Raw genomic sequence first — 130,146 nt, 5'->3', positions numbered from 1 at the left:
CGGGCCGTTGGTACTCCCGGTGTCGAAGCAGATCCTCTTCGCGCTCTCTCTCATCGGAAGGAAAATCATCAATTCCAAATGGAAGCCGTACATTCCCGATTTTAAGCAGGCATTTGAGCATTTCTGTATCCACGCCGGCAAAAGGGTTGTGATCGACGAGCTGCAGAAGAATCTCCGCCTGACAAACGAGCAGGTGGAGGCGTCGAGGATGACGCTGCACAAATTCGGAAACAAATTTTAGGATTTTCCAAAATCCGTTTGGTTATAGGATTTGAACTTTTTGCAAGCTTAATTATTGATTCGTTTATGGAATTAGAAGTTTTAGGGTTAGGATTATCAATCGTGTTGGATGTGAGCTGGATTGAGGAATCAAGTTTAATCATAATACACTCTAGGTGTTTGGTGATATTCTCCAGTTGGGAATTAGTTGCTAAGAGTTAGATTCAAGATTTAGCTATCTCTCTTTTTTAATGTCAACTACGTACATATAATGTCAACTACATATATAATCTATGTCAACTACATATACAATTCATGTCAATTACACACATATAATGTCAACTACATATACAATTTATGTCAACTACACACATATAATGTCAACTATGTGTATAATCCTTGTCAACTACATATACAATTCATGTCAACTACACACATATAATGTCAACTACATATACAATTCATGTCAACTATGTGTATAATCCATGTCAATTACATATATAATCCATGTCAACTACATACATATAATGTCAACTACATATATCTACATATATTATATGTAAAACGTTGTTGTTGACATAAATAATATAGGTCGTTGACATGAAAATATTTGTTGTTGACATTAATTATTTGTAAAATGTTGCTGTTAACATAATAGTTGACATAAATAACGTTTGATGTTGACATTGTAGTTGACATCGCGCAAAAATTGTGAATGAGTGGCTGAAAATACATCTTAGTTCTCAATTAGGCCCAAAAATCTCAACCTAACAGGACCCTACCTACATATACATTTATTAGAGTTTACGCTTTATTAAGCATTGTATAAAAATGTTCATTTTGTAAGATTATATTTCATGATTAAATATATATTAGTATGTTATATTTAATTTATTAGATTCAATCTCATAATTTAAAATATAAATAAATTATTTATCCTATTAAACATGCTCTAAATAGATAATTATTTAATAATTAGTTATAGTTATCTCTTTAAACGTTTTATATGACTGTAAAATGATCAACATTTAATTTCTAAGTATGTTGTTCGTGTTGTGCACATCCCTTTAAGTACACATACATATGTGATGATATTGCCTGCAATTGATGATTTGGGTCCGAAGTTCTATTGATAGAGAGTTCAATTTTTGATTAAAAAAAAGTCCAAATTCTGGAACTTGAAAATGGTTATAAAGGAGAGTAGTAATTTTTCTAATGTTGGTGCTGTTCCTAAAGTCAAGCAACGCATGATCGGAGACTTGTAATGAGTTGAGTGTGTGATATTCAAATGAGCATGTGTAGGCATGTTAAACCGTACGCATAATATTATAAAGTTTTGGATTTAAATAATCACTTTAGGTTCAGTTGCATCTTCGTATTGAATTGAAAAGTGAAATCTACCAAACAGTATATAATTGTTGAGCAATTTACTAGTATTCACCGAGCACAAAAAACAAGAATTGTTGAAATTAATATAAAAAAAAAATCAAATATGAGGAATACAAGAGATCCCCAACCATGCTCTTGCATGGTTGTGGCCCCGCCCACGTACATTAATTTTTTACTTTCTGCTATTCCTCAAGAGCACAATACCCCCACTCATGCTCTTTCGCAAGGACATGCTCAAGGGTCCCACCATTCCATTATTTAATTTAAATACTTCAATTACTAAAAATATTTCTATAATAAAAATTACATAATTAAAATCCTTAAAAATAAAAAAATACATACTTAAAATCCTAAAAAATAAAAATTATATAATTAAAATCGTAAAAAATAAAAATTACATAATTAAAATCCTACAAATTAAAAACTACATACTTAAAATACCTTCGTGGAAGACTATTCTATCCCCAATGTTTTCGGAGACCTCGTATCATTGCATAATGTGCATCAAGTTGCTCGGGAGACATGTGCGACGTATTGGTCATATTGAGTTGAGTCAAAAGGGTCCACAACAAGTTGGTGGGCGGTTGAGGTGGCACAAAGGGAGCGGGAGCGGCGCGACGGCGATTGGCCGCCTCTTGTTTCCTTCCTTGCGGCCGACGTTGGGAACTACTCGGGCCGGCGTCGGGGCTACCCAAGTTAGTTGCGGCAAGCTGGGTAGCCACATCATCCGAGCCAGCGTCGGAAAACGACCTCGACCGTTTGTTGGAGGAGCTGGAGGAGGATGATAAGCCTCCCTTATACTTCGGATGAGTACGCACCTCCTGCCAAGCGCTGAGGTACTTGAATGCTTTGTAATAACAAGATTGGTAGGTCGCCATGGAGATACTGATGATGTCGAGCTCGCTCTTGCCGCTCCCCGCTGACTCCTGTTCCTGGAGGTAAATCCACTGAAATTTTTGGATTTCTTCGTTGGCTCTTAAGATGACATTGCACACCATACTCTCATTGCGCTCGATAGTTCCCTCCGGTCGGGAGGCATTGTACCGGCGAGAGACACAGAACCAAAACCTATCCCGGTTTGGTTCGTGCCAACCTCCGGATCTTCAGAGACTTCCATATAGGCTTTGAACATCATATCCATCTCCCTCGGAGTGTACGGGGTGCGGACGTGAGGATCGCCGCCACCACCCTGAACACGAGTGCTACGAGGAGGAGTAATAGGAGGAGTTTGGGAGCCGCCGCTCCTTCCCGATCCTTGTTCGGGTGAACACCCGTATCGCCCATCGGGGGCATCTTGCTCGTCCACTGGGTAAGGACGGTAGCCACCCGGAATTTGAGAACCTTGGGTTAGAGGAGGGGGCGAGAATTCCGTTTCCGGGCTAGCGAACCAATCGTGGTTCCAACCACGGGAGCCGGAGTGGTGATCGCTGGAGCCGGACATTTTTTTTTGCAAGAGTGAAGTGAAAGATTGAGAATTGATGAGAGAATTTAGATGAGAATTGTATAGTGTGGTGTAAAAATTTTTGTGTGGAAATGAGGGTATTTATAGATGAAAAATGTGAATTTTGGGGAAAAAATTGAAAAATAAATTAAAAGTGGTGAGAAAACGGATATATTTTATTGGGAAGTGGGAAAATATTTTTTTAAACTATTTTTAAATTAAAAATCGATTTTAAAAAAATAATATGAAAAATGCCAACGGCTAAGCCGTTGGCCAATTGGGAGCTGCCACGTCGCCCTGCTCGGCGGCACGGATGTGCTCGATGTATCGAGCAGCGCCGTGCCGACGGCAAGAGTGCAGCGGCGGACGAGGTTGTGTCGCGCCGTCCGTCCCATCAAGCACCGTTGGGGATGCACTAATAACAAAAGCATGTTGTTTCGGATATATCGGCGTTTTTTTAATTAACACGCAAAATATAATGTTGTCGTTTTGTAAAACAACAATACCATATTATAGTTATAAAATTTACTATAAAATTGATCAGAATTCAATAAAATTGGGATCGTTTGAAATTAACACGACACGAACACACACGTATATGATTTGGGTCATTATAAGGTCGACCCAATAAGAACACGAAGATAACGGGTTGGGTCGGGTTGGGCTTGGGTCGGGTTTGGGTTATACGTTAAGAAAAAAATAATTAATTTTATTAATTAAAAAATTATTAAGCTTTAATTTTAGTTATTTTTGTTGATAAAAAAATTATACTTTAATTTTAATTAATTAAAAATTAAATATTATACTTTAATTTTAATTAATTAAAAAATACTATACATTAATTTTATTAATTAAAAAATATTGATTGATTTTTTTATGAATTTGAAGAAAATATTATGCTTGGATTTTATTAAAAATTAATTTTTTAAATTATTTAATTTTATTATTTAGATATAATATTACTATACTTCAATTTTATTATTGTGATTAAGTAAATAATTATTTTAATTTGGTAATTTTTTATTTTATCATATAATATCATGTTTAAATCATATAATAACATCATGTTTTAGTCGTTATCGTGTCGTGTTAAGCTAACTTACTATCATTAACAGATGGTTGACTTTTTTCTTGGGTACACGATAACACGCACGAATCCGACACGAACCCGTTGGGTTGGGACACGATAAGAACCCGATGATTTCGGGTTGGGTTGGGTTTGATCTTATTGGGTTGGGTCGATAATGGGTTGACACGATAACGACCCAACCCACACAATTTTACAGCCCTATGTGTGGGTGTTTTTGAGGCAATCTAACTTTTAATATGAAAATTTAAAATAAAAGCCCAATATGCAAATTAATAAAATGAAGGCCTGATGCATTGATTTGAATAAACGTACACGGTCGTCTAGTATATAAAACAGTGATATGTGTTTCTTACACACTTTGAACACGCGGCTGACAGTGGATTTGTTGCTTGCCGTAAATCGTAAAACAATTATTTCAGTTTTAGTGAAACAAACATCAAGTATTGTGGTTCGTAAATGATTTAAGCCACATAAAAAATCTAATAAATTGCTTACAATCAGTAATCAATCCGCTCAGATTCAAGAAATCGAATTTGGAGTAAACAAAATCATAAGACCATCCACAACGCGTCTCGCGCCGGGCTCGCGTCTCGTCTCGGAGAGACGAGACCCCCGCGAGACGCATTGCAGCGGCCATCTCGTCTCCAGCTCGCGACCGGCTCGTCGCGTAGCTCGTCTCGGAGAGACACGAGACGAGCTGTCTCGCCACGCGCCCGAGACACGTGGCACGTCCCCATGCGTGCGTGACGCCCACTCGCTGGCCCGCGAGTGGGCGTCGTCACTGATGACGCAATAATTCATTTTTTTTAAAAAAAAATCGATTTTTAATAAAAAAAAAAATTTTGTTTTTTCAAACGGTAATATTACCGTTAAATATTTATTTTCATTTTTTAAATTTTTAATTTTTTTACTCTATAAATAATTCTATTCCATACTCATTTCAAACACAAACACACATCTATTCCTCTCAAATCCTCTCTATCACTCCAATTTCCATCTTCAATCAACTCAAACAAATGGATCCTTTTGAGCAAATGCGCCAATTAATGGAACAATCACTCGAAGAAGATCGACGACGAGAGGCGGAGGAAGCCGCACCACCCCCACGACGCTCCCGGAAGTACATCAATCGGAACCGGGAGGAAGCCGCCGCACGGTTAGTACGCGACTACTTCTGCGATAACCCGATTTGGGGAGATACCTATTTCCGTCGCCGTTTCCGCATGCGGAAACCGCTATTTCTCCACATAGCGAATTTTCGGGCAAGGACACGCGACTCTAGCGCCCACACCCAACTCCAAGAGGATCTAATTGAGCACATTTGGGAAAACTTTGGCGGAGAATATTAAATTATGTCATTTTTATTTTTTTAGAATTTTAATTATGTCTTCACTTTTTTAATGTTAAGTTGTAATATTGTTTTAATTTTAATAAAGTGTGTTTGTTTAAATTGAATTGGGTTTTAAAAAAAATTATAAATTAAATTGAATGAATAGTAATTAAGAGACGGTATAGAGACGGTTAAGAGACGGAGCGTTGCAGCCTCCGTCTCTTAGTTAAGAGATGGAGGAAAAAAGGACAGTGGGGCCCTTAAATAGTGCTCAAATAGTAGTTAAGAGACGGTTTAAGAGACGGTATAGAGACAGCGTTGTGGATGGCCTAAGGTTCAGGTTTAGAAATTATATTAAGAGCATTCACAATACAATGGGGACAATCAAACCGTCGATCATCAATCAAAGGCTTTTTGTCCACGCCTGACATGCTGTCCGTTGCCGCCGATCTCATGCCTTTTCATTTTTTTTATTTTACTTTTTACTTTTCAACCTCTATATATACGCCCCATTTTTATTATATTTTATCTGCTCCTCTCCATTTTTTTAGCTCATATTTCTCTCATGTTTTTTTCTATTTTTATTTTCAGACTTTCTTTTTCATTGTAGCTCTTTTAAAAAAAAAAAATTAAGTATATATTTTTTATTTTACTTTAATTGATAAACATAAAAATAGTGGTGAGGCTAAAAATGGGAAGGACAGATTACGGATATATTGCAGATATTTAAGGTGGAGGATAAAGTGTGATGTTTGAAGAGAAAAAAGAAGATAGACAAATTTATAGGGTGGGAATTATGTTTTAGTACTGTGAATGCTCATAGTAGAGGCAGACAGCTACAAATAGATTAGTAACAATGGAGTCGTTTGGTTACTATGTTTCACACAGATTAGGATTCGAAACCATGGTGAATCCTGTGTTTGGTTGCCAAATGAGTTTAGTTCAAAGCCCGTGTTTCCAAGCGAGGCCCGCACTGTTCAGTTGGTTTAGTCAAGATCCGGAACTCACTCCATACCCCCAGATTGAGTCCATCTAACCTCGATTTCTGCAACCAATAATTCAATTTCTTCTCTTTTCCCCATCTTCCTTCTCATTTCAAATTCAGCTTTCCCCTTCTTCCTTCTCATTTCAAATTAAAGCAAAGCTGAATTGACTTCAATGAAGAAGGCCCCTACACCACAAGCTTCCCTGAATCGGAGAAAGAAGAATTGACCAGCAACAGGCGACAACGACGGTCGAGGCGAGGTGCGACGGAGAAATCTACGGTTAGTTTTCATTTTTTTCTCTTGGGTGAATGTTTTGCTTCTCCCTTTGATTTTGTAGCTTCTAACTTCATTACTCTCTCCATCCAAAAAAAGTGAGTGCTGCCAGTTTCTACATTTTGTTGTTTTTTTTTTATTTTTTTTCGCCTGCATGAATGATACACTTCGTTACAGAAGTGGGATGAAACAAGGTTAAAATTGAATAAATTCACATATGCATAGAACACTTTCCAGTTCTGATGTTGGTATTTGCGATGCCTGATCTGTGTGTACGAAGCAAATCTGTTATTTGTAGTGTGATGCTGTTGCTTTGTGTTTATGTTGTTGTTTTATACAATGGTTGGAACACTTGCGTTATCGCATTTGTAAATGGCACGGCAATGTACTTCCTTCGTTGTTCTTCAGGTACTTACCATAGGTTTGAATAGTGCTATGATTTATGTATCATTTTCCCTTTTTCTATACTTTTATTGGATGAATTGTCTGATAATTCTCAAATCAAATGAAGTAGTGAGGTGTTGAGGTGATAATGAACTCAAAGTCAGTCCTCCGAGTTGATTAGTTTGCCTTGCTATCTGAGTCTTTGGTGTTTGAATAGATAAATGTTGCAAATTCGTTCAGTCAGATATATGGTGGACATGCTTCTCTGATTGTGATGTTCAGATTCAGCTCAACTATGTTTAGAATAATGAATTTTATTTCATTTTTTCTGTGCAGAAAATATCACTCATCGACTTTGTATGTTTATCATTCATGGCACCTCCGTTATCTACCTCTACATCCATTTACCTTATGGTAGAAGACATAATGAATCTTTTCCATATGCAAACTACCATAATCTTGTATTTTTATTTGAGGCAAGGTAGACGCATGCGTAGACGTCATAGACGGCACTTGATTAGGCATTACTCTCTTATAGACCGGATTCCACCACAAGTCCGGCATATGAACAGACTTGTATCTGTTAGCGACATTGACTGCTTAGTCAACCTTCGAATGGATAGGAATACCTTCGGGAGATTGTGTCTTCTTCTAAAGGAAGTTGGGGGGTTGCGAAATGGTAGATATGTATATGTGGAGGAACAGGTTGCCATGTTCCTAGGAATACTTGCACATCACAAAAAAAATCGTATAATAGGTTTCAACTTCAAGCGGTCTGGTGAAACTATATCACACTATGTGCACCTAGTTTTAAGAGCTGTTATAAGGCTACACATAATTCTCTTACCTAAACTGGAACCTGTCACGGATGACATTGGCGATCCAAGGTGGAAACATTTTAAGGTACTTTGTTCATTTTAAGAACACTTTGTTTATGTCAGATTGCTTCCGAGTTAGACTTAATTATTTCTCTCCTTCCAAACCCTTGGTTTCCTGTCTTATAATGATTCATAGGGATGTATTGGAGCTTTAGACGGAACATATATCAACGTTCTTGTCAGTAACACTGATAAGCCACGTTATCGCAATAGAAAAGGTCAAATCGCAACTAATACCCTCGCAGCCTGTGACCGCAAAATGAGGTTTATTTATTTTTTACCTGGTTGGGAGGGCTCAGCCGGTGATGCTAGGGTGCTTCGAGATGCAGTGACTAGGGAAGATGGTTTAAAGGTGCCAAAAGGTTGTTATACATATAAATTCTTAGATATTATGTATATAGGTTATGCCTTTTAATAATATTATGTTGTTGTATACTAATGAGAATATGGTTGTACGTCTTGATCTAGGAAATTACTTTCTATGTGACAATGGATATGCAAACGCGGAAGGTTTTCTGACTCCCTTTAAATGCATCCGTTACCATTTAAAGGAATGGGGTGAAGGCACACAAAGACCACAGAACGCACGCGAGTTGTTCAACTTAAGGCACAGTAAAGCACGTAACATTATCGAACGTGCTTTCGCTGTTCTCAAAATGCGATGGGGTGTGCTTCGGAGTGCTAGTTTTTACCCTATAAAAACTCAGATTAGGATGATCATGGCATGTTTTCTCTTGCATAACTTTATACGAGGTGAAATGACACACGATCCAGTTGAAGATGCACTTGAGATTGAGACAAATGAGGAGACAGATAACAATGACTACGATCACATGGAATTTGTCGAACAAGTTGAACCAAGCACTGATTGGACTCGAATGCGGGAAGACATGTCACAATCCATGTGGTTGAATGTGTGTATTTTGACATTAGATAGTTATAAATCTAGTTTCATACAGATAGTTAAGCATGTCATATTTTGCTTGTTTCATTTGGTACTGTTTTTTGGTATTCGATTGTGCGTGTTTCTAACAATTTGATTTTGTTATGCAGCGAGGCAATGTCGACATCAACTGAAAATGGTGAACTAATACCAGAATGCACTTGTGGGCGTGGGAAAATGAGGTTATTATGTGCAGGGAAAGAGGCAAAATACAGTGGCCGATTTTTTTACAAATGTCCGGCAGGCATGAAGCATCCTGGATCGTTTTTGTGGTGTGATGACTTCCATAGCCAACAAGATGGGGGCCGTATACCAGATTTTGTCTTGAATCAGGGATATCGTCCAGAGAAACCTGTTAGCAACATGGTGACTTCCAAAAATACAAGTGTGACTCCAAGTGAAGTAGGTTGTAGATCATGCGGTCGTTGCCGGGCAGAGGCAAAGATGAACATGGTTTTAGCTTTCATTGGAGTAATGCTGTTTATTCTTGGGGTTATTATTGGGAACTTGCTTTAGGTTATTGTGTCGATAGGTTGTTGGCTCGACTAGAGCGTTACTGACGAACCTATCTATCTATGTATTTGCTGTCAAACAGGTATCTTTTGTAAACACTTTTGTAGGACCTAATTTGGTTGGTTGTATTTGTATGCTTTTCTTGAAATTTTTCATGTAATGTTTGTACAGTGTATGGTGAATAGGATTAAAAAAAGGAACTGGATAGTTAATAGGATAAAAAAAAAGAACACAAAAGAATGGGAATCAATTGGTCATTAATCATTAATCAATACAATTAATAGTCCATGGTTCTAATTTTGAAGTGTATTCATTATTTCAACGTCTTCTTTTACTCAATTTGTACACATTCTCTTTATGGTATGAAAATGTAATGAATATTGCGGTATTTATATATACCAAAGAAAGAAGAATATTGAAGGAAGTAATTTGAAAATGGCTGAAAATGTAGACAGTATATTCACGTATATTTTTTTCTCATTACAATATTCACTTATATTTTTTTCTCTACTTATTACGCCTTATAACTCTTCCTAAAATCACATGCCACCCAAATGGTAGGAGGTTGGCGTAGCATTTATTCAATACATCCATTTTTTGGACATTCAAATAACTCTTCCTAATCTATGCTTTTGTAGTACTCCCTCCGTCTAAATGGTAGGAGGTTGGCGTATCATTTATTCAATATTCAATAAATCCATTTTTTTCATATTTGGACATAGTAGGAGGTTGGAGTAGCATTTATTCATGAGCATAAAAAGGAGTGATTGGATTAGATATAAAACTACTCTGTTAAATGCAGCAATGCGACCAATTCCAACTTGTATTATTTTAATCAATTTTTTTTGGTAGCAAGTAGCCCACAAACCCAAATTCGGCTATATATATACACACATATCTGTCATAAGCTCACACACCGACACACCCTTCTGCTCTCACAATCACACAAAATAAACCCATGGCTCACCAACTTCCCCCACAAAGCTCGTTCTTGTATTCGTCCAACTGGACACCCGCGCTAGATTCACTCTTGATGGGCATCATGATAAGGCTGAAGAGCGAAAATAATTGGGATGGTGGGACGTACCCCAACTACTTCATCCTTGAAGCCCAGTCGGTGATTCAACACGAACTAGGTCTCTCTTTTGACTGGGCTGCTCTGTATGATCGACTGCATTTTCTGGAGAAACGTTGTAAGACGTTCAACGAGGTGCTACAGGTCGACGGCACATACTGGAATGAACGTGGTCATACCCGGAGAAGGTGTTTGGACCGACGTGCTACCCGTAAGCCAAGCTTTATTTCTATTTTGTGTATTACTTCATCTCTTCATAACTAGTATGACACTCGTTCGACTTACTTCTGCAGCGGAATCCATTGGCTGGTGCATACTTAAAACACGGAGACCTTGCATATCGCATGTTGGCCGATCTATTCGCCCACAATGTTGTCAAGGTTGAGCAGGAGAAAACGGTTATCGTGCTCTCAGACACTCCGGATTCAGTGAATAATGACTTTGTTTTCAGCAAGTTCAACCGCTACGGACACGACATTGACAATGACTCAGAGCCAGGTGATCACGTTCGCCGCAAGCTTGTGTTCGACGAGGGCTACCCACCTGATATGCTATCAACAAACAACAAGGCTCCAATATACTATGTGGTGGGTGAAGATGGAAAAATGTCTAAGAAAGTGGAAAATGAACGTGACAATGGGTCGGGCTCTAGTCAGATGAAGTCGCGCATCCCACCAAAGGTTCCAACGTACTCTTCTGATTCCAATAGCCCCATCATATGGTGGAGGATGCCCCGTAAGCCGCAGATATAAGATCTGTTGTATGTGGTCTGCGTCTATTTTGCTAGAAGCACAAACTGATGTTGTGTGTCTTGTGTGTCTCGCAGTAACTGAAAATATTGCGTATTATCTTTTTTGATACTTGAATATGTTCAAGTATGTAATATATCGTGTAATCTAGTTGTGGTTAGGGGGGATGTTATGCATGTAATTTCTAGGCTACAATTAAGTAATGAAGATATGAATGTGTAGTAGTTTGGTGACATTTTATCAAACAGATTCTGTGCGTGCATTTTATCAAATAGATTCTGTGCATGAGTGTGTTTCTGGAGCAGTTCTCTTGAGCAGGCCTTGTGCTCGAACAATTCCCGGCCTTTACTCTATCACAATTCCTATATCTACTTTAACTTGGGTAATTTGATTAACTTCATCTCTAGTTTTACGATTTCCAGTTTTATTTGATAGTGCAAAATCAAAAAAATATGAAGGGTTATATGATCGACTAAATAGAACCAAGGTCCACAAATTGAATGATTTAGTGTGATAGTACAAATTCACACGAAAATGTAAGGTTGATATGATCAGGTGACATGAAGCATTTTCATGTGAAATTGCACCTGAAATTATAAGGAGTGGGATGTGGCAGAATAATTACAGAGGTAGTTGTAGTATTTACTCAATCATCCAAGATAGATTAGCTATGAAGTGAATATTATCACTATATTGTGTAAGGTGATGTAAAATAGCTAATGAACTAATATGTATTAGAAATCTAGTTGCTGCCATCAATTCAAAATGCAACATCTATTATATTAACAAGCAATTCACCAACAACAAAATAGTTGTGCGTATGTATAAGCACATAGTCAGCCATTATCCATCTTAATAGACATATCAAATACTGTAGCTACATAGAGTTTTAAGTTCAACTATATATAGAAGCATTGCTATCAAAAAAGCCATAGCCAAAATGTCTCCATGATTGTCGAGATGAAGCCAAAACGATATCCAAATAACGCAATGCATCGCCAAAAAAGATCAGACTAGACATCAGATGAGGTGTTCCTTCTCCATGACTCGTATCACATAGCCAGGTTTTTTGGCATCGGGCAAACCCATAAAGATCTCCAAGCGTGAGTTTTCCTTCCCGATGATGTCACATACATCATATTTTTGTGCATCTGACAGCTCCGGCATGTTGTCAAGGTGACGAAAGATTTCCTTTCTTGCTTTGCCTAGGTCCATGTCATATCCAATGCGTGAGGACAGTGTATCCAGACGAGAATTAGTCTCGGCATGGAGCTTACTTAGAAGTTTCAGCAAGCCATCACCCTCATCACTTCCCTTGCGCTTACGGCTGCATTTTTTTGGTGGAGGATTTTCCTGTTGGCTTCGGGAAGTACTTCCTTCTCCAGGCTCAGCTGCTACTGTCGGGTGGAATGGTTCATCAGATAGTATCTCATCCAAAAACACATGATAATCACCATACCCCTCTGCATCACCAGCGAGTTCTTCTTGCACAAAGTTCTTGTCAGCCTCAGACACACCCTCAGCACCTCCACCTGAAGCCCTGTCCTTCCCGAAGATGTATTTCCAATCATTCCAATATGGCCAAGACTTCCATCGCATGCACCTTGCATTCTTATCTTGCTACATCGAAGTTTCAGTGAACAGGTATTAGTACAATATGGTATAATTAGAGCCATAAGTGGATTGCATCGACAAATTAGATTAACAAAGATAGGTAGAGGATGTCCTTACTCTAACAATCTGATCCCATTGGTCATCATCACAATGAATTCTGAAATCACCCTGTTCGTTAAAACCAACACCGCTCCTCTCGAGGATCTGGGCAAGTGAGTAGTAGTTCTTCTTCCATGCCGATATCTTAGAAGTGATGTGCGGGCTAACCTTTAGATCAGTGTTGGGGAAGTCCGTCTTCAACCAATGCTCGAGCTTCTTCTGATACCCTGAACGGAATCCATTATCAGATTTCCATCCTTGAGCCACCAACTCCTTCAGTGCACCAATAAGAGCAACATCTTCACGGTCTGACCAACTCCGTCTTGCTCTGTCACACTTGCGGTAGCTGGTTCTTCGATATTGGTTGCTTCCTATAATAGGAGAATAAATATATAACACTTGTTCGAGTAAATTTGTTAACCAGACTGGCACAAAAATTAGTGGGGAATGTGGAGGTGAGCGGGGATGGATGACAACGGACTAACCTTAAGTGCCTTGGCTTAAATTAGCTGAAGGAACTGAAGGTGAAAATTGTCGATGGTCTGCCATTGTCTACGAAAGGACCAAAGCAAATCAGATACATAGATACATAGTAAAACTGTTAGCAATATTTGGCAGTACAATATTGACAGTAACATAAGAGCATTTCGTTCATATTCCTCTCGCATAATAGGGTCTATTTTCGACTACCCAATGGCACGGCAAAATAATATACGATGCAAACAAATCCAACACAACAACAAAATGTAGATAACATCTTGCAACACGAGATGCACAGATGATGATTCACAAAATATCTAAAGCACCTCATTCGTGTAATTAAAGGCGACAACCATCTTCAAAATCTAAAATCTACCACATACCTTATCTATCTGTAGTTTAGGATCGGTAATACTTGCAGTGATTTATTGATGGCCAATCGCCACCGAGCGTTGAGGTCTCCGACGGCGCCAAAGTGTGAAAGCACTCCCGTCCAAATTTCAGCTTGGAGAGGGGAACGAAATGAAATTATTTGGGTTAGGTCTAAAAAAAGGCTGCAATTGTTTATATATGAGTCAATTAGATTGGTGTAAACTCACGTACACAACTCCTACCAAACATCAGATGGGCTTTTTATCTACATGCCAATATAAAACCAAACATTAGTTATGTTACCCCCATCTTGGCCCAAGTTCCCATCTAGTATGACAGGAAAATGTTAACCATCTAGTGAACCAAACGACTCCTAAGAGCGTCCACTATAAGGTGGACGCGGCGGTCGCCGCGAGCGGGGCGATGGCGGGGTGGAAGGCGCGGCGCTTATAGTGGATGGGGTGTCCGCCGCGAAGGTGGACGCGGCGGAAGGGGTGGAGGGCGGCGGACGAGGCTTCGCCGCGAGTGGGGCGAGGACGCGGCGTGCATGGTATAGGCGCGGCTATAGCCGCGGCTATTATAGTGGCGGAAATCCGCCGCGGCTATAGCCGCATGGTTTGAAATTTTTTTTTTCGTTTTTCATATCTATAAATACCACTCTCCCTCCTCCCCCACTCCCATTTTCACAACATCCATACACCCACTTTCTACAAAAACACTCTCTACAAAATGCACCGAGGAGACGACGAATCACCCGACACTGAGGAATCGGGATATGACAGCAATCCATCTCAGCCGTCGGGTTTTGGCGGATATGCTTCTCAGCCGTCGGGATTTGGCGGATATGCGGTTCCGTCACAGTCTTGGAGTTGGAATCAATCTCCCCCACCGTGGGCATCGAGTCCACCCCTTCCTCCATCTCAGTGGTGGAGATCCTCACCAACGCCGCCCGCTTTACAACGGAATTTGAGTCGTTCCGCTTTTGGAGATTACCGACCCAACCTAGACGCGCTTCACCTGGCGCGGCCGGGTTCCCCTTTTCAAGCCAGCCAATCTCCGATCACCGAAGCAGATCAAGACGCATTTGATACTATGTTGGGTCTGCTCAGTACCGGCATCCCAGATACGCCAGTAGCGCGGGTGGAAACACCTGTTCCGACCCGAGGAGGTGGTAGCAGCCGGGGCTCTGGTGGCGGTAGGGGCAGAGGCCCTAGGGGCGGAGGCGGCAGTCGTGGCACCGGCAACGTCGGTGGACACTCGGGCAGCTCCCCCGGCATTGCGAGTAGCGAGGGCAGTGGCCCCGGTGATAGCGGTGATCAGCCCGAGGGGTCCAGCCGCGGCAGGCCATACAGCAAAGACGAGAGCATTGCCGTGGCGAAGGCGTGGGATGCTATCACTTCGGACCTCGTGGTGGGTACCGATCAGGAGTCGGGGAGCTTTTGGAGGCGCGTCATGATGGCATACGAGGAATTGAAGCCCGACGGCGCCGAGAAGCGCGACCTAGAACAGATTCGAAAAAAGTTCGGTAGGATTCTGCGGGCTACCAAGCTGTTCGCGTCCATATACGAGAACAACCTTCGCCACGCCGAGAGTGGCAGAAGCGCTGAAGATGTGAAGACCCTGTCGGAGGGCCAATACCGCAAGACGGGCGAGCCGAAGTTCACCTTGTGGGAGGAGTATCTTGTCCTCGCGGATTGTCCGAAATTCAGGTCGATCGTGGCGAACGAGGTGGAAACAGCCGGTGGCCCGAAGCGCACAAGGCACAACCTTGCCGGGGAATACAGCAGTGGGAGCGGCTCGCACGAGTTCGAGCAGTCCGACGAGCAAGTCGAAGAGCCAGCCGCGACTCACATTAGGCGACGACGGCCCATGGGACAACAGTCCTCTATCCGCAGAGCCAGAGGAGGTAGAAGTGCTTCCCGCCAAACGGCGGCCACGTCCGGATCACGCATCCCCCAGTCTGCCCCAATCCCACAGCCCACGGTGCAACCCCACGAGGTATTGGCCAATAGCATAGACGTAACGTTGATGCAACAACTACAAGACGTATGCAGGTCATACGCAGGGGAAACTGACCCGTACGTCAGGAACGTCTACAAGAGGCTCATCAATCGGCTTGAGAGTCGACTGGGGTTGGTTGATAATGCGCCTGGGGATACCGCGGCCGGCAGCAGCGAGAGAGGAGGAGGAGGAGGAGAAGAAGAGGAAGACGAGGAAGCCGACTCCGACACCGAGTAGACGGTGCCGGAGTTTTGTAGTTGTATTTTATTTTCATTATTCGTTGTATAATTTTACCAGTATGCAATACAATGAATATTCGGCCTAATTACCTCGTATTCTAGTTATTTACACTGCGATTATTTAAATTACACTTGATTAAAAATGAAAATTGATTATAAAATTTTGGGGCTATTGGAGTTGTCCACTATAGTGGCGGAAATAGAATTTTGGGGCTATGGACAAAAAACTGGGGCGGGGCTATTGGGCGTGTCTACCTTACAGTGGACAGTGGACACTCTAAGATTAGCGTGTTTGCTTGGTTGCCTACGGAAACAATTCAAAACCCTACGCTGCCTTCGCCTATGACACACATTCCAGAAGGTTTAAAATAAAAAAAAATAACAGCCATAAATATTTCTTCCATTTATGACAATTCTCTGTCGCAATCTCACCTTACGTTTAAATGGTATTCATTCGATAAACATTTCCTCCCTCCTCTCTTCACCTCTCATAATTATTGCTGCTATTCCTGTAACGTAGGCAGATTATAAAATATCCACCAATCCCCCATATATTTGGAATAATCCTCAATTTATCCTACAAATAGGAATAATAAAGAATCGAAGAAATACACCTTCCTACGCCGAACCGCCGTGTTACGGAACCGCGTAACACGGCCGACAACCTCCGCATTCTACCCGCCAATGCCACATCTTCCTCTCACCTTCAAATTTATATTACCATTTCAGGTCTATTTCCCTTTCCCTCTTTTCAAATTGAATCCATTTTGGTAGGAATTGGTATCATAATTAGGTCAAATTTCAATCTGAACGCGGATTTGTTTGGTGAAGGAAGGAGGAGGGGATCAAAATCAAAAGAGGAAATTCAATTGAAGAAATCGAGTACCGATTCCAACACAATGACGAGCCAATTCCGGCAGCCGCTGCTTGACAGCGACTACTCATCGCGCGGCGGAATGAGGCGGGTGAGGGCGGCGGAGATGGCCGGGGGAGCGACGGCGGATTGCGCTGCCGTGGTGTGCTGCTGCCCGTGCGGGGTTCTGAACCTGGCTGTGATGGCGGTGTACAAGGTGCCGGCAGGGCTGTGCAGGAAGGCGCTACGGAAGCAGCGCCAGCGCCGGCTGCTGAAGAAGGGGATTCTGCAGCCGCGCGGCGGCGGCGACGACGATGACTACTTCTCCCAGCTCCAGTCGAACGTCAGCTCCGAGAGCAGCGTCTCCACCGCCTCCGATTCGTCGCCGTACGACAACGCGGAGGTGATTGAGCTCGAGAAAGAGATGCTGAATAAATTCTACGGTGCCGGATTCTGGCGAACTCCGTCGCAGAAAAGCGAAGCCTCCGGCCTCACATCGGTCGTCTCCATCTAGTAAATAAATACTTGTAAAAAAATAATTTAAATTAAACGCTTCAAACATAGGTACCTTCCATCTTCCCCAGAAAAAAGATGAAGAAAGTGCATAGATGTTCGTTATTAAGATGTCTGGCTTTTGCTTTTGATTGGAAGTTATTGAATAAATCATGTAAATACTGATTTGGTTTTAAGATATGTTTGTAAAGGAGGTGAAACTCTTTTGTGTTTATAATTCTTGGTTAAGGGCATCCATAATATGGATCCAAATTTTCAATCACTATTTTTTTTAGATTGTCCGCATTTTTAATTTAAGACATAAACACCGCAGTCCCATTTTCGTAGTATTTTTTTTTTTAAATTTCAAATTAGAAAGTAGATACTAACATAAACTAAAATACTAATACTACAATTAGCAAATTATTACAGTGAAAATAACATTACTTGATTAAAACTCTTACATTAAATTTCAAAGATTACGCTCTCAAATCTCTTCAATCAAATTTTGTTACATTGAAGCATGCTGACGCAAAAAAATCTCGGAATTGGGGTGGTGCACCCTGATGTTGGGGGGTTGTGGGCTACTCTGGAGCTAGATCCGACTTCATCCTCACCCAATTGGTTGCTCATTCACCATCATTCTCTATTATCATATTATGCATGATGATACGCACACATGACATTGGAAATACATGATTGTTATCATGTACACGTCATGTCATTCACTATTGACCAATGTGATTGTAGCACACCAAATACTCCCAACGTTCTTCTGTGCAGCCTCTTGCATTTGAGTAAATATGACCCTCTTCTTATCAATAAGACAAATAATCATAAATGGCCCACTTAGGGTAGATTCCCCTATGTTATTATCATCCGTTGACTGTGAATTCAATGCTCGGGGCTCTACATACACACAAATCAATGAAAATAGGTGTCTGGTTTAAGACATTGATATCATTGTTAGACCCGACCATACCAAAAAAGTATGCCATATCTAAAATCGTTCGCCATCAACAACTTCGGGGAGCAAGGTCGGGTGCTTGCGCTTGTCGCTGCTCGTGTACGCGCCTCTCCGTGTAATCGGATAATTTTTCCAAGCCCAAGTTTCTAACAAGCCAGGAAATACATGAACTCTATCGTGCAAATTCATAAGCAATTGAGGATCAATAGTGGTAGGCCTTCACATATATGTGTCGCGGAATGCTTCTGCAACAAATTTTCTTCACACGTTCGCGCCTAGTTATATCTGTGACATGGAGATATTCATCAAATTGATCTATTGCATCTCCATAAGCCAATTGCCAAATTGTAGTTATGCACTTTCGACGTCAATGATAATAGTATGACATAAGCAAATTCGTCGATATTATGTCCAGCACCCAAAAGATGTGGCCTAGCGGCCACATGTTTGCCAACATTCTCTGAATATCAAAGGAGATCATCTTCAAGTTTGAGGAGATCTGAGCTCTTATACTAGCAACCCCAAAATTTGCAGGGAATACTGGTTTAATTGTCATACCTAAGAGAACCAAACTCTCCATCTCTAGTCAATACTCCACAAGTGGGGGGGGGGGGGGGGGTGAGTCTACGATTTGAATACCACGACGTAGCTCCGGTTTTCCACGGCCGAGATCTAAGACGGTGAAGTGAAAAACAAAGAAAAAGTGTCTTAGTATTGAAATTCCACCCAATGGTTCTTTATAACATTAAGCTTCTCTGATTGCGACCTTCAAACTTTTAAGGTCAAGAAGTTGTGCTCGATGCTCACCCGAGATACGACATTGATGTCCGATAATGTTTGAGATGTGCATGAAGATGTGGTAGCTCAACTATAGAAAGATATAGTTGGTAATTTCAAATTTCTTAATTTTAATTATTAGATATTTTAAGTGATGAATTTTTTAAGTTTTAATGGAATAATTTTATTTTTTACAGTGTTATTTATTTTACAAAATTAATGATGCTAGAAAAATTAAAAATTTAAAAGTTGAAATATAGGGTCATGTATGTAGTTGTAGAAATTATAATATACACATAAATTAAAGAAAATAATAATGTGACCAATGAGGGATACTAAGTGAATTACGAAAAGGCGAATATAGGTTATCGCTACTTATAGTGATGTGGTTGGGTTGACCTTACATATATACCTTATGCTAGTTTTAGTTAGGACTTGGGAGTGAATTGTATGCTAGTTTTAGTTAGGACTTGGGAGTGAATTGTTACATAAAGTGATTGAAAAAGTGAAGTGAATAATATTATTTTAAATATTCAAACTATAAGAAAAATATCATACTCAGTACTAGAGAGAGATAAATAAAATATCAAATCTAGTACCTAAATATGAAAGTCTAAAAATGTCTTTCATGCCTTGGGGACATTTTAGGTGTAAAATTGTGATGAATAGTGAAAAAGTAACATAAATGTGATTACACCTTAGTTCAGGACTACCCAAGATATTTTTAAAGTTTAGATAGTATTTGCGTACAAAACGCATAGTTCATTGCGTAGTTCACTCTTTAAAAATATCTTTTATATATTTACGTATAACAATATTTATATTTAAGAAATTAATAATTTAATAATAAATTAATTACATTTTATATAATGTACTGCAAATTCAGTAGATACCATGATTGTGGTAATATACCTTATTTTCTACATATACGATAATTAGGGTACATACCGAATTTTGGTATTTATATGAAAATCAATATCTTTATTTTATCGAAAGCTTTTGAAAAGATATTATCAAAAATTACGATATATCAAAAAATTAATATTTTTAATAATTTAAGTGCTGATATTTCGATATATTTTCCTTTGACACTAGTTTTTGTAGTGTTAGAGCATCCACAACCGTGCTCTTACCAGCGAGCACAATTCAATTTAAAATTTAATTAAACAAAAACATTTCCATAATATTAAAAGTCATTAAAAACCTAAATAATATTACAAATGACAAATAAAATAAAAACGATATAATTAAAATCCTAAAAATTAAAAATTACATAATTAAAATACTAAAAATTACATAATTAGACTCCTAAAAATTAAAAATTACATAATTAAAATCCTAAAATTTGAGATTGAGAGAGTTGTTTGGTATATCCTAAAAATGGATATATTTTATTAGGAAGTAGGAAAATATTTTTTTTATTAATTTTGAATTTTCAGATTTTTATTATTATTTTAAAAAAATAATAAATCAACTGGCCAATCAGAGCATGCAACGTCGACGCCTCGTGCTCTTGCCGTTGTCACGGACATGCTCTTAGCTAAGAGCACGTCCGTGCCAGCGGCAAGAGCGCAGCGACGACGGAGCTCGTCCTTGCCAGCGGCACGGACGGACGGACGCCGTCCACCGTCGTGGATGCTCTTATAAATTTTGCATAGTGGACTATGGCGTAGTTTAATATTTCCACCAAACTACCAAATGCACGTCCCATTCCCCACAATCCGAAGCTAAGCAAGTCCACATTTTTAAGAGAAGAAACAATAAATAAAAGCCCTTTCTAGAGAGAGAAAAACAACATACACAACAGAGCCCAAAATTCATCAAACGCCATGGATTGTCAGATCTATGGCGTCCTCTTCCTTCTCACCCTCGCCTCCGCATTACCTGAAAATCTCCCCGTCAAGCCCTCCAACTCCACCGCCCAGATCAATTCCAACTCCGTCCTCGTCGCCCTCCTAGACTCCCACTACACTGAGCTCTCGGAGCTGGTCGAGAAAGCCCTCCTCCTCCAGACCCTCGAAGAAGCCGTCGCCAAACACAACATCACCATTTTCGCGCCCCGAAACGAGGCGCTCGAGCGGGAATTGGACCCCGAGTTCAAGCGCTTCCTCCTCGAGCCCGGAAACCTGAAATCCCTTCAAAATCTCCTCCTCTTCCACATGATCCCCGCCCGCATTGACTCCAATCACTGGCCCGCCAACAACAACAACAAGCCCCTTCACCACACCACCCTCTGCCGCGAGAAGATTCCGCTCAACGGCGACAAAACCGTGAGCACCGCCAAACTCATCAAATCCGACGACATCGTCCGCCCCGACGGCGTAATCCACGGCATCGAGCGGCTCCTGATCCCGAAATCCGTCCAGCAGGACTTCAACGCCCGGCGCAGCCTCCGCGCCACCTCCGCCGTGCTCCCGGAGGGCGCCCCGGAGGTCGACCCGCGGACGCACCGCCTGAAGAAGCCCGCGCCGCCCGTCCCCGCCGGCGGTCCCCCTGCCCTCCCCATCTACGACGCCATGGCACCCGGCCCCTCCCTGGCCCCTGCCCCCGCCCCGGGCCCCGGCGGGCCCCACCACCACTTCGACGGCGAGAGCCAAGTAAAAGACTTCATCCAGACCCTCCTGCATTACGGCGGCTACAACGAGCTGGCCGATATTCTGGTCAATCTGACCTCATTAGCTACTGAGATGGGCAGACTTGTTTCCGAGGGCTACGTTTTGACGGTTTTAGCCCCCAACGACGAGGCGATGGCCAAGCTGGCAACCGACCAGCTCAGCGAGCCCGGGGCGCCGGAGCAGATCATGTATTATCATCTCATTCCCGAATACCAGACGGAGGAGAGTATGTACAACTCGGTGCGGAGGTTCGGGAAGGTGAATTACGATACGCTGAGATTGCCGCATAAAGTGTCGGCGGAGGAGGCCGACGGCTCCGTTAAATTCGGGCGGGGTGAAGGATCTGCTTATCTGTTCGACCCGGACATTTACACCGACGGTAGGATTTCCGTTCAGGGAATCGACGGAGTTCTGTTTCCAGCGGAGGAAAGCACTGCCGCACCCAAAGCTGCTCCCGCCGCTAAGATTGTGTCAAAACTGAGAAGAGGTATCTTTCGAATTTGTGTTTAGTTTGTTAATTCGTAATTAGGGATTAATTACTAGTCAAGATTAATTAAATTTGGGTTGAATTGGGATTTTTGGGATTTAGCGCCAGTTTTTTTTTTACTTCTTAACGGAGACGTGTATTAGCTTTTAAAACAAGCAGAGACCCATTCTAGATTGACTTGCAAGGCTAAGTTGTTTTATGGATTAGGTGAAGTTAATTAGTTACTTTTGTCTTAAGTTTTGGTCAGTGGACGTCTCAAGGTGTTAGTTATGGCTTCACTTTCACTAATTTCTTTTACATCTGAATTAATTAATGAAATGAAATTGCGGTTTGAGAATTATACTGTAGGAAACTAGAATCTGTCGGTGGAGGGTTAGTATCCAGTGGTGTCGAGAACACGGATTGACCTCGTGGGTTTTGCCAATCATAGGGTTTCGTAATCATGATAACTGGATTCTGTGCGAGGGTGTATGGTATTTGTAGTGAGTGTCGGCCACCAGATTTTAGCCCCAATTAGTCATCCAGCCTAGCCCAGCTGTGGGTTTTATTTTTTCTTAATAATTCTTGATTGTTTGACTTGTCCTTGCAAGTATTTGATTTAGTAGACAATAATAAATCTTGAAATATGTTTGTTTTAATGTAGAAGGATTATTAATTTGTTTAATTAACAATAATGTGGTGTGCAGGGAAGCTATTGGAAGTGACATGCAAAATGCTTGGAGCTGTTGGACAGGATTATCATTTCTCTAGTTGTCATTAACTCTCAAACTTGGAAAAATGAAAAAAAAAAGAATAAAGGGAAGGGGAGGAGATGGTGCAAAAAGGTAAGTGAGTGGGACATTTTTTTTTCTGTATATTCTTGAAATTATGCCAAATTTACTTAAAGTTTTTACTTTGCTTAAATAATACAGATTATTAGTTGACAACAACATAAAGGGGAGAGAGACAGGACATAGTTGTGTTAATTGTTTGTTCTTCCGATCCCCCCACAGGAGAATTTTTTATTTTTATTTTTTCTTTGTTTTTTTTGGTCTTATTTGGGCATAAATACTGTAATTAGAGTATCCAATTTCTTTCTTTTTTTCTTTAATTGTACGTGAATTTGCTCCACCGACAATGTATTCCAATAAATATACAGTCCTTTTGAAGAATATATATACTGCTTCTGTTGTCACCTTTTTTGGGTGTTTTACTGTGATTAACCTCCAATTCAAGTCCTGGGACCTTTTTATTTATCATTTTTTAAAACTTTTTTCAGTCCATCCGTTTTGTCTAATCTAATTTTCTAATGAAGCTTGGTTTAACCTAACCTTAACTATTTTAGTTATGAAATTTAAAATATTCGTCACGCCGCTGGAGCGTCAGATGGTGGATGAAAGTGATATTTTAGCATATTAAGTTTCTTTTGAAGAAATGGAAATTCTTTTGCATTATTATTGGCATCATTATGGCTGTTTCTACATTTAAAACAAAGAAAGGAAAGCAGAAAAAGAAGCTAAATGATGGCAGAAAATCAGTGTCCATTGATAACTTTCAAGTACAGCATATATATAGGCAACTACTTAACAAATTCCTAAAAAAACTCTCTACCACTCTTCCCATATCTGCCACTAATAAAAGGAAAAATAACTGAAATTAATTTGACTACTAAATCACTCTACACGACGAGTGACTCCTAAAATCTAGAACAAAATGAGAGTAATAACAAACTAAATAAATCAGCCACTAAGCATAACAGCAGTTAGTGGTTCCTAAAGTTTAGCACTAATTTTAACACTCCCCCTTAGTGCAAACTTCTGCTCAATGACACCTAAGGCAGCACGAAAAAACTCGAACTTAGATTTCGCCAAGGCCTTAGTGAAATTATCAGCCACTTGATCGTTGGTGCAGACTCCCTCTAGCCGGACCTCTTGATTTAGAACCTTCTCACGAATAAAGTGATGTCTGACTTCAATATGCTTCGTACGAGCGTGAAAAACTGGATTTGAAGCCAACTTTATAGCACTCTCATTGTCGCACTTGATCTGCACAAGATAGTCGACATTGCTTAGCATATCTCCAATCAATCTCTTCAGCCAAACAGATTCTTGTGCAGCCATGGTTGCTGCAATATACTCTGCTTCACTACTTGATAAGGCCACAGTATCTTGTTTCTTCGAACACCATGAAACGACCGCTGAACCAATATCAAAACAGTAGCCTGTAGTTGACCAACGATCATTTGAGTCTCCAGCCCAATCTGCATCAACAAATCCACTCAACAAGAAGTTATCACAATTCTTGTATAGTAACCCGTAGCATATAGTTTCTTTCACATAGCGCAAGATCCTCGTCGCAGCATCTAAATGATTACTCCTTGGATTTTGCATAAATTGCGCAACAACACCAACAGAGTAAGAGATCTCGGGCTTTGTGATGGTCAAGTAAATCAGACTACCAACAAGCTGCCGAAACTTCTTAGCATCTTTCAGTAGCTTTCCTTCATCTTTCTTCAACTTGAGATTCAATTCCATAGGTGTAGCCATTTCTTTCGACTCCCCCATGTTGAAATGCTCCAAGAGACTCTTTGCATAGCCTCTTTGAGAGACAAAATATCCTTGATCTGCTCTCTCCACTTCTAAGCCAAGGAAACATTCAACCTCTCCCAAATTTTTCATCTCAAAACGAACCGACAGATCAACCATCAATTTAACAATTTCTGACTCATTTCCTCCCGTTATTATCATGTCATCAACATACAATAATACTAGAAGATGCACTTGTGGTTCTATTTTGACGAACAAACTGGAATCTGAGGTAGATACTCTAAAACCACAAAAGAGAAGGTATTGAGCAACTTTACCATACCAAGCTCGAGGTGCTTGCTTCAAGCCATATAGAGCCTTCTTCAAATGACACACATGGGCTGGAAACTTTGTTGAGACGAAGCCTTCGGGCTGCTCCATAAACACCGGGCGATCTAACTCACCGTAAAGAAATGCATTCTTTACATCGAGTTGCCACAACTTCCAACCTTTGAATGCAGCAATAGAGAATATAGATCTTACTGTCACCATTTTTGCTACTGGGCTGAAAGTCTCTTCATAGTCTATTCCATAACTTTGAGAAAACCCGCGAGCAACTAAACGAGCTTTAAACCTATCAATGGTTCCATACGACTTCTTTTTGATGCGGAACACCCATTTGAACGAGACGATTTGACAGTTTTCAGGCCTGGACACCAGCTCCCATGTCTCGTTTCTGTCTAAGGCTTCGATCTCCTATCGCATAGCTTTTTCCCAATTTGGACAGCCATTTGCTTCTTCATAGCTTATTGGATCTTCAACATTCATCTCTCCTGTAAAGAAACACGATACAACCGAACAATGATTGATATCTACCTCATAATGTTTAAGATAATCTGGTTGTCGTATCTCTCTTCTCGGCCTTCCCGAAACCTGCTGCACATCATTATTTTCTGCACTTGCAATCTGACCAGAAACTGGAGAAGCATCAGCAATATGTTCTGTAATTGGTGAATCATTTTCAGCTTCTTCACGGCTAGAAGCTTGTACATCTATGTCAGGAAATAGTGGCTCCAAATTATCTTGATCCCCATCAAGAGCTGCAAATTCTTGAGCAGCATAAAGAGATGATATTTCATCAAATACCACATCTCTAGACGTAGTATACTTCATCGTCTTTGGATCCATGCACCTCCAGCCCTTTCTAAAACAGTCATATCCAACAAATATGCACTTCTTCGCTTTCGGGTCAAGCTTGGTTCTTTTAGACTTAGTAACATGTACGTAGCAAATAGAACCAAAGACCCTAAAATAACTGACATCTGGAACTTCACCATATAAAATCTCAAAAGGTGATTTTTGAGTAGATGGCCAGAGAGACAGCCTGTTCGTCACATGACAGGCACATTGAATAGCTTTAGCCCAAAGTTCTCGTGGAAGATTCTTGTCATGCAGCCATGAAAGACAAACTGAGGTGAGATGAGCTAGTTTTCTTTCCGCTACACCGTTCTGCTGAGGAGTGTCTGGACAAGTCATTTGTCGTTGAAAGCCATTGTCTTCACAATATTTAAAGAAAGCATCTGACATGTATTCTCCACCATTATCACTGCGGAGGCACTTTACCTTCTTCCCAAACTCTTTTTCAACAGCATCTCTGAACTCCATGAACTTGGACTGGGCTTCACTCTTTTCTTTCAAAAATTTTACCCAAGTGAACCTTGAGTGATCATCCACCAACACCATAACATAGCGATGACTGCTGCAGCTTGGTGTTCTAGTCGGCCCCATCAAATCTGTGTGAACTAACTCGAACAACGTAGATCTACGATTCAAGGACTTTTTAAAAGGAAGTCTATGTGATTTACCATATTGACATCCTTGGCAAATCACATCTTCGCGCACATTCACCAGAGTAGGCATACCAGTGACCAGCCTTTTAGACGACATTTGCCGGAGTAGCTGATAGCCTACATGCCCTAACCGAGCATGCCAGATCGATGTATTGTCGGTTTGACTAGTTTTCTTGACATAAGCTTCACCTACTGACATAACAAACAAGGAACCCTTCTTCTCTCCAATGTACGTTACATCAGCAGAAATATTCTTCACATTATCAAGCACCTTCACATCATTAGGACCAAACAAGACATACTTTCCAGATTCTGTAATTTGAGTGACCGAAACTAGATTTCGTTTCAAACCTGGAACGTGGTAAACATCATGCAGCTTGACACTTTTGGCTGATGGATTTCCGACAACGTCAATGGTCATGTCACCTTCTTTGGCTACTGGATGAGTTGAGTTGTCTGCAGTGACAACAACTCGCTCTCCATGGTGATCACGCATCTCCGAGAACAAAGTGTCATTTCCAGTTGCATGATGAGAGCAACCAGAATCGATGATCCATTCCTCCTTGTTGTTGATGTAGTTGACATGGGCATCACCTGCCTTTTCTTTGATTGCTTCAACGGTGAAGCACTGGTCCCATTCAATTTTATCATCTCCATCATTTGTGCAAGCAACGTTAGCTTTAGTAAGCTTAACACGACAGTTCTTCTTAATATGCCCAAGTTTTCCACACCTGAAACACGTGATAGGTTTCTTACTTGGAGATTTGCCTTTGTCTGCACTCGTTTCTTCATCCTTTCCTTTGTTTGAAGTCCAATCATTCTTCTTGTTTGATTTCCCCTTTGAGAAAAGTACAACATCAGAATCAAGATTTTTCGCCATTTGTTTCGCCAAGGCTTCTTGATTACAAAGAAGATTCTTTAGCTCCTCCACTGAAGGCTGACTTGACCACCCTTGGATCGAGGTAACGAAGGGCCCATATTTCTTCCTCAGACCACGAATAAGATAGCGACGCAGACCTGCTTCGCTGATCTTTTCATTCGTGTCTATCTCTGATATTTCAGCACATCAACTTTTAATCCGTAAAAAATATTCGGAAATCGACATACCTCCTTGAGTTAACATTGCTAACTCATTCTCTAAAAGTTGCAGCCTTGCAGTGTTTTTCTTGGTACAAACACTTTCAAGTGTTTGCCAAACTTCTTTTGGAGAGCTCACATCACGAACATGATCAATGAACTCCTTGCTAATTGATGTCCTCAACGCAAAGAGCGCTTTACCGCACTTGATCTTCCACTTCCTTCGTGATTCGGCATTTTCAGGAACTTCTCTGGGGACCTCCGTTTCAGCACCAGCGACCAGCTCCCACAGATCCTGACCTTGAAGATATGCCTCCATACACATCCTCCAGAACTTGTAGTTGTTATGGCCTACAAGTTTCTCCATCCCGAACTGATTATTTCCACCATTTGAGGCTTCCATCGTATTGACGACAAGAGCTTTCCCAAGAGCACAACTTGGCTCTGGTACCATAAAACAAAGAAAGGAAAGCAGAAAAAGAAGCTAAACGATGGCAGAAAATCAGTGTCCATTGATAACTTCCAAGTACAACATATATATAGGCAACTACTTAACAAATTCCTAAAAAAACTCTCTACCACTCTTCTCATATCTGCCACTAACAAAAGGAAAAATAACTGAAATTAAATTGACTACTAAATCACTCTACACGATGAGTGACTCCTAAAATCTAGAACAAAATGAGAGTAATAACAAACTAAATAAATCAACCACTAAGCATAACAGCAGTTAGTGGTTCCTAAAGTTTAGCACTAATTTTAACACATTTCATAATTTAAAACTTATTTTGTCAAACAAAATTTCCAAAAAAAAATTGAAGGTTTTTGACGGGAATATATTTAATAAAAAATATTATATCACCAAAAATCATTAAGGCTTTTCACATGCATTCAAATACTCTCTCTAGGTCCAACAGGCTTATTTGTGTGCCAAAATTAGATTTTTTTTTTGTAATTTATAAATGCTCTTAATCCAACAATAACATTCTATGTAAGAAGAAGAATGATTAATGAAGAAAATTCAATTAGAAAATGTAAAATATGTCAATTCATATGAAAGTTGAATTGTGGCATAAAGTTGTCTTTCTTTATTTAGGGTGTCCACAATAAGGCGGACACCCCAATAGCCCCACCCCAGTTTTTGTCCATAGTTAGGTGTGCACAAACCGAACCGGCCCGGCGGTTAATCGCCGGTTCATAAACCGGAACCGGCGGTTTGAACCGTCCGGCGGGTTGCCGGTTCCAACGGGCCGGTTCAAGGTCGAAGGATGCGTGAACCGTGAACCGGCGGTTCAAAACTGGCGGTTCAACGGTTCAAACCGCCAGTTCAGGTTTGAACCGCCGGTTCAACCGAATTAAAAAAAATTATTTATAAAAATTGATTTTCATATTTAAAATCAATTTTTACAAACAAATGAATACAAGAAATTCGTAATAGCCCATATATATTTGATGGGCTTACGAATTTATGAAACCATTCTTGGTTGTTTCTGTTTTATAGAGACATCCTTGAATGTTTTATGTTCCACTTTCGATGTGGGACAAACTCATTCTTGGTTGTTTCTCTTCGTTGTATTGCAAACGGGTAAAATTATACAACGAATAATTAAAATAAAATACAACTAAAAACTCTGCCACCGTCTACTCGGTGTCGGAGTCGACTTCCTCGTCTTCTTCTTCTTCTTCTTCTTCTTCTTCTTCTTCTTCTCCTCCTCCTCCGTCGCTGCTGCCGGCCGCGGTTTCCCCAAGAGCATCATCAACCAACCCGAGCCGACTCTCAATCCGAGTGATGAGCCTCTTGTAGACGTTCCTGACGTACGGGTCAGATTCCGCTGCGTATTTGCTGCATACGTCTTGCAGTTGTTGCATCAACTGCACATCTATGTTATCTCTCAAGACCTCGTGGGGTTGCACCATGTGCTGTGGGATTGGGGTGGGCGGGGGGATGTGAGATCCGGACGCGGCCGCCGATGGACGGGAGGCACTTCTAGCCCCTCTGGCGCTGCGGATAGAGGCATGTTGTCCCGGGTGCCGCCGTCGCCTAGTGTGAGTAGCGGTTGGCTCTTCGACTTGCTCGTCGGGCTGCTCGAACTCGTGCGAGCCGCTTCCGCTGCTGTAGTCCTCGGCAAGGTTGTGCCTTGTACGCTTCGGCCCAGGAGCTGTGTTGACCTCTTGCACCACGATGGACTTGAATTTCGGACAATTCGCGAGGACCAGATACTCCTCCCACCTGTGAACTTCGGCCAACCCTCCGTGTTGTATTGGCCCATCGACAGGGCCTTCACGTCTGTTTCGCTTCGGCCACTCTCAGCGTGGAGAATGTTGTTCTGGTATATGGACGCGAACCGCTTGGTAGCCCGCAGAATCATACCCCACTTTTTTCAGAGCTGTTCTGGGTCGCGCTTCTCGGCGCCGTCGGGTTTGAACTCCTCGTATGCCATCATGACGCGCCTCCAAAAGCTCCCCTCGGGCTGATCGGTGCCCACCGCGGGGTCCGATGTGATGGCATCCCACGCCCTCGCCACAGCAATGCTCTCATGTTTGGTGTAGGGCTTGCCTCGGTTGGAGCCAGAGCTGTCTGTACCGCCACCGCCGGCGCCACTGCCCGAGCCGCCACCGACGCTGCCCGCGCCACGACTGCCGCCTCCGCCCCTACCGCCACCCGCGCCCCGACTGCCGCCAGAGCCTCGGGTCGGAAAGGGCGTTTCCACCCGTGCTGTCGGCGTATCTGGTGTGTCGGAAGTGAGCAGACCCATCATAGTATCCAGTGCGTATTGATCTGCGTCAGTGAACGGAGATTGGCTGGATTGGAAAGGGGACTCCGGACGCCGCTGGTTAATCGCATCGAGGTTGGGTCTGTAATCTCCAAATGCGGAGCGACTTAGATTCCGCTGTATAGGTGGGGGCGTTGGAGAAGATCTCCACTACTAAGATGGAGGAAGTTTTGGACTCGATGCCCACGGCGGGGGAGATTGATTCCAAATCCAAGGCTGGGACGGAGCCCCGCCAAAGCCCGACGGCTGAGAAGCATAGGTGCTAAATCCCGATGGTTGTGAAGGATAGCCTGTCGACGGCTGGGAAGGATTGCTTCCATAGCCCGATTCCTGTGAGCCGGGTGATTCGTTGTCTCGACCGTGCATTTTTAGAGAGTGAAAGTGTAGATAGTGAATGGAGGGATGGTGTGAAAATGCTGAAAAAATAAAGGGTGGTGAGTGGTATTTATAGAGGTAAATAAAAAAAATTAAAATTCGATCAATGTCAGTAGCCGCGCCGATCGCCGGTCACTATGGCAGGCGCAGCTATAGGCGCGGCGCTTTGGAGACCCGCCGCGTCCTCGCCCTCTTTCTGCCTATCCGTCGTCCGCCGCCTACCGCCCCCATCTCCTCGTCCACCGCGGGGGCGGACAACTCCCCCACTATGGACCGCCCGGAGATCGCCCCGAGGCGCGGCTATAGCCGCGCCTAATCATTGTGGACGCTCTTACTAGTAGCCTGGAACGCCTTTGAGAATAGTTTTGCCAAAAAATATCCAAACGATGAAAAGTGGTTCAAAAGATATTAAATCAAAGTTAAAGGACTTTAAATGATATTTTTAAACGTTACACACCAAAATTGATACTAATCCATAGTATAGGGAATAAAAAAATGCTTTCTTTATTTTAAATGATAAAGAGAGTAAATTAACTGAAAGCCCTTTATAGAGGCTTGAGAGTTTTTTCGTTCAAAAATATCCAAACAATGAAAAAGCGGACCTTTGATTTCCTTGGACCATGCAAGAATTCGTCGTCCGATTGGCGGGGAGCCCCTCAATATAGAGCAAGTAAGCCAAATCGAAGTTAAAGAACCGCAAATAATATTATTAAACGTTACTAACCAAAATTGATAGCAAGCCAATGTTGAAAAACTAAAAAAATTGTTCCCCCACTGAATATTATATAAACCAAAATCATCTAAAATATAACTATATGAAATCTTATGTTGAAATTTTGAGCTACCAAATGAAAAAAACAGTCTGAATAATGGCCATTAGATCGCCAGATAGGTGGTCAAAAGATGGAATGATATGCTAACATTTGAAAATGATGTTATCCTATCCTATGATTTAATTCTGTGTCTATATATACATATACGACACATGAGTGCAATAAAGAAACGAAGATATGAAATATTAGAAAAAGGATATAATTAAACCACAAGAATATTGATTAAAGTACGTATCGTCAAGCAAATATGAGTAACCTTTCCAAGTTTAAACTCTGCCTATTAAAGTACGTATCGTCAAGCAAATATGAGTAACCTTTCCAAGTTTAAACTCTGCCTATTTCCATATGTCAAGCAAATACTTTATCCGTTCTATAATAGTGGGGTTATTTTGTCATTTTGGTACGTTCCATAATAATTGAGTCATTTTCCCATTTCAGTAAAAGTCAAACATATTTCTTCTCACTTACTTTTCTCTCTTTTACTTTATTCTCTCTATTTTTTCCGTTCTCCTACTTTATTACTCTCTCCGTCCCTTAAATTTTGTTACACTTTGACCGGGCACGAGTTTTAAGAAGTGTAATGGAAAGTGAGTTGAAAAAGTTAGTGGAGAGTGAGTCCTACTTTTATATACTGTACTTATTAGTTTTATAATAAAATTTGAGTAGTAATGAGTTAGTGGAATATGAGGTCCGTTATAAAAAATGGTAGAAAGAGAGATGTGACAAATTTTGTGGGACGGAGGGAGTATCTTTTTATTTATAAAATACATTACACACTTTTTTCTTAATCTAGTACCAGATAGAAATATCTCTACTATTATGGAATGAAGGTAGTACAATATAAATCTCATGCACTTTGTAGACCATATGTCAGAATATGTCTTAAAGACCTTTTCAACTAATTAACTAATAATAAGTAATAAATAAATAGTTAACCTAATATATATTGGAGTCATTTTAGTATATTCCTTAGAAATGAAGTCATTTTCTTATTTAGTAAAGGTCAACACATTTCTTTTCACTTATATTACTTTCTGTTACTTTAGTCTCTCTTCATCTCTCTACCTTTTTTATTTTCTACATTATTCTCATTTACCTAACTCACTTAATACAATTTTGCTTAAGTTCCTTGTCGGAAAGAATACCTCCATTACTATGGAACTAATAAATATCACTATTATGGCCTCACCAATAATCCTATGCCACTAAAGGCAAAATTATCAAATAAAGAAAGCAATCACTTGTAACAAGTAAAATGAACATATATATATGTTTGAAAAAGAGTATATACAAAATTCCAGTATAATGAGAAGATGCCATGAACAACACATGATTATGAGGCCATCTGCAACGCTGTCTCTTATCCGCCTCTTAACCGTCTCATCCTTAACTATTCATGGGCCACACTGTACTTTTCACTCCATCTCTTATCTGTCGCTTAACCATCTCTTAACTTACTATTCATTCAATTTCATTTTTTATTTTTATTTCAAACAAATTCAATTAATAAAAATACATTTCATTAAATAAAATAAAATTACAACATAAAATTCTTAAAAAAATAAAAAAAAAGCATAATTAAAAATCCTAAAAAAATTAAAAATACATAATTTAATTTCTTCCGCTCACTCTCTCTAAATTCAAAATCTCAAAGCGCAAAGAAGCAGATGAAAGATCATGTGCGTCTACCGGTTGCCAAATTTTGCCCAAATGCGCTCCATTAGATCATCTTGGAGTTGGCGTGGGCGGTAGAATTACGTGTCCTTGCCCGAATAGACAACCGATCTTGCAAAGACGGATGCACTCCACTGCGAGGCTGACTACTTGCGATAGAGCTTCCGGGGGTTTCTGGGTTGAACCAATTTCCCGCCTCGGGTCCTTCGTCGGCGACAATCATGTTGTGCAAGATTATGCACGTATACATGATGTCGACCATACTCTCCATGAACCACGTACGAGCCGAGGCTTTGATAATGTTGAAACACGCTTGGAGAATCCCGAACGCCCTCTGCACATCCTTGCGAGCAGCCTCCTGCTTCTGCGCAAAAAAGAGTCTGCTTTTCGTTCACTGGTCTGTTGAACGTCTTCACGAAGGTTGGCCACTTCGGATAGATGCCGTCGGCAAGATAGTACCCCATTTTATACCGCCGGTTGTTAGCGATGAAGTTGATGACCGGCGCTTTACCATCCAAAACTTCGGCGAAGAGGTCGGATTGGTTGAGCACGTTGACGTCGTTGTTCGATCCAGGGACCCCGAAGTACGCATGCCAAATCCATAGCCGGTAGTCGGCAACTGCCTCGAGTATAACGATGGGGTGGGTGCCTTTGTGGCCGCTCGTGTATGACCCCCTCCACGCCACAGGGCAATTCTTCCATTGACAATGCTTGCAATCGACGCTGTCAAGCATCCCGGGGAATCCGTGCACTTCTTCGTGAAGGTGGAGCAGAAACTGACAATCTGCCGTGCTTGGCTTCCGGATAAATTCATCGGTGAAGGCTGCCCGGACGCCTTTGCAGATTGCATCAAGCACATTCTCCCAGTGCTTTCTCTAATGTGGAGGTATTCGTCGAACACATCCGCCGTTTGTCCAGTCGCAAGCTGATGGATTGCTGCAGTATATTTCTGCAGCGTCGTGTGGCTCGGACGGCCGACGGCGTCGAAACCTTCTTGGAAGAACTCTTCTCGGGCTGCCAATGTATTTGCGATGTGGAGAAATAGCGGTCGCCGCATGCGGAAACGACGACGGAAGTAGGTATCTCCCCATACCGGGTTATCACAGAAGTAGTCGCGTACTAACCTTGCGGCGGCTTCCTTCCGTTTACGATGGATGTAAGTCCGGGATCGTCTTTGGGGCGGCGCGGCTTCCTCCGCCTCCCTACGTCGATCTTCTTCAAGTGATTCTTCCATTATTCGACGCATTTGCTTAAATGGATCCATGAATGGATTAACTTTGGTAGAAGAATAAAAGAGATGGTTTGATATGAAAATTGGAGAGGAAAGATAGATGATTTGAAAAGAATAGACGTGTATTTGTGTGTGTGAAAGAGGAGTATTTATATTTTTATTTTTTGAAAATTACCGTTGAACGGCCATATGACCGTTTTTAATTTTTTAATTTTTTTTATTAAATTTGATTTTTTTTAAAAAATGATTTATTGCGTCAGCGTGACGACGCCCACTCGCGGGCCTGCGAGTGGGCGTCATGCATAGCGCCGGAGTGCGCCACGTCGAGCGAGCGCGTGGCGAGACAGCTCGCGCGCCGTCTCGGTGGGACGGGCGTCTCGGCTGGCTGGGGACAAGACGGGACGCTGCCACGCGTCCCGCGGCCGTCTCGTCTCGGAGGGACGAGATGCCCTGAGCCTATTAAATATAAATATATTATATATATAAATATAGAGAGAGAAATAGAGAGAAGAAAAGAAGTTACAGGCGGTAGATGCATCCCTACATCTACTGTATTCGTACAACGTATTACTTCCTTGTTCCACTATGATACATAATACACAAATTAAACAGCAAACCACATTGAACAAATACACTTGACTCAAACTTACAACATGCACCAACTGTATTCACAGCAAAATGGAGTTTGAAACAGCTTCAAATTTAGCATGCAAAGGTTATTGATCACCTACTTCAAGCTTCGACGCTAACATCAGCCGCCGCCTCAGAAAATCCGTTGCACTGCAAAGAATCCCCAATTTTATCTGGTGTCTGTGCATTGTTTTGGACCCCTGTTTCCACATTTTTCGCTTTTGTAGTTGTGGGAGAATTTTGAGTTTTAGGCTTGAGCAGGTAGCTTCTCGTTGGCTTCTTCGAAGCAACAGTGCCTTTATCACCATTGATCTTGGGAGACCTAGGAGAATTGCCATCATTTTCAACGGAGTTGGCAGACGTGGGCACAGCAGCACCTTTGTTCCTTCCAAGCTTCGGAGATATCGGACGTGTGGTTGGTATCTATGTATAGGAATGCAAGGATTTGAGTAAACTTTATTGAGGTAGAAATATGCTACTAATATAGTAGAATACTAAAACACAACTTTCATGAAGTTCTGTGTTCATATCCTAAATAAAAGCATGTGCATAATATCTCAATGAATTTTCATTGCACAATAAGCCTCCAAAGTTCATGTACTCTACCTTCTTGAGTTCGTTTTTTGGAGGAGGTTCCTTGTAGAAACTTGGCATAGGCGTAGCTTTGAACGTCAAGCTCTTTCTCAGTTGTTTTATCTCTGCCTCTCGGCTTTCCTGATATCATATACAAGACAAGAAAAGAGAGTGACCAGACTGAAACAACCAGATTCTCAGGTTACAATATTTGACAAACAGAGAGTAGTAGTACCATTGATTTTGCTTGCAGAGTATTCTTTTCAACTTCCTTGGCATGTATTTTCTCTTCTATCTTCGAGTAGAACTGACGATGGCATAGACGACAATCATACCAAGACATAAATGTTTTTAGTAAACTAGACAAAACTCAAAAACATATGATGCACTCATTGCTTCTAGTTTCTACCTCTTTCCGCTTCTCAGCACGCTCTTCCAACCTGAACGAGAAGGCCAAGACATTCATCCTCTGCTGTGTCCGAGGAGTAAGAGTTCTGTTCAACGGTAAAAACAAATCGTGAACATTCAATTGGAACACAAACCAGGACAAGATGAGGTTAAAAACACATTATAAAAAGTCAAGATATATGATTAGTACGATGATGTAGTGGAACGAGCATCCTCCTCCTCCCTTACAGGCAACATGTCGTTGCTAGGCTCCGAACTCTTCTCAACCAATCTGCATCACCAACTAAAACATAGGTAAGACAATTGAGCAATCAATGTGCTAAAACCATAGGCAGTAAACATAAGCAACAGACAACGTACGCGTCACTTTCAGTCTTCATTCCATTTCCATCACCAGGAAACTGCTTCCCTGACTGAAACCAAACCATCAATAATCAAAACACTAAGCACAAAACACCAAACACACAACAATGCAAGACTGAAAGACCAAAAACCTCACCACAGATTGAGAAGCGCTAGGTATCGAAGCTAAAGTTGCGTGTCTACCACCAGCAACCTTTCCCGCCCTCACTACACCTTTGACACTCAATCCACCAGAAACCTTGGCATCATCATTATCTTTCACACCATTTCTCCGAGGCTCTGGCTTTGCCGGATGCACCTCGATGCTTCTCTTCATCGGATCAGAGTGACGGCCTCTGGACGGAAAGGACAGAGACTGTGACAGGCTTGGCTTCCTACTGTGGCCAAAGGCCACTGATCCTTTTGAATCAGATTGATTCTTTCCCAATTCACTGTTTTTTTTGGATTTCGAATTAGGATTCTTAGCGTTGGAGGTTTTAGTAGTCTTTGACACAGTTGAAGATGATTCAAATTGGGGCACAGATGAACTAATGCCTTCCTTGTCTTGTACCACTTCATTTTCACCACTGATCACATTCTCCTTGTTCACATCCACACTCGAGCCTTCGCTATTAGAGTTTTCAAGACCTAATCTTTTTTCATCTTCAACACAAATCCCATTTTCGGACTCCATTCCACAAAAAACGAATATTCCTAAAACAAATCAAAATTAAAAACCAATTACGAGTCCAATTTCAACGAGATAATCCCATTTTCACTTTTTACTCAGAGTAAATCCAGTAACACACTCCTAATTCAAGTTGCAGACAAGCGAAAATGATCATCATGGATTGTTAAGATAAAAAAAAATGAAAAGCAGAAAAATGAGATAAGTAGTCATCACAAGCGGATTGATTACCTTGAAATCTTCTAGAATTGTGTAATTAAAAAGGTGGAATGGAATGAATGTGTGTTTGGAAACGGGGAGAGATGAGTGAGTTTTGAGTGGAGAATTTATGAAGAGGGGCAAAAATGGATAACTGCGGGAGAACGTGGGAGGCTGATGATTTAGGGGGGTGACCGACGTGGCTCGACGTGATTGGCCCTACCTACAGTAACCTGTTGCCACCAACCGTCGATCGTGAGTTGTCAAAACCCGTTGGTTGGCCGAGGCGATCGAACGGTGGAGAAGGATCCTCGCAGATGAAGGCTAGCCGTTGATGGGAGAGTCAAACCGTATAATTGTAGTTGGAGGCGCTGGCTACGGGATTTTGCGGTTGGTACGTTGTATTCAAGCCTGGCCTTGCCTTGTACAAGTGGAATTATCATTATTTCATGATCATCATTAATTATACTTAAATACCTACTACTTTTAATTCTGTAGCATTCAAGTTAGCTTTTAATTTAGTGATAGGATGAGATTTTAGGCCACCCGCAACGCGTCTTGCGGGTGGCTCGTATCCCGGTCTCGCCAAGACGCCCGTCCCACCGAGACACCTCGCGCTTGCGTGACGTGGCGCGCTCCGGCGCCATGCGTGACGCCCACTCGCCGGCCCGCGAGTGAGCTTCGTCACGCTAACGCAATAATTTTTATTTTTTTAAATCAAATTTAATTAAATAAATAAATATATATATATATATATATATAATCAAAAACGGTAATATTACCGTTTTTCGACCGTTTTCCTTTTTTTTTACTCTATAAATACTCATATTTCATCCTCATTTCACACACAAATACACATCAAATCCTCCAAATCATCTCCATTTCCTCTCCAATTTTCATCTAACCTCTCATCACAAAATGTCCGGCAACGGAAACTTTGGCGGTAGCGGCTCCGGCGGGTTTGACATCAACGCATTTGGCGACTGGGGGGCATGTATAACGTGTTGGGTGGTTCCGGTTCCGGTTCGTCTACGTCGGGCACCCAGAGCTCGTCGACGCCGGGGGGTACCAACCACCCCATTTTGATGTGGATGCATACGCTCGTGCCTCCGCCCCGAGGTATTCGCAGGGATTATCCCAAATTCGGGAGGATTATCCGGATGAACCCCATCCGGAAGGAGGACGAGGCGGTGGAAGCTCCAGGGCATTCGACGCCGTGGAGGAAGAGGCGGAGGCGGCCGAGGAGGATGAGGATGTAGGCCGGCATCCGTACAGCCGCAAGGACACAATGGCGGTGTACAACGCCTGGATCAGCGTCTCGCACGATCCCATCGTCGGGAATCAATAATCCCGGAAGTGTTTCTGGGAAAAGGTCACCCAGGCCTACAACGAGATCAAGCCAAGAGGGTCCCGCCGCAGCACACTGAAGATGCTTCGCGCTCACTTTGACCGAGTCGACAGGGAGGTAAAAAAAATCTGCGGCATCTACAAGAATGAAGCGGCTCATTACCGAAGCGGAGCCACTGGAGCCGACATTTTGAGATCGGCTTTGCAAGTCTACTTCGACGACACCGGAGGCCGTTAAAGACGAGGAAAGATGGGCCGGCGGTGTGCGGTCTAGCTCGGGCTCGACCTCGAAGCGCACGAAGCACATGGTGGGTGGCCAATACTCGTCTAGTGGGGGCGGTTCGGGCATCGCTGCACAAGAGGTAGCCTCGCAGCAGGTTGAGGGCACGACAGACGATGTCGGGGGGTCCTCCCGTGTGCGTCGTCGGCCGCAAGGGACCAAGGCGACGAAGGCGGCTAGAGGGAGGAAGGGTCGAGGCGAATCAAGCCAAGCGAGCTCGGGCTCAGGCTCGAACACCCTATTGTCCATGTACTTGACCGCCACGATGGCAGACACTTCCCTCATGACGCCGAAATTGAGTATATGGCAAGACAAATTGGTATTCCGCCTCCAGGTAGCTTGAGTGCACCGTCCGCGCCTTCGGGAGATGATTCGCCGGCGTAGTAGTTTTTTTAATTTCTATAAAATTGTATTTTAAATTATGTTTTTTTTAATTTATTTTTCCATGAATTTAATTATGTATTTTTTTAAGATTTTAAGTTGTATTTTTATTTTATTTAATGAAGCGTGTTTTTTATTAATTGAATTTTTTGGAAAAAAATAAAAGCTAATAAAAAAACGAAATTTAATGAATAGTAAGTTAAGAGACGGATAAGAGATGGAGGGTTGCAGGTTCTGTCTCTTAGTTAAGAGATGGAGTGAAAAGTACAGTGTGACCCATGAATAGTTAAGGGATGAGACGGTTAAGAGACGGATAAGAGACAACGTTGCGGATGACCTTAGAATGTTCGAATGGTAAGGCCTCATTAGTGGAGATGGTTTGAGGTTTAAGGAGGACACGATAGCTTTGCTCGTATAAATTGGTAGGATTCGGAACCGCCGGTTCATAAACCGGAACCGGCGCGGCGGTTTCGAACTGGCAGACGGTTCGGCGGTTCATGCAGGCCGGTTCAGGTTCAAGAATTTCTGAAACCGGAACCGGCGGTCCAAAACTGCCGGCTAGCCGGTTCGAACCACCGTTTCAAATAACATTTAAAAAAATATATTTATTATTTATAAAAATCAATTTTTATATATAAAAATTAATTTTCACAACTAAATAAATACAATAATTTTATAATAGCTCATATTTATTTGTTGGGCCTATGATTCTAAGAACCATTATTTGTTGTTTCTTTTTATAGAGACATCCTTGAATATTTTGTGTTTCACTTTCAACGTGGGGCAAAATATGTTGAAATATTTTCTCTTATAACTACATGTTTAGTTCATCCATTCATCTTTTTCTAATGTGAGATACAAAACTTTCTTTTTATTTTCTACTTTTCTTTATTTTTTACTACATTTTATTGTTCACTAACTTTATCTTTATTTTTGTTATGATTCATTTTCTAAGACAAATTTATAGATAATAATAGAATCAAATAGAATAGTTCAATTAAATTTGTATGTTGCATGTTGCTCATAATTTGTATATTTATAGAATGTGGATTTGTTCAAATAATAATAATAATTGGATTTAAATGTGCTCACTTTTAAGAATTCTAAGAAACCATTCTTGGTTGTTTCTTTTTTATAGAGACATCCTTGAATATTTTGTGTTTCACTTTCAACGTGAGGCAAAATATGTTGAAATATTTTCTCTTATAACTACGGCCATGTTTGGTTGCCAGGATTCTATCTGGGAAAGTAATCTGATTCCTTAAATTTTAAATTCCTGTGTTTGTTTCGATTTTTAATCAAACTGGGAAAGTAATCAGAATCTCAAAAACAAGGAAAGTTAGTACAACTTTCTAGGATTCTGAATCCTAACTTTTTTAGGTATTCTTTTTCCCAGTTTTAGGATTCTTACATATTTAATTATTATTATTATTATTATTATTATTATTATTATTATTATTATTACAATGTTTTAAAAATAATTTTAAAGTACAAATCATACTTAATTTCAGAATAATAAATAACTATAATTAAAATGATCATAATTATAACTTTGTATTATAATATTTATATATAATTTTTATTATCATAATAATAATTAATAACTTATTAAATAATTAAAATATAATTATATAATATAAATTATATTGTAATAAATACTAATTTTTATTTTATAAATTAATAATTAATAAAATCGTAGTGAAATTCTAAATTATAAAATTTATTTAATTATAATATCCTTAAATATTATAATAGTAATAATAATAATTATTATTATTATTATCATTATCATTTATGATTATAATACTCCATGTAACTATAATTATACTTGTATTATTATATATTGTGATGGATGATTCATATTTAAACTATCCATCATAATAATAGATATATAATAATATAATTGTCATCATTTGTAATTAATAATTTATTAAAAAAATTTATTATTCTTTTTATAAATAAAATAATAATAATTCTATCTTTAGTTTGGTGTTTAAATGAAATATAAAATTTAAAATCTTGGTATTCTCCAAACACAGGAAAGTAAAGTTATTAGGAATCATATTCTAGAGATTCATTTTCCTAGGAATCATATTCCTTGCCAACTTTACTTTCCCGCCAACCAAACATGGCCTACATGTTTAGTTCATCCATTCATCTTTTTCTAATGTGGGATACAAAACTTTCTTTTTATTTTCTACTTTTCTTTATTTTTTACTACATTTTATTGTTCACTAACTTTATCTTTATTTTTGTTATGATTCTTTTTCTAAGACAAATTTATAGATAATAATAGCATCAACTAGAATAGTTTAATTAAATTTTAATGTTGCAAGTTGCTAATAATTTGTATATTTATAGAATGTGGACGTGTTCAAATAATTGGATTTAAATGTAAGTATGTTGCTAATTTTTCTCAATATATTGATTAAAATGTAAAAAAATAACAATTAATATAATTGGTATAATAATGATATAAATAGATAAATAAAGAATGATTTGTTTAGGGGTATAATATAGTTTATATATTTATATATTAATAGTAGACCAATAGTATGATTTTGTATAATAGTTGTTTTTCTAATAGATTGATATGTAGTATAATTTATATAAATAAAATTATTATTTATGAATATATTCTTGACAGATAAGAATAAACAATTATTGAGTAATATGATTTGTATATAGATAAATAATTATTCATATTATAGTTATCGCTAAATTAATACAATTTGTATAATAATTATTCTCTTAATGTGTATAATGTTATTTATTAGTTAACATACACATAAACTTATACACAAACAAATCGATAATGATAAAGAATTAAAGAATAATACTTTATGTAATTATATTTGTTGTTAAGTTATAATAATAGAAGATAGTCAAGATATAAACTAATATAAACAATGATGATGGAGATGTATCATGTAGTTATAAATAAGGAGTTTTATCCCACATTGAAAGAAAGAGCAACACATCCAAGAACATGTAGCTATAAAAGAGAATAATTCAATACACTCTCTTTCAACCCAAAGGCTCAAGTCCAACATTAAGTGTAAATTGTAACTTATAAGTTGTGACTTGTAGTCTCGTTGAAATAAACACTAAAACGAGAAGAAAAAAAAACTGAACTGCCGAACCAGCCCGGAACCGACGGTTTCGGCCAAAAACCGGTGTTTTTGAACCGCCCCGTGAACCGCCGATTTTTTTAACCGGAACCGCCGGAACCCTTGGTGGGCCGGTTCAGGTTCATAAAAATGTTGAACCGTGAACCGCCGGTTCCGGTTCGGATGATAAAATGCTTATTAATTGATCAAGTGTTTTCCCTATTTTAATAGATATGTAGTTCAAATTAAAACAACATTTTATTTGTGTAACTAAAATATAAAATGTCTATTTTAGGCCTGCTTATTCAGCCGGTTCCGGTTTTAATTTTTCATGAATCCTAGAACCGGAATCGGAACCGTTCGGTTTCGGTTTGGAACCGGCCGGTTAAGGACCGGTCGATTCCGGTTCCGAACCGGAACTAATATATAATTTTGATCCGAATTTATTTATAATTTTAAATAGTTCAAGACTACAAAAGTAATAATGCAACATCTATAAATATAATAAATAATACCTAAAAATTCAAATAAATACACAAAAAATATTCATGTATGGGTAAGAGTGATGTCAAGTGTAATAGGTTGGACAAGTCTGCTTTTTAGAAAAATATAGGAGTTCTATAATTTAGCAATTTTTTTAAAAAAATGAGTTTAAAATTGAATTCCATTCTCCCTTTTTTTGGCTAAACAAATAGTATTCAATGGAATTTCCAATACTAATTGATCTTATTGTGACTTTTTGGTTTATAATGGAACAATTAATAAATTATTCACAGACAAGTTAAAATTGTATGTTAAATGAATTGTTACATAAATTTGTTATAAAGTTAAATTTCTATTATATGAAATGATATAGTACTTGTATAAGTTCTTTTGGAAATTAAAGACAAACTTATGATGTCCTACTCATAGTAGTTAGTTCATTAAAAATGGATTAGGTAAATAATTGTAGATTCAAAGTATCACGGTTTAAATATTTTAAATACTTCAGAAAACAGAGCTAGCAAATTTGATACTGATTAAATCTAAAAATCACTCAATGTTTCAAATTAATTTACTTCAATTCAATATTAATTCAATTAAATTAGATTTATTAGTATATTAAATTATAAAAAAATAAAATTGAATTATAATTCGGTTCCCCGGTTAGGAACCGGAACCGGTTCTATTTAAAAAGTTAGAACCAGTACTGGAATCGGAATCGGTTTTTCAGTTCCCGGTTCCTCAATTAACCGGCCGGTTCTGGTTTCGGTTCCGGTTAATCGAGAAGCGGAGAACCGTTTAAGCACCCCTAGTCTATTTGCATGATAGTCTGTATGTTTTTACTTGCAAACTTATTCTTACCGTGCGTTCTATTCACATCGAGTCTAATACTCTTTATCATTTTGGAATATCCACTTTCTAATATTTTATTCATTTTTTCTCCCGATTTCTAAGATTTTACCTATTTTTTATTCTTTCCTCTTATCTTATTCATTTCTTATTAAAACCCGTGTCATCCATTGTGAACTAATGTAATAATAATAAGCCATGAAAATATGACAAAAATAGTTTATAATGGACTAGGGGATTGTTCTTGAGATGGATAAGTCTAATTGCAATATGAAGAAGATAATTACAAATGTATAACAGTATAAGGGGATTGTTCTACATCATGCATTATGTTCGTTTGTTTGTGTTATTTTGAAATTATTTTTAACAAATCTACACTAATTTCTCTCGTAATATAGTCCACTCGTTGATTAAGCGTTACCTAGGAAAATAACAAGGGCGTCCCTATCTCAAATATATGATTTCGAATAAATAATATTAACATTTCAAATTTATGAATTTAATACGCACATATTCACATTGAATTAGAGGAATCGTCTAGGTTCCATAATTATTTTCTGATGAGCGTGTGGTTAGTTTTCTAATAAGGCCCACCTAATGGCTAATTCTATATGGTTGAACTTTAAGCATTAATTTGTTTTTTCGGACAGATGTATTAATTAGTTTATTAGCTGTAATTAGATTATGATTTATGAATGTAATTATATATCTCCGAAACCTTATAACTTTTGTCAAAATTTCAAACATATTTAATTACACATTTTATAATAGTAGTAAAAGATAGAATAGCATAGACGTTTTTTCCTAAAAAATACAGTAGCATACATAAAAAATTAGTACCAGTAATCATCTATACAATTGATTAAGACTTTTTGGTCTTGCACAAATAATACATAAAATTGAGAACCCTCTAACAAAAAGAAACATTCTTAGAAATTAGAATGTTATAAGAGAGTGTGTGTGTGTGTATGTTATACACTCCACATAGTTTGATTAAAAAAGCAAACTCTTAATTGGAACAGCGATATTCAAGTTGTCTTAATTAGTTGTTAGGTCTCAACTTTTGGATTAATTGTCTTAATTATGCCCCACAACTCATTTTCATAATTGAAGTAACGCTTAACCTAACTTAACTTTGTACAAATTAGTAGTAATGATTAATGTTCTCAAGGTGCTAACTCGATTAATTAACAACTAATTTAGACGAGCTCATGTGGATTATGTCTCCTGATTATCTGGAGCTACATGTGCCAATTAAATATAGAAATGCTTGTTATTTTTTTAAGAGAAATGTGTTATAGACATAATGGTAATATCATAATAAGGTTTAAATGGTAATTGTATATTATATGGTATTTTTAATTAAAATTTTATTTTATGTGTTTACTTTATTACCCCTATATTAATTTGTTTATTTATTAGACCTATAACCTATTTAAGGATATAAATGTAGATTATGCATATATTATGCATGCATTTAATAAACACGTGAATCATATATACAATCTTTTAAAATATGATTGGATAATATTTTTTTATCTATTCCCTTTTTATTGCATTTATTTAAAGAAAATTTCAAAATATAGAGTAGTACAATTTTATTAGCAAATAAAAAATATTGGATTTCTTTACAAATTAGTTTTATAAATTTTAGTTTAAATAATTTAATAACAAATCGTTAGAAGTATTAAAAAGATCTAATATTATTTAACTTTAAATAATCAGAGTTATAAGTTTGATATTAATTTTTTACATTCAAAAAATCTAAAAATTTTAGGACAGTACAATCAAAATATAATTACATGTCCTTAACTCATATTTTTAACATTTTAAAGCTACATATTTAATACTAGTATTTGATATCGTATAGTAGTTTATGATTCTTTTATATTTTTCTTAATCAATTCGTTGGCATGTGATATATTAAAAAAATCTAAAATTAGAAAAGTGGATTCATTCAACTATTTTCATATTAAATAATAATTTATTTGATTTTAAATTTTTGAAAAAATACACTCGAATCTCAATAAAAAATAATTGTATATTCTTAACTCAGCTATTTAATAAGTATTTTAAAAGTATATATTTATATTTTTTCTTATCTTTTTCTTTATATAAAATATATTAGAGTTCCTATCTCAATTAAAAAATAATACATTTAATAATAGCTAAGGAAAACAGCACAAAAATTAAAAGAGATAAACGTTTGTTTTATCATACAATTCAAATCTGAATAAGATAAACATTTATTTTTTTTTTATATTTTTGCATGTACTATTAAATAAATGTTTCATAAAATTCAACGAAAAAAGTTACTGTAGGAAAGAATGGCACAAAAGACGAAGAAAAAACTAAAATTAAACTATAGAATGATTGGGTAAAAATTTATTTAAAAAACATATAATGCTATTTAAGTAATCAAAATTTTCACACTTAAATACAATTATTTAGTTATGTAGTTTGTTAATTAATAGTACTGTGTTGATTCGTAATCTATATTAATGATTTTTATAAAACTAATAGTCTTAAATTTACATGACAAGAATGTTTTTTAAACCCGTTCAAAAAAATTTAATCCATTGCTTTAGTGCATGATTAAGTTTGTCTCCAATTAATAAATATGCATTTGATAAGAATAATTAATTTGGTTTAATTTTCCTTAATTAGACATATATCTATTCAATACTATAATGTTAGGGTAAATTAGGCACAATGTAAATTATACTTGGGGCAAAAAAATATAAGGGCATTATGAGATAGAGACATTATGTCTCTAAATCACTATTCTTTTTTTAAATTAGTGAAATAGTCGTTATTAAACATAAAATTGTGGATAATAACTTACTCAGTTAATTACATCTAAATCGTGCAGTGTTTTAACCCGCTTTCCATATTAGGAATAAATTAACGTTCATTTTGAACAGAAATCTAGTACTAATATTTGTTTATTATTGAAAAGTCCAAATTTACCTACGGCGAACTGATCTCAGAGCACTTACAAATAAAGCAGATTTTTCCGCCCAACGTGATTGGCATATGCAAGTCTGTCTCTAGGCACTCTAGTTTGCAAACAGGTTAAAAACATGCAAATGTCGCACACCTGATCGAGTCAGATGATGAGCAGATCAAGTTAGTGAGTATCCGGTCGTTGGTATGCAAACAGAGAGACTTAGGGCCTTCAATAATCTTAAACCACAATACTATAGACTAGTAAAGAGAAGTAAGGGGTCGAATCCCACAGGGACAGAGGTGGGTTAACTAAGACCTAGACTACTCAAGTCGCAAATCAACTTGATCAACTAATAAGATGAAAACAACATATCTCAAACTGATCAACTCAAGCAAGACGACACAACAACATAAAATACTTGGGACCACTGAAAGAAAACTGCGCACTACCAAAAAGGTGACAGAGACTGCAATCCTAACGAACTACGACCTTCTTCTTCGCTAAGAAACTAATAAAGCACACACAGTAAATGAAAACAGAGCATATGAGGGAAAGCGAGAAACAAACAAATTAAAACACGGATCCATACGATTCAAACGGAAGGGAAACAAATCTAAGCAACTATCCTAATTTCATGCAAGTTGACGAACTAAAACTCAGATCTAACTACGAGAATTCTGAAACATAGCAACGAGCAATCATCTAACAAGATCTAACACGGAATTCAACAAATTCAAACCAACATGCATCGCATACTCCATCCAAACATCAGATCTAAACATAGACAACTGAATTCCGCGGAGTTAACTTCCAAATCAGAATAGAACTAAACTAAACAAGGAAAACAAGATCGGAGAACATCAGATCCAAAACAACTTGCAATTAAGAACTCCATTTCATAAACAATTCTTCGATTACCAAACAAAACAGAATTCCAAACTCAGAATCGAGAAATAACCAAAGGTACTAGAGTAGCAACTAAGAGAAAAACAGAATAACAACTGAACTAAGGAAAAACATGAACCAAAGACTGAATAACAACTGTTTCGACCCCTATGGGTTTAAGGAAAAACAAACTATGAAGACTTCGTGGTGGATCTGAGTCTCTTCTTCCTTGATGAGGAAGAAAAGAGGAAGATTGAGGTAGAACAGCGACTCCGATGACTCCTAGCTCCCGTGCTCCATGCTTAAAGTGTAAAATGTGGACTGTTGTAATGAGCCATATCAGCAGAAAAAATCGGCGCTATTGCAGGCGCCAATCACCAATTTTTCTGTTGATCTCGACATTTTTTTCCCACTTTTTCACTCTATAAATACACTCTTTTTTCACCCCATTTTCCCCCTTCCCTCCAATCTCTTCTCATCTCATTTTTCTCTCTCTAGATAGCAAAACATGAATCACGGTCATTTCCCAAACTCGAAAGCTCCAGGCAGAACTCCGATGTTCCTTAGTGACCCTAGTGGTCCCTACTCCGGTGGTCCCCTGATGTTGCCTGATGGCAGACCAATGACTCACGCTCTCACAGCGGCCTTCTACAAATTTTGTCAAGACCCCAACTATGACGACGAAGTGTATTGGCCAGGCATGGAAATTCTATATTAGGGTGCCTCGGAAGTCGAAATGCACAAGTCCAAGATTGATCTGAACTTCACACCGACAAGTACGAGCTCTCGGACATGGAGCCGTCAAACTTCCCTCTGGAGAAGGCTCCCAATTCCGATGAATGCAAAAAAGGGATGGTAAAGGGAAATGACAAAGCGCCTAAAAGACGTTTCAGCCCCCAAAAGCTAGAACTACACCTCTGAGGAGTCTGATGGCTCTGTCTAGGTGTTGGGTCAACATCTCTTACCTAGGACCCGATCTTTGAAAACAACCAGAGGGTGAACAGATTCTAGGCGCTTATCGAGGAGAGGTACAACGTCTTGAAGCCGACGTTGGCAAAGTGGCACTCCGCAAACCACCTTCGAAAGGACTGAACTCGGGACACCAAAGGCAGTGTGATGAGACTCGTTTCATGCATGTGTTCCATGATAAAACTGCACCCAATTCTACTATCTAACATGCGAATATGAGTCAGGTGTGTGTGAAAGTCTGCCATATTCAAAGGATGAACTGATCAACTAGGCGGATGGACGAATCGAGGAAAATGAGTGAAATTGCTCCGTGAACGGATCAAGTCAAATCAACCGGAGCCAGCAGGAGTTCCCGCATAGAGGATGGAGCTAAAAACCCCTACCAAAAGCCAAGGGCAGGATGACATTTCGAGAGGACGGTACCCTAAGGATCAGAGCCCTAAGCCTCTCTATAAATAGCAAGCCAAGCGCGAGTAAGAGGGGGGGGCGCACATAGAGAGAAACACATTCCTGATTTCAGCTCTCTTCAAGGGCTGAAATGGGAGCTCCCAACACTCAACACTCCTGAATTCTGTCACTCACAGACTTGGTCTTAGTTTAGTTTAGCAGCGTGGTGGTGTTAGTTTTATCAGCTCTATCTTTTGGTTCAGTAATTCCGCTTCGAGAAGAGGCGATGAAACAATTTCTACTTTTAGTCCTGTTTACTTTCAGTTTATGCTTGACGTTCAGACTTGGATGTGTTGATTTAGTGATTTTAGTTTATTGATCTCTGTTTTGTGGAAGTTTATTATTATGCATGAATTCTCTGATCTACTTTTGATTTCATATTTACGATGCATATCTTAGCCCAAGTATTTTGTTGCGGTTTAATTTGGTTAGATCTGAGTCTTGATTTATGTTCTGTCTAGTTTCGAAGAAAAGCATGGATGAAGTGCTTTGGGATGTTTAGATCTGATAGATGAGTTGATAATTTCGCATGATTATGGGTTAGTTTCTTATTTACGTGAGTGTAATTTAGTTCTTAGGGGCATATTTAAATTTACAAGTTGTTATGATAAGATTTGTTGTTCGTGAATGCTCAGATCTGATTATGCTCTGTGTTTTATGTTGATTCCGTGAATAAGATGAAGTTATTAGAAAAGTTTTACTTTATAGTACGTTTTACAGAAGACTGACAGTCGTCCGCTTTATTCTGTTTGTCCATATCAGGAAACTACATGATGAGTTGAGCAAGTAGATTTTATTCCGTTTAGTAAGTGGATCAGTTTAGTTTGTTTAGTCTCTCAAGTCAAGTAGTTTAACTTAACCCACCGTAGTGAAGCGTGGCAGCAGCCATCCCACTTCATGTCTGCAACCAATGTAAAACACATCATCTATGTGGGATCGATCCTTACTTCCCTATACTAGATAATAGTATTGTGGGTTAAGGTTTTGAAAGTGCTTTTGAGCTCTCACTCAAGTCGGATCTAAGTCAAGTTGACCAGTCTGAATCTCCACTAGACCCACTCACCGACATTTTGCAGGTGGAAGACATACACCTGGCCAGCTGGATCAGTTTGACGATTTAACTTGAGTAATTCAAGACGATACAAGACAAGTAGAACAGAAGCTCTAGAACCTTTCACAGCGGCTAGAGTGCAGAAGACACCCGCGACAAGGCCATGAAGACGTACTCCCAAAACAGTATACTTCTCGAGTTCAAAGTCTAGCTCCCTATCAAGAATTTAACCAAATTCTGATTGCATAATAAAGTAATAATGAGAGATAGAAAAAGACTCATACACCCTTCGTATCATTAAGGGCAAAATGGTCATCGTAGAATGTGAATTTCCCTTTTTCAGGTCTTTAAAATGTGTGTCTTTCTACTTTAAGGACCTTAAAGGGCCAAACTCCATTTTCCAAATTCTTATTTTAAAGTTTACTTTATTTATCAAATATATGTAAACCTAATCATTCAAATAATTTCTTTAGTTCAATCATAGATTTAAAGATCAAGTTGGGAACAAGTACTTTACAGAAATAAAATTTTGACAATGTCAATGTGTGAATGAGTTTCGTAAATATTTCTCACTCATAGATAGTATTAGTATATGAGGGATTTCCAATAAGTATTGTAAATATTTCTCACTCATATATAGTAGTATACGAGGGACTCCCAACAAATTCCTTCAACAAATTTGTAGAAATCGGTATAGGGTAATTTCATTCTATTGTATTCACTAAATTGTATTACATAGTTACACCTTTATAGGCTAATTCCATCCTATACAAGGTAAACCTAATTTACAATTAAGGCACTTCTATTCTTGGCAAGATATACTCTAAATCAATTACATATCAATTCCTGATTTTAGGGAATATTATTCTAACACTCCCCCTCAAGCTAAGTAACGGAGTTTCCGATACTTAGCTTGTATAGTACTTCTCGAAAAGACTTTGAGTCCACTGCCTTTGTAAAGATGTCGGCCAGTTGATCTTCGGATTTCACATACGGCATCTCCACAACTTTTGCTTCAAGATTCTCCTTTATGAAGTGCCGATCTACCTCCACATGTTTCGTCCTATCGTGTTGAAGCGGGTTCTCGGAGATACTTATAGCTGCCTTATTATCACAGAACAATTTGCAAGGGTGGACCGAGTGAAGATCCAATTCTGTCATGAGTCTCCGCAACCATAGAATATCAGTTAATCCACTCTTGATTCCTCTGAATTCCGCCTCTGCACTTGAGAGCGCTACCACCTTCTGTTTCTTGCTTCTCCATGTAACAAGGTTACCTCCTACAAAGGTAAAATATCCTGCAGTTGACTTCCGATCATTCGGGTTTCCTGCCCAATCTGCATCAGTGAAACCATGTATCTCCAGATGTCCGTGTTTTCCGAAAAGAAGTCCATGCTCCGTTGTTCCCTTCAGATACCGAACAATTCTCAAAACTGCTTCCCAATGTTCCTCCTGTGGTGCGTGCATAAACTGGCTTACTACTCCAACTGCATACGCAATATCTGGTCGAGTATGAGATAAATAAATGAGCTTCCCAACTAACCTCTGATATCTCCCCCTGTCGGCCAAGTTAGCTCCCTCCCTTATCTGTAATCCTTGATTCTGCACCATTGGAGTATCTGCTGGCTTGCAGTTGATCATTCCTATTTCTGCGAGCAAATCTAGTATATACTTTCTCTAACTTATAAAGATTCCCTTTTTCGACCTTAGTACCTCTATTCCTAAGAAGTATTTAAGAAGACCAAGGTCTTTCATCTCGAACTCATGAAACAAATTCTTCCTTAGTTCGGCTATTTCCTCCTCGTCATCTCCAGTAATGATCATGTCGTCTACATATATGATTAAGCACGTGATCTTTCCATTCCTTTTCTTGAGAAACAGAGTATGATCTGAGTTACTCTGTCTGTACTCATACTTCTTCATTACTTCTGTGAATCTCCCAAACCAAGATCGTGGTGACTGTTTCAGTCCATATAATGTCTTCTTGAGCTGACAGACTTCCCCATCAGAAAACTCTTCTGTGAACCCTGGCGGTGGCTCCATGTATACTGGTTTTGACAACTCCCCGTGTAGAAAAGCATTTGTCACATCGAACTGGTGAAGAGGCCAGTCCTTGTTGGCTGCGATGGAGAATAGTACTCTCACGGTATTAATTTTGGCGACTGGTGAGAATGTTTCAGCATAATCCACACCATAGGTCTGGGTGTATCCCTTCGCTACAAGTCATGCCTTATATCTCTCGACAGTTCCATCTGCCTTTCGCTTAATTGTGAACACCCATCTGCATCCGACGGTTCTAGCTCCCTCGGGAAGTTTCTCCTTAACCCACGTACTGTTTTTCATCAATGCCTTCATTTCAACAAGCATTGCTTCCCTCCATTTTTTATGCTTCATTGCTTCTTCTGCTGACTGTGGTATTTCCTCTTCTTCGTACAGTGCAGCTTCAAAAGCTCGAGCCATTTTAGTCAGGTTACCCTGAACAAAGTTTGCCACTCCGTACCGACTCTTCTTCCCTATCTTCTCAGGGGAGTATCTCTTTGGTGGAATTCCCCTTGTACTTCTGTGAGGGAGTACATATCTCCCCGTGTCTCCATCCACAGTGTTATCTTCTTCTTGGAGATCTGTATCTACTAGATTAGTAATAACCGGACTTTCAATAGCACAAGGTTCAGGAACTACCTCGGATACCGTCAGAGAGGGATTGCTTGGGGGCGGATGAGATGACTCTTGTGGTGAGGCTGGCTCGGTGGCGGTGACTGTCACTGGATCTGTTGGACCCCCAATCGAGGAGCTTGGCAACGGCACAACCCAACTTAGATAGTCCTCGGTATTGGAATTATCTAGGTCCTTCTCCCCCTGACTACTAAGGTGGGTATCATAGAAGAATTCGGTTTCAAGGAAGTTACAGTTCATAGTGGTGATAATTTTACGAGTGTGGGGATCGAAACATCTGTATCCTTTTTGGTTTACCCCATACCCTACAAAGACACATTTGGTTGCACAAGGGGACAATTTGGTTCTCTCGTGTTTAGGGATATGGGTGTAGACGGAACAACCAAAAACTTTGGGTTGGAGGTTCAAGTGTTCGGGTATCTTGGCCTGTTTGGAGAGTGCATCAAGAGGGGTTTTCATGTTCAAAATCTTGGTAGGAAGACGGTTCGTGAGGTAGACAGATGTAGCAATTGCTTCTGGCCAAAAGGATTTGGGAACTTTAGAGTCAATCATCATAGCTCGGGTCATTTCTAGGATTGTCCTATTTTTTCGTTCTGCTACCCCATTTTGTTCAGGTGTATAAGCACAAGAGGTTTGGTGAATTATACCTTTTTCCTTGCAAAACTGGGTCATATCACTGTTAACAAATTCCCACCCATTATCTGACCTAAGGGTTTTAATAGTGGTTTGGAATTGTGTTTGGACCAATTTGAAGAAAGAACTAAATCTATCAAACACATCAGATTTGTTTTTCAAGAAATATATCCACGTCATTCTAGTGCAGTCATCAATAAAAATCACAAAGTATCGAAAACCATTCCCACCAACAATTGGTGCAGGACCCCAAACATCAGAATGCACTAATGAAAACATGGATTTCATACGAGTGTTTGTAGGTTTAAATGACTGTCTGTGGCTCTTGGCCAAAACACAAGTTTCACAAGAAAATTCAGAAGGAATTGAAAGGTTCGGATAAAGTAATTTAAAGTAACCAGGAGAAGGGTGTCCTAGTCTTCGGTGCCAGAGCCAAGTTTCCTGTTTCGTGGATCCGTGAGCCAACATTGCACTGCCGGTTTGAGCTATCTCGTCCACGTAGTAGAGTCCATGCTTCTCAGTGCCACGCCCAAGAATCCTCCTCGTCAGAATATCCTGCAAAATGCAAAAGTCGGGTTGCATTAGAAGTGTGCAATTTAGTTCTTTAGTCACGTGACTAATAGACATCAATCTCTGGGATAACGTGGGAACATATAAACAATTTGTGAGCCGGAGAGTAGGTGATATTTCAATAGTGCCTGCCCCCATAACGGTGATAAATTCCCCCCTCGCAGTCTTAATATAGGATTTAGTAACATCATGCAAGTCAACAAAATCACTCCGATAAGGTGTCATAGTGTCAGTTGCCCCGCAATCAAATATCCGACCAGTTGTACTTGTATTACTAGAAACATGAAACGCAGCGGAAATATCTCGTAGGGGTGCAAATTGATTAACATGCACAAAATTGGGGCAGTTATATAAATTCTGGGTATCTGGGGGTCTGTTTTCAAATTCCATAAAATTGGGGGGCCTGGTTTGAATAGAGTGGGGTTTATTTTTAAATTTCGAAAACTTGAGGGCTGGGGGACCAAAATCATATATGAAATTGATTCTAGGGTTTGGCTCAGAGCCAAACCCGTTACTTCTCCCGCCGCCAATCGGTTCCGTCCACTCTGCGAAATTCCCGGTGCCCCGTATGTTGCCGTCGGCCGGCGGACTCGCCTGATGCTTCCCAGATCCTTGTCCCATCGTTTCCCCATGGTTTTCGGTCTCGATTCATCGCGGTGCTCCGTCACTGTTCACCCCGACAGCCATTTTCGCCCGAGCTTGGGCAGCCCTAGCCTTCTGCCTGTCCTCCCACCATTCCGGGTAACCTAATCGCTTAAAGCAGGTCTCCCATGTGTGTTTTTGCTTCCCACAGTGGGAGCACCACAATTTCAAAGTATCTGGGCGATTTCCCGTCGGTCGGCTGGTGGCTGCGGAGCGCGGTGGTGGCTGGCTGTTGCGGTGTGTCGGGCGGTTGCTCTATGTGGCGAGACCGTGGCCAATTTCGCTCCCAAATGATGAATCGGTGTTTCCACCGTTGGCTTCTCCGGTGGGTGAGGGCGACGTCGGTGGCATGATGCGACGTCGAGCCGCCTCCGTCTTCACCCACCCATATGCCGCTTCTACTGATGGGGCTGGGTCTTCCTTGAGGATATCACGCCGGATCGAGTCATACTCTTGATTCAATCCGGTCAAGAACTTGATTAGTCGTTTCGAGTTCGAATGGGTTCGAAATTGATCGATCCCCTTGTCACAGCAGTCGATAGGTTGTTTCTGACAGCGATCTATATTGATCCATAGCCCATGAATCCTTCGATAGTATGTTTCTAGGTCGAGGTTGCCTTGTTTGATGTTGATTGCCTTTTCTTCTAGGTCGTAGATGAGGTAGCGGTCTGCCTTGTTTTCGAACGTGACCGCGAGGCTGTCCTACAAAGCCTTCGACGTGAGGTGGTGTGCGAAATCGGCGACAATTTCGTTCTCGATGTTGTCGACGATCCACGAGAACACCACAAGGTCGTTCTCCTCCCACTCGTCGAACCCCTTGCTGCCCGCTTCTGGTGGTTCGTTCCTGATGTAGGAGTAAGCTCCTCTTCCCCCAATCTTGACTTTCATTAGTCGAGACCATAGGGGGTAATTCTTGCCATTCAATTTGAATGCTACGGTGATGCTCTTGCAGTTTCGTAGACTCTTTGTCTGATCTGGATTGGGTTTCTCCTCCTCCATGTCTGACATGTTTTGATGCAGGTTTCTGGATTTGGTTTTTGGTCGGAAAGTCGGGAATTGGTATTGGTAGGTTTCTGGGCTTGATTCTGGTCGGAAAGTCGAGAATTGGTATTGACAATGATGAAAATTTTCTGAGCCTAGGATAGTTATTCCTGCTCTGAGGCCATGTAGAAATCGGTATAGGGTAATTTCATTCTATTGTATTCACTAAATTGTATTACATAGTTACACCTTTATAGGCTAATTCCATCCTATACAAGGTAAACCTAATTTACAATTAAGGCACTTCTATTCTTAGCAAGATATACTCTAAATCAATTACATATCAATTCCTGATTTTAGGGAATATTATTCTAACAAAATTTATTATCACAAGTCCAAGAATATAATTGGATGATGTTAGAGGTGCAGGGCAGCAACCAAAATTAGTAACTTCAGTATGTATATTCGAGCATATGGTTCATATTCCTCCTAATCAATTACTACGATTACTTCATTTCACCATCATTACACACATCAACGATGGACCCATTTTGATAATCACACAATGGGATGAAATTATTGTTGATTGCGGAAATCATACTAGTATAATACTATTACTAACGCGACTTGGACAAACCCCACTGAGATTATGCATTAATTGCACATATTTGACAACTTTGTGCTGTTGTAATTATCCACATTCTTTGGTCGTATCCGATGATGGATGACTCTAATAATTTCCAATCAAGATAAGTACATGAACAAAGTAAAGTACCTAACAACAATTTGTGAAGCCTTTTTCTTACCGTAGACCGTGGGAATTATAGGTACGAGCCCATGGGTTAGGTTCAGGGCTCAGTTTCAACTTTCACGTCTCCGATTTCATTCTCAGCTTATGAGCAGAGTTTACACAATTGTGGGTTTGAAAAAAAAAATCTAAAATCAACGAAATCCATGGAAAAAATAAAGGCTTATTAATTTGATTCACATTAGGTATGGTTTGCAGTTTTTTTTTTCTGAGATATTTATAATAGTCCTGTTCACAAAAAAGCTCATTCTTGATTTACACTAGTCTAATTAGTAAAGTAGGTGAAAGAAAGAAAAAAATTGATGATAGAAAGAGAAAAAATTGATGATAAAGTTTCCATAAAAAAAGATGTATATATTAATGTTAGTGGATGAATAAAATGAAAAAAATGAGACTATTTTACATGAAAGAATGAAATATTATATTATTATTGAGTGAAATTGGAATGTTCTCATTTATACAGAACTTCTCCGTAGTAGATTAGAGTTGGGGCAATCGAGTGTCAAATTGGGTATGAGATTTCCTAGTTTTTGAAATTTCTATAAATGAAATATGGAATTAGATGTAAAATAGATTCAACGAGATATTATCATGTCTTATTTCCTAGTAATATTATTCTTGATTTTGATAATAAACAAAAAGACTGGAGTTTTATTAATCATTAATAATTTGGATGATCCGGTTTTACTTATTTGTTTTCGACGTTTCTTTTTCTTATTATTGTGAAGCGATATGCATTTGGGAGCTCTAAGTAATACAAGAGCAAAAACATAGTATTTGTAAAATGTTTGTAGCCTATAATACGGTATTATCTACTATTACTCTTATTATAATTTCCTAACGATTAATCAAAAAGAAAAGATCGCATTTCGAGGTTCATTTGCGCTTTCACAAAATCTATGTAGCCTAATCGCATTAGCCCAATTAAGTAGCACTAGTAATTCTTGAATTCCAACAAAGTATATTTGAAAAGTATATACACTAAACTAAACTAGCAAGCAGAATTAGCAGGGCTACAGTTGCATTACAAAATTTAACAGAAAAAAAACAATGCTAATTTTGTAAACTGAAAAAATATGGTGTTGGACCTGTTGGGCCATTTGTATAACTTACAAAGTAATTTTAAATTTGAAAAAAAGAGGGAAAAAAAAGGAAAATATTTCGTATCAACAAACTGGCATTGCCTCCTTGAATCCAACACCAAAATTATTCTTAAATTTTTTGTTACTGAAATCTGTGTTACCTCTATGCATCATAGCCACAAACTCATTGTAATCTATTCGGCCATCCTGCACCAAACCATCACAACATGTTACTGTCGAATTCCATATCAAACTAACTCTATAACCCAACAAATACTTGTAAGAAAATGTGGCACTCACATTGTCCTGGTCTGCTTCTTGAATAATTTCATCAAGCTTGATATCTTGAATCCCAAAGTCCTCACAAGCTCGTTGAAGCTCGTCTTGCGTTATGTATCCACTCCCGTCTTTGTCAAAGTAAGAAAATGCGCGAATGAGATGATCATCCTTGTCGATTTTGTTCATGTGCAACGTTGCTGCTATGAACTCTCCATAGTCAATGGCCCCGTTGTTATCAATATCTGCCTACAGAGAGTTTAACACATGTGTTAGTGTTTCGAGCTTTGAGATTCCAACTTTCCAAGTGTTGTCTCAGTACTTACAGCTCTCAACAGATGATGTATCTCTGATTCCTCAAGATTAGCCCCGTATCTTGTTAGGCCAACCTTAAGCTCTTCGAAGGTGATGTAGCCGCTGTTGTCTGAATCTATTGTCTCGAACATTTCTCTTAGCCCTGCAATCTCTTCCTCGGAGAGACTCTCTGCAATCACCTGCATCGTTACAAACACAAGCGTTACCACTGTAACAAAAGACATTAGTTAGTATAGCAGTAGTATCATTTTTCTTGATAGTATGTCACATACTCTTATAGCCATTTTCTTGAGCTTGTTCATGGCCGAGAAGTGCATCATCCGGCTCAGCACCGCAGAGTGAATAGGCTCGTCTGGAGCTACCCCGCCAACCTGCACCCATGGATGTGCTGCAACAAATTCAAAAACTCAATCAACATTACACTTCACATTTCTAACCAAACATGTGTACTTACATAGAACTTGATGAGCAGTTATCCTTTTTGTGGGATCCCTTACAAGCATTCTCTTCACAAGATCCTTTGCACTCTCACAGATGTTAGGCCATGGATGTAATGAGAAGTCAATCTCACCGTACAAAACCTCTTTAAATATCTCTTGTTCTGTTTCTGCGCAACAATATATATGTATTCAATCCAAACTTCAAACCATCAGAAATCAACTAAAACATTGAAAACCACAACTCACACGCAAATCAAAATCTCACCACCCCAAAATGGAGGCACTCCACAGAGAAGGATATAAACTATAACTCCAGCGCTCCACAAGTCCGCCTCTGCGCCATACCGCTTGCACAGAACTTCCGGTGCAACGCAGTAAGGGCTTCCCACCACATCACTCAACACTTGCCCTAAATAGTAAATTCAATCAATCACTAACCAATCCAAAACATGACCTTCTCCCAACCAATGGAAAATCTGAGTATATATACCTGGCTTGAAGAAAACAGACAAACCAAAATCTATGATCTTCATAGCCGAATCCTCAGCTCCATTAACAAAAAGGAAATTCTCCGGCTTCACATCTCTATGCATAACTCCCAACGAATGGCAAGCCTCCAACACACCAACGATTGTTCTAGTAAGTTCCGCGGCCTTCTTCTCCGAATAATGCCCCCTCTGGACGATCCTATCGAAAAGCTCCCCGCCTCCACAGAACTCCATCACGACATGGACCGCAACAGCGTCCTCGTACGCTCCCTGGATGGAGACGACGTTGTCGTGGCCGGACAAGTGGTGCAGGATTTCCACCTCTCTTCTCACATCTTCCAGATCCTCTTTCTGCACCAATTTCCGCTTAGCGATGGATTTGCAGGCGAATTTGTTGCCTGTCTTCCTCTCGGTGCAGAGGAACGTTGTTCCGAACTGGCCGTGCCCGAGCTTTTCGCCTAAATCGAACCGCTGTTTGAGGTGCCCTGTTTTGGTTTTGAGAACAGAGTCCACCTCGAGGCCAATGCTCATCTTCCTCTTCACGGCGTTAGGCTTTTTACGCGGCGGTGGCTTCGGATTCTCCGTCACGATCATGAACACTTTTTCCTCCGCTGGTTTCACATCGATCGTCACTTTCTTCGGTGATGGCGGTGTTGTTGTTGTTACGGCTTCGGTTTCAATTTTGATCGGTTTTTGATTTTGAGTAACGGCGGCGTTGTCTTCTCGTGGTTTTGACGGCCAGAATAGGCAGTAGAGAGCGCCGTGATCGTCAATTTTTCCGTGAACGCAATTGTTTCCCATTGGGATGAAAACTGTTGAATTCAACTGACTGGATTTGATCTCGCAAGCATCATATGCAACGCTTCTTCAACTGAATAGGAAAACAGGAAATGCAGCTTATATATTGATTTTGAGAATTCTAATTAAATTAAAAAAAATATTGATAGTGAAAGAGTGAATGTTTCAAAGGGGGGAAAAGTGGAAATTTGAGAAGGTGGCAAGATTATGAAAAGAGAAAGAGGAAAGAAAGTGTGGAATAGAGGAAAAATGGAAGTGTTTTGTGTGCCGAGTCAGTTGAATTATATTTATAATTTTGGTTTGTTTTTTTTTTCATATGTTGTAACGTAGAGTGTGTGAAAACCGTGGGTTTTGAATGTGTCGAAACATGAAATAAACGCGAATGAGAAATAGAGATGTTACGGTTAGAAACAATGTTTCAACTTTCCAAATTGCACGTACGCGTTGGAGTTCATTTGTGTAATTATCTAAAATTACCAAACCAAAAGACGTTACATAATTCAGACCGGATTCTGTATGCTAATTTTCGTAATTTGGAGTTGATATTCCTAAACTTGTACGCCTTCATTTAATGTTCTCTTTTGGATAAACACAAGTGATCTGATTCGCTATTATACTTTGAATTATGCATCAACACAGACCTAGTTCTGTATTGAATATTTAAATAAAGCGCAAATACTTAAATATCATAATTAAAAATAAAAAATCCGACGATTTGACTATTTCTAAGAAACAATGGGCTTGACTCTGAAATAGTACACCGCTAGCTAAAGGATAAATATTTATAGGATTTGTAAATATATAAAGAGAGCGCCGGCGCCGGCGCCAGCATTGCATGCATAATGATATCAAGGATGAGCGGCAGCCGGCTACGGCACCGATTCCATCGGAGTATGTTTCCACCCAGATGTATTCTTTACTCATTTCTCTACCATTTTTTTGCTTTTTTTTTTCCAGGTAAGTACTGCTCCCCCGTTCCATAGGTGGATTTTTTTTTGGCACAAAGATTAAGAAAAATTGTGTTAAGTGAGGTAAAAGAAAAAAAGGTAGAAAGATGAAGAGAGAATAAAGTAAATGAGAGTAAAGTAAGAGAAGAATTGTATTGACTTTTATACTAAAAATGAGAATGACTCCTCTAATATGTAACATACCAAAATAGCAAAATGACCCCACTATAGAATGTGGAGAGTATATTGGTTTAAAATTTTATTTATTTATTTTAATTTTTAATACGCAGACCTCACATTCTATTAATTTTGTTACACTCACAATTCATTATAAAATTAATACTACCAAAAATAGACCCCAAATCCTATTAATTTTTTTATACACAATTTATTGTAAAATTAATATAAAAATAAGACTCGTATTCTACTATTTTTTTTCATTCACTTTGTTTTCACAAAGCCAAATAAATTTTTTAAAATTCATACCGAGTCAAAATAACGCTCTTTAAATCATTGGAATGAGTACGTGCCAATATTTTTCTGATGATGATAAGAGGGTCAATGCACCACGTATTGGAAAATAGGATGTGCTATAAATTTTGCTTTCTTCAAGAATTCACGTGCCTTTCTGGATTCTGATCACTCTAAATTGACGTCTATTGGAGTTTTGACTAAACAAAATGTAACATTGAAATTTAGGTGATAGGTTCATTCAGTGTTCGAAGTTTGAACTTTCCATTTTTTTAGATAATGCATCATGAAATTAATGTAAAACATTAATAATTGCATTAATATTATTGTGAGAGGTACATAACTAGGGTAAACGCATAAATAGTTGTCAACTAGTGATATGCGAGTAGGACGCACTCGACCTTCCAAATAAAATTGAAAACAAACTAACGCGTTTCCACGGCACAAGCAAAAGTGCAACTACATCATTCTTTTTCACACGTTTCTTCATTTTTGTATTGTTTCCCTATTTAGCAGTGATATGTTGTTATAATTTAATTATAAAAATGATTATTGAGTTTATATAATATTATTGTAAATAAATAATAAAAAAACAAAAACAAAAATATGAATGAATGATTATAAAGAGAAAACAAGATAAACGGATATAAATAAAATTTTAAAAATTACCACTAATTACCAACCATGTCTCGTCATTAGGGATGTCACTGCAACTTAAAATCTATGGCCTCGCCAAAATAACTCGTTAAATTTAGAGGGTTATGGTTAAAAAAATTTTGTCCGATAACGTTATAACCTGATTAGCCCACAACCTGAATAAGCTGTTCTATAACCAGATGAGCTAGCGGGTGGGTTGGACCTAGGTGCACCATTATTGTCTATTCTTTTGTCATGTTTAACAATTAACTTGACAATTCAATAATTAGTTTTATACCATAAATAACTATAAAGAATAATGTTCTATTTTTTATTTAATATACATATTACTAAATTTTTATTAATATAAGATAATAATTGATAAATGAATTAGAAATTCAAATACCATAAGAAACCGTTTGAATTCTAAATCTCAACAAGTTAGACTCATTTTATTTTACTATACTGCTTAAGCAACCTACAAGTGTACGAGGCTAATGCAACAATGACAAATAAGAATACCATATCATACTAATGTGCCAACTTAAGAACCTTGAACTAATCTTAACTACTATCAAGAATATTCAAAAAAAAATTTGTTCAAAATCAACCACTTAAACAAAATTAAATTGACAAAAAGGGAAACTTGAGCAATTAAATATGATATGAAAAGGATGGTGTAGTTGAAAGCAGAATTCAGGTATTCAATGCACAAAGTCAAACTATAATCTCATCAATTTCCCGTGTCTATTTAGTGTCCCTAGAGTTGTTAGGTCAGTAATTTAATTAGATTAAACCCACCCACGAGATAAGAAATATGTATATTAGATGTTAGGATCAAAGTCCAATCCAAAGCCTAACATCTAACTCCCAAATTCACTCGAACAAAAAACCACACACAAAACCTCAACTCTCTAGAGTTCGATTAATCAAAGCATGAATTATTCTTATTTGTAGGTTAACTATTCTATCTTCCGATTAATTTAACTAACTCTAATAAATTCAATAGGTAGCTAATCAATTGAACGAAAAAGGTAAAAATTTCCATTCAAACAACCACAAGAGCAAAGTAAGAAAAAATTAATCGAATAAATAATAGGAGTAGTAATAAACTCAATGCATCTTCACCAAGAGTAATACAAAAAGGGTTTAGCTTCTCATGTTCTTAGCTAAATCAAAGTTTAAAACAATTAATTAGAGCAAAAACACAAGATATAGCAAACTAGATACTCCAAGGGATGAATAATCAGAGTGAAAACTTCAATCCTCGATTCAAAGTCTTCACTCATCAATTTCGTGTCCAAGAGCGTTCTTGAGGTGTGTAGGAGTGTGTGCTAGCAGCTCGGAGTGGAACGGAATGAACCCTACACATGTCTCTAAAATTTCAAAGGCTTGTGAGATCGGTCCGTCTGGGTCAATAATGACCAAAATGACCCGTCCAGGTGGAAGTTTCTAGACAACGCAGTGTTCGTAAGAACAACCCAATTAATTTTGATTATACATATCATCCTCAGATATCATACAACTTACCAAAATTTGATAATTTTTTTTTGATTTTAGTATAATTATTCCTAAGATTATATCCTATTCGTTGATTATTAGAAGTTCCATTTTTTGATACTAATGTTAAGAAAGAAATATAAATTGAAAACGTATATAAAATTTAAATGTTATTTTAATACATTAACTTTAATAAAGTATAAATAAAATGATTTCATAAAACGAGATACTCCTACTCTAGTATTTTCTTCAGAGAAAAGAAAAACAATAAAGCATAGGAGTATAGGCAAAATTAAAATAGCCTGCTTGTCATTTTTCCCTTTGCCTAGCCTTGAAAATAACGGCACTCTTTCTCTCTCATCTCGCCGTGCATAGAGTTGTTGAATCTTGTCCTCGAAACTGGAGTACAATTCTTTCTCATCCACATTGTCAGGAAACCTCGACATCCAACGTTGTAGTACTCCATCAACAATCAACAGATCTTGGTCGTTCCTCTCTCTTCCCTAGCTCAAAATTTTGATGGTTTCTTCAAAAAAGAGGAATCTTTTTCGGAAATCCCCACTTTGTTTCAACTCATCTAGTAGATGGTGGTGAAGATGATGAAATGGAGGCCATGGCCCCCTCTGATTTGCAGGAAATTCGAGGTGAGGCTCACTGTGCACAAGCTGGAGGGCTGTGATTGGGTGTGCGAGGGTGCAGACAAGGATAATAATGGTGGTTTCGCGGTGGAGATCAGGTGGAAGGGCCCCAAGATATCGCTGGGCTCATTCCGGAGGACTGTGAAGAGGAACTGTACAAGGGAAGAGTCGGTTAAGAGGGTTGCTGGTTGTGATGACCCAAACGACGCCGTTTTGTTGGAGTGGGATGAGGAATATTGTAACGTCTGTAGTTTTTCTGGCTACAAGGACAATGTGTTTCATCCTTGGGAGATCAATTTTGCTGTTTTGCAAGTCACTGAGGTCAGTTTCTTCTTTCGCCCCTTTCCTTTTGATATTGATAATGTAATTTTTTAAGGATTAGTGTACTTGTTAAGTTTCTTGGGATGCTAGTGTTTTATCACAATGTAAATGAAATTGCAATTTTTGGTCTTCGAATAGTATTGATTAATGCCGGAGGAAGAGGAGAAATTATGGTTGATTAGAATATCCTTTTATGGATCTTGAAGAAACCTTTCTGGAAAATGTATGGTCTTTGCCAACTGTAATTTTTTATTCCTTCCCCCAATTAGTAGCTAAGCATGCTTGGTCAATGAAACAGTGATGATGGACTGGATCACCATGCTCAATTCATCATTCCTTTTCCTCTTATCTTAATAAGACTAGTTTGCTGTTATTTTATTTTCTTGTAGTACATGTGCAAGAGCTTCTGTTTTACTTTTCATATATGCACAGTTTTAGATGGTTACAATCGAAAAATGAGTTTCGTAGTCTTGAACCATGATGCAGAAGATCTTGATAGTAATAGTCTCGACTGCAATAGTTTTGCGTTGTATATAAAAAAGTTTTCATAAAGCATCACTTCGGCAAGTGATTTTGTACTGGCGATTTCTGCTCTCTCTTCTTTCAAGCTGTTATCAAGGTTGTGAGCATTAAAGCCTTCTCTTTTCTATCAGGGGTTGAATCAAGGTACAAAGAACAAGATTTCGGTTGTTGGTTTGGGAACATTAAACATTGCTGAATATGCTTCAAAGACTAAGGAGGAACTTTGCGTTGTCAAAATTCCTTTAATCGTTTCCAACATCGCGGTCGAGCACCACCCTTCTCTCTTCGTAAGTAACTACTTAATGATTAACACTATATTGTTATCATAGCTTCCTAGGTTGTCCCTTATGATACAAAACAAAAGGCGGGTGGAACGTATATTCTTATCACCTTCCCTGCCCGCCATATAGATGACGCTATCTTTATATAAATCTGCAGGTATCTCTCGACTTGCTAGAACTTCAAGGTGCACAGCAATCAGCCGAGTTGGTCCCCGAATTGCATGTACCGCCCATTTCAGCACCCGGAGAAGCTTCTTCTATGGATAAAGAGGAGGAGGTATCTGCACTTAAAGCTGCGCTGAGGAAGGTCAAATTCATTACTGAATATGTGTCAACTCGGAGGCCTAGAAAGACCGGCCATGAAGAGGAGGGTAGCGAAGGCAGGTACTTCTCTAAGAGTGAGGACGACGAATATGCTTACCCTTGTGAATTGGACTCGACTGATGAATTTGAGGAAGGGGAATGTGAGGAAGGCAAAAAGGACTGTGCTGTTAGGAAGTCATTTAGCTACGGAACACTGGCTTATGCTAATCATGCCGGTGTGTCGTGTTATTCTGGTGCTACCAGCTATGATGCTGAAGATTGGGTTTACTACAGTCACCGCCGGAGATCAGATGCTGGCTGCCCTCCTGTAGAGGACTCGATTTCTTCAGCTCCGGAGCTATCACTGATACAAAACTCCAAACGTAGTATTTTTCCTTGGAGGAAGAGGAAGCTGAGTTTCCGATCTCCTAAAGCCAAAGGCGAACCGTTACTAAAAAAGACTAACGGTGAAGAAGGTGGAGATGATATAGATTTTGACCGCAGGCAGCTTAGTTCGGATGAATCTCTCTCTCCAAAGGTAATGAATCTTTTGCACCTTTCTTCCTTTAAGTTGATATTTTGTTTGTGGTAAAACAAAAGATTATTCAACTGCAAATCAATGTTCATCCTGATTCATATATCAAAAAAACAAAAAATAAAAAAAATCTGAGTATTGCTGTGCATCTTGGTTGTAGTGGCAAAGAACAGACGAGGATCCAAATGCAAATCGATCATCATTGTCCGAGTTTGGTGATGATAATTTTGCTGTTGGAGTCTGGGAGCAGAGAGAAGTAACAAGCCGGGATGGACGCATGAAGATTCAGATGCAAGTCTTTTTTGCTTCGATTGATCAACGTAGTGAGCGTGCTGCGGGAGAAAGTGCTTGTACGGTTCTTGTTGCTGTTATTGCTGATTGGTTGCAGAACAATCACAGCCTCATGCCAATCAAGTCGCAGTTTGATAGTTTAATCAGATATGGATCCTTGGAATGGAGAAATCTTTGTGAGAATGAAATTTACAAGGAGCGTTTTCCTGACAAACACTTCGACTTAGAGACAGTCCTCCATACGAAGATCCTTGATCTTTGCATCGTTCCCGGGAGTTCCTTTGTTGGGTTTTTCCATCCCGATTGTATAGAAGGGGAACATTTTGATTTTCTGTGTGGTGCCATGTCCTTCGATGATATTTGGGACGAGATCAGCAGGCCAGAGAGTTCCACCAGCGGTGAAGCTCCGATTTTCATAGTCAGCTGGAACGATCACTTTTTCGTCCTCAAGGTCGAGACAGATGCTTACTACATCATCGACACTTTAGGGGAGCGTCTGCACGAAGGATGCAATCAAGCTTACATACTGAAATTCGACAGGAACACGACTATCTATAACCTGAAAAATGGTGATGAATCTCGAGAAGAAAACTCTGCTGGCGAGCAATGTGCTTCTGGTGCGTCAGTTGAGCCAGTTGACTCAAACGGGCAGGCAGCTAAGTTGAAGGAAGAGTCGGAGGAGAAGAAGGATGAAGAGATTCTCTTTCACGGGAAAGAGTCGTGCAAAGAGTACATAAAGAACTTCTTGGCTGCAATCCCAATCAGAGAACTGGAAGCAGATGTGAAGAAAGGTCTGTCAATGTCGACTCCTCTTCATCAACGGCTGCAGATAGAGTTTCACTACACGCGATTGGAGCAGCAGCCAGCATTTGTTTCTCAGGCAACGGAGGTTGATGTATCTATCTATACCTGAGGTTGCGGCCTGAATCTGGTAAATGTATATCTTACTACGGTGTATAGCTAACTTCAAAAATCCTTCGAAGAGGGGCATGTGCTGACTACGATGTATCATAGGATTAGGAATCTACACTGAAGTTCATCTTGGTGTACGCATATTGTGTTCTAGGTTGTACTTCTAGTAATGCATAAGGTGATAGCATTTTTTGTATCCCACTTTCAACTTGTCTTTCATTCACTAGTTATCAACTATCTTTTTAGATTTCAATGACATAACGATGTAGTTACTGATATCCATTATTTATCTACTCATTTTTGTTTATCTATTTGTTGAGTTCCCCAGTCACCAATTTTGGTGGATGCCTATTGCAAATTATGGTATTTTTCTGTGGTCACGCAGATTACCAGTATAAAATCATTGTCACTGTCTGAATACATGTATTAGATACTCAAAGGGGAACGTGATACATAAAAACAAGTCTTCTATACATTAGCCAAAGGCTGGGAAACATAGGAGTACTGAGAACATTCTCGAGCTTACATAACAGCCAAGGTCTCTTCTGCAATGAAACCAATGCTGAAATCAACAGTAATGCACGTCAACTGATTGTTGTTCCCATCCACCATTTTCATTGTCAGAGTGTATGAACCCTGCAAACAGAATAAAATGCGTAAATTAGTTGTATTCATGACGAACGTGTTCTATAACTTGACGCTGCAATTGGATTGAGAATAATTCAACATATACATGTAACATGCCACCTCTTAAAGGAGGTCAATGTGTTGTCTAATAAGACACTCAGGAGGAATAGAGGGTAAATGACTCACAGGTGGGGTGATTCCAGGTAATTCCTGGGAGTGAGAGACCAGAAAATCACCGACATTGATCGGACAAGAAGTATCTTTACAGAGATCACGATCCTCGCTATGGACGTGAAACCAAAAGTATGAGACATCAATAACGAGTTTCCCGCCAGTTATTGGTTGACCTGCATTCAATAATCATTCTCAAACTTTGAACTCAATGGAACTAACTGTGTGACGTCGACATTTGAAGACTAGTAAAAGGAACATGAATTTCAACTTATGTAGATGTGGACAGCTCTTACAGAGGAGCATGGGGAAGAAGGATGTTAGTTAATCCAAGTTATTTCACACAAGTTTTAAAAAATAAATGACAACCAACATTTGGTTTATATATTCGTAAACATCTTTAAAAGATATATAACCATCCATGAATATCCTCGTAGTAACACATCCCAAGACTAATTTCTTTCCAGAAAGCACAATATGCATGATCTCTAGACAATTAAACACAAAAAGATAGCAAAACTAAAAAAGAGATGGTCAAAATTGCAGTCCCTTCTGCCTTCCTTCCCCTATACCCGAAATCAGTGGCGATATAACCACCTTGACAACTAACTATGTCAAGATCTGAATCACGGTGGCATGAAACAAAATTTGGAGTTAATTAAGCTACTAGCATCCTTTAATTAGGGATCAGTGCCATTTAAGGAAGAACTTGGAGAGTATGCACAACATCAACTTTCCAATGTACAAATTAATAGAAAAGTTTCATCAAAGTACATCATCGTAAAAAGTAAAGGAATATAGAAAAAGCAATCACCAGTAGTTGCAGAAATTGCAAAGGTTGTATTCGAGCCTCTGGAAATTGGATATGGATCTATGTCGAGTCCATTCACCTTGACAATGTAATTAGCCTTCTTATCTGCAATTCAATACCCAGAACAAAAAAAATTAAAAGAATGCAAGGTAATATTCAATTAGGAGCATATCAGTTAAATGAAACCTTGCGCTGATTTGTGAATTCCAAATACGTAATTAATAACCACACGCAAGCACCAATATATGACAGATCAAGGAGCAAAACCTTAGGGCTTTAAGGCTACAGATATAACACAGTAACATGCAATGAGTGATCAATTCTAGAGTTATCTTCTTTTTCTAGCCTTCTCCCTCTTTCTTGGTCAACGAATCGACTAAACAGTCCAATCCAAATTAAGTAAGTCTAATTTCACAATCAAAATTACTCAGGCATGATCATAACCTCCACATCACCGATAGAATACAGTTCAGGTGCAATCGGCACAAAAAAAAATCAGATCAACCATCCAAAAACCCTAGGCGAAAAAACCAAAGCGCACAAAACACTAACAAAAGAAGTCAACTAATCACAATATAAGCAGGGAAACTGAAGTGAACGAAAGAAGTCAACTAATCGAAGTTCTGGAGTGAGCGATTATTCAAATCGGCGGGAGAAGAAAAGAAAACAGACCGCAATACTTCACATCGGTTGCCTTGGCGGAAATCAACGGTACAAGTAGACACAGAGCAACGAGAAAGCAACCGAAAAGCTTCATCGGCACACCCGCCATCGTTCAAATTCAAGTGTTTTTGGAGAGAGAATCAGACGTTTTTTATGAAGAAAAAATAGTACGTGTCCTCAGTGATCGGCGACAATTTATATGGATTAGGTAGGAGTTTCAGAAATTTATATTCTTTTCTAGACTAAGAAGACGCCGCGCCCCGCGGCTTCGAGAGGATCCGACCCGTTAAGGTGTGAACATTTGCCGCCCCGCTCACAAATGGCCTAATACCCCAAGTCCCCAACTATATCATTGGGCTCTTAGACCATCCACAATAGGCGCCCAGCGACCGCCCAGTCGAGCGCCGGCGCTGGGCGGTTCGCTGGGCGGTCTATTGCAGCCGCCCAGCGGCTGAGTGGAGAGAGAAACCGCGCAGCGCTGGGCGGTGGCGTGGCGCTCGGCGGTCGGCTGGGCGGTCCGTTCGGCGCTATTGCAGCTCCCGGATCGCCCAGCGCACCGCCTGGCGCGAAATTTAATTTTTTTTTTTTCCGAAACACTATATATACGCGTTTTGCTCGGCATTTTCATTCGCACCACTTGTTTTAACGAGTACTCTCTCTATCTTAATTTCTGTTCAAGATCAACAACGCAAAATGAGTAACGCTGGTGGTAGTAGTGGTGGTAACGGAGGGGATGCTGAGGAGTACGAACGTCGTATGGCCGAGGCGTTGGACGCCTATACGACCAACGCGATAAACCAATGGATGGAAAGTGCCTTGCAGCCGGCGATACCTCGACCTCCCCCCGTGGTCCACCGCCGCAGTGTGATTGATCGGGATCACGTAGCTGCACATCAGCGCCTATACGAAGACTACTTCGCACAGGAGCCTCGGTTCACCGCCAACCTTTTCAGGCGTCGTTTTAGGATGACCAGGGACCTGTTTATGCGTATTGTCAACGCTTTGGAGTCTCGATATCTGTATTTCCGCTTCAGACACGATGCGTCTGGCAGACCCGGCCACACACCTATTCAAAAGTGCACTACGGCAATCCGGCAGTTGGCCTACGGAGGCGCGGCAGACATGTGGGACGAGTATCTCCACATCGGTGAGACGACTGCCCTGCAATGTCTGAAGAATTTCTGTCTGGGAGTGATAGAAGTATTCGGTGATCAATATCTGCGAAAGCCTACCCCCGAAGACTGCCAAGATCTGTTGCGGATGCACGGGAGTCAGCATGGGTTCCCGGGTATGTTAGGCAGCATTGATTGTATGCATTGGGAGTGGAAGAACTGTCCCACAGCCTGGAAGGGGTTCTACACGTCCGGCTACAAGGGAAAGAATCCCACGATGATCCTGGAGGCCGTAGCTGATTACCGGCTTCGGATTTGGCACGCGTATTTTGGGATAGCTGGTTCGAACAACGACCTCAACGTCCTCAACTCGTCGCCACTTTTCAACGAGCAGTGTCAGGGCGTCGGTCCGGCCATCAGTTTTGTCGCCAACGGCAGCCAACATGATATGGGCTACTACTTGGCGGATGGGATATACCCTAGGTGGCCCGTCTTTGTGAAGACGATCCGATGCCCAGGAGATGAGAAGAAGGCCTACTTTGCGGCACGGCAGGAGTCTGCGCGCAAGGACGTGGAGCACGCATTTGGTGTGCTCCAGTCTCGATGGGGGGCAATTAAGGGTCCAACGCGTATGTGGGATGTCCAATGCATTGCTGACATCATGTACGCATGTATTATCATGCACAACATGATTGTCGAAGATGAATGTGGCGAACTGACCAATTGGGTCAACGACGAAAATGAAGCCGGTCCAAGCCACGGCGTGGCCGCCCCCAACGTACGGAGTGGGGTACCTAACGATGAAGCCGGCCTCTTACAAGCACATGCCGACATGCGCCAAACGGCGGCTCATATTCGACTCCAAAAGGATTTAATTGAAGAGTTATGGGCACGGAGGATTGACCGCCGTTAGTTTTTTTTAATTATGTAATTTTTTTTAATTAATGTACTTTTTAAATTTTATTAATATTAGTGAATTTTCTCGTTTTTGTGTCGTAAATTAAATTTCGCATATTGTGTGATTGTTAATTATTTCATTTTGTATATATTTGTTAATAGTGATGTGGATATTATGTGGCTGGGCTATGGCTAGGCTATTGCTGGGCTATTTGCTTGTTTTGATGATGTGGCAGGAGGATTTTTAGTGCTGCTGATGTGGCAGTGGCTGGGCTATTGCTGGGCTATTCCTATTGTGGATGGTCTTAAAAGCTAGTCTTTATTTTGAAGAAATTATAAATCATTCTTTGTTTTATTTATCTTTTTAGGTTTATATAGTGATCTTTGGTTATAATGTTATAGCACGACGAAAATGGAAGATAGGAAAATTTTGTAATGATCAATTTTTTTGTTTTATTATGTTCTCTAGGGTGAAAAACATTCGAAACAGAGATAGAATACCCAAATGCATGTGCTACTTTTATCATAGGAGTAAAATGTTGTATCGTCTTGTTTTAGGCTTCTTTCCTGTTCAACTTTATTGGGTTAAATGTTGTGTAGTTATGTAAAATGTAGATTACTCAATTAGAATTAGATTACTAGTATAGTGTAAAACTCTTATCATTCCTTTATTTGCAAAACTGCAAAATAGGAAAAATTTGTAAATAGAAAACGATTCTCTTATTAAATTATAAAAAGACAATGAAAATAGATATAAAATGAATTGCGCCAGGTAGGGGTCGAACCTACGACTTTCTGCTTAGGAAACAGACGCTCTATCCACTGAGCTACAGGCGCTTTTTGATTCATGCTAACTAATAATTTAATTAATTTCCTGCATCATATGCACCGCGGCAATGACTTGGCCAATGGCCATGACATTAGAAGAACCTGATTGACATTTCTGACCTCTATTCCTCCTCCAAATACTCCACAATATTTTATATCAGTATAAAAACATAACTTAAACTACTCCATTATATAAGTCTCGTAAAATTAATTTTGGGAATTTTTAGCAGAATATTAAAGCAGATTGCTTAGTTAAATTTAACTAATTTAATATATATCTGAACTGAAATTGAAAAAAATAATTGATTCAGGTTCACGAAGAAGGGTGTTGGCAAAAAAATATGCCGTATCAATGTACAACACTGAAACTAGTATAAGTTTTATGAGCCATTCATCCTATTATATAAATCTCATGAAAGCGTTAGAGCATCCCCAGCAATGACACCACGCTGCCCGTCCGTCCGTGCCAGCGGCGCGGAGCAGCGCACCGTTGCTTGCCACTGCGCTCTTGCCGCTGGCACGGCGCTGCTCTATGCATCGAGCACGTCCATGCTAGCGAGCAGCACACGTATCAACGCCTGATTGGCCAACGGCAATGCCGTTGGAATTTCCTTTTTTTAAAAAATTAGATTTTAATTAAAAAATCCGATTAAAAATATAAAAAAAATATTTTCCCACTTCCCAAAAAATTATATCCGTTTTCTCCCCACTTTTAATTTATTTTTCAATTTTTTCCCAAAAAAATCACATTTTCATCTATAAATACCCTCACTTCCACACAAAAAATTTCACACCACACTACACAATTCTCATCTAAATTCTCTCATTTATATTCTTACAATTCTCAATCTTTCTTTCACTCTTACAACAAAAAAATGTCCGGCTCCGGCGATCACCCCTCCGACTCCCGCGGTTGGAACCACGAATGGTTCGGCTCGCAACCATTTCCTAGTCCGGAAACGGAATTTTCGGCCCCTCCTCAAACCCAAAGTTCACAAGCTCCGGGTGGTTATCGGCCTTACCCGGTGGACGACCAAGATGCCCCAGATGGGCAATACGGATGGGCACCCGAACCACCCGTACCTAGAGCGGGAGGGAGCGGCAGCTCTCAAACTCCTCATCTTCCTACTCGTGGTGTCCGCACCCCGTACACTCCGGGGGAGATGGATCAATTATTCAAAGCGTTTTTGTTTATCTCCGAAGATCCTGAGATTGACACGAACCAATCCAGGGACCATTTTTGGTGGCGCGTCTGTCGCCGGTACAATCAAAACCGACCGGATGGAACAATCGAGCGCAACGAGAGTATGGTGCGCAATGCCATATACAGAGCCAACGAAGAAATCCAAAAGTTCCAGATGTATTGCCTCCAGGAAGAGCGGTCGGCGGGGAGAGGCAGAAGCGAGGTCGACATCATCAGTGCCGTGTTGGCGACCTACCAATCCCAACACTACAAACGTTCAAGTACCTCAATGTTTGGCAGGAGGTGCGTGTGCATCCGAAGTATAGGGGAGGCGTATCATCCTCCTCTAGCTCCTCCAGCAAACGGTCGAGGTCGGTATCCCTATCCGACGCCAGCTCCGATGAGGTGTCCACCTAGCTCGCCGGAGCTAACGTGGGTAGCCCCGACACCGGCCCGAGTAATTCCCAACGCCGGCAGCAAGGAAGGAAGAAGTCGATGGCCAACCGCCGTCGCGCCGCGACTCCATCTCCCCCGATCCCGCTCCCGCTCCCTTTGTGCCACCTCAACCCCCACCAACTCGTTGTGGGGGGTTTTGGCCAAACTCAATTTGGCCGATAGGTCAACTATGACTCCCGAGCAACTTCGATCGCATCTGGTAATGATACGGGGTCTCCAAAGAACATTGGGGGTAGAGCCAGATGAATAGGCTTCCACGGGGGTATTTTAGCCTTTAATTATGTAATTTTTATTTTTTAGGAGTTTAATTATGTAATTTTTAATTTTTAAGATTTTAATTATGTAATTTTTAATTTTTAGAATTTTAATTATGTAATTTTTATTTTTTTATAATTTGTAATAGTATTTTGGATAATTTTAATGTATTTTAATATTGTGAAAATATTTTTATTTAAATTGAATAATAGAATGATGGGACTCTTGAGCTTGTCATTGCGGAAGAGCACGGACGTGGGTGTTGTGCTCTTGCTTAAAGACAAGGAGTAAAAGTGGGTCTGGGCCCACATCCATGCTCGTTGGCAAGAGCACGGATGGAAATACTCTTATAAGATTTATATATGGACTACCATTATAAAAATCTTGGACACCACTCCAATTACCATTCATTTTAGATACAGCCCACTAGATTTCAATGAACTTTTCTTATTTTGCATTATTCTACTACGTTGGTGGTGTAAATGGTTTTTCTTTGGTATATTAGCGGGTTTTGCTGTGGTAGATGAATGGAAGAGGAGTGGAAGTCGATCCTCTGAATTTGATTGTACAATAACTTGATTCCAATAGTAAGAGCATCTCCAATGGCGGACGTCCGGTCAGACGTGCGCGACGGGCGACCGGGACGTCCGCCATTATGGCAGGGGAGGTCGGATACGGACGTCCCGTGAGGACGTCGGGTGTCCTCGGACGTCGGCGTGACGGGCGGGCGGACGTCCGCCATTGTGGCGTGGGTCGGACGTCCTGGTCGGACGTCCGATTTTTAAATTTTTTTAAAATTTTTTAAAACTCTATATATACGGCTCGTTAAATTTTATTTCATCCGCTCGGACAAAAGAAGTCATACTTTGCGAGCCGTCAGGAAGCAGCGCGCAATGATGTGGAGCGGGCATTTGGTGTGCTCCAGAGTCGATGGGCGGTAGTCAACGGTCCTGCACGACAGTGGTATATTCCCAACATCGGCGATGTCATGTACGCATGTATCATAATGGTACCACGATTGTCGAAAATGAAGGTGCGGAACTGACTCAGTGGACCAATGAAGATGATACGGATGCAGGTCCAAGTCACGGCGTGACCACCGCGAATGTGAATATGGGGGTACCTCATGGAGAGGTCGAGCGGATGCGTGCATTTGCCGACATGCGGCAAACAGATGCCCATGTTCGACTTCAGAACGATATTATCGAAGAGGTTTGGATGCGGAAGGGTTGACGTTGATGGTAGTACTTTTTTTTGTTTTATTACTATGTAATTTTTTTTTCAAATCATGTATGTTTTTTTAAATGAAGTTGTTAATTTTTCCCGTTCGTATTCATGTTGAAATTTTATTTCCGTAAACGTAAATTGTTTTATTTGTGAATTTGTGATTTTTTTTATTGCGGGAAGTCCTAGTGGGAAGGGCGATGTCCTAGTGACGTGACAGTGGGGTGGGGTGGGGTGGGATGGGATGTCCTAGTGACGTGACGGGAGGTGTTTTCAGGATGTCCTAATGGATGTCCGAGTGGGACATCCGCCCACTGAAGATGCTCTAAGATTTGTTTAGCAAGTGGTCAGACTCAGTAGTGTTTGATTTGGGCTTTTATTCCTTACGAATTTGCGTTTTAAGAAATGTGGTGAAGTTGAGATTTATGAATCTGATTTTGAGATACCATCTGCCACTACCAGTTTTATTTATGTATTTATAGTAAAGGTAGCTAAGAACAAAGCAAAGTAGAAATTCTAGATTTTGTTGTGCGGTTGCTTGACTACGAGAACCGGAGATTTGGCGTGTTGGGCGCAGTAGTCGCTCACACTTCCCAGAAAAGCCCTGCATCAATCCATGCGTTAAACCTCAAAACAACAACGCCAATAAATTTATACAGTAATTAAATAATACTCCACGTACTACCTCTTGATTTGGCCTAGTCCACGGCTACCAACAACAAGAAGATGTATGTTCATCTCTTCCACTGCCCTGCAAATCGTCTCTTTTGGATCCCCCTCCAGAATTATCGTTTTAGCTTTCAACTACATCACAAAGCAAATACTCTCCCATTTTCAGTCTTTTTCCATTAAAATCAAATCAAATCAAAGCCTACACTACATACCGAACTCTCTCTGCACATCTCGTACGCACGTGACAATATTCTCGCACTATTCTGCTCCTGTGCTTTGCTCGCAGATTCCACCACTGCACCGCCGCCGGTCTTTAAAATTAGTTAATATAATCCTCAATATATATACACATACTCCATAATTGACACACAACACAAACCATGGCCGCCGGGGAAGGCGTAGCGGGGCAGGGCCTCCGCGACATGTGCAATCGTGACCACCGCGGTCGAATCTTTCCTCCGCTTCAGGATCTTGTCAACCACCCAACGGAGAGCCGCGAAGCTCTCATCGCTGTCGTCCACCGCCACTAAAACATTCATTACTGGATCCATTAATTAGTTATCTGCCCACCGCTTCACGCAATTTCTCTACATAAATACAGTAATAATGCTTCAGAAACCGACAAATTGCAAAATAACGTGGCCGACGCTGGCTCTGTTTCTTCTGCATGGTTGACAGGTGTGGCGGCGAGGAGATATTAAAATCGGTTATACTACTATTCAATAGTATAGTATAGTATAATCTGTGGTTTTTGAATAGGATGGCGGAGACGAGTGCTGCGGTGGCGGAGGAGCAGAAGAGGATGAAGGTGTTGGTTCCCGTAGATGAGAGTGAGGGGAGTTTGTACGCGCTGAGGTGGGCGCTCGACCACCTCTTTGGTTTGGAACCGCCGGAGCAGGAGCAAGCTGCCGTGACGTTAGTGAATGTGCAGCCAACTTTCCAGCCATTCATCTATCCAGCTGGCCCAGGTACTTGTATACAATACTAGTAATTATAGGTATTCGTTCAGCTGTCATGACTAATTATCACCACCTGATAATTCAGGTATGATTAAGTTGCGAACCAAATACATTACATATTTAATCTTATAATCTTGCAAACTGAAACGTCCAGTTCAGTCCAATAATGTGCATTTATGTATGTATAGTTGTGTACGCAACTCCGGCGGTGATTGATTCGGTGAAGAAAGCGCAGGAGCAGAACGCTGCGGCCATACTCGCGCGAGCGTTGCGCATCTGCAAAGAGAAGAAGGTTAATTTTGGTTTGTTTTGTAAAATTAGTTGCGAATGGAATGAATGATGATAAATTAGGTGTTGCAGATAAAGGCAGAAGCATTGATTCTACAAGGAGACGCTAAAGATAAGATATGTGAAGCAGCAGAAGAACTGCACGTTGATGTCTTGGTGATCGGTAGTCGTGGGCTTGGAACCATTAAAAGGTCATATTTTAATAATGCCGCTTTTGCTTTAAAAATAAAACAAAAACAAAAACAAAATTGGACTAATTAATAATGGCAGGGCATTGCTAGGAAGCGTGAGCAACTACTGTGTGCATCACGTCCATTGTCCGGTCCTGGTGGTGAAGCCTCCTCCCAAACAAGCTCATGATTGAAACTGAATCCACCATCACCATTTTCTGCTTGTGTTTACAATCCTTCAATAAATAACAACTCCAGTTCATAATCAACTCTATGTGAATTTACTACCTCTATCCTTTAAATTTGTCCCGTTTTTTCATTTTCGTACGTCCACCAAAGGGTAAACAGATAAAGACAAAGTAAGTGAAGAGAAATATTTTAAACTTATACTAAAAAACGAAATGATTTCGTACGTCCACAAAAGGCTAAACAGATAAAGATAAAGTAAGTGAAGAGAAATATTTTAAAATTATACTAAAAAATAAAATCACTCTATTATTATGAAATGTATTAAAATAATAAAATGATTTTATTATTATGGAATAGAAGGGAGTAGAAATGTGCTAAATTGATTTCATAAAATGATAAAATAATAAAATGATTTTATTATTATGGAATAGAAGGGAGTAGAAATGTGCTAAATTGATTTCATAAAATGATAAAATAATTTTATTATTATGGAACGGAACGGAACGGAGTAGAAAGTATTAAAATGATTTTATTAAAATGATTTTATTATTATGAAACATAAGAGAGCAGAAAAGCACTAAAATAATAAAATGATTTCACGAACTGAAGAGAGGAATAGTATATGACAAACCATCTTTTAATTTGATGGGACTTGATCACTTTTCTCCTCAAGATATTCGGGATTTTGTAATCTGAGTCAATTCATGATACAACAATCTCATACACAAAATTAGTGATCCAATTACTTAGAATGATTTTTTTTTATAAAATAACTAAGAATGAGCAATGAAAAAATTGACAACATAATATATTGTTAATTAATCGTTAATCTTTGCATTTTTTGGATGCTTTTGTTTGCAATAAAAAATTGACATAACAATTGTTAACTAAATTTTAATCTTTTATATTTTAGGATATTTTGCGTTCTTTGGAACACCTAAGATTAGAGCTTGTTAACGTGTATTTAGAAATATAAATTAACATTCTTAATAGACTATAAAAATATTTTTCAAGGTTTTTAAGATGGAGACATTTGTAGATGGTGTATTGAGAAACACAAATAAACATATATATAAATTGAGGAAAAAAATTAAAACGTGATTTTTAGTGTCATACGTAACATTTATTTAATCGAGTTATGCTTCTTTTTTTTAGTTTAAATTTATTAATTTGATGTTTTTATCATACCATCATATCTATTTGTCTGTGCGACTATTATCTAATTTAAATAGAAGGGCAAATTCATGCACCTAGAGAACTCAACCTTTTCGGTTTACTACTAATTTGACGTTCCAAAATATTTAATACTCAAAATAAAGTTTCTATTTTCCATTTCACTAACGTATTTTTTCTCATATTCGTATTCATTATAAAATTTATTTATTATTAAGATCGATATTTTATTAAATATTTTCCGCTCATATGCCTTCTCATTTCTCAAACCTTGGACTGAGTCAAAATGAAATATAATTAATTTCTCAAATTTATGCCGAGTTAAACTGGAAATTAATTTTGCAGGAAGAGAGATTATATTTCTTTCTTCATTAAACCTTTATTTTCTTTTCTCAATTCTCTTAATTATACTTGTTTCCTAATCATTTTTCACTTTAAAATATCTTATTCTTTTTATTCTTTTTCTATTTCAATCTCTTGTATTCTATTTCTATTTCTGTTTCATACTAACATTCTAATATTCTACTTGTTGCATGTATATGTTGTTTTTCTTCTTTTTTTACTCGAATTCTCAAAATTACTCCCATATTTGAAACAAAATTAGAAAAATTTAAACTGTATGCTTAGTTAAAATACTAACAAAACTAGAAGAAAACATCATTTGCATTCATATGGCATGTTTACGAAGGAAATTAAATATTAACCCATTCGACGATCCAAAATCAATAAAACCATTTCACCAATCTACAGTTTATTACCAAAATTAGATCGTTCAATTTGATATTAAAATGAAAATGACTTTTATTTTGATGCTATTGCTTCTTCTAATTGTGCTCATAATTATTGGGAAGCTCTTATACACAAAATCCCATTGTTTTCCATCTTTTTGCTTGAGAAATTAACCATGATTTTCTCATTTAATTTGATAATAATCTGATTCCTTGTTATTTCTCTCTTTGCAGTACAATACGTCAAGCTTTCAGAAAGTATATACACATAGTTTTTAGAAATAATTGTAAAATAAAAAAAAATAAAAAGGTCTAAAACACACACATACGGATTACAATGGTTTATATTTAAATTATTTACCTAACATCAAAGCATATAATACGACTATTATTTTTCTATACAAACAAATTTATAATAGTCTAAGAAGCCTCAACAAAAGGAATTGACCAAATTGCCCCTCGATAACTCATTATCTGCACCGTAACCTCTCTACCTTATGTCACGTGACCACGTCATACTTATTGTCTGATTATGCGATATTAGCAACATGTTGCATATATCTTGTGATAATTATGAGTGCTTGCGCATACCAATTTATATGATCGTAGCAGTCCAATAAAAAAAATGTACATCTCATCCTACAGTCGGTTTGAGGGTAAAATGGTATATCAGATTAAATGGAGAACCCTTCTTTCATGACTTTTCAAGATATGATGTCAAAAAGTTGACCTTTGAAACCATTCTATATAATACTAGTAGTAATATTTTTCTCTTTCTGAAAGTGGGATTTTCTTATCTTGTTTTTTAGAGCTTTCTAACCATCATGTTAGGAGAGATGTCACATTAAAGATATCAATTAACCAAGTCACACCACCCCAATCATCATCGATTTTTTTTTTCTTTTTGTTTGAAAGCATCAAGCCTATATCATACAAATAAAAAGATTTTATAGCATAAATCTAGGCACAAATAAAAATGAAATCGATTACTCGATTATACAATTACCATCTAACAGAAGAATCTTGTTTACTTTTCTAAATCCCAACAAATACTTTGAAACAAATTTAAAGCAGCCAAACACCAACTTAAACAAGCATAAAAGGTGAATATCAAATTGGCATTGTTTTTTTTTTATTACCAAACCTGCATTAATATTTCATACACTCACTCTCTTCTCTCATCATCAAATATTCCTTCTAAAAAGCTCTCTCTACTACAAGGCATGGCGGCCTCCACCGCTAGCTTCCTAAGTTCGCCGCCGCCGTCTTCACTCCAAGGCCTATTCCTCCTCCTCATAACCACCTCGGTTTTCTTCTTTTTATACTCATTTTCAAGCATAAAACTTGACAATATTCATCACCAAGAAGGCCTAATTCACCCTCCTAAAGCTATCCTACCTCTTCAACAGCACCAGCAGGCTGTGCACAACCACCCTTTCATCTCTCAAGAATCACTTAATCTGCAAGTGGACGTTGTTCTTCCGGAGAAGGCAGTCATCGCGGCGTCGAAAACACCATTGCCAACGGAAAAAAGGAATCATGAATCAGTTGGTAAGAGTTACTAGTAGTTAATTCAATATTAATTCATGTTGACCTTGTTTTTAATTGATGATGATAATATGAGAAATTGTTGAACGTTTTTCATTCTTATTAGATGCGTCATAGTAATTGGTACAAGTTGGAACTTAAATTTGTGTCGTTTTTTATTCCTCTTTGAATTTTCTTCTTTCCTTTTGCTACATAGCATTCACCATGTACGTCAAAATCAGGCTGCTGCGCTTGTGGTCAAGACATGCATTATATATATATATATATAGACGTTACAATTATTAATTAAAATCAGTTATTATTGGAGTATTGTGCACTTACCTATATACCACATTATGGTCCCAAAAATGTAACATTTCATTTTATTCTTATTCAATGAAAAATCATACTATTAGAAACATATAATAACACAATTTTACAATATACAACAACATAAGTCATTGTTTCCGGTACATACAGGATCGCGTAACAACGATAAAATTTACGATGCATTCCACGATAGGACCCTATTCACAGAAGAGTACGCGAGAATGAAGAAGAGAATGAAGATATACGCGTATCCACATAGCAAGTATGAGGCATTCGCAAACGTGTTGCTCCCGGAGGATCCTGAGCCGGGCGGGAACTATGCGAGCGAGAGCTATTTCAAGAAAGCCCTATTCAAGAGTCATTTCCTCACAAATGACCCTTCCGAAGCGGACCTCTTCTACCTCCCCTTCTCCATCGCCAGCCTCCGGCACGACAAGAGAGTAGGTGTTGGTGGGATTCAGACCTACGTCAAGAACTATGTTCGAGACATAAGTCAAACCTACCCCTTCTGGAACCGGACAGGCGGCACAGATCATTTCTACGTCGCCTGCCATTCGGTGGGGCGGACTGCAATGGAAAAAGCGGTCCAGGTTAAACTAAACGCGATTCAAGTGGTGTGCTCCTCGAGCTACTTCTTGGCGGGCTACGTCTCCCACAAAGATGCATCCATACCGCAAATTTGGCCCAGGAAAGGCCCACGCCCAACACGCCCACCATCACACAGGTATTAACCATACTACTACTCCTATTTTCTTATGGCTTAATAATACTCACTTATGACTTACGATTTCTTTTCATTCATTAACACATACTCATTTAAAAATATAGAATTTTGTTTAATTTTATCCCGCATTAAATATTTCGATATCGAAAATTTGACCAGGTCTCGTAATACTATACGTTTAGCTTCATTTTGTGAACATTCCAAGTTCATATTTTACTAGTAAGCCTGGTCAAATATATGACGCAATATGCAGAAAAGAAAATTTAATAAACTTATCAACGATGAACTTACGTTATTTTTTTTTTTAATTTATGGGTTAATTGTCTATAAAATCATGAAGTTTTGTCAAATTTTGATATATTTTGCACCTTTCAAAATTAGAATGATAAATCACAAAGTTTCAAAACTTTCTCAATTGTCCCATGATAACTTATTTAGGGGCAAGTTCTATTCTAAATTGGTGCACATGTGTAATATTTAGTGTTGTCAATAAAAAAAGTGACGTAAATGTGTATTAATATGATGTTGTGGTAGACTAAAGGTGTCTTTTTGAGCTTAAAAAACTAAAAATAATTGCACCAATTTGGTTAAATGTGACATTTGAGAATTTTTAAAATTTCATGATCCGTCATTCAAATTTTAAATGATGTGGCATATACCAAAATTTCAACTCGAACTTCTGGCTCACTACAGGCAGAATCTAGCCTTCTACGCTGGAGCAATGAACTCGAGAGTTCGAGAGTCTCTAGTGAAGACGTGGGGCAACGATTCTGAGATCTCGGTTCACCGTGCCCGGCTCAAGACGCCCTACTCGGAGTCACTCTTGAGGAGCAAGTTCTGCATCCATGCTAAGGGATTTGAAGTGAACACAGCTCGAATAGGGGATGCTTTGTATTATGGGTGTGTGCCTGTAGTTTTAGCAGACCACTATGATCTTCCATATGCAGACATCTTGAACTGGGAGAGTTTCTCGGTTGTTTTGTCGGCTTCGGACATTCCGATCATGAAAAGGGTGCTTTTAGAAATGGTTAGATCAGGTGAGTATTTGAGGTTGCAAGAGAATGTTGTGAGAGTCCAGAAGCATTTTCAGTGGCATAGTGTGCCGGTTAATTATGATGCGTTTTATATGATTATGTATGAGTTGTGGCTTCGGAGAAGTCATGTAAGTATCAACATTTGACTTATTTCTTTATTTCATTAGTTTGTAGTGCATTATTGAACCTTGCTTAACCAATTAATTATCTTAAATAATATAAAAATGAAGTATAATTATATGCCCTTCCATCTATGAACTCGAATTACTAATTGAAAATTATCAACTTAAACCGTTAAAAACATGAAAATTTAACATAATTCGCGTTCATAGATGAAAATTTAACATAATTGAAAAGGTACTTGATTGAACCCCACTAGTTGAAAAGATAAATCAAACAATTGGCATTTTTATATATATACTTCGTTTTTATGAAAAATAGTCTCTCTTTTTTAAAATTTATTTACCAATGTTATCCTCAACTCTACTCCTATTTATAAAAACTTATCATTATTTTTTATCTTTAAACTTTTCTCCCTCTTTCTTTAATTTTACAAATATATATTATAACAGGTGTGCTTCACAGAATGAGATTATTTTTATGGATGAAGTGAGTAAATTTATATGACATCAAATTAATATTTTTGTTAAAATGCTGTCATTTGTGAAAAAAATTTGCCGATATAGTTACTTCATACGGAGTACATTATTCGAAGCAGTTTAGATCCCCAAATCATTGATCAGTACAAATTTGGTAAAAATCTGCCGAATTAATGGTTCGAGAATCTGACCTGATCGAGCCAAGAAAGGAAATTTGATATTCAGTCGTATCATAGTATTCTTCTTTTTTTTGTCTCTCTTTTCCGTGGTTAAATACCTCCTCCGTCAGAGTTGTTAATTTTGGATTGTTTATTGGTTTTAAAACGTTAATATCAATAACTTTGTTAAGGAAAGTCTGACTCATTATGTGTCCAAATCAACAGTTCCAATCTTGTTTCTCTTTCACTATACATCTATTTTGTTCTGGGGTTTGTTTCACTTTACATCTCCCTCATTATCTTCACAAAATTAAGATTGCTATAGCCTCTTCTGGCACACCAAATCAATATTATACATCTCATTAAAAATAGTCTAATTTTTTATATGTTAAAATTAGTTTCATTTTTTATTTTATAAACGTTTTCACCACTTTTTAAATTTTTCACTCTCACTTCAAAAAATTTTATCTCTCATATTTATTACATATCCATTAAATTTTATAAATATCATTTATAAATAGGACTATTTTTCATAAAAAAAAGTGTCAGAATTAATTGTGTCTCCACTACTCAAGTCCAAAAAAAAAAAAACAGACTGCATAGACGCTTGTTTTACAAAATGATTTAATTATTTTAGACATGAAAATTTGAAGACGAGATAGCCCCTCACTCATTTAATGCTCCACCTTCCAATTCCAGAGTTAGTTTGTGTGCATAATCATCAGCATCACCATCTGTTCTATCAATGGCGGCCGCATCTTCACTCTATGTACTCCACAGCCTCCTCACGCGCCGCCGCGACGCAGCCTATTTCGCCCTTCCCATCAAATCCTTCTTCTTTTACATGCCCACAACCTTGGCTCTCGCCACCTCTCTTCTTATTCTTCTCTATATCTCCTCCACTTCTAATCTCTTCTTCATTCACCCGCACCCTCAAATTAGGGCTTCTCTTAATTTTTCCCAATTCCCTCCTCTTCAATTTCCCGATTTTACTATTCCAGAAGCTGAGCATCGGAGTAATTTCAGACTCAAAATTGGGCTTCAGGGTTAGTCAATTTCGAGCTCATGCTTACATATTTGCTTAATTCTTGATTTTTCTCGCTTCAGTTTTAGTCCTCTGCTCTGAGTATAATAGTATAATTTAAATAGAAGAAAGTTTCCATTTTTCGTATAATCTTTGCTTGAAATCTTCTTTTTCAACAACTTTTAATTTTCTTATGAATTTAATGGTCAGCATATCGTGTATTTATTCGTGTGATTAGAAGGGAGAATTGGATATTAGATGTATTAGGATGGCTTGAAATGTGGCCACAAAATGGAAAAAGATTATTTTTTTGAGGATATGTTGTTAAAAATCCTGTTTTTTGAGGGACATTCTAAATCTGATGCAATTCATGGAAAAAAATTGTAACTTTCAATGGTGTTGATTCGTGTACTTCACCAAAGCTTATGGCATTTACATTGGAATGATTGCTTATAGGAAATGACAAAGAGCTATTCCATGACAGAGATGTCTTCCTTGCTAACTACAAGGAGATGAACTCAAGCTTAAGGATTTATATCTATCCACACAGACAAGATGATCCGTTCGCTAACGTGCTCTTGCCCGTGGATTCTGAGCCTGGTGGTAACTACGCCAGCGAAAGCTACTTCAAGAAGGTTCTCATGGGTAGTCATTTTAGTACAGAGGATCCCTCTGAAGCAGATTTGTTCTTTTTACCCTTTTCCATTGCAAGGTTGAGGCACGACCCGCGTGTGGGCATTAATGGGATTCAAGATTTTATCAGAGATTACGTTTTCAACATTAGTCATGAGTATTCTTATTGGAACCGTAGTGGTGGTGCTGATCATTTTTATGTTGCTTGCCACTCGATTGGCCGTGCTGCCATGGAGAAAGCCGAGGCGGTGAAGTTTAATGCTATCCAGATTGTGTGCTCGTCGAGCTACTATGTGTTTTCCTATGTTACTCACAAGGATGCGTCGCTGCCTCAGATTTGGCCTAGGCAAGGCGATCCCCCAAATCTTGCACGTGAAAGGTGTGATGTTCTTTCGTTTGCTTAGCTCATGAATGTATATGTTTTTGGCCCTTTTCAACATAAGTTTTACATGTGTAGGAGCTATGAAATTTCATCAACAGATAGTGTAATTCTATGAGAAATGATCTGATTGAATATCATCGAAAGCCTGTTTGATATGCTCGAGATCTTCACAGCCTTATCTCGGATAATTTCAGGTCAAGACTGGCCTTTTTCGCTGGATCGATAAATTCACCAGTGCGTGAAAGGCTGCTTCAAGTGTGGCAAAATGATTCGGAAATATCAGTCCATTTCGGGCGCCTCAACACGTCCTACTCTGATGAGCTTCTACGAAGCAAATTTTGCCTTCACGTGAAAGGATTTGAGGTCAACACAGCGCGTATCGGTGATGCACTATACTATGGTTGCGTCCCGGTAATAATTGCCAATCACTATGATCTCCCATTTCAGGATATACTCAACTGGAGAAGCTTCTCAGTGATTGTTGCAACTTTAGACATCCCTCTTCTGAAGAAAATCCTGAATGCAATAAGTGTGGAGGAGTATTTGATTTTGAGAAACAATGTATTCAAGGTGAGGAAACAATTTCAGTGGAACCATTCTCCTGTAGATTATGATGCTTTTTACTTGGTTATGTATGAATTATGGCTTCGGCGAAGTTCTTTAAGAGTTATACCTTAGTTTTTATCTTATTTTATTTTATTTGTGGTGGGTGTTTTTTATTGAAAAAAAAAAGAGTTGGGGCTGTTTGGTAAACAACACTTATGGTTGTTGAGCTCAGGCCCACTGCGACATCTAGTGGAGCTCAGCCCAGTGCGAATTCTAAGTTTTAGGATTTAGAGCACCCGCAACGCGGGCCGCCCGCGTTCCGCGTTTCGTGCCGGCGGAACGGAACCGGCGCGCGACGCGTTGCGGAGGTGCGTTCCATCTCCGTGTCGTTCCCAAGCCGTGCCGGGTGCCGACGGCACGGCCCGCGGAACTGTCCGTGACGCGCTTCGGCAACGTGGCTCGCCCTGCGTCGTGCGTGACGCCCACTCGCCAGCCCGCGAGTGGGCGTCGTCACGCTGACGCAATAAATTCATTTTTTTTAAAAAAATGAATTTTTAAAAAAAATATTTTTATTTATAAAAATTGTTTTTTATATTTAAAAACAATTTTTACAAATAAATGAATACTAGAAAATCGTATTAGCCCATATATATTTGATGGGCTTGCGAATTTATAAAACTCATTCTTGGTTGTCTCTCTTTTATAGAGACATCCTTCAATGTTTTATGTTCCACTTTCAATGTGGGACAAACTCATTCTTGGTTGTCTCTATTTTATAGAGACATCCTTGAATGTTTTATGTTCCACTTTCGATGTGGGACAAACTCATTCTTGGTTGTCTCTATTTTATAGAGACATCCTTGAATGTTTTATGTTCCACTTTCGATGTGGGACAAACTCATTCTTGGTTATCTCTATTTTATAGAGACATCCTTGAATGTTTTATGTTCCACTTTCGATGTGGGACAAACTCATTCTTGGTTGTCTCTATTTTATAGAGACATCCTTGAATGTTTTATGTTCCACTTTCGATGTGGGACAAACTCATTCTTGGTTGTCTCTATTTTATAGAGACATCCTTGAATGTTTTATGTTCCACTTTCGATGTGGGACAAACTCATTCTTGGTTGTCTCTATAAAATTGTATTTTAAATTATGTCATTTTTTATTTTTTAGGATTTTAATTATGTCTTTTTCTATTTTTTTGAATTTTAAGTTGTAATGTTATTTTAATTTTAATGAAGTGTGTTTGTTTTAATTGAATTGGGTTGGAAATAAAAAATGAAATTGAATGAATAGTAATTTAAGGAACGGTTAAGGAACGGATAAGAAACGGATGGTTGCAGGTTTCGTTCCTTAGTTAAGGAATGGAGTAAAAAAGTACAGTGGGGCCCGCAAATAGTAGTTTAAGGAACTGTTTAGAAACGGTGGGGGAACAGCGTTGTGGATTGCCTTAGGTTTAAGATCCAATAGAAATATAGACATACAAAGCAAACATATTTAATGTCCATTTCAACTTTTTTTTTAACTTGATAAAACCGAACACATCTTAGTAGTAACATAATATGGTTGATTGATTACAAGAGGGCGTGCATAATTTAATAAACACGAAGAAAAAGAATAATGATGTTAGAAGAACATATGGTAGATGCAGGCATACTAACAGGCAAATTTTGCTATGCATTCTTCCTACATTGTGTATACACTAGCAGAGAGAAAGAGCAATGCAGCGTTCTTGATCAGAAATGAATTGAGCCCACTAACGAGGATAATTATTACTGACTATTACTCCCTCCGTCCACCGTTAAAGAGTCATTTTGACTCAGTACGGATTTTAAGAAATTGTTTGACTTGGTGAAGAAAAAGTAAAGCGAAAAAATAAGTGAAGTGTGTGACCAATTTTTTATACTCCCCCGTCCCATAGAAATAAGTCATATTTCCTTTTTCGTACGTTCCATTGAAATAGTTCATATTTATTTATGGTAACATTTTTTCTTCTTCTATTTTACTTTATCATTTATGGTCCCACCACTCATTACACAATTTCAAGTACATTTTCTCATTCTCTCTTACTTTACCAATTACACATCTATGGGACGGAGGGAGTATTAGTTTTATAATGAATTGTGAGTGTATAAGGTTAAAGGAATGTGGTCGTATACAAAAAGTGAAAAAAGTATGATTCATTAAATTGTGGACAACCCAAAATAGTAAAACGTCTCTTTAAATAGTGGACAGAGGGAGTAGTATACTTCAGGATCGACAATCACAACATAATTTTTATTAAATTCAACGAATATGTGCGAAACACCAAATACAAGATTATGATGGTATATACTAATATCAACACAAAACTACACTGAAGTATTTTTTTAAAAAATAAACTCATATATGAAAGAGGAAATTACAACTGATGTGAAGATGACTCGAACTCGGCATCTCATACAATAATGTATAGCTCCTTGTTGCTAGGACAAGACTTTGGACAACTACACTGAAGTACTTAGCTTCACTACATATACATTTGTCTAACTATTAGTTTTTGAATTAGGAGTTTCCTCATTAAAAAAATAATTTCTCATTAAAAAATATGAATTGGAATACTTTTTATATTCTATAAGCTTCAATATTACGACTAGTTAGAATAAAGTATCAACTTCTTCAGATTATTCTACTATGTCTTCAAAGTTTGAATAGGCTTTCTACTGAAAACAAACATCATATTTTGATATCCAGATATTCTATTTTATGAAATTTTAAAAATATCTTCCATGTTGTGGGGATATTTTCGATTAAAAATTTGGAATAAATAGTGAAAAGTTACCATAAATGTGATTACATTTTAGTCCATAAACTTATTAGGATATTTTTAAAATCTAAAAACTAGTAGGGGCAAAACGTGTAATTCAGGACCTATTTATCTAGGTCACTCTATTAATTTATGGACTATTTATGTAGTTCACCCTATTATTATTATTATTATTATTATTATTATTATTATTATTATTATTATTAGTATTATTATTATTATTATTATTGTTATTGTTATTGTTATTGTTATTAATTAAACATAAACTACTTTGGACTGCAACTTTGAGGAACATTAATGTTATTGATGGATTAGAGGGAAATTTACAAAATCACCCAATGTATAATCAACATTCTTATTCAACACAGAGGGCTTTTCAGTAAGATCGGCAAAAGAAGATTTGGTTGTACTAGTAATAAAAACTTCGAATGCCCTGCCCCTACTGTCACTGCACAACAACTTATTTTACTTAGCAACTAAGTTATCATAAATTTATATTATTATTGCTCAAGCTCAACTAATAAGAAAGTATTTGACTGATGCTTTCACGGTTAAAGTCAAAATACTTAATTTTCTACTTTCACTTTGGACACTTCTCAGTCAAATATTACATCGGAAAAATTGGTTGAATAGATTGGAGAAAGATCTCAAATTAATCGGATAAGATTTAAAATAAAATATTATTTGTAAATTCTAGATGGATGTAGAAATTAGTTTGTTGGCGTGAGCGTAGAGTCCCAGCTGTAAATAGATTTGAATTTTGATTTATTGCTACGCTTCATAGGAAAATCCGTGTAGTCATCATCCCCGTGTAAATAGCGTTTCTAACACGACCCCCACCTTCATAATATCATCACCTATAAAAACGGCCTTCAAATCTTTCAATATCTACGCTTTTTCGGAAGGAATTCTCTTCAGCTCTTGCTACTTTACTTTTTCTGAGGTAGCGTTACTTTTCATGCATTTCTTCTGCAACTAATCCGCGCCTAATTTTAATCTTTCTGAGGTAGCGTTACTTTTGATTGAATGTCTACGTGTTGATTGAATAGTGTTTGAATTTTGGTGTTGTATATGTTTGGGAATTGATGTTGTTTAGGATCTCATTAACCCTTCATTGATAGTTGCTGTGAAGTTTACAATTTACAATTCAATATATTCAATTGTTCTGGTGATCTAGTTCTTTGCATTTCTATTTGTAATTTATTTTTCAATGTGTAAAAATAGAATATTAAAATATTCTTGAGTGAATGATAGTATCATTTTAGAACATCTTTGTGGTATGATTTTGAATTTGGTGCTTTTTTCTTTGTTCAGATACATATAAACAAGAAAGAGATTAATTGGTTGGATAATGGGGGGCGGATCTGAAACTTTTCATATCGAAGAGGAGAAGGAAAAGCTCCATTTAAAGGCCGAGAGCAAAATTGAAAAGCCTGGTGAAGAAGTAGAAGAAAAGACTAAGGTGGAACTTGAAGTCGGAGCGAAATCTGTGGTGCCAAAACATGAAGACAAGAAAGATGAATCAAAAGCAAACAAGAAGGTGAAAAAAGATGACAAGGATAAAGAGAAGAAATCCAATGAGGAAATGGAGAAAGAGAAAAGTGAGGTAGAAGAAGGTGAGGAGGGGAAGAGCAAAAAGAAAGATAAAGAGAAACACACGAAGAAGGACAAAGAGGAGGAAGTTGAAGAGAAAAAGAAGGATAAGGGATTGAAGAAGAAAGACAAATCCAAAGAGAGTGCAGGAGAATCGAATGACGAAGAAAATGAAGGCGAAGATGATGAAAAAGAGAAGAGGAAGAAGAAGGAGAAGAAGCATAAGAAAAACAAGCACAAGGAGGAGGACGTAGAAGCTGAAAAAGAATTGGAAGGAGATGGATCCAAGAAAGAGAAGAAGAAAGGAAAGGGCAAAGATGAGGATAAGAAGGCGAAGAAAGATTCGGAAGGGGAAGTGAGTGAAGAAGTCTCGGATGAAAAGGGGTCGGAGGCGAAGAAGAAAAAGAAAAAATGTGGCAAGGGCAAGGAAGATAGTAAGAAAAAGAAATCCAAAGGGAAATCTGATCAAGAAACAGATGAGGTTGAAGATGAAGTCGCCTCAAGGGGCCTTCACGTAGAAGGAAATGGAGACAAGAAGCAGACGAAGGATGAGAAGAAACAAAGATTCAAAGAGAAGTACAACGCGAGGGACCTTGATAAGCTGAGAAAGAAGCTGGACAAAATCAACAATAAGATTGAGAGTCTTGTTGAGAAAAAGGAGGACATCATGAGACTTGTAAAGGAAGCCGAGGATAAGAAAACTGTCGATGCTAAGACGACGACCAAGGATGCAGCTGGTGATGAAGGCAAAGAAAAGCTAAATACAGTTGAGGTTGCTTAGAAAATGGTGTGCTTTTGTAAACTATACTATCGTATCTGTATTACTTATTACATGTCTTTTGTCATTACGAGTGATTTCGATGTATTTCTCTGTATTTTCGACTTTTGGCATTTTATGTCTTGAATACTTCCATCTCCATTGATCTTGTGCTTGTTTTCAACATTGCAAGAGAAAATAAAGGCAATCTTTTATTTATTATTTCACCATTTCATCACCATATGATAAATGGAGGTGAGCAATAAATGCTCAAATTTACATCTTCTCATTACAAGTTTTACTTAGCCTTTGCAGGATGTGTGGTGAGTCCATACCCAAAAGGAAACAACGGATCATAATGGCGATCACCGACATTCATTGGAAGCTGGTCGACAGTCTTGAACCACGTACGAGGGAGCTTGCCGGAGAAACCATAGTCTCCAAACAGAACATCTGCAACACCTTGGCCCTCCGTCCCTGGAAGCCAAGCGGCTACTAGGGCATCCATTTGTGCAAGATAAGGCTGGATCACGACTGGGCGCCCTGTAACAAGAACCACAACACATCTCACCGAGGCACACACATTTGTGATGATACTTGGCCCGGGATCAGGAAGTGTCAAGTTGGTGCTGTCTCCAAATGTTTCTGCATACGGTAGTTCTCCCACTACAACAATGGCGTAGGAGAACTTGTTGGCCTTCACATATGCAGAATCCGGATTCTCTTGAAACACAACTCTTGTTTTGGGGTTCACGGTGTTCTTGATCGCAGACAAGATCGTGGTGCCTGATTTTTCTGGAGTGTGAGACTATTGTACAAGAGAATGAAATGAAACATGAGATGGAATGATAGCAGGGTTGTACCGGCTGTAATGTTGTTGCCTGAGATGCCCTGCCACTCGATCGTCCAGCCACCACACTGATAGCCTATGTTGTCAGCGTGTGTCCCGGCTACAAGGATCTTCGATGCCTTTTTAGGAAGTGGGATCAATGGCTCATCTGCAGATCCACCATTCTTGAGAAGGACAAGGGATTTTCTTACAGCCTCCCTTGCAAGCTCCCTATGTTCCTGTTGGAATCTTGCAGTGTCACTTAACAAAAAACCATTTACCGATCACAACATAATTAATCGAAGTTTTTGACTAAACCTGACTACCAAGGTACTTGGCCATGCTGTAATCAGCCAAGGGGCGTTCAAACAAGCCCATGGTGAACTTAACCCTTAGGATCCTCGCCACTGCGTCATCGATCCGGCTCATGGGGATGAATTTCCTTTCCACCAAGGATGTAAGGCCACTGATGAATTCTTTGTAGTCATATGGAACCATGATCTGAAAATAATTAAGACCTTATGAATATTGTGTAAACTTGCATAGCATGATTTGAAGTTTGATGACCAACCAACCATGTCTATTCCAGCGCCAACTCCGGCCAAGATGGAATATGTGTAGTTGAGATGCGGCGGGGAAGTGATTCTGTCGATTCCTTGCCAGTCCGAGATGACAAATCCCTGCAACGCAAGGAATGCGTCTGAGTTATGTATGCAATTTGCAGGGAGTTGGAAGTTGGTTTCTTACCCTGAAATGAAGTGTGTTTTTAAGGAAGCCAGTGATGAGGTCGCGGTTGGCGTGCATCTTGACGCCGTTCCAGCTGGAGTAGGAGACCATGACGGAGGCGACTCCTTTGATGACAGCGTTGTAGTAGGGAGCCATGTGAATGCCGAGCAGATCGTGCCTGCTCGCCAGCGTGTTGTTCTCGTTCCTTCCCCTGGTCGTTCCACCATCGCCTACGTAGTGCTTGGCACAAGCCACCACTTTCTGCCTGACAAGTTGTGTGATAAATGAGAAGCACAGAATTGGGAAAAGAAAAAAGCCTTTGGAGAATTGGAAGGGATCTCTCCTTGTGAACAGCAACAAAGCCACCACTTTGTACTTACTGTCCAGCAACAAAGGGAACAGCCTTTGGAGAATTGGAAGGGATCTCTCCTTGTAGTCCAGGTATGATCTCTGTCATCGCCCGAACTAGCTTTGGATCTTCACTGTAACTCTCGAAGCATCGTCCCCATCTCGGATCTCTGCATACCTGTATCCAAACATATGCATCTCTAACTGTAAGAAGCCAAACCAAATGACCGCCTAATGTTGTACTCCATTGTTGAATCAATTTACCGCAACGCAAGGTGCAAAGACATAAGGAATGCCGGTAGCTCTGACTTCCAGAGCAGTGGCAGCTCCAATCCTCTTGGCCAGTTGTGGATCCCTGCACATATTCATCATTCACTATCCATCTACATCTTTGCACGAAACGATTTAGGTCTTGTTTGGTACACTAGATAAGGCCAAGATATATGATCTTATTTGACTGTTTGGTAGATAAGATGTGGCCCAGTTAGCCCATCTTACTTTAATTATCTCGTCTTATCTTAATATGCCTACTGAACGGATGAAGTACTACCTTGTGGCTCCAATTGCGACGTTATGAGGGAAAATGGTAGCTCTGTAAACGTTGTTGTGGCCGTGGACAGCGTCAATCCCGTAAAGCATGGGTATCTTGAGACGGGTGGACAGGGAGCCCTTCTGGAAGCCGTTCACCATGTCCACCCATGCCTCTGGTGATGCCTTGCGCGATGGAACACTGCCTCCGCCGCTCAACACGCTGCCTTTTTTTTTTTAGATATTCAGGTATCAGAAGAAGCAGAATTAGCAGTTATGGAGATATGAAAAGAGGTTTGATTTACCTATGTAGTATTTGTCGAGAACATCGGCAGATGCTACTAGGCGATCGATTTGTGTCATTTGGCCTATTTTTTCCTGGAGAGTCATCTTGCTCAAAAGGTCCTTAACTCTCTTCATCACAGGCTGCTTCGGATCTTGGTATGCGTTGTACTCTGCATTTGCTACCCAAATCCAGCAATACAAGAACATAATTGCACCCAATATTGAAGGTGCTTTACCCATATTTACTCCTCCTCCCCTTCACATTCAGCAATAAACTAATTTGTTACTACTAACTTTTGCTTCATAGCATAGCATGCAAGAACAACATGGAATAATATCATACATACATACATACATACATACATACATGTAATAATATCAGAGTTATGCAGAGATGAATTTAAGGTAGAAGAAGATCACACTTACGAGACTCAAGTCGGTGGTCTCTGCTAATGTGTGTGTGAGATCGTGAGAGAAGATAGTGCAATGAATGCCTGGGTCAAAATGAAGTGTAGCTACTGGCACTGGTGAGTTGTTGTTAGACCCACAATGCGTTGATCAATAATTCTCGATTGGTCAAATATAGATAAGATTACAACCAACATGCTAAATAAATTATATACACAAAAATGGATTACTTTTTGAGCATTACAAAGGAACAGATGGATTATGGATTAGGTAATAGGAATTCGAGCGAATCTACCCGCCAAACACTTAATTCTATTTATATGGATTAAGAATACATTATGGTTCAGGTTCTATATTCGTAGACCTACCCTATTTATAATTTGTACGTACTATTTAACTAGCTGTTCTATTTTACTACTCCTACTACGATTAAATTATATACTTTGCGAGATTTTAGGTCGATTATGTAGTACATCCAAGTACCCAACCAGGTGAGTAAATTAATAAATTATGTAATACACCCAAATAGTATAAATATTTTATTTAAATAGAAAACACTAATATCCTCAACAAATAAATGATAGGTAGTCCATATGAGGCCGCCTTAGTCGACTATTATATCATGAGATATTTCTCAATTAAATTGTGGCGTGGCGATTAGATCATCCACATAATAATAGGTTGGACATGGGCGGTGCTGAACATTATTATATTTATATATTCCTACCAAAAACCCTTATTAAATTCCACTAAAATTTATTTTAGATGTATTAAAATTACAGTCTCAACGTGGAAGCTGACTTTCTAACTCACTCTTCTTCCATGCCCCGTTAGTTGAAGTGCACCAAAGGGAGGATCGGGTAATGCAAATGAGGACCCAACACAACTCAACTATGAGCAAATGGTCGAGTCGAAGCCATCCAATGGACTAAAATAAAATATTCTCCATCCACACTGCTCCGAGCAGAATCTTCTCCTGAATCGCTGAAAGGGCTTACACAGCGCCGTCCTTTCAGGCCCTAACAAAAATGAGCGATAATAATTCATACAACGATTCGACGAGATGCAAATGGGAGAGGGAGCAATTATGTCGGAGACAGATAAAGAAAGAATTGATAGAATTTGAAATTAGGGGGATTTTGGCAGATTATAATATGGTTAGAAGAGAATAGCAGCGCCAGCGCCAGCGCCAGCGCCATTTTTAGGGTGATGTTTGTAGCGAGTGCCTAAGTTAGGATTACTGCATCTTTAGATTTTCTCATAAAACAAACACGGTCTACTTAATATATCATCCTCCTCAAGGTAACCACATTTTAATCTTAATAGAGTGCAAATACACCATCACTAAGCATATATGCCATAAATTGAACAAGCGCAAATCAAATTCTAACCTAGCTCAAGAAATACAGCGAGACAGCTCTGCTTTTTTTGGGATTATTACACAATGTTTCGCATATTGATACAAAATGTTTGAAGTTTGCGTAAATCATACTAAAAGTTTGCAGATCCGACGGTTAAATTTGTAATCGAGAGTTTGGAGAAATGTGGTTGCCGCATCGGAAGCAAATTCAATTGCGCTCAGCCGGCTTATGCTGTATTCGAGAGGGTACATGGAGTATCTGTATGGCCTTTTTACTTGATTTCAGAAATCACTTTTATACTCTACTGATCAATAGCATTATCTCTAGATTACTTATATTTTAAAGACGATGTGGTACAATCGATGATTCACGAGAGAGATTGCATTATGTGAGAGAGATTCTTCGTTGGCATCTAAAGCTGAATGATCTAAGGATAAAGGGTCATGAGGCTGTGAGTTTCTTTTAAAGCCTTTCTAATCATAATAAATACAGGGAATTAGCTTAATTAGAGTACTAGTTGAAATAGTACACAAGTATGTCGTGTTGAGTTGATTCCATAGGTATTATGTGTGAAGCCGAAATCAGTGGCTGCAATCCATTCACCGGCCACACCAAAGAGAGCCGTGGAAGGCGTTTGGGATACACCTCCCTCCCTTCCACAGGACTACTCCACCTCTCAACTTCGCTTTTCGATTTTTGATTTCTCACTGAAGCTGACTTCAATAAGCAAAGCTTGCACTTATCATTTTTGTATTCTTCAACTATCATTCTGCAGCTCTGTTTCTTTGCATTTCAAAATTAGTTAACAGAATGATGATTTTAGACAGGCAAGTTTAAAGAAAAATATAGACCCCTAAAGCAACTTATTTATTTTATAATGACAGCGAGCGACATCATCGACAACGAAATCGAAAAGACTAGATTACAAGTATTTTCACTAATCATGTAGGGCTGGCAAGTCGTGCGGATTGGGTCGTTATCGGGTCAACCTGATAATGACCCAACCCAATAAGGCCTAACCTGAACCCGACCTGTTAAGGAAACTGTAAATCCGAACACGAACCCGACCTGCTACCTTCAAATCCGAACACGACCCGCACCCGACACGAACCCGTTATCGACACGATATAATATGGGTTGACACGACACGATAACAACCCGAACCTGATATTACACGATTAAAACCTAATATTACACGATTAAACCTTAATTTTTAACCTAATTTACACAATTAAAATTCGTTTTATACTATTTAAACCTAATTTATAAGAAATTAAAACATTAAAGTAATATATATATTTTTAAATAATAATAAAAATAATAATATTATTTCTTAATGGGTTACCCGTATCCGACCCGCATCCGACCCGAACCCAACCCGAAATTATCGGGTTCTTAATGGGTCAACCCGATAAGGACACGGATCCAATAAGACTTGACCCCAACCCAATAATTTCGTGCGGATTCGTGTCGGATTATCGTGTCGTGTCGAAAATTGCCAGCCCTATAATCATGGCAACACTATCAAGACACCGTCCTAACAAAATCATTAATCATATACTAATCCATCACTAATCTTGACTATGATGCAATACTAGACTTATAGCTAGTTTGTTACTTATTCAATCAACCAATTACATCACTTTCAAAGTCTCAATAAATTATTTCAATCCCAGCTCAACTTCGTAACAAACTCAACTCCAACTTGCTAGATGGGACTACCAAGTAACAACCATCCGTTGCAATTCAATCACGTGGCAAACACATAACACAAATTGAATCATTGCAAATAATCATAAACTTTATATTAACACCAAAACATTTACAAGGCTTGATTGAAGTGGACATGTGACACAAATGCAAGAAAAGAAGATCTCATGAAACATGGGATCTCTCTCCCTTGCAATGATAATGACAATAGAAACCTAATTAAGCAGTCACAGATGTCTCCACTGCAACAACCCCTGAGCCAGTGTAGCTCACATTGCCAATCTTATCGGCTTCCCACAGCTCGGGTATGGCTTCCCTCAGGTTATGGATGCTTTCCAGCGCGTAATCTGCTCCTTTCACTCTCTGTGATTTCCCAACCTGCATTCAAAATTATGTGTAAATCTTTGTTTTTAAAGGGACACAGATATGTTTGCAAGAATATGTCCTTACCAGTACAGTGTCGAGCCCTACGCATTTTCCAGATTGGATGTTTCGGACACTGTCCTCGAAGAATAACTGCAAGGATAAGATGAAGATTATGCATTAGTATTGAGTGTTGATTAGCCTAATGCTTTGGAGTGTGATGAGTGGTGACTCACTGTTCGGTGAGGATCTATGTTGGCGATTTTAATGGCCTTTTCGATGGCGGATTCTGAAGGTTTGCAGACGATTGGTGTTTTTGGCAAGCCAGATGGCTGTGCATCGGGCTGAGAAAAATATCCAATGATGTCGAAAACCCCAGAGGTTCCGTTCACTGCAGTAGAGGATTGCGTTGATCCTATGAACTCGGTGTCATCCTCATCATCTGATGCAGTGCTCTTGTGAGTAGGGTTCAGGGTCTCGAAGCAGATGATCCCTTCGAAGCAGTCTTCCAAACCTAGCCGGTTCAGAGCTTTGATCGCGTGCACCTTATCAGCATTTGTGAAGATCTGTTCGTGCAATGAAGATTTTTTTAGTGAACAATCAAATTGCTCGTGAGCTAGCTAGAAGTCGACAAAGAAGGTCAAACACACTCACCACTTTACGGATGGGCAAGCTAGATAGGAGGCTTTTCAACACAGGATCGGGTTTCAAGTTTTCGTAAGGCAATCTACCATGGACAAAGCTGCAAGAATGAAAGTTTTGAACGTTTAAAAACATAAAACCACGAAAGGAGAAGAAAACAAAATAGTTCCAGCAAGATGTTCCGTTCCGCTTACCTATGGTACTCATCATAGTCAAAGTCATAGCCTATTGCCTGCAAAGGAAGACTCGTGGTCAGATAATCTCTCGAATGTAACCAAGTCCAAGTCCACAACGAAATGGAGCAGGATGGCTTACCCTAAGACCTGCCATTGTTGTGCCATAGTTTTTGTAGAGTAGATTGCACAAGTCCGGGATTTTGCTCTCGTCTATACCCAACTTTTCATCCATATAAGCTGAATGAAGTTACATATTCAGAAAACATCAGACACCAATAAAAAATTCCATCAACAACAATATGCAACAAATAAAAACAAGTTTTACCTTGAATGTTCTTGAGAACTGATGTTGCTAGACCAGTACTTAAAGGGTAAAGGGTGTCATCAAGATCTGAAACAAGTCACAAAAATTTAATAAACTTTTATCAATATTTTTCTCAAAATTGTATCTTTATACAGTTATGAAACTTACCAAAGAGAAGGCAATCATATTTTGGCACCTGAACTTGACTGTATTCCATCTTAATCTACAACAAATTGAGAAAAACCCAAAACATGTGAGCATTGTGTGCTAGGATAACATAGCTCCACCAAAATTGACTTGAAACAAGGGAAGTTTCCTCATGTTAATAACATAACTTGAAAGAAAAAATATATGGAAAAAAAAGAGAAAAAGTTCTTGAATCAAGACTTTATTTGAATGAATTGAAGCCACTCTTTTTTATGAGATGGTTTTGTCCATATTGTTAGTTGTCAGCCTGCAAACTCTGCTTTACAACGGCAACGGCAACAATGATAAAGGATGGTTTTTTGTCCAATTATGAAAAACTTTTAGGATGCGTAATTCACATGAATCTTGCCATTTGTAATACGAAACTCCCAAGAAACAATATGAACCACAAGAAAACAAGGCCAAAAGTTGAGTGCAAGCAAACACCACTTGAATAATTTCACACAACATAAAAACCCCACAAAAAAAAAGATAAACTTTTCTCTCCATTAAACCAAGAAGATCATTAAAAAAAACCACTTTCCATCATTCAAATTATGAAGAGCACCAAAAGCTCCAAATTTTAAAAAAAAAAAAAAATTAAATTAACCTTAATCAAGGTTTCACATTAGCCCTCATTTGTGCATTTTTTATACTTAAAAAAAATTAAATTAACCTTAATCAAGGTTTCACATTAGCCCTCATTTGTGCATTTTTTATACTGATCATAACAATTTCAACCAATAAATTGCCTGAGCTTCGGAATACATTAAATGCATGAAAAATGAAAAAAAAAATGGCAAAATCCGGAGAAAGGAAGTTTACCAGAATGATAATGAAGGATGAAGCGGAGCTGGAAATAGAATCGGATATAGCAACAGAGAGCACAATATCAAAATTGGGAATCCTCTATTGCAATGTAGAAAAGGGATTATTGGTATTGAAGCAGAGGAGAAGAGAGGAGAGGGGGAAGAGGATTCATGCCATACGCTGGCTTAAATAGACAAACAACCCGTGTGCAAACCACCCACCCCTTTTTTTTTAATTTTAGATTAATTATTGTAAGGATTAATCGGCCTAATCTGTGGTTTAAGTCATAGATTAGTGTACTTTCTAGAGGCTGCTTGTCCGAAATTTTCGATCTCGCCATTGCATACAAACCAGATATTTTATTAAATTAGATATATATAAATTATTGAGGAATAAGTTGTTGTTACATATAATGCCAGCATATTCCTTTTTTGAAATGCCGATTTTCATTTTGTACATAGGATTTTGGAGTTGGATATTTAATGATATATTAGATGTGCAACAACAGTACAAGAGGTTTAAAATGCTGAATTGTTAGGCCAACTCTTCCATGTATTTCTTATCCATATGCATTAGAGGATGGCTTTGTTTATCCCTCAAATTTATTTCATTTCTTTCTAATTACGTGAGAGAAAATGTTAAATTTTGAAGTATTATTAAATGTTGAGATCAATTAGGTACAAGTACATAATAGAAATTAGAGGTTAGAAAATAGAATTTTTTTATTATTATTTAGAAAAAATCTATACATTTTTGGAGAATGTATTTCGAGGGGATGTTAAATTTTGAAGTACTATTATTACTTGTGTTTTTATAATGCGTTTACGGAAAATGAAAACAATGTTATACATCGAACATCAAAACGAAACAATGTCATGCATCAAACTTTATATTTGATGCATTGATGGTACTACTATTTTTTGGCGTTGGATAATAATTTTTACTTTAAATGAATCATTGATATGGTAAAGAGAGGAGTCGGGCTTAAGTCCGTATCAAATATTTTTTTTTGTTTTTTCTACTATATTTGAAATTTTCAAAACACAGCTTTTTATGTTGTTAAGATGAAATCATTGAAATTTGAAGGTGAAAATAGGTTGAGTTGAATATAAAAATGAAAAATTAGATAGAGGCAAATATAGAAACAATAATTGTCATGGTTTTTCAATGCCAGAAAGTGGTTCGATGTGGAATAAAGGAAGGCAAATGGGAAGGAAGGCTACGACCCACTTTTCGGTTATTATGGATACAATGTTGATGATGGAGTAGTACTTCGCTATGCTTATATGAGATTCGTGGGTGATGATGGAAATGGAAGTGAATACAAAACGCCATGAACACCTAACTAACTATACTAATTTTACAAAATATACTCAGATTACTGGCATTGTGCATGGTTTTAGTTGGGTCAAATTATCACCTCAATCTAATAAAAAAGTTAATTTAATAAAAAGGAATACTACTACTACTTCAACTTTTAATCCAAACATAATAAACGCGAACAGTTCAGATCAGACAACAAAAAGTTCATATAGTAATTAGTTAGTTACCTGCTTACAACATTGAAAACAATTTGTTGACCAGTCAGAATCACTAAAATGGAATTTTAGCTAAATTAGGTTGAAACTTTTATGTTTGAACTTGCCAGCTAGTATAAAGTTAGGGGATTTCCTTAGTTGCAAAATCGAGTTAGCTCATACTATTACGTTTTGTTGCCAGCAAATCAATTTGAATGCATTGAACCAAACTAAGTGTAAATAAAATTCCAGGAATTTGCTTGTAGAAGAATTCAAAATGTACTGTCTTTCGTCCATTTTTTATTATACTAAATCCCATTAATTTCATGTATACGCAAACAAAGATATGTTTGGACGAGAGCTCAAATTTAAAATAGAAATATAAGAGTTATTTTCAATCAATCGATCATGAATATTTATGCTCTTGGCATCTCTTTACTCGATTAATGAAACACCATGGTTCGATTCTATATATAAGTGACAAAAATCCAAAAAATTCATTTTTAGAATGTAATTAATTTCACTATGAAAATGCAGTCACTTTATACTTATAGAAGAATCCGCAATTCGACATGAAGAAAGGCAGCCGTGAGACACACCACGGGCACCACACCCGGGTGCATCATCACCGCGCGTGAACCAAATGCGTGATAAATGATAATCATCTAAATACTGAAGCGCTTACAAGCACATGCTAGACGCATGATTCAAAGCGAAATTCAATTTTTTTTCAACTTCAAATTATCCGAGATTTTAATTTTTTTTTCCTTAAAGTCGTCTGGAAATGGTCATTAGTTTTTGAAGAAAATCAAAATAGTCGTTCACCGATATTAATGTTTTTTTTCAACCATGTTCACATCTATGAAATATCGTTCATTTCATTTTCACACTAAAATTTTTCTTTTTTCCAATTTCTCTCCAATATGAGTCTATAATTCAATCATTTTCTCTTTCAGATTTGTCTTTAATATGGATCTGTATGACGCTAGTAATTTATCTGACCATGATAGCTTGTTCAATGAGTGCGATAACCTTATCGATCTCTCTCGTTCAAAATGCGGGGAAGCTTATGAATCGTTATTCGGCATAACGACTGAGAAGTCGTCGTCACTCGCCCCATAAAGGACTATTTCTCAGACAATCTGTAAAACAAAGCAGGATTATTTCGTAATCGTATTGATATATGCACATACATTTATTCATGCACATATAAGATATTTATTCATGAAGACGTGAAAGGCCTCCCATTGTGAATGTGAATGTGAATGTAAATGCTCTAACATTTTTAGGAGATAAATTTACTTATCTGGCATAAACTTGTAATTTAATTTTCCATTAATTATTTTAATTCATTTTTCTAGTAAAAGGAAACCATTTCGCAATACATATACAACTTGCTACGCTGCATTTCATTATGCTGAAGAATTGCCTTTTGAGTCGAGTCTGATTCTTCATTTTTATAATGGTACGTCCCCATCATCCATACATATTATTATGTTTGGGGAAATTAATAATAATTCGTGTTTTGGTTATGCTCCACTATCTAATAATTGATGTTCAAATATTTAATATTATAATTGAATTAATTAATTTTAGTATCTATATATTATATTTTACCAACCATTAAATTTTATTATTTTTATAATATTTTATTATATTTTATGCTACTGTATTTCGATCCTATCAACAGATAAACCGGATCGATTCGTTGAATCATGGACTGATAATTTTGACAATTCGTTTATAGGTTTGGTTTTTAAAATATTGCATCTGATTGTTAAACTAATATTAATTCAAATTATAGTTATTAAATTCATGAATAGTGAAGATCATGAGGTTGTGAATATTGTACAGTATAAATGTTCAGTTCTGTTGATTAAATGGGTTGTTATGTTGGTGGACTATTATTATTAGGCCTGGAATTTGTTGTGGCCCAGGTAATTTTGCGGGCTTGTGTTTGCCTTAGCCCAAACCCTGGGCGATATACACCCTTTCCACTCCTCTCCACCTCATTATCTTCTGTCTCTCAATTCTCTCTCTCTGCTCTCTGGCGATTAAGTTTCCCTTGAGTGATTTTTTTCTCCGATGGTTCTCCGGTTGATTCACTGCAGTTTTTCATGGATATTTGAGTGATAAACGTGTGTGTGTGGGAGAAAGCAACTAGTTCGGTTGCTTGGGTTCTGGAGAAACTAGGGTTTCTTGTTGAGAGGTTTCTTGTGAAGTGTGACTTTGAGAATCAATAGATCCGGTGTTGTGGAGTGGTTTGGGGTTGTAATCCGTGGTGTGTGAAGAGTTTCGCGGTTGGATTCAACGTTGCTCCCTTGGATCGTGCTTTTGGTGAATAGATCTGTACTATTAGTGGGTGGCTGAGCCATAGCTACAAGATCTATGCGATTCCTTTGATATCTATCTTTTACCTGCATACCTCTTTTACCTGCATTACTTATTTAGATCCGAGAGGATCTTGTATTGTATTACTAACTAGGGTTCTAGTGTGCAGGGTTCTCGGCGGTTCTTGGAGCTTCTGTTCCAAGAGTGTTGTGGTCCGAGATAGTTAGCTATATTTGTCGTAATAGCTAGACCTTACTTGTATAAAATCAGTCGCAAGGGCGATAGTTAGACTGAGCTATCTTGTACAAGACCAAAAAAGTCTCGGTAATTAGTGAATTCGGGTAGTCTGATCCCTACAAGTACAAATGTCCTCGCTGTAATGAGACTTATATTTTAACTCGTCTCCAAATATAGCAATTTATATTTACTTTACAGACGTGGCAATGATGTGCACATCCACTTGATTTTATCAACTCGATTGCATATGCATAAAGTGCACTATCTTTGATTAGTATCAATACTAAGTTTAGATCCTTTAAAGTACGTAATCGTCACTTGAATGTTTCTTAAATTGTGTAATTTAGGAAGTTGTAAAGTATATATTGTATTTTTGGAATGAAAACATTAAAATTTGAATCTAAATATAACACTAATTAATCTTAAAAAATTGCAACTACATGGAGGTAAATAGGTAATAGAACAACTTGCTCGTGTGTAAACACAAGCATATTTCCATACAAATTCTGAAAATTGGAAGCACGTTCATTAAAATAATTTGCTTGTGTGTAAACACAAGAAATTTCCTTGACAAATTCTGAAGATTAACTATATTAATACATGTTATTGTCAAACCGAAAATGACCAGTCTTATGACATAACTCCATAGTAATTTTTAATTAATCATAACAATAATTGGATCGATAGACTAAGTACAAAATGGTATCCCAGAATATTCTTTAAAGGGAAAAGAGAAGACTATATTGTTTGGTCTTTCTTATACACTTATTCTATTAGTATATAAATATATAGGTTCAAATATATTTATTTTTAAAAACAAGTATGCAGAGTGCAGACACATAACACCTTATTATATTAATAAATACATATATTCAGTTTAGGCATAAGTAGTGTAATATTTTATTAAACCAAGGGATAAGTGTAACACCCCAAGTTTTCGTACACGGATTCGGAGTATAAAAAAAAAAATTTGGACGAAGAGACACTTGGAATCAAAGTGCAAATAAATTAATTCAAGGATAAAGGTAAAAGATATACTTTATTAGAAAAATACTTGAGAAGTATTTTTACAAGAATGATGGAATTGCAAGTAGTATATGAGTACTTTGAAAGGGACTACACATATATGGATTACATCATGTGGTACAACATTGGTGAGATACTAGTTAAATTCTATCTTCCTCTCCTTCCTCTTCCCTCTCGTTCCTTGCTTCCATAAAGCTCCAAGGAGACAGCTAGAGTACCTACAAAATTAACACCAAATGGGGGATCAAAATATGACTCATAAGTAAAGGGGAAGAGGGGCACAAGCTCAAATAAGAAAAAGGAATTAGTAGGCGAAATAGGGCAGCCAGGGGCTGGCATTGTAGGGCATGAAATCAGCCATTTGCCACCTTTCCAAAGTTTCACCAAAGTGGAAATAATGACAAGTGAAGCAAGAAAGATGAGCTTATCTTCAAACCCAAATGAGAGGAACCACACTCTCCCAAAATACAAAATGAGATCAGCTAAATAGCCTTCCAGGAATTTCACCAATTTAGGCATGGAAGCCTATTAAGAAAATATGAAAGGGGAGGCAACCCCTAACTGGATTTGGAGAATCCAGCTCCCAAGGATCAGCCCTCACTAGCCAAGGACTCGGCTATAAATATCACCCATCTCGATTCCATATACCTCTATGCCAAGAGGTCAATTGTAGTCTCCTAGAGATAGCATGAGTTGGCCTTTCGCCTGCCAAGGAAATTTCCAAAAATGGTTAGATTCCTCCATCAACAAAATCCAAGGAAAAAGTTTATTCATGGAAATGGTAAGTAGCCATTTAAGATCTTGCAAGGAGCCTCTGCATTGATATCCCTCTTCCAAAGAAATAAACCACAATGAACTCATCAAATAATGAGCTTCCCAAGGCATACACCAATTTGGTATAGAAGCTTTTAAGCTCAACAAAAGAGAGATGAACAATTAGCTCAAAAGGGAATTTGGCATCTTCCACACAATGACCAAGAGATACGAGAAATAGCAAGTATAGAGGCTCTACAATGTCTTACACCAATTTAGGCATAGAAGCTTTAAGCTCAAAATCAAAAGGTGGAAGGGACAATAGATCAAAGTAGGAGTGGAAGCTCCCAAGGTCTGCCACAAAAGTCCAAGAAATTTAGCTATATAAACAGCCACAAACCCCTTTCTCTCCTACCCCTTTCGACACCCAATTTTTTTTATACACCAAGGATGTGCAGCAGTGAGGAGGGAGAAGGGCAAATAGTGGCAGCAAGCAATAGCCACAACAACTAAGGAATCACCAAAGCAAGGTAATTCTCCCCAACATCTTTTACGAAAATAGCATTCATATAGATCCCAACATAGCAATTATAAGATAGGACGTAGAGAACATAGAAGTAGCATCAATCAACAGTTAGTACCAACATCAAGATCAAGCCTTTAATCACAACCATGGCCCATGCTTCTAAGATCACACATAGTTGCTGCCGGAAACTCGAAAGAATTAAGTTTTAGTAGAAGTTAGGGGACTTAGCTTAAAGCCGAAGGGCTGCCCCACGACCTCCGACAGCGGCTAAGACACGAGGGCAGCCGCGCGGACTCCTCGGCGGTAGCAACGGCGATCACAAGAGCCGGCAACAACGAGCGGAAAGGCGGCAGAGAGCAGCGCCAACCGACTGCGTGATGCCGGGCTGAGCACAGCGACGGAGACAGCGATGCCGCTGAGAGGGAACCTGCCGCGTGAGGGTGCGACGGCGGTGGCAGCAGCGGCTCCTGGTCCGGCACGGAATCGCCACTGAGACATCGTCGGAGCTAGCTGCGGAGTCGCAGAGCGAGAGGAAGCTCGACGGTGAGAGAAACAGAGAAAGATAGGGAGAAGACCGATGGGAATCACCGGCGATAGGGAGCGCCGGCGATTCGATCAGTGATGGACGGCCGACGGCTGTGGAGCTGTACAGCGAGAGTGAGCTCGACGGGAGCCGGAGGCGGCGCTGTGGAGAGCTGGCGGCGAGGTTTTGAGAGAAAGAGAAATTGAGAATGAGAATTGGAGAAGGAGAACTTGAGGAGAGATGAGGAGATGATGGAGCCGCTGCTTCTTCATCTTGAATTTTAGGGATTTTCAATTTGAGAATGAAGATGGGGAATTTTGATGGAAGAGAAGGAAGTACCGATGGAAGAGAGTATAATTGGGGGCTGCTCTTTTAATTAATAAAGTGGGTTCCGTAATGGATTAAGCAAGTTGGGCCTTAACAATTAAATAGACAATTTGGGCTGCCCACTCTGGATTAATTGAATTCTGGGCCTCTAAAATAAATGGAGAAGTTGGACCATTTTATTCAATTGTAGAGTTTGGACCGAGAACTTTCAATAATTATTTGGGAAAGGAATTAATTTAAGGAATTAAGCTTGGATCTTAATTAAATTAATTTCCGAATAATTTGAGTTCGAAGATGGAAAAATTAAAGCAGAGACGCGAAGGGCCGACCGGCGTCGCCCCTCGAAGCCATGGGCGGCCTTAAGAAAAATCCGAAGAAAGGAATTTAAAGAGGGATTGCAAGAATCCATATTTTACTATTTAAGGGATAATAGAATTTCTCCAAGATAAGTAAAGCGAACAATTAAGTACTACCGCACAATAAAGCCGAGTTAGGATTTAAGGAAAAAATCCCATAACCCGAGACTAAGAGATAGATGCTTTCCTATAGGATGCATGCATTTTTTTTTTCTTCTCAGAAAAATAGTTCGAGTACTAATTAGCGTGTTACGCTATTTATTTTAAAGGAGAATTTATACAAGGGCAAAGTAAGGCCGACGGGAGAATTTTAATTGAGGAGTAAACGTATCAGGTGGGCTTTCGTTTAATATCCAACACTATAGTGTGGATATAAAGCAAATGTTTTGAAGTTATGAAATACCTTTTTGTCAAAAATGGAGATGTGATCGTTTCTTTTAAAGTTGTTGTCATGCCATAAAATGTTTATTTTGAGACCTGTCTGTGAGGGCTATATGCCGGGAGTTTGGCGATGCCAACAAAATTTGATAACGAATTCGGGTCTGAGAGTGGGTAAAATCCCAACACAGACTTACACGCGCGAGCGCTGTGAGCCATCCTAGAGAGAGGTTGGCCGGCGAGGGTGCTTGTTGAAGGTGGCCACCTACAACAGCACACTGGATTCTCAGACATGGTGGAAATATCAAGAACTTAGACTGCAGTCGGACTTTTAAGATCACAAAAGAATTTAGTATGCTCGGGCCTTTTAAGAAAACCCCCGTGTGATACTGTTGATGGATGACAACTTATATTGTATGTTTTGTTTTTGGCAAGTGCCCACTGAGTACTCCTGTACTCAGCCCTGCATGTATTTATAAATGTGCAGATTAAGCAATAGGGTGGAGGCGTGCTGATCAGAGTCGATGCTACTTAAGTAAATAAGTGTGGATCTCTCGACGCTTCGTGTCTTCCTACGCGAAGTCGTTTTCTGGACTTTTTCCGCTGCAGTTTGTTAAGAGAGTATAATGAACTCTCATCATCGAAACTCTGATTCATTTTGATGAAATGCCATTGTTATTCAAATCCTTGTAATCGAATACTTGGATCTTATCTATCATATTGTTTGACTTTTCAATGTGCAAGTTCTATCTTCATTTCTTCCATATTTCTTTAAATCCCTTTATTAGTTGCGATTTATCCGCTTTTGCTATCCTTGGCAAAGTGCGGTCGTGACAGAGTGGTATCAGAGCCTCAGTTCTTTTCTGCTCTGAGATCCAAATACTCCTTTCAGTCATGGTCTAGACTTGTTCGCTAGACTAAACCAAGTAGCCGACGAGATCAGCACTCCAGCCCGACGTGTTCGACATAATTTTGAGAAAACAGTTTCTTGGGGTGTCTTGAGGACCAAGTGAAAACTTTTTTTGAAAAAAATTCAGTGACAAGAGTAATGTTTTTGCGAAATCTTTTCATAACTCGAACTGTAGGACTCGAACGAATTCTTACTACCGCTTCCCTGAGCGATGATTATAAGCAATACTAGATACGTTAGTAAGAAAGGACGTGATGTGCGGCGACAAGACATAACACCTAAGAAGGACCAACGCCCGATGCAGGAAGCATAAGAGGGCAGAGGTCGAGGAAGAGAGAATGAGGAACAGTGCTATAAGGGAATAGCACACGGTAGATCCTCGCCCAACCGAACTGCATTACCTTGCTTGGGAGATCGTTAATCCTACCGCGTCACACGAATCTTGTAGAACGACGGTCTAAGAAAAATGGACTTAGCTTACGATGAATTTTAGACCACTTCTTGTAATGGCTTTAGTAGACGACTTTCCCTACTTAGACGTTCGCGACTCGATCCTTAAGCTTTAGATCACAAGTTGACCGCAACTCGGACTACGATGATGGTTTTGATGGAAGTCCTGGGCTGACCTCCCTAAAAAAAACTCTGATGGTGAATTATGGAGAAGTGAAAGTTATACCAAAAGAAATGCACTAGAATACGAATTCGTTCGGATTAGTCTTTATGCCTCATAGTGAATCGTGCTTTGGTTAGCACGTAAGACCCGAACCGTGATGTGGAAAACAACTAAGTGCTTTTGGTGATGTGTTGCAGTATGAAATCTTATGACGCGTACTTGGGAATACGATGTGGGAAATCCTTGTAAGAGTCCTCCTGAGGCAATTTTGTTTGATATAATGATATACTAACCTTCAGTAGCTATGAAAATCGTGTGCCTCGATAAAGTTGTTGTGTTCTAGTTTCTAGTTTGTTGATAAGTTTGTCCGTTCCGCACCGGCATAGTGCTTAATGGTAAAACCGTGCTTAATGTATTAGTATGCTACCCGGAAGAGTTGCAAGACCCGTAGGCCGAGGCCACGAAATGATACTAGCGTTCGAGAGAGGGAGTCCTGAATGGTGGCGCGATGTGACACCACCGCCACCGCCCCAATCACAAGATCGTCGGATCGAGGAACTTTTCCTAAAGCAGTGTCCGCCGGTATTCAATGGTTTGGGAGACCCGAAAGAAGCTGAGACTTGGGTCAAGGCACTAGAACGCCTATTTGACTTCCTACGTTTCCCGGACAAAGACCGACTGAGATGTGCATCATTCCAGCTGATTGAATCTGCGGATTTGTGGTGGGAAGCGAGAAAGAAAACAATAACTCTAGGACAATTGGAGGGGACTACTTGGGAACAATTCAAGACTGAGTTTTATAATAAGTATGTTCCCCTGAACTATCGAAGGGAAAAGGAAGTGGAATTCTGTAACTTGAGACAAGGACCGATGTCCGTGACAGACTACGATCGGTTGCTCTGCGATATGTCCAAATATGCACCGGAGCAGGTGGATACTGATGAGAAAATGGCTAGGAAATTTCGTGCCGGTCTGAGGCACGAAATTCGAATGGCGTTGGTTCGCCACGGGAGGTTGACATACCCTGAATCTCTAAGAGAAGCACTATATGTTGAATCTACTTTAGCAAAGGAGGAACCCGCACCGGTCACCACTACCGCATTCCGCCAAGTCCAGGCTCAAGCACCTAGGAACAAGAAACAGTTGAATGGACAACTGACTCAACTCGGGCCCAAGAAAGCTCGGCTAAAACAGAACAAGCCACGAGGGTTCGGGAGGCAAACGACCCCCAAAACAGTCAGGAAATATCAACAAGAACCCCCCGTTTGCCCAGAGTGCAATAGAACGCACTATGGGATATGCAAGGCGGGAACAGGAGCTTGCTTTGCATGTGGGCAGAGCGGACATTTTAAGAAACATTGTCCGACAAAACCCCTGGAAATCGGGACGAGGTCACACCCGACAATTCAGTCAGAACTGCGGACACCACACACACAACTTGGAGCAAATCCACAAGTGCCACCGCCAAATTATCAGCAGCCGCAAGGTCTCCTGTCACAGGCTCGAGAGTATGTCCTAACGCAGGAACGGCTAGAGGGGAACCAAGGAAACCTAGCAGGTATGGACGTTCCCTCGACTTACCAATTATCATACTGTTGGATACAAGTTTTTATGCCCATCTCATAACCGCATTTTGAGTAGACACTTTAGATATCCACCGATCAAGCTGAACATAGGATAAAGGTGTCCTCACCATAGTAGGCCTTATAAATAGTACGAAAATTTGCTTGAACATAGAATTCACCGAGAAAGACTCCAAGTTAAGGGTTCACAATTTCGAAACGTTGCCATAATACTAGAAATGGACTGGCTGGCGGAAGACCACGCCACTGACGAAAATCTATAATCTCGATGCTTTAAGTCGTTAAATGATTAGAGAAAGACAAATGGGAACTTGAAAATGGTAGACATCGCCGTAAATTCCAGATATGCCACCGATAATACCACGGTACAGACAAGTGGAATCCAAGATAAGACCTAGAACCCGGATCCACCTCGATAACAAGAGCACCTTACCAAATACCAGTTGCACTTAAAGGTCTAATGAATCATGATTTTAACCGGCGCTTGAAAAAGAACCTATTCTAGCTTTGTGTGACAGATTCGTCTATCTGAAGGACGCAAGAAAACACTAAGGACAATAGAGGACTACGCTAGAAACGTTAAGAGCCGAGTAGCTCTATGCTAAGATTAGCAAGTTTTGAGTTCAGGCTTAACGAAGAAAATTTCCTCGAACACATGGTAGCAACGGAAAGGAATCCGAGTAGAACCACAGTAACAGACCACTGTAGGAGGCTATCAAAGGATCCTCTGAAATTGCGATAACAATGACTCAAAAGCTCGAGAAAAGGGTCAAGATTTCACGACGCCCTGAGCAAAGTGAGCTTGCAACTACTAGAAGAGAAGATAACTATGGTGCTAGCACTAATTACTGCAAAACTCGAAATAGCTACATCGTCGGCACCGACGCACTGAAGGGGTTGGCCTGGCCATGGCTAGACGCGGAAGGGGCAGAGAGATCAATTATGCATCATGGCAGCTCAGGCCGCATAAGCTGAAATACCCAACGCATGATCTAGAAGGGGCTGGCATAATCTACATACGAAAGGATTTAGGCATACGATAGATTGAATGTCTAAAGTTAGCAAAAGTAAAGTTAGCAAAAGACTGCGACTGTAGCGTAAATCACTATCCGAGCAAGGCTAACGTAGTGGCCGATACGCTGAACCACAAAACTCAAACCTGGTTAAAAGGAAGAGAAATACTACAAGAACTCGATAGATTGAGCCTAGAAATAGAGCGAGCACCCGAGAATGTGGGAAAGAGAATTTCCACTTGGGTAGAAGTGCCAACCTCAGGATCAAGATCGTAGACGCACGAGAACAGAGTATGGAAGTAGAAGGTTGTACCTGAAAGAAAAAGCGAACGAATGAAGGAGTCACCACAAGGAACTGTGGGGAGATCTCACATTCGAATGTAGGTCGTGTGTGGCAGAACAGTAAGAGCTCAAAGATGAGATCACAGGAAAAGCCACGACACCAAGTCATCATGGGAGTACCAAGATGTGTTAGAATCGGGAGAAGAAATCCCGGGGGCAAAGGATTAAGAAAGATATAACAATGGTTGTACGAGGATAACACAAGCTGGGTGACAGTCGATCGCCTCACTGTGCATACTAACTTTGTGACAATCAGACAAGTTAGTTGAGTTATACACATCTTCGTAAAATACCAGTAATTTTCACATTAGACCAAAACGACAGATCTACGACTAGATTTTAGAAGAATCTACATGATTGGTTTCAAGGATTTATTACCACCGATAAGGTGATGAAGTGTCAAAGCGGGTGTAGGAAACGCTCGAAGACACGATCGAGAGCCAAGGTGCTCGGTATAGAAGGACAATTGGGAACAAGTTTTTACCAGAGATGAAGTCCGTTCATAACGACAGCTACTAGGCAAATAGTGAAATAGTATCGTACGAAGCCTCACACAGAGAGGAGCTTAGACGGCCCTCTATAGAACGAGGTCAGTGAGAGAAAAGTATTGGACCCAGATTTCTATTACGGAGGTGATAGAAATTTCTCAAGAATCATAGATGGAAGAAAGGGGCTAGGACGGATGGAAGTCCCGCAGGGACGTCAGACTCATAGTTTAACATGGAAAAAAAACAAGGTTATTTGAAGGGTGTTTCCCTCAAGGAGATAATTGGATTCGAAGTCAAGGGAAATTTCGACCGCAATATATAAGCTCTAGTGAGATGCTCGAGAGGAGATAGTCATAAATATGGACTAGAAATTGCACGGAGAAGTCAGAAATATTTCAAGGAATATAAAAATGGAGAAGTAAGTATTATTTTGGATGAAGGTGTTAGGGAAACACTATGGAGGAAATAAGGGGCAATGCGGAGGAGGAATATCTTGAAGCATGCAAGTAGCGCAAATTTCGGGACGAAATTTTTGTTAAGGTGGGTAGAATGTAACACCCCAAGTTTTCGTACACGGATTCGGAGTATAAAAAAAAAATTTGGACGAAGAGACACTTGGAATCAAAGTGCAAATAAATTAATTCAAGGATAAAGGTAAAAGATATACTTTATTAGAAAAATACTTGAGAAGTATTTTTACAAGAATGATGGAATTGCAAGTAGTATATGAGTACTTTGAAAGGGACTACACATATATGGATTACATCATGTGGTACAACATTGGTGAGATACTAGTTAAATTCTATCTTCCTCTCCTTCCTCTTCCCTCTCGTTCCTTGCTTCCATAAAGCTCCAAGGAGACAGCTAGAGTACCTACAAAATTAACACCAAATGGGGGATCAAAATATGACTCATAAGTAAAGGGGAAGAGGGGCACAAGCTCAAATAAGAAAAAGGAATTAGTAGGCGAAATAGGGCAGCCAGGGGCTGGCATTGTAGGGCATGAAATCAGCCATTTGCCACCTTTCCAAAGTTTCACCAAAGTGGAAATAATGACAAGTGAAGCAAGAAAGATGAGCTTATCTTCAAACCCAAATGAGAGGAACCACACTCTCCCAAAATACAAAATGAGATCAGCTAAATAGCCTTCCAGGAATTTCACCAATTTAGGCATGGAAGCCTATTAAGAAAATATGAAAGGGGAGGCAACCCCTAACTGGATTTGGAGAATCCAGCTCCCAAGGATCAGCCCTCACTAGCCAAGGACTCGGCTATAAATACCACCCATCTCGATTCCATATACCTCTATGCCAAGAGGTCAATTGTAGTCTCCTAGAGATAGCATGAGTTGGCCTTTCGCCTGCCAAGGAAATTTCCAAAAATGGTTAGATTCCTCCATCAACAAAATCCAAGGAAAAAGTTTATTCATGGAAATGGTAAGTAGCCATTTAAGATCTTGCAAGGAGCCTCTGCATTGATATCCCTCTTCCAAAGAAATAAACCACAATGAACTCATCAAATAATGAGCTTCCCAAGGCATACACCAATTTGGTATAGAAGCTTTTAAGCTCAACAAAAGAGAGATGAACAATTAGCTCAAAAGGGAATTTGGCATCTTCCACACAATGACCAAGAGATACGAGAAATAGCAAGTATAGAGGCTCTACAATGTCTTACACCAATTTAGGCATAGAAGCTTTAAGCTCAAAATCAAAAGGTGGAAGGGACAATAGATCAAAGTAGGAGTGGAAGCTCCCAAGGTCTGCCACAAAAGTCCAAGAAATTTAGCTATATAAACAGCCACAAACCCCTTTCTCTCCTACCCCTTTCGACACCCAATTTTTTTTATACACCAAGGATGTGCAGCAGTGAGGAGGGAGAAGGGCAAATAGTGGCAGCAAGCAATAGCCACAACAACTAAGGAATCACCAAAGCAAGGTAATTCTCCCCAACATCTTTTACGAAAATAGCATTCATATAGATCCCAACATAGCAATTATAAGATAGGACGTAGAGAACATAGAAGTAGCATCAATCAACAGTTAGTACCAACATCAAGATCAAGCCTTTAATCACAACCATGGCCCATGCTTCTAAGATCACACATAGTTGCTGCCGGAAACTCGAAAGAATTAAGTTTTAGTAGAAGTTAGGGGACTTAGCTTAAAGCCGAAGGGCTGCCCCACGACCTCCGACAGCGGCTAAGACACGAGGGCAGCCGCGCGGACTCCTCGGCGGTAGCAACGGCGATCACAAGAGCCGGCAACAACGAGCGGAAAGGCGGCAGAGAGCAGCGCCAACCGACTGCGTGATGCCGGGCTGAGCACAGCGACGGAGACAGCGATGCCGCTGAGAGGGAACCTGCCGCGTGAGGGTGCGACGGCGGTGGCAGCAGCGGCTCCTGGTCCGGCACGGAATCGCCACTGAGACATCGTCGGAGCTAGCTGCGGAGTCGCAGAGCGAGAGGAAGCTCGACGGTGAGAGAAACAGAGAAAGATAGGGAGAAGACCGATGGGAATCACCGGCGATAGGGAGCGCCGGCGATTCGATCAGTGATGGACGGCCGACGGCTGTGGAGCTGTACAGCGAGAGTGAGCTCGACGGGAGCCGGAGGCGGCGCTGTGGAGAGCTGGCGGCGAGGTTTTGAGAGAAAGAGAAATTGAGAATGAGAATTGGAGAAGGAGAACTTGAGGAGAGATGAGGAGATGATGGAGCCGCTGCTTCTTCATCTTGAATTTTAGGGATTTTCAATTTGAGAATGAAGATGGGGAATTTTGATGGAAGAGAAGGAAGTACCGATGGAAGAGAGTATAATTGGGGGCTGCTCTTTTAATTAATAAAGTGGGTTCCGTAATGGATTAAGCAAGTTGGGCCTTAACAATTAAATAGACAATTTGGGCTGCCCACTCTGGATTAATTGAATTCTGGGCCTCTAAAATAAATGGAGAAGTTGGACCATTTTATTCAATTGTAGAGTTTGGACCGAGAACTTTCAATAATTATTTGGGAAAGGAATTAATTTAAGGAATTAAGCTTGGATCTTAATTAAATTAATTTCCGAATAATTTGAGTTCGAAGATGGAAAAATTAAAGCAGAGACGCGAAGGGCCGACCGGCGTCGCCCCTCGAAGCCATGGGCGGCCTTAAGAAAAATCCGAAGAAAGGAATTTAAAGAGGGATTGCAAGAATCCATATTTTACTATTTAAGGGATAATAGAATTTCTCCAAGATAAGTAAAGCGAACAATTAAGTACTACCGCACAATAAAGCCGAGTTAGGATTTAAGGAAAAAATCCCATAACCCGAGACTAAGAGATAGATGCTTTCCTATAGGATGCATGCATTTTTTTTTTCTTCTCAGAAAAATAGTTCGAGTACTAATTAGCGTGTTACGCTATTTATTTTAAAGGAGAATTTATACAAGGGCAAAGTAAGGCCGACGGGAGAATTTTAATTGAGGAGTAAACGTATCAGGTGGGCTTTCGTTTAATATCCAACACTATAGTGTGGATATAAAGCAAATGTTTTGAAGTTATGAAATACCTTTTTGTCAAAAATGGAGATGTGATCGTTTCTTTTAAAGTTGTTGTCATGCCATAAAATGTTTATTTTGAGACCTGTCTGTGAGGGCTATATGCCGGGAGTTTGGCGATGCCAACAAAATTTGATAACGAATTCGGGTCTGAGAGTGGGTAAAATCCCAACACAGACTTACACGCGCGAGCGCTGTGAGCCATCCTAGAGAGAGGTTGGCCGGCGAGGGTGCTTGTTGAAGGTGGCCACCTACAACAGCACACTGGATTCTCAGACATGGTGGAAATATCAAGAACTTAGACTGCAGTCGGACTTTTAAGATCACAAAAGAATTTAGTATGCTCGGGCCTTTTAAGAAAACCCCCGTGTGATACTGTTGATGGATGACAACTTATATTGTATGTTTTGTTTTTGGCAAGTGCCCACTGAGTACTCCTGTACTCAGCCCTGCATGTATTTATAAATGTGCAGATTAAGCAATAGGGTGGAGGCGTGCTGATCAGAGTCGATGCTACTTAAGTAAATAAGTGTGGATCTCTCGACGCTTCGTGTCTTCATACGCGAAGTCGTTTTCTGGACTTTTTCCGCTGCAGTTTGTTAAGAGAGTATAGTGAACTCTCATCATCGAAACTCTGATTCATTTTGATGAAATGCCATTGTTATTCAAATCCTTGTAATCGAATACTTGGATCTTATCTATCATATTGTTTGACTTTTCAATGTGCAAGTTCTATCTTCATTTCTTCCATATTTCTTTAAATCCCTTTATTAGTTGCGATTTATCCGCTTTTGCTATCCTTGGCAAAGTGCGGTCGTGACAATAAGTAATTACCTGGAACGTTTTGAACATATATTTTTGAAGATCAAAACCTTGAGAGTATTGATTTTGTTGAGAACCATCTTTCCTTCATATCTATTAATTAATGAAAAAAGACACGGTAGCACACTATTTATAGTACGTAACAAATGCTACTTAATACTTCAATGAAATCATTTGTCCCAACAAATATCGCAATATGTATATTACTTTTCGTGGGTTTTTTTCCCCAATTCTATTTCCTAAAAATATCATCTCAATAATTGAGAATAACAAAACATGACTGAATATTTTATGACCTATGCCATTATTTGAGCTCGGCTGGCTGTGATTACGACACATATGTGATGTATATATAAAAATAGAAATATTCAAATAATTGGTACTTGAATCCTGCCATCCAGTTGGTGGCTTTGTGACAGCTACAGCAACGGAGATCCTAAATATTGTTTTATTTCAGCTACAACATGGGAATTAAATAACTATTAATGCCACCTAAACCATTGGATTCTTTACCACCATTTTGTTACGAAATGTCAAAATTCGCAATTGTTGTTTGAGGTAATTGTTAATACTGTACTTATATTCAATGATTAAAAATACTTGTGCCAAAATTTAATCATTTCTATATCTTGCATCATGAAATAATTTTGTTGTGTAAAGTATAAAACGAGAAAAACATATTCGATCTATTTTTCGGGAGCATATTTGCTTGCGTCCATATGAGTATTATTTTTTATTTTACACATTTACTTTCATAGTGGTGGGTAGTGATAAAATGCAAACTCTATATATTGTACAAACTCCAAACTCTACAAATGAAAAAATAATAGCAACAAAAAATATTAATACAGTGTCAACACAATTTCAACACAACATCAACAGTTGACACTGTATTGACATTTTTTGTTGCTATTATTATGACATTTATTGACATTTTCTAACGGTTCAGATCATAGATTAGTGTTTGTACAATATATAGAGTTTTCAGATCCCTACTTTCATTTAATGGTATATCAAACTTTCATTTAATGGTATATCAACAAATATATTCGATTACTCTTTTTATTCATCTGTTTAAAGTTAAAAACAGAACAAATCAAGTTTTTTTAGTTAGGCTCAGATAATTTAGTAGTGAGATGAATGAAGACCATTGATGAGGTTTTGTTGTGTCTCTTTTTCCTGCTACTTCTTTGGGTTCTTAATTACTCCCTCCGTCCGCCACTAGGAGTCCCATTCTTTGGCGGCACGGGCTTTAAGAAATGTTAAGAAAAGTGGGTGGAAAAAAATTAATGGAATAGGGGTCCCACTTGTATATATTAGTTTTAAATGAAATGTGAGTAGAATGAGTTAGTGGAAGGTGGGTCTCTATTACAATTTAGGATAAAAGTAAACCGAGACTCCTATTTCCGGACGGACTAAAATGGAAAAACGGGACTCCTATTCGCGGACGGAGGGAGTATCTGTGTTGTTGGAGGTCCTGCTTTGGTGTTTGTGGTGTTGCTAGGTTTTGTCTTTTTCTAGTTTATATTTAGGTGTGATTCGTTAGTTGGTGTCTTAGTTGTTTTGATTCTTCTTTCTGTTTCACCTTGTTTGGTTTGGAATTTGTAGTGGTTTGACCGTTGCACGCAGAGATGGTTTGAACCTTTTACGTATCGAAAAAAAAGATGAATGAACTTACAATTATTTTTCCTGAATTCGAATCCAACAATAATTATTTTTTACATTATGTTTGAATTATTAACTAGGAATGAAACTCCCAAACATTAAATATCATTTTCGATTTTCTTATATTCGGCATAACTACATACTAAAGTCAGTTCATAAATGAAATAAATATTTAACACTTATTACTACAGCTGCTAGTCTAGTTTAAGAGATGGTCCACAAATAATATTGTTCTTAGTATAAGGAAATGATTTATTGCTTGAAGATAAGTGCTCATTTTTCATGGATTGTGGATCTTGTCATAATTGAACACAATCGAGTTGCCTTTTGAAGCCCAAGATCGCCAATAATGTAGTTTAGATGTACATATAAAAAACTATTAATGTAATAGTAATATATACGTACACATGCAATATATTCTTTTCAACCCTTTCTACACGATTTAGATTATGCATTTCTACAATTATTGCGATGAAAGCCCTAGCTCTACAATAATAACTAAATATTTATATTAGTTTATCCATAATCTACATGTCACACGCAGAATGTTGAGTACGAAGTAATTTAACTATTTTTAATTTATTGGAGAATGGATAGAGGATCAGTTTTGATCATAATTTGTTTGTTTATGCTATCCTATCGTCCTTATCTAAATAGTTTGGAGAATTTTGATGCCAAATGAAAACAATATCACTCATTTGAAAAGGAGAAATGAAACCATTGCATAAGTTATGTAGAAATTTATTTTATTTTACTGACTTCGAATTAAATTAAGGTTTAATTTAATTAGTAAAAATTGAACATTTAAAACTCAGTGACCTCAATCTAATATTTATAGATTCCTAATTCGATCAGGATGAATCTCTTTTGTATATTGGACATCTGCTCGTCAATTCTAGTTTTGAGCCTTTCTAAATGCATAAAAAAAATTGAAGATCATACATGAGACACAATATATCTTTCAAAATACATCGAATATTCTAGCATCGACGAAGCTAAATTTTGAAAATTTCAAATTTCTCAACTTTTGTTCAAGTCGATTTTTGTTTCGTTTCTAGAACTAGTCCTATAAGTTTGATCAATTTTGTCCATGCAAAAGATGATTTTTTGAGTTTGAAAACTAATTAGAATATATGCGGTAGAGTACAGAATTGTCACATAGAGACATGCAAGCCATCTTCGATTTTTTGAAGAATCATTAATAGTAAATTTATATAACCGTAGAATTCATGTTTTAGTATTTAATTCCTAACGTGAATAGGTTGCGTTCTAAGCACGCAATTAATTATTTAAACATGAAAGCAATTAATCATACAATCGACCAAACTGATATTTTGAGTGAATTTATTTAATTTACTAAGTCTTCCATTGCAAACCCAAAAACTACACAAGCAAAAGATGAACAACCGGGGGCTTGACTCATTGTTGTTAGCACAAAAACCCAACACACGCTCAATAAGGAAGGTTATAATCAATGTTTTAAAAACCGGACCGGACCGGCCGGTTCGACCGGTCGGACCGCGAACCGGTAGGTAGTCCGGTTCGGTTCACCCCTTTAAACCACCACTGCATTGAACCGCTGTGAACCGGTGGAACCGGCCGGTCAGACCGGTTGGACCGTGAACCGGAAACCGGTTTTCAATTTTTTTTCAATTTTTTTTAAAATTTGTTGTTGGTAGAGGTTGAACTCATGACCTCTCTTCTAGTTAAGAAGACCTCTACCACTCCACCACATGGTCCGGTTTTTAAAACATTGGTTATAATAAAGAGCTCACTTCCCAATTAATGCTCTCTATTCCCAATCCTCACCCAGCATCACTCATGATTAAATACTCAGAGCATCTCCAATTAATTATACTAAATTGAAACTGTGTAAATGCCACATCAAATATGATTTTACTCCAATCATTTACACTAAACAACTTAAAAGAATATTCTTTATATTATGCTTTTTTACTCACAAAATTTGAAAAAAAGTTTGAGTTTGAGTTTAGTGTAGACCTAAAGATAGGTATTTTTTTTGCCAAAAACTAAAAATGGAATTGGTTTTAGAGTACTATTAGAGCTAATTACCCATCTCATTTTAGGTTTTAGTGTACCCTTAGAGATGGTCTTAACGAGCTCACTATTAATGAAGGCTCATCGTTGTGGAATGTTGCAATATCACCGGTTGTGCTCATGGTTAACTCAAGGAGAATGAAGTTGCAATTATGGCATTGTTAGACATATTTGGTCCTTGATAGATAAATAGTGGCATGTAGAGATTAAGCATGTCTATCAAGAAGCAAACCGAGTGGCAGACTTTATAGCTAACTGGGGTCTGAAGATGCACGAGATCTTTCGACTGCTAAATGATCCTCCCAGAGGCGGTGGCCATCCACTTTAGCCAAATAAAATAAGTGAGAGTGTTTCACAATCTGTTGTTGCCTAAGCATTTGTGTCCCTAGAATGTTATCTCTATCTTAAATTTTATCATGATTTTGTTATCTTGGCATATTATGGAGTATATCAATGTACTAAATGCACCCCTAGCGAAATCTAACTCTTTATTATATTATTAATAGTTAATAATTGATAATAATTCATATCTTATACTCTCTCCGTCCCACGTTACTTGAGGCGTTTTTTTTTTGGCATGAGATTTAAGAAAGTTGTGTTTAGTGAGTTAAATAAAATAGATAAGAGAATAAAGTAAAAGAAAGAAGAGAGAGCAAAGTAAAAGAAAGAATAAAGTATGTGAGATTAGATGTTTTGTTTTTAGTTAAAAAAGAAAATGACTCAAGTAACTTGGGACAACCCAAAAAGGAATATGACTCAAATAACTGAAGAGGGAGGGATATCTTTACTTTATTTATGGAGCAATTAAGATTATCTAGCCTCGTGTATAGATAACTTGAGTCACGTCTAATCTATTTTGATGGCAAAGTGTACACAATTAATTACTAATTTCCATGCCACAAAACAGATAAGTTTTCAGTGTCTATCCTACATGGAAGCCATAAAATATGTGTCAGTTTTCATAGGATTCTCTGTCATATATAGCTAAAAAGCCATAAACTCCCATTTTTATTATTATTACAGCCATTTGTCCATCAACATAAGGTCATCCACATAAAAATGAACAAAATTAGTGTCAACTCCTACTCAGAAATTGGACTTTTTCTTATACCAAATCTAGTCTTTTGATATATGTTTCAAATTATATTTAAGCATATTTCGTGGCTGTCATTGGCTCATCTCATGTGTTCTAATTAATAGTTGATGACATTCCATCACATCATAATATAGTATATCTATATGTGGAATACTATTTAACGTAAATCTTTTATATAACCATAAAAACTAGTGTAAAATCTCGTGACCACTAAACCATAAAATATACAGTATACTACAAGTGTGGAGCAAACAAAACTTAAGCTTGGTGTTTTCTTACAACCACAAATATTTGTGTAGTAGTATAACATATGTGCATTAACGAGTGCTTATTATTACAAAAGTCCATGAAAATAAGATGTCTTTTTCTATAAGATGGCAGTTGCAGCAAGTAAGCCACAAATGTTATAAATTTTGAATAGTCTACTAATTGCTGATGCCAATCTCATGACCTTATCCATCTCAAATGGCACAGCCCACTAATTTTGATAATGTGATTTGTATCAAAAAAAATTACTAACTAATAGTATTATTTATATTACTATTATCATAAAAACCAATAAAATTAGTACCTTTTTTTATATATGGTTGGATAGTCCTAATTAATAATCAAATGAGAATGATTTTTTCTATTCTTATTAACAGAATATGATTGTTTCGACGAAATTCAACTTGTATCTCATTCAATTTCAAGAATGTTCAGGATCAGGGGCAGACGCATAATTACTCTATGTTTTATTGTGATAATTATTAAGAGAACATTTACACAACGATTGATATAAAATATCAAAAATTTGACCATGTTATTTAAATAAAAATATAACATATATTAATTGAGTAGGGGCTTAATCCCCTTTTTAATTCCATGTATTTCCGTCATTGATCTAGATTCGGTAAGCTGCCTTGTTTGGTCTTAACTGAAGTGGGCTGTTTTGTAAATAAATTTAGTTTAGCTCAGGCCCGCTTTATAAGTGGGCTGAGCTGTGTTTTAAATAAATTTGGTTTAGCTCTGTCCCACATTATAAGTGGGCTGAACTGAAATGGGCTGCATAAGAAATACTACTATGTACGTTCATTTTATTATTTCAGTACGTGCGATTCACTAAATCATTTTGTTCATATTATATTATAAAATTAATATACGTATAAAAGTATGAGAAACCACTCCCTTTCTTTCATAAAGTATAAAAATATTTTAAAATATCCGCCGAATCAAAACGGCCTTTAAACCACATAAAGGAGGAAATAATTTATTTCGTATCATATTTGCATGTATTTTATATTTTTTATTAAAAATTAAGGATATTGGTCTCTAGACCATGAACTTTGCCTAACTTTTTTTAAATCTGTATTTGATATCGTGCAGGATATAATTGTGTTTTTTTAAATCTGTATTTGATATCGTGCAGGATATAATTGTGTAGGATAAAAATTCACGTTAATAACCACTTTGATTTAATTTTTTCAAATATGATAAAAAAAAAGCGTCGAGAAGTTAGTCAAATATACATGCCGTGGGAAATACCAAACAAAATGCAAAGTTTGTGATATTATATATCAATTTTAAAGTTCGTGAGAAATACCAAATTTTAGGCACAGTTTATGGTTTTAGGGACCAATTTCCCTAAAAATTACTCCCTCTGTCCGTGAATAGGAGTCCCGTTTTTCCATTTTAGTCCTTCCGCGAATAGGAGTCCCGGTTCACTTTATCATAAATGGTAATAGGGTCTCACATTCCACTAACTCATTTCACTCACATTTCATTTAAAACTAATATATACAAGTGGAACTCATATTCCACTAACTCTTTTCTAACTGCATTTCTTAATATTTCCTTAAAACTCGTGCCGCCAAAAAATAGGACTCATAATGGCAGACGGGGGAGTATAAATGAAAATGGCGAAATTTTAAGATCTAGTTTTATTACTATGTACGTAGTATCTCTTCAATTTCGTTTTTAAGAATTTTAAGTGTTAATTCTGAGTTTAAATCAGCGGACCATGTAAATACAAACAATTGGAAATACCTGGGATCTAAAAATGTAATCAGATCACCAAATTATACAAACCATGTATTGCAAGAAAAATGTTTGGCAACAGTTTCCTGCTCCTCCTCTACTTGTTGTATAGGCGGCCAACTAAGTTCCTTTTGTACATCAGAATGCTGTAAAGCTTCTATACAACTCCAGAACTTGGAGAAATGGGCACGAAACAAAACCTACATGATACAACACGCTGCAACTCCAACAGGAGAAAGCTTACTGACCTCAGCTACAAGCCTATCCTTGATTAATACATACATGTTTGAATTTTGCAACTATCCTTACTGATGGGGTACGAACTAAACCCTAATGGCAAGCCCAATAACAGTGACGGCCCATCAGCCCAGAGCCCAAGAAAGAGTATCTGTTCGGCACCAAAGAGTTCGGCACGACCCAAGAGTTCGGACTCAGCCTACAGCTCGGTAAAAGCCGACCAGTCAAGCTCTCCTCTCAGATCGGCAAGAGCTGATCGGTAAAGTCCAGCAGTTCGGTCTCAGCATTCGACCGAACTAGGAGTTAGTGGACTCATGAAAGGCCTCCACGACCTCCGCTATACCCACGATCTATTTAGTGGTACGAAGCAGTTATTGAGCAGTTATTGCTCACCCACGATCTTGTTAGTGGGGCTGCAAACCACGACCTTAGTTCAATGTATAAATAGAACTTAGATCAGATAGAAAAGGGTTAAGCTCTCTAGAGATAAAATACCATATAGCAAGTCTGTGTTGTAAGCTGTAATCCCAGATCAAGCAATACAATCTTGCCCTCCCTTCTTCCCGTGGACGTAGATTTACTTCAGTAAATCGAACCACGTAAATTCTGTGTCATAATCTTCCTTCTCTACCAGCATTTATTAACATCAGAAATTCGCGGAACCATCACTGGCGCCGTCTGTGGGAAACAGAGAACAAAATTTGTGATAAAGCGAATTTTTGATCCATTTTTTTCCACCCAAAAAATGCATACCAGATCGCAGAATACCCGTATTCCAGCCCGTGAGAACCAGGAGGAAGCCAATCCATCCCATAGGTCGGGAAAACAGCCTAGGGATAAATCCACCACCAGTTCTCATGGCGAAGGAACAAGCCGCTCCAAAAATCGTCCCACTGAGTCTTCCCAGCAGCCCGATTTGAATGAGGCTGTCAAGCAGTTTTTGGCTGAAAAGCAGGAGGAATTCTTAACCTTCCTGCGAAAAAGCCAAAAGCAGCCGGAGACGAAAACGACGAATTCTCCTTCTCCCTCCGCACAAGAAAGTCACTACCGCAGTAGTGTCGCATCTCCCAGGAGAAAGAATCCTCAACCCCGACATATTCCTGTTCCTCCTCGGTACCGGAATCACAGGAGAACTCAATCTCCTCCATACCGACGAGATATCGGATTCGCCGTGTACGGAGCACTGAAGACTCCGTTCTCGGACGACATCACCCGAACTCCCCTACCACAGAACTACCGAACTCCGTCGATGACTTACGACGGGCTCGTGGACCCTCACGATTTCTTGGGGCGCTATCAGTATAACATGGCGAACCAGGGTCTCAACGAGGTCCACATGTGCAAGCTGTTTCCCGAGCTGCTCATCGGGAACGCGAGAAGGTGGTTCGACAGCCTCCCCCAGGGCAGCATCAGATCTTACCGAGATCTAATGGATGCCTTCCACAGGAGGTTCTTTCAGAAAGCGGAAGCCCGAATCACTTCGGCTCAGCTGCTTTCCATTCGTCAAGGTCGCGACGAAAAAATCAGCGACTTTATGACAAGATTCCACAAGGAATGCCTGCAAGTAGACGATCTCAACGATCTGCTTGTCATCTCGGCATTCCAAAATGGAATCTTGCCCGGAGCTCTCTACAGGAAGCTCGTTGAGTGCGGTCCGCAGACAGCTCAGGAAATGTGGGACATTGCGGACCAGTACTCCCGGGCCGATGAGGCAGACCGTCGCAAACGGTCGTTAGACAGCTCATCGACCCGAGGAGACAGAAGGAAGCCCGATCATAGCGATCAGGGGCATCCTCGCCGGACTCCATTTGAAAGAATTCAAAGGGCTCCGGTGCAAGACAGATTGGGACCTCGTCTCAATCCCGAGAAGCCGCCCGCTCAGTTCGTACCGCTGAACAAGCCGAGAGCGGAAATTTTCGAACTGCACTCTGACCTATTCGAAAAGCCAAAGCGGATGACGAAATCAGCCGCGCGCCGACCACAGGATAACTACTGCTCCTACCATCAAGACCACGGTCACGATACTGAGGAGTGCAGAAACTTGGCTGCAGGTATCGATGTTCTTGTGAAGGCAGGGACATTGAAAAAATACCGAAGTAAGCAGCCAAAGAAGAATAAAAAGCAGAGTGGTGCGAACTGCGCTCCTCAGGATCCGAAAAGGCAGCCGGATCCCGAAGACGATGACGAGCCGCAATATGATGGAGTAATCCAGACTATTGACGCGCTCCCTGCCGGGAGGACCAAGTCGTCCCTAAAGTCAGAACGCAGAGGCTCCAATCGAGAGGAGCCAACGCATAAAAGGCTGAAGCAGGACGAAGTGATTACGTTCTCGGCTGCTGATCCCGTCCCGGCCATCTCTCCTCACCAAGACGCCATTGTCATCCAAGCCGGAGTGGCAAACAAACTGATTCACAGGGTGTTTGTGGATACAGGAGCGTCGGTTAGCATTCTTTTTAAAGAGTGCTTCGACAAACTAGAAGTGGACCCAGCTCGGCTCAGTCCGGCTCCGCTTCCCCTGAAGAGCTTCACCCAGGAGGACACCCGCCCTGAAGGTATTATCAGCCTTCCGATCACGGTGGGGAAAGCGCCTACTAGCTCCAGTACGATGATTGAGTTTTTCGTGGTGAAAGCTCGGTCCCCGTACAACGTCATCCTGGGAAGAGACTGGCTCAACACAGTTCGGGCCGTTTGCTCCACCTATCACCTCACCATCAAGATCCCTACTAAAGGAGGGATAGCGGTCATCCGAGGTGACCAAAAGAGAGCAAAGGAATGTCTGCAAATTGCGCTTAGAAGTGCCGAGCAGTCAGATCGGCACCACCAAGCATAGCAATCACAGCAGCCGGAGTCAGAGGCGATGACCGAAGTCATACCGGAGCCGAACTCGATGACAGTTCAGCTGTACGAAGACGATCCATCCAGAACGGTTAAGATCGGCTTCGCGGGAACGCCCCTACTTCGGGAAAAAACCATCCAGCTCCTCAAGGAGTATAAAGACGTCTTTGCATGGTCTCCGTTGGACATGACCGGAGTGCCCCCCGAGGTAATCACTCATCGGTTAAATATTGATCCTTCAGTCCGGCCGATAAAACAGAAGCAAAGACTCTTTGCGGCAGAACGAAGTCAAGTCATCCATGACGAAGTCCGTCAATTATTGAAGGCGGATGTGTTATTCGAAGTGAAGTATCCTTCGTGGGTGGCCAATCCTGTCATGATCAAGAAAAAGGAAGGAGGATGGCGGATGTGCATAGATTTCACCGATCTAAATAAGCACTGTCCCAAAGATTGCTATCCCCTTCCGAACATAGATAAAAAAGTAGAAGCTTTGATAGGCTTTGAAATTTTTTGTTTTCTTGATCTGTACAAAGGATACCATCAAGTTTTAATGGATGAGATTGACGCTTCAAAAACGGCCTTCATCACTGATTTCGGCATTTTCGCTTATAAAAAGATGCCATTCGGTTTAAAGAATGCCGGAGCCACTTATCAAAGGATGGTAGACAAGCTTTTTCGGCACCTGATTGGAAAGGAGGTCGAAGTGTACGTTGACGATATAGTCGTCAAAAGCAAAAGCACTTCGGAGTACGAGCACAACCTCAAGTCCACTCTCGACGTGCTCAAGAAAGCCAACCTCAAACTTAATCCCCAAAAGTGTACCTTTTTGGTAGATTCGGGAAAGTTTCTGGGTTGTTGGGTTTCAAAGGACGGACTCAAGGCAAACCCCTCAAAAGTTCAAGTCGTTCAGAACATGGCAATGCCGAAGTCCATACATGACGTGCAAAGGCTAACCGGATGTCTAGCCGCACTGAATCGATTCCTTTCCCAAGCAGCCGAAAAGCAACTGCCGTTCTTCAAGGTGTTGAAAAAGGCACCAAAATTCGAGTGGGGAGCCGAGCAGAAAAAGGCCTTTGACGAGCTCAAAAGTTATCTAGCCGAGCTTCCTATTCTCTCTGCTCCAACCGAAGCCGAAGTAATATTCTTATACTTAGCGGCTTCGGATCAAACCATCAGCGCGGTGCTTGTACGAGAAGAAGGCCTAAAGCAGCTTCCCATCTATTTTACAAGCCGAGCATTACGAGGACCAGAAACCAGGTATCAACCTCTGGAAAAGATTGCTCTGGCATTAGTAAATGCAGCAAGGAGACTGCGGCCATACTTCTATGCTCACAAGGTATGCGTCTTAACTGATCTGCCACTTCGGCAAGTGTTGACCAAACCAGAAGCATCAGGCAGAATCGCCAAGTGGGCTATAGAGTTGGGAGAGCACACAATTGAATATCTACCTCGGAAAGCCATCAAGGGACAAGCCTTGGCAGATTTTCTTGCAGAAGCGAAGTTCGATCAAGCAATTCCTGTTATTGCCGAACAGAAGAATTCTGCCAGTACCGAACTAGCACAGCCCTTGGAATCCGAAGTAGAGCCGCCGGACTGCTGGAGCGGGTTCGTAGATGGAGCTTCGAACAAGATGGGAAGTGGAGCTGGTATTTTACTTGTCGCTCCCGACGGACACGAGGTAGCCTACTCACTTCGGTTCCTATTCCCCACTACTAATAATGAAGCCGAGTACGAAGCCCTCCTGGCCGGACTCCAGTTAGCGCAAAGTCTACTCGTCAAATCTCTCAAAGTCCATTGTGATTCACAAGTCATAGTAAATCACATGTTGGGTACAAGTGAAGCCCGTGACGAGAGAATGAAGAAGTATTTGGACAAAGCGCAAAGCATCAGCCGAAGTTTCTCCTATTTTCGGATAATCCGCATTCCCAGAGCGGAAAATAGCCGAGCAGATACCTTAAGTAAGTTGGCCTCAGATCCGAGCTCAAAGGCGGAAGAATTAATGCATCGAAGCATTGATGAAGCCGAGGTACATTCAGTATCCAGCTCGCCGAACTGGATGACGCCGATCTTGCAGTATCTGGATCAAGGACAATTGCCCGAGGATAAGAGAGAAGCTCGGAAGATCACGTGCCGAGCACTTCGGTACGAACTTCATGAAGGAGTCCTCTTTAGAAAGTCTTACCTCCAGCCGTTATTGCGGTGCGTAGGACCAGAAGAGACGGACTACATCCTCAGAGAAGTTCATGAAGGATCGTGCGGTAGCCACATCGGAGCCAGAGCTTTAGCTAAAAAAGTTCTGAGATGGGGATATTATTGGCCAACCATGGTACAAGAGGCAGTGCAGCTCGTCAAGAAGTGTACGAAGTGCCAAATTCATGCAAATGTCCCAAGGATGCCGCAGACCGATCTATACACTATGCAAAGCCCTTGGCCTTTCATGCAATGGGGCATAGACATAGTGGGACCACTTCCTCAAGCTCCTCGGCAAATGAAATTCCTTATCGTTGCCGTGGACTACTTCACGAA

The 130,146-nt window shown here is 39.1% G+C and overlaps 16 protein-coding genes, 3 long non-coding RNA genes and 1 other non-coding gene across 27 annotated transcripts; 11 read left to right on the top strand and 9 right to left on the bottom strand.

Annotated features, from left to right (window-relative positions):
- Positions 1–6,317: 6,317 nt before the first annotated feature.
- Positions 6,318–9,537, top strand: LOC121771649 (protein ANTAGONIST OF LIKE HETEROCHROMATIN PROTEIN 1-like). The gene is made up of 5 exons (XM_042168481.1): positions 6,318–6,734; positions 7,449–8,015; positions 8,127–8,352; positions 8,459–8,904; positions 9,044–9,537. Exons 2-5 carry the CDS (start codon positions 7,485–7,487, stop codon positions 9,065–9,067), a joined length of 1,227 nt encoding a protein of 408 aa, XP_042024415.1. The 5' UTR covers positions 6,318–6,734; positions 7,449–7,484; the 3' UTR covers positions 9,068–9,537.
- Positions 9,538–12,222: 2,685 nt separating this feature from the next.
- On the bottom strand, positions 12,223–13,275 carry LOC121780734. The gene is made up of 2 exons (XM_042178366.1): positions 13,002–13,275; positions 12,223–12,890 (listed from the first exon to the last, which is right to left on the bottom strand). Exon 2 carries the CDS (start codon positions 12,867–12,869, stop codon positions 12,291–12,293), a length of 579 nt encoding a protein of 192 aa, XP_042034300.1. The 5' UTR covers positions 12,870–12,890; positions 13,002–13,275; the 3' UTR covers positions 12,223–12,290.
- Positions 13,276–16,497: 3,222 nt separating this feature from the next.
- Positions 16,498–17,617, top strand: LOC121768895. The gene is made up of 2 exons (XM_042165505.1): positions 16,498–16,804; positions 16,907–17,617. The coding sequence occupies exon 2, from the start codon at positions 16,975–16,977 to the stop codon at positions 17,440–17,442; it is 468 nt and encodes a 155-aa protein (XP_042021439.1). The 5' UTR covers positions 16,498–16,804; positions 16,907–16,974; the 3' UTR covers positions 17,443–17,617.
- A 3,227-nt stretch (positions 17,618–20,844) lies between these two features.
- On the top strand, positions 20,845–23,442 carry LOC121792144 (fasciclin-like arabinogalactan protein 17). Of its 2 annotated transcripts, XR_006048841.1 has the most exons (3): positions 20,845–22,266; positions 22,953–23,090; positions 23,178–23,442. XR_006048841.1 is itself a non-coding variant. In XM_042189968.1 (2 exons), the coding sequence occupies exons 1-2, from the start codon at positions 20,994–20,996 to the stop codon at positions 23,024–23,026; spliced, it is 1,347 nt and encodes a 448-aa protein (XP_042045902.1). In that variant the 5' UTR covers positions 20,845–20,993; the 3' UTR covers positions 23,027–23,442. The 2 variants fall into 2 exon arrangements, 1 of the variants encoding a protein (XP_042045902.1); XM_042189968.1 differs by having other exon boundaries at positions 22,953–23,442.
- Positions 23,443–35,085: 11,643 nt separating this feature from the next.
- Positions 35,086–37,603, bottom strand: LOC121764184 (protein WVD2-like 4). Of its 2 annotated transcripts, none has more exons than XM_042160243.1 (8): positions 37,457–37,603; positions 36,695–37,251; positions 36,556–36,608; positions 36,386–36,466; positions 36,197–36,281; positions 36,023–36,094; positions 35,821–35,928; positions 35,086–35,637 (listed from the first exon to the last, which is right to left on the bottom strand). In XM_042160243.1, exons 2-8 carry the CDS (start codon positions 37,229–37,231, stop codon positions 35,317–35,319), a joined length of 1,257 nt encoding a protein of 418 aa, XP_042016177.1. In that variant the 5' UTR covers positions 37,232–37,251; positions 37,457–37,603; the 3' UTR covers positions 35,086–35,316. The 2 variants fall into 2 exon arrangements, with proteins under 2 accessions (XP_042016177.1, XP_042016184.1); XM_042160250.1 differs by having other exon boundaries at positions 36,698–37,251.
- Positions 37,604–57,446: 19,843 nt separating this feature from the next.
- Positions 57,447–60,123, bottom strand: LOC121792143 (calcium-dependent protein kinase 26-like). Of its 3 annotated transcripts, none has more exons than XM_042189965.1 (7): positions 59,086–60,123; positions 58,861–59,004; positions 58,610–58,762; positions 58,428–58,543; positions 58,167–58,334; positions 57,865–58,089; positions 57,447–57,771 (listed from the first exon to the last, which is right to left on the bottom strand). In XM_042189965.1, exons 1-7 carry the CDS (start codon positions 59,882–59,884, stop codon positions 57,649–57,651), a joined length of 1,728 nt encoding a protein of 575 aa, XP_042045899.1. In that variant the 5' UTR covers positions 59,885–60,123; the 3' UTR covers positions 57,447–57,648. The 3 variants fall into 3 exon arrangements, with proteins under 3 accessions (XP_042045899.1, XP_042045900.1, XP_042045901.1); XM_042189966.1 differs by having other exon boundaries at positions 58,610–58,756; XM_042189967.1 differs by lacking the exon at positions 57,447–57,771 and having other exon boundaries at positions 57,896–58,085.
- A 3,626-nt stretch (positions 60,124–63,749) lies between these two features.
- Positions 63,750–67,549, top strand: LOC121792140. The gene is made up of 4 exons (XM_042189962.1): positions 63,750–64,394; positions 65,048–65,203; positions 65,355–66,038; positions 66,196–67,549. Exons 1-4 carry the CDS (start codon positions 64,020–64,022, stop codon positions 67,237–67,239), a joined length of 2,259 nt encoding a protein of 752 aa, XP_042045896.1. The 5' UTR covers positions 63,750–64,019; the 3' UTR covers positions 67,240–67,549.
- A 75-nt stretch (positions 67,550–67,624) lies between these two features.
- On the bottom strand, positions 67,625–69,790 carry LOC121792141 (putative phosphatidylglycerol/phosphatidylinositol transfer protein DDB_G0282179). Its single transcript, XM_042189963.1, has 4 exons — positions 69,520–69,790; positions 68,851–68,952; positions 68,052–68,212; positions 67,625–67,874 (listed from the first exon to the last, which is right to left on the bottom strand). Exons 1-4 carry the CDS (start codon positions 69,617–69,619, stop codon positions 67,761–67,763), a joined length of 477 nt encoding a protein of 158 aa, XP_042045897.1. The 5' UTR covers positions 69,620–69,790; the 3' UTR covers positions 67,625–67,760.
- A 2,493-nt stretch (positions 69,791–72,283) lies between these two features.
- Positions 72,284–72,356, bottom strand: TRNAR-CCU. Its single transcript has one exon. It is a non-coding gene; the product is annotated as a tRNA-Arg (tRNA).
- A 3,625-nt stretch (positions 72,357–75,981) lies between these two features.
- On the bottom strand, positions 75,982–76,676 carry LOC121777976 (universal stress protein YxiE-like). The gene is made up of 4 exons (XM_042175325.1): positions 76,517–76,676; positions 76,350–76,432; positions 76,151–76,269; positions 75,982–76,069 (listed from the first exon to the last, which is right to left on the bottom strand). The coding sequence occupies exons 1-4, from the start codon at positions 76,674–76,676 to the stop codon at positions 75,982–75,984; spliced, it is 450 nt and encodes a 149-aa protein (XP_042031259.1).
- A 221-nt stretch (positions 76,677–76,897) lies between these two features.
- On the top strand, positions 76,898–77,748 carry LOC121792142 (universal stress protein PHOS34-like). Its single transcript, XM_042189964.1, has 4 exons — positions 76,898–77,105; positions 77,285–77,388; positions 77,457–77,575; positions 77,655–77,748. Exons 1-4 carry the CDS (start codon positions 76,898–76,900, stop codon positions 77,746–77,748), a joined length of 525 nt encoding a protein of 174 aa, XP_042045898.1.
- A 3,088-nt stretch (positions 77,749–80,836) lies between these two features.
- LOC121777966 (probable glycosyltransferase At5g03795) lies at positions 80,837–83,405 on the top strand. The gene is made up of 3 exons (XM_042175315.1): positions 80,837–81,195; positions 81,652–82,225; positions 82,919–83,405. The coding sequence occupies exons 1-3, from the start codon at positions 80,868–80,870 to the stop codon at positions 83,403–83,405; spliced, it is 1,389 nt and encodes a 462-aa protein (XP_042031249.1). The 5' UTR covers positions 80,837–80,867.
- A 1,271-nt stretch (positions 83,406–84,676) lies between these two features.
- On the top strand, positions 84,677–86,749 carry LOC121764180 (probable glycosyltransferase At5g03795). Its single transcript, XM_042160238.1, has 3 exons — positions 84,677–85,062; positions 85,497–86,052; positions 86,250–86,749. The coding sequence occupies exons 1-3, from the start codon at positions 84,762–84,764 to the stop codon at positions 86,731–86,733; spliced, it is 1,341 nt and encodes a 446-aa protein (XP_042016172.1). The 5' UTR covers positions 84,677–84,761; the 3' UTR covers positions 86,734–86,749.
- A 3,451-nt stretch (positions 86,750–90,200) lies between these two features.
- Positions 90,201–91,982, top strand: LOC121792138 (protein PXR1-like). Of its 2 annotated transcripts, none has more exons than XM_042189960.1 (2): positions 90,201–90,353; positions 90,725–91,982. In XM_042189960.1, the coding sequence occupies exon 2, from the start codon at positions 90,762–90,764 to the stop codon at positions 91,782–91,784; it is 1,023 nt and encodes a 340-aa protein (XP_042045894.1). In that variant the 5' UTR covers positions 90,201–90,353; positions 90,725–90,761; the 3' UTR covers positions 91,785–91,982. The 2 variants fall into 2 exon arrangements, with proteins under 2 accessions (XP_042045894.1, XP_042045895.1); XM_042189961.1 differs by having other exon boundaries at positions 90,260–90,416.
- On the bottom strand, positions 91,960–95,040 carry LOC121792137 (beta-glucosidase BoGH3B-like). The gene is made up of 10 exons (XM_042189959.1): positions 94,903–95,040; positions 94,497–94,732; positions 94,214–94,418; positions 93,928–94,018; positions 93,696–93,841; positions 93,337–93,580; positions 93,165–93,269; positions 92,908–93,090; positions 92,624–92,828; positions 91,960–92,546 (listed from the first exon to the last, which is right to left on the bottom strand). The coding sequence occupies exons 2-10, from the start codon at positions 94,714–94,716 to the stop codon at positions 92,059–92,061; spliced, it is 1,887 nt and encodes a 628-aa protein (XP_042045893.1). The 5' UTR covers positions 94,717–94,732; positions 94,903–95,040; the 3' UTR covers positions 91,960–92,058.
- Positions 94,870–96,170, top strand: LOC121792139. The gene is made up of 2 exons (XR_006048840.1): positions 94,870–95,003; positions 95,719–96,170. It is a non-coding gene; the product is annotated as an uncharacterized LOC121792139 (long non-coding RNA).
- Positions 96,171–98,025: 1,855 nt separating this feature from the next.
- Positions 98,026–100,607, bottom strand: LOC121764166 (suppressor of disruption of TFIIS-like). 3 transcript variants are annotated; one of them, XM_042160225.1, is made up of 9 exons: positions 100,452–100,607; positions 99,609–99,663; positions 99,462–99,527; positions 99,276–99,373; positions 99,155–99,192; positions 98,973–99,060; positions 98,555–98,884; positions 98,406–98,471; positions 98,026–98,333 (listed from the first exon to the last, which is right to left on the bottom strand). In XM_042160225.1, exons 2-9 carry the CDS (start codon positions 99,655–99,657, stop codon positions 98,175–98,177), a joined length of 894 nt encoding a protein of 297 aa, XP_042016159.1. In that variant the 5' UTR covers positions 99,658–99,663; positions 100,452–100,607; the 3' UTR covers positions 98,026–98,174. The 3 variants fall into 3 exon arrangements, with proteins under 3 accessions (XP_042016159.1, XP_042016166.1, XP_042016163.1); XM_042160232.1 differs by lacking the exon at positions 100,452–100,607 and adding an exon at positions 99,776–100,012; XM_042160229.1 differs by lacking the exon at positions 100,452–100,607 and adding an exon at positions 99,828–100,011.
- Positions 100,608–105,541: 4,934 nt separating this feature from the next.
- LOC121792135 lies at positions 105,542–106,251 on the bottom strand. The gene is made up of 2 exons (XR_006048838.1): positions 106,110–106,251; positions 105,542–105,765 (listed from the first exon to the last, which is right to left on the bottom strand). It is a non-coding gene; the product is annotated as an uncharacterized LOC121792135 (long non-coding RNA).
- A 2,047-nt stretch (positions 106,252–108,298) lies between these two features.
- LOC121792136 lies at positions 108,299–109,174 on the top strand. Its single transcript, XR_006048839.1, has 2 exons — positions 108,299–108,366; positions 108,898–109,174. It is a non-coding gene; the product is annotated as an uncharacterized LOC121792136 (long non-coding RNA).
- A 507-nt stretch (positions 109,175–109,681) lies between these two features.
- LOC121792134 lies at positions 109,682–117,641 on the top strand. The gene is made up of 2 exons (XM_042189958.1): positions 109,682–116,833; positions 117,365–117,641. The coding sequence occupies exon 1, from the start codon at positions 110,354–110,356 to the stop codon at positions 111,557–111,559; it is 1,206 nt and encodes a 401-aa protein (XP_042045892.1). The 5' UTR covers positions 109,682–110,353; the 3' UTR covers positions 111,560–116,833; positions 117,365–117,641.
- The last annotated feature ends 12,505 nt before the right edge of the window (positions 117,642–130,146 follow it).

This window comes from Salvia splendens, chromosome 2 (genome assembly GCF_004379255.2).
Source record: "Salvia splendens isolate huo1 chromosome 2, SspV2, whole genome shotgun sequence".
In the NCBI taxonomy this organism is placed as follows: domain Eukaryota; kingdom Viridiplantae; phylum Streptophyta; class Magnoliopsida; order Lamiales; family Lamiaceae; genus Salvia; species Salvia splendens.
Note: the sequence above shows the minus strand (reverse complement) of the source record. Positions and strands in the feature narration are given on the sequence as shown.

Coding starts and splice junctions, on each gene's coding strand:
- LOC121764166 (XM_042160225.1), bottom strand. CDS start 99,657: ATGGAATACAGTCAAGTTCAGGTGCCAAAATATGATTGCCTTCTCTTT. Junction 99,061..99,154: donor GACTATGATGAGTACCATAG/GTAAGCGGAACG, acceptor TCATTCTTGCAG/CTTTGTCCATGGTAGATTGC. Junction 98,472..98,554: donor ACATAGATCCTCACCGAACA/GTGAGTCACCAC, acceptor TTATCCTTGCAG/TTATTCTTCGAGGACAGTGT.
- LOC121768895 (XM_042165505.1), top strand. CDS start 16,975: ATGACGAGCCAATTCCGGCAGCCGCTGCTTGACAGCGACTACTCATCG.
- LOC121777966 (XM_042175315.1), top strand. CDS start 80,868: ATGGCGGCCTCCACCGCTAGCTTCCTAAGTTCGCCGCCGCCGTCTTCA. Junction 81,196..81,651: donor AAGGAATCATGAATCAGTTG/GTAAGAGTTACT, acceptor CGGTACATACAG/GATCGCGTAACAACGATAAA. Junction 82,226..82,918: donor ACACGCCCACCATCACACAG/GTATTAACCATA, acceptor GGCTCACTACAG/GCAGAATCTAGCCTTCTACG.
- LOC121792138 (XM_042189960.1), top strand. CDS start 90,762: ATGGGGGGCGGATCTGAAACTTTTCATATCGAAGAGGAGAAGGAAAAG.
- LOC121792141 (XM_042189963.1), bottom strand. CDS start 69,619: ATGGCGGGTGTGCCGATGAAGCTTTTCGGTTGCTTTCTCGTTGCTCTG. Junction 68,953..69,519: donor AACCGATGTGAAGTATTGCG/GTCTGTTTTCTT, acceptor ATTGAATTGCAG/ATAAGAAGGCTAATTACATT. Junction 67,875..68,051: donor TACCTGGAATCACCCCACCT/GTGAGTCATTTA, acceptor TTCTGTTTGCAG/GGTTCATACACTCTGACAAT.
- LOC121792144 (XM_042189968.1), top strand. CDS start 20,994: ATGGATTGTCAGATCTATGGCGTCCTCTTCCTTCTCACCCTCGCCTCC. Junction 22,267..22,952: donor TGTGTCAAAACTGAGAAGAG/GTATCTTTCGAA, acceptor TGTGGTGTGCAG/GGAAGCTATTGGAAGTGACA.
- LOC121792143 (XM_042189965.1), bottom strand. CDS start 59,884: ATGGGAAACAATTGCGTTCACGGAAAAATTGACGATCACGGCGCTCTC. Junction 58,763..58,860: donor AGTGCCTCCATTTTGGGGTG/GTGAGATTTTGA, acceptor ATTGTTGCGCAG/AAACAGAACAAGAGATATTT. Junction 58,544..58,609: donor AACTGCTCATCAAGTTCTAT/GTAAGTACACAT, acceptor AATTTGTTGCAG/CACATCCATGGGTGCAGGTT.
- LOC121792142 (XM_042189964.1), top strand. CDS start 76,898: ATGGCGGAGACGAGTGCTGCGGTGGCGGAGGAGCAGAAGAGGATGAAG. Junction 77,389..77,456: donor GCATCTGCAAAGAGAAGAAG/GTTAATTTTGGT, acceptor TAGGTGTTGCAG/ATAAAGGCAGAAGCATTGAT. Junction 77,576..77,654: donor GGGCTTGGAACCATTAAAAG/GTCATATTTTAA, acceptor TAATAATGGCAG/GGCATTGCTAGGAAGCGTGA.
- LOC121771649 (XM_042168481.1), top strand. CDS start 7,485: ATGGCACCTCCGTTATCTACCTCTACATCCATTTACCTTATGGTAGAA. Junction 8,353..8,458: donor TGGTTTAAAGGTGCCAAAAG/GTTGTTATACAT, acceptor GTCTTGATCTAG/GAAATTACTTTCTATGTGAC. Junction 8,905..9,043: donor CACAATCCATGTGGTTGAAT/GTGTGTATTTTG, acceptor TTTGTTATGCAG/CGAGGCAATGTCGACATCAA.
- LOC121792137 (XM_042189959.1), bottom strand. CDS start 94,716: ATGGGTAAAGCACCTTCAATATTGGGTGCAATTATGTTCTTGTATTGC. Junction 93,581..93,695: donor GTTCCCTTTGTTGCTGGACA/GTAAGTACAAAG, acceptor ACAACTTGTCAG/GCAGAAAGTGGTGGCTTGTG. Junction 92,829..92,907: donor CCAAGTACCTTGGTAGTCAG/GTTTAGTCAAAA, acceptor AGATTCCAACAG/GAACATAGGGAGCTTGCAAG.
- LOC121792134 (XM_042189958.1), top strand. CDS start 110,354: ATGCTACCCGGAAGAGTTGCAAGACCCGTAGGCCGAGGCCACGAAATG.
- LOC121780734 (XM_042178366.1), bottom strand. CDS start 12,869: ATGCGATGGAAGTCTTGGCCATATTGGAATGATTGGAAATACATCTTC.
- LOC121764180 (XM_042160238.1), top strand. CDS start 84,762: ATGGCGGCCGCATCTTCACTCTATGTACTCCACAGCCTCCTCACGCGC. Junction 85,063..85,496: donor ACTCAAAATTGGGCTTCAGG/GTTAGTCAATTT, acceptor GATTGCTTATAG/GAAATGACAAAGAGCTATTC. Junction 86,053..86,249: donor CCAAATCTTGCACGTGAAAG/GTGTGATGTTCT, acceptor GGATAATTTCAG/GTCAAGACTGGCCTTTTTCG.
- LOC121777976 (XM_042175325.1), bottom strand. CDS start 76,676: ATGAATGTTTTAGTGGCGGTGGACGACAGCGATGAGAGCTTCGCGGCT. Junction 76,433..76,516: donor CGCCTTCCCCGGCGGCCATG/GTTTGTGTTGTG, acceptor GCGGCGGTGCAG/TGGTGGAATCTGCGAGCAAA. Junction 76,070..76,150: donor GGACTAGGCCAAATCAAGAG/GTAGTACGTGGA, acceptor GGATTGATGCAG/GGCTTTTCTGGGAAGTGTGA.
- LOC121792140 (XM_042189962.1), top strand. CDS start 64,020: ATGGTGGTGAAGATGATGAAATGGAGGCCATGGCCCCCTCTGATTTGC. Junction 64,395..65,047: donor CTGTTTTGCAAGTCACTGAG/GTCAGTTTCTTC, acceptor CTTTTCTATCAG/GGGTTGAATCAAGGTACAAA. Junction 66,039..66,195: donor ATGAATCTCTCTCTCCAAAG/GTAATGAATCTT, acceptor TCTTGGTTGTAG/TGGCAAAGAACAGACGAGGA.
- LOC121764184 (XM_042160243.1), bottom strand. CDS start 37,231: ATGGAGTCCGAAAATGGGATTTGTGTTGAAGATGAAAAAAGATTAGGT. Junction 36,282..36,385: donor GCTCGTTCCACTACATCATC/GTACTAATCATA, acceptor ACCGTTGAACAG/AACTCTTACTCCTCGGACAC. Junction 35,638..35,820: donor CAAAAAACGAACTCAAGAAG/GTAGAGTACATG, acceptor TCCTATACATAG/ATACCAACCACACGTCCGAT.